Source organism: Vicia villosa, unplaced genomic scaffold (genome assembly GCF_029867415.1).
Source record: "Vicia villosa cultivar HV-30 ecotype Madison, WI unplaced genomic scaffold, Vvil1.0 ctg.000114F_1_1, whole genome shotgun sequence".
Lineage (NCBI taxonomy): Eukaryota > Viridiplantae > Streptophyta > Magnoliopsida > Fabales > Fabaceae > Vicia > Vicia villosa.
Window position 1 is genome coordinate 1,168,336 of NW_026705022.1, and position 144,179 is coordinate 1,312,514.

Below are 144,179 nucleotides of genomic sequence, written 5' to 3' on the forward strand. Positions count from 1 at the left end.
TAATATTAGAATCAATATTTTTAATAATTAATTATTGTCATCCAAGTGAGAGATTGTTAGATTAATTATTTAATTAATCAAATATGGATTGAAATAATTAATTATTAATTAATTATATTATGGTCAAATGTTATTAAACACTAATTATTGATGGATTGTTTGATTGGGCTTTGTGCCTAAATCGACCGTGATGGGTTGGACCATTCAGTTAAGCCCAATGAGAGGTTTCTGCCCTCAACCGTTTAGTTATTTAAGCGTTGCCCCATTAGACGATTAACATACTGTGAAAACTCTAAACGGCAATGAGAGTAGTAATCCTCTCATACTCATTCTCTTTGACGGTGTCTCAATTCAAAAGGTGTCTCAATTCAAAAGGTCTCTCAATTCTAAAAGGTACATCGTTCTAATTATTCTTGATTACTCTATAATATTATAATATACTATAATTTGTATCTATAAATTCAATTAAATCTATCAGCGTGTTCCAACAATCAATATAGCTCTCAGAACCTATTATTCTTGATCAAAGACATCATTTTTCAATTAAAAAAATAAGACAGCCAGGAAAAATTAGCTTTCGAAATGAATCTTTATAAAATGAGCTCTTATATAGTTATATAGCCCTAGAAAACAAATCTGTCCGATTTTCAGAGATAATGGACCCAAAATTGACAAAGCTTCCACCATAAATTCGTAAATAAGCTTTTAAGCGTCGGTTTGCACGCATGGAATTATATAAAAATACCATTTATCAACAAAAAAACAAATGAAGATTAAAAAACATAACAATAAAAAATTAGGACAAGACAAAAGGAAGCAGCAAGACAATTAATATAGATTAGAACACATAACATGGCATTACATCCGCTTATACATTTTCAATTCAAACAAAGGTCCAACAACAAGATGAGTACATTATTATGTTCCTCTATACTAAGAAATTAAAAAAAGTGAAGAAGGACCAATCATTACATTCCAATTCATTAAAGTTAACTTCACTTTTTTCTTTTTCTTGTTAGTAGTACTAATTAATTATGAGTTTTAGAAATTAATTTCAATATATCTTAAATTTGAATTCACTACGGTTAGAACGATCACACATTTGTTACATAAACGATGGTGCAACCAAAATCAGATGAGTTATATTACACACTAATTGTGCAACAAGGATTGTTTATAGACTCTCCTCTTGCCAAACCAAATAGCTTCATTTCCTTAATAGCTGGATCTTCAAGAAGAAGAACCTTATCTTTGTCCCTAACACCAATCATGTGAAGAAATTCATTGTCATCCCTCTCTTTACCTTTGTAGATAAGCCTTTGTTCTTTTGGCTCCAAACTTGTTACCAATGACAAAGCCAACTTCAAATCTCCTAAAATTTATTCAAAAAATTTAACCATATAATTAGTTTTATGTTTATAGTTCTATTATAATAATGCACAAAATTAAGACATTATTTGTTAATAAGTACCAATAGATCAATAGATAAAGTGATTCAATGTTTCTTGTAACAAAAACAAAAGTCATATAGCAAATGAAAAATAAGGTAGGGTAGGGTTTCATTAGACTTACCAAAAGTTGAAGTGGCTTCAATGGAAATATCATGCCACTTTGACATTGTTGAAACTCTAATTGTGATCATTTCTTCATCACTTTTATTGCTCTCTCTTTTTTGCACAAGCATACCACCAGGCCTAAGTTCCCATTTGATTTCACTACACTCCTTTTCAACTTCAATTGGAGATGGTGCTACTACTTTATTTCCAATGTTTCCAAGCTTTGATAGGCTTCTACAAAACCTCTTTGATTTCAACTTCATCATCTTCTTTTTTTTTTTTTCTTACTCTTTTTTCTTTTCTTTTTAGAAGAGTTGAAATTGGAGGAAGTAGTAAGAGAAGTTTATGTGGTTAGGGACTTATATAATACTTGAAAACATAAAAAAATTATAAAGTGGAAGACATGAATATAATAGAAGCCGACCTAGTGTTACAAAAAAAGGAGAGTTGTGGGAACAAACATAACCAATGGAAGAAGATATGGGCATTTGTCTTTTCTGGTGATCTTGGGAAGGGCTATAGCACATGGGGAGTTGGTGCTTAGGTTTAAATAAATTGCTTGATTAGTGGAACAAACATTAATAGGAATCAACGTTTATTGAAAAAAAATCAATAGGAATCAACAGGTTTATGGTCGGCTTTCTTCTAATTTTTAGTATTTGATCCTTTTTTATTGACTAATGACTATCTATTTACTAAATTAATTTTTTCAAAATTGAATTTTATTATTAATTTTTAATGTAATATTAACTATCTACTATAACGTTCGTATAACGTTCGTATAGTCGAGAACATTGGGTTGAGATTTGCAGGGGATTTCATCCGGAAAAACCACGGGTTTATCCTCCAAGATCTTTGGAATATTTGAGGGTTTTAGTGCAAGACTTTCAATAAAGGATTGCGGCCAAGTGAAAGCCTTGGAGTTTTGGTAACTCACAGAGGAGTAACGCGAGAACGGTAAATCAAAGGATCGCCGCCAAGTGAAAGCTTTGGAGTTTTGGTAACTCGCAAATGAGTAGCGCAAGAACGGTGAATCAAAGGAGTGCAGCCAAGTGAAAGCTTTGGAGTTTTGGTATCTCGCAAGGGAGTAGCGCGAGAACGGAGAATCAAATTGGAAGTTCTTGTGTTCAATAGTTCGCAATTGGATTCAATCGAGTGAAAACTTTGAAGATTGAGGATCTTGCAAAGGAGTAGCATTAGACGATGAATCTATTAGATCTATTGTGTCTTGGTCTTGTTGAAGATCAAAAGAATAGAAGGGGTTGAATCAACAACAAACGGTTAGGGTTTGTTAAGGTTGTTATTGGAACACTTCTCTTGTAGTTATTTTTTGCAAAGTAAGAAATAACTTCTCAATTTCATTTGAAATTGACGACTGACGTACCCAAACTCGAGGACGACGTGGGGAACTGCCTTACCAAATCCTCATGTCGCTCTCTATCTCTTTCTCCCTTACTCTCATTTAAATTCTATATGCAATTTGTTGAATGTGTTGTTTGATAGATCAATTCGTACAAATATTTTCTTTGATTATTAAAGTTGAAAATTACTTTGTTGATTATCTTACAATCACTTTGGTTGTAAGTGCTTTTGCATATTAACAAAGCTTGAATGAAAAATTTATCGCACCTCAAGTGTTCGATAAAATGCTAGTTTTATTTTTCATTACACAATTTGTTTGGACTAACATTGTTTCATCGATCGACTCGTAAGAATTTTTCTGCAATTGGTTTGTTTAAAATGGTGTGTTGATTAGCTTATAATCACTTTGATTATAATTGGTTTTTATATCAACGCAACTTAAAATAAAAATTCTAAAAATTAGATTGCATACCAAGTGTTCAACAAATTGCTAGTTTTCGTTTTATCAATAATCTCATTGGAAATAGATAACCATTGTGATTTGTGTTAAACGCTTAATTGAGATAGACTTGTGTTGATTGTTCTTATTATTGTTTTAATTCTATACGACTTGCGCATATCTGAGTTCCAATAGTGTGGTTCGTATAGACGACTTGTTCGATCTATATGGATATTTTCCGCTCGCACTTTTTTTAAAAAAACTTTCAAAACTAGAATTTTAATTGGTGCATGCATTTTATATTGGTGATCTATTCACCCCTCTCTACATACGTTGATGTCCTCTAACAGGATCCAGACATCATATATTCGTGTGGCTAAACATAAAAAAAATTACGAACTAAATCATATTAAAAATGAATAATAATATTATTTAATGCAATACATTACAATGAAAATCGTCTATTATTCATTTCTTAAAAATGAGCAAAAATAACATCATTGTTAATTGTTCCAAGAATATATCTTTCTGTAAAAGTTACAAGACGAACATTTAACCACTAATCACCCATTTTGTTACATAGATGACTCTTCACAAATTTCATAGCTGAAAAAACACGTTCCACGCTTACAGATTCTACCAGAAAGACTAAAGTCAATTTCAAAAGCTTATAAACCATATCAAATGCGTTGCACTTATTTGTTTCCACAAGTTTTGCACAAAGATCTGAAAGTCCTTTTAACTTAGCAAATTTTGGGTCACATCGAATATTTCTAACATAATTCTGAAGTTGATGTCGCAACACCACTTCCGACACATCTACAAAATCATTTGGATAATGTTCAACCATCCTTAATAATTTTTTCAAATCAAAAGCTGCAAATAAAGATGAAAGACTTAAACATGAATCACATTCTAAAAGTTCATTATTCTCTTCATAAAACCTAGCATTGAGCTCGTGCAACTGCAAATCTAAAATACTAAACAACCAATCATGCTTATAATGATGCAAATTAGTAACAGTATAAGTTGTAGCATGTCTCCTAGGTTTTTCCTTGCACATACGATGCATCCATATCACGCACATCAATATCATGCTTATTGCAAATTTCTATAACTTTAGATATAAGTTCTTCTCATCCATCATTCCTCATTTCTCGATAGTATTGACAAGTGACAAAACATTCAAAAGATCTTGATCACGATTTTGTAATGCTACACTCAAATTATTTGTAATTCCATAAAATCTCAACCATCAAAGGATTGAAGCACATCTAACAAAAGCATAGTTTCACCATATTTTTCAAATGACGTATCATTCTCAACTTCTTCAAGTACCCCAATAATGGCACCATACAAAGTCATCAAACTAGTGAGAGTCCTAAAGTTAAAACCCCAACGAGTGTCATCTGCTCTAGCAATAGATGATTCTTGAATTAATCCACGAACAGTCTCTATCTCGACCTGTTCAATCAATTTAGCAAATTGGGTTACTTATTTGTCCCGAAGCAATTCTTGTCTCTTGTTAGAAGATTATATGAAATTAACAAGCATATTGACCTTAGCGAAAAAAACACTAACATCTTTGTGAGTTTTACCACATGCCACAAGTTCCAATTCACTACTACAAATAGCACGTTTCACCTCGAGCGCGAAATGCATTTAACCTCGGCTACAGAAGCGAGGTAACAAAGGGCGTCATGAAAAGTATCAACTTTACCCCTGGCTATTTAAAACATCGAGTCAATCAATCGCTGTTTCCACTTTAGTCTTCTCAAATTTTGGATCTCTGATTCCCTCGAGAATTCTGCAAAATAGCAAAGGGAAGGGTTTGAGAACCATATTTAGATTTATGTCGGGAAGGAAATTTCCCTAGAGGGTGTGCCGAAGGTTTGCAATTCTCTTTCCGATCCAACATCATCCTCACTTTTCCCCTCATCCGGGTGTTTACCAAGGCGGCTTTGCCAAGATACGACAAGCTCATAATTAATACCGACCGTGAGGTAAGTGTTGGGGGTGCCTGCTATCGGTACCAAAGCACATGTGACTATAGGAACTTCCCCCTTGCACCATGTTTGGGGATTCCCTTATCACCTAGTTTAGTCCTAACCAAATAGGTCGGCACGGGGCACCGCTTAGGGAATATAAGCATCTAGGCTCAAATATTGATCTCCAAGTAAGTGAAGCACTTCAGTTGAGGTCAGGGTCCAAAAGAAGATGCTCATAGGCAACGTCCCTCGAGCGACATCGCCTAACTTGGATAAAATAACTATTGAGTCCTAGGAGCCAGGCTAGAGAAAGCAAATGGAAATGATTGACCATGCAATCAGAAAGATCATTTCTATGTGTTACTCCCAAGTAATGTCATATATATATATATATATATATATATATATATATATATATATATATAATATATTTATATTTATATTTATATTCTCTTGAGATAGATACCCGCTCTAGAGGGGATTCGAGAAGTCATAAGGTTATTTCCCAGAGCACAATTTATTTCACTAGATATCTTTGGAGTAATTTCCTTTAAGTGTCCACCAACTCAAGAAATGACCCCTTAACTAAAGAATTAAGGGGCACATCACTCCCTCTAAATAGTATGCCACATCTCAAAAGAAACTTAGTAGTTATAAGGAATGTGTTTACACGAACACGATATTCGATATTCATTTGCTTAGTTTGATTAACAAACACAACCTTAATACTTTGGTTTGGATTCATAAGAACATAATTCATATGCACACAATCAACATGACTATTGGAAGAAGTAGCATGATTAGCCAATCTTTGAGCATTCTTCCAGTAACCAAAATCGTCTCCCACAAAGTGATCCCCTATATTTAGATATATTTAAAAAAAAAAAAACATGGCAACCAAAATGCTAGGTCCTTGATTCACTATAATCAATCCAGTGATACAAATCAAATCAATTTTCGCAAAATTGACATTTTTGTTTACCTTGAACAAACCAAGGGTAAACGAAATTGTGAGGAGGTTGATGACAATCTATTTTTAAATGTGTTTTCCTTACCTTATTTTGGATGTCACGATGATAGCTTGAAATTGAAGGCATATTCGTTTCCAACAATTCATAATCAACAACTTTGATACTCTCACTTGGATGTTGAGTATCACATGCTTCTAGATTAGCCGAAGAAGTAGCTTTGTCTCTAGAAAGTAGGGGTGTTCGCGGTTTGGTTTGGATAGGTTTTAAGGCAAAAACTCATCCGATCCAAAAATAAATTTACTTGCGGTTTGGTTCGGTTTTGGATGATATATTAAAAAAATCCAATCCGATCCGATTTAATGCGGTTTAATTTGGATCGGTTTTTGGATATCCAAATTACAAATTAAATTTTTATTAATATAATAAAAATACTAATAAATCATAGATTTGATTTAATATATATCATATAGTATATTAAAAGTTAATATTATAAAATGAAAATGATCGATTATAGTTGAAATAATCGAGGTGTCAAAATTAGTAACATGACACCTTCGATAACTCTTTACTGTAAATTCGAATAATAAAATCTACCGTTGAATTGAAAGCTAACACTATATAGATCATGTTCATAAAATTTAACGTCAATCATAAATCGTTTGATATGTCAATGAGATGCATAAAAACTAACGTCTTACAAAACCGTTAATTTTGATCTTTATCTTTAACATATCAAATGATTTTCGATTGATGTTAAATTTTTTAGACATGATCTATATGTTGTTAGTTTTCAATTCAACGACGAATTTTGTTATACGAATATGCGGCAAAGAGTTATCAGAGCTGTCATATTAAAAAATTTGACACATTGGTGTCATTTGATTTTGTCCTTATATATATATATATATATATATATATATATATATATATATATATATATATATATATATATATATATATATATATATATATATATATATATATATATATATATATATATATATATATATATATATATATATATATATATATATATATATATATATATATATATATAAGTCAGGATCAAATGGCACCAAGATGTCAAACTTAATAACATGACACTTCTGATAATTCTTTACCACATATTCATATAACAAAATTCATCATTGGATTGAAAGTTATTATCATATAGATCATGTATAAAAAATTTAATATCAATGAGAAATCATCCGACATGTCAACGAGATGCATATAAAAACTAATATTTTACAAAACTTCATGAAAACCGTTAATTTTGATCACTCTCTTTAACATAGTTTTTTGTAATTTTTACTTATTAGTTAAATATATTATATATTAATTTTAAATGTATATATTCAAACTTTTTTTTTTGATAAAAATTAATAGAAAGATTTGGAAAAATAAAGGGTCAATATTAGATATGAGTGTTGCTAAAGGTAGCCGATCTTAATCCATAATGTATGACCATTCAACTCCTCTTGGAATAGACTAGACTTATGTTTGTTTTCATAAATCAAACCTCACATACATAATGATCATTTTCAAGTAACTGTTAATCCATGTTAGATTTTCACATGTTATGTTCCTGATGAATGCACCTGCATCTGTGGAACTGCACATACCGACATTCTAAAAATCGTAAGATTCAATTCAAATATTAAAATATTGAGAATTATTTTCTAGATAAACTGAATATTCTGTTATAAAACCATCGATCCCTAGTATAAATAAATAACAGTAAATATAATTTTCTGAAATTAGTAAAAGGGTCCACTTCCATGTGGTAGGAAGATGGAGGAAGAAATCATATTATTATCTAGCTAGGAAATCTATTATTTCAACAGTTTGGTCAGATGCAATTTACATAGATAGATGCATGCAACCAAATGTTTTTGATCCTCCCATGATGCTTTGATAATTACGTATCATATGTTGATTTTATGGATTAATTGTTTCGTTCAAATGACAATTATTTTGATTCTTATTGTTTGGGACCATAGGCAAGTGGCATGTTACGAATTATGATATCCAACATGGATCTACTTATGATTTTATTCTTATTCTACTTAATCAATGTCTATTTTTAATAAATATAATATGATTTTTAATGGAATTTTACAATGAATGTCTTATATCATATAAACGAAAAATAAGTAACTGAATAAGCATTTTTGGACAAGAAAGTGGGACTTCATGTTGAATTTTAAAGAAAAAGTAGGTTTATAGGTTTATTTATTGCGAAAAGTATAATTAAATAATGAGGTTTGCTACGTGAACATTTGATTTGTGTACACCATAGGTTTACACCGTATATGCCAACAAACAAAATTTATCTTACACATGAATCAAGGCAAAAAAAATTATTAAAAAATAAAAATGGTATGTGTTGTGTATAGAAATACGGTGTGGGTGTTACAAAATGGTGTAAATATATCATTTTCCTTAAATAATAACTCATGTATTTCAAGCCTAGAATCCCATCTATTGTGTTCCATCACCTTGCAACACCTACCACCGGACCTCATAAGTGATCATTGGATTCATCTAAAGATTCTAGAAGATATCTTTAAAGCTTTGTGAATGATCCCAAAGATTCATGGAATGATCTTTTCCTAACAATTCCACGCTTGTAAACTTTCAAGAATTGTAGGATTAGACAAGAAAAATGTAATGACGTCGTTCTATCGATGTTAGACTACTAATGTCGGTCTTTTGGGGTAGATATCTACAAAGAAGGTTATGATATTATGAAACTATTAAAATGAATATTTTTTAGAGGTACACTTATTCAGAAGATGCCTAAATTTTGAAAATCGACAGACCGTATTTTTAAGGAACTCATGACATTTATGCTCCCAAACAGTTGTGAAAAGTAAAGGGTTCAAGGTCAATTAAAAACATATAATCTTACTATAAAAGACAGAATACACACCACTATCGGATACACGTCATTATATAAATCTATGTGCTTGCATGTACTACAGTTGATGATGCATTCATCTTTTGGGTGATCATAGTGGTTTTGATGATGACACTGATGTTCAATGGAATAATGATGGTTGGTCCTTTGCTTGATCATGTTGATCCTTGGTGATACATTTTCAACTGTCTTTTTGATGATGTTGTTCATCTTGAAGTTATCTCAAGCCTCATTGGGGGAGAATATTCCATATTCCAATGAAGTGTTAAAGTCAAAGATAGCAAGGATCTGAGGTTTTAAAGTTTTGAAAAAGAGGAAGTGTGAAAGATCGTTTTATTGCTCGTGCGCTTAGCATAGTGTCTAAGTGACTAGAGTATTGTAAAAATATTAGAGTAACTCATAAGTTACTAAGACAACTCTCACACACTCACAAAATATTATTGAGGACATTTTCTTTTTTATAACATTAGCTGAAAATGTTTTTCACATATAAGTAGTTGATTACAAGCTCGGATAATCCATTATGAATAAAAAATACACTGAATAATCAATTATCCATTAGGTCTAGTCGATTTTCTCAATTGTAACGCAACATAGTCTATTATTAAGGTTTAGAGCCGATTAGTAATGACACAATTTGAAAACTTTACATTTTTACCCTACATAATTGATTCTATCTACGGGATAATCGATTATGAGCTTTAAAAAGCCCATGAATCATTTTCCTTTTTGAGACACATTTTCTCGTATATTCCTTACTATTTCTCACACCAGATTTTGATTTTAAAACATTCTTCTCTCATTATCTCTCTCTCTCTCTCTCTCTCTCTCTCTCTCTCTCTCTCTCTCTCTCTCTCTCTCTCTCTCTCTCTCTGTGTGTCTCTTATTCTTTCTTGGGAATTCTCGAAGGAATCAGAGATCCAAATACATTAACCCTCTTATTCTTTCCTGGGCATGAGAGTTTATTATATTCTATGTAGATTGTTTGTTTCACTAACCCTCACTTAAAATACATTCATTTAAATTGACATAGATATTTTAATCTGAAAATTAAATTGTATTTGGAAATCAACTTATATCAATCATTGTTTTTGGTTTGCATGTGTCTCATCATCAATTTGATATTCTTTTACATATAGATTATGGTATAATGATATGGTTCCTTAAATGCATCGCTTTCTTCGATTATAGTTAAATTGTATTAAGTACAAGAAATTTAACTATAATTGAAGACAACTATGTATCTAAGGAGTTAGACCAATAAACCATAATGTATATGTAAAAGAGCATAAAATGCGCGATGAGATGCATGCAATCAGAAAACAATGGTTTGTTTAAGTTGGTTTTCAAGTATAGCTTAATTTTCAGATTATAGATTTCTTCATTAGTTTTAAAGCTTGTATTTCTTTAGTGAGGTGTATGTAAAACAAGCAATCTACATATTATATAATAAACTCTGGGCACTTTTCAGATAAAAATAAATTGCACAGTTATTTTTATCCTGGTTCGTTGTTAACTAAACTACTCCAGTCCACCCCCGCAGAGATGATTTACCTCAACTGAGGATTTAATCCACTAATCGCACGGATTACAATGGTTTTCCACTTAGTCAGCAACTAAGTCTTCCAGAGTCTTCTGATCACACACTGATCACTCCAGGAACAACTGCTTAGATACCCTCTAAGACTTTTCTAGAGTATACTGATCCACACGATCACTCTAGTTACAACCTGCTTAGATAACCTCTAAGACTTCCTAGAGTATTCTGATCCACACGATCACTCTAGTTCCTTACAACTTAATGTAATCAATTCTAAGAGTATTACAATTGCTTCTTAAAAGCTATAATCACAAACTGTGATATTTCTCTTAACATTTAAGCTTAATCTCACTAATATATTACAAAAGCAATGTAGTGAGCTTTGATGAAGATGAAGATTCTGAGTTTTGATTTGAACAGCGTTTCAGCAAGTTTGATATGAGTTGTTTTGGTGCAGAATCGTTAACCTTGCTTCTCATCAGAACTTCATATTTATAGGCGTTGGAGAAGATGACCGTTGAATGCATTTAATGCTTTGCGTGTTCCGTACAGCATCGCATTTAATGTTATACGCTTTTGTCAACTACCTCGAGCCTTGTTCACGCTGTGTCTACTGACGTAGCCTTTAGTAGCTTTTAACGTTCCTTTTGTCAGTCAGCGTAGCTTGCCACTTGTACTTTCTTCTGATCTGATGTTTGTGAATACAACGTTTGAATATCATCAGAGTCAAACAGCTTGGTGCATAGCATCTTCTGATCTTCTGACCTTGAAGTGCTTCTGAGCGTGATACCATCAGAACTTCAGTGCTTCTGTTCTCTTGTTCTTCTGATGCTTCCATAGACCCATGTTCTGATTCTGCTTCGACCATCTTCTGATGTCTTGCCAGACCATGTTCTGATGTTGCATGCTGAACCATTCGAGACAAAGCTTCTGAGCGCTGAATTATGCGTACTCTTTATATATTTCCTGAAAGGGAAATTGCATTGGATTAGAGTACCATATTATCTTAAGCAAAATTCATATTATTGTTATCATCAAAACTAAGATAATTGATCAGAACAAATCTTGTTCTAACAATCTCCCCCTTTTTGATGATGACAGAAACATATATAAATGATATGAATTTGCGATCAGAAAGAACAGACGGCAAAATACAAATTACACAGCTATAGCATAAGCATATGAATATGTCTCCCCCTGAGATTAACAATCTCCCCCTGAGATAAATAATCTCCCCCTGAAATAAATACTCGAAGAACTTTAATAAAAGACTTCCCTGATTATTTCGGTAGAGACGATCATATAAGCTTTTGTCTTCAGAGAATTCATAGCTTCTGACTTCTGCTTCCATAGGACAGCTTCAGAACTAGAATTTTCTTAGATCCCTAGAACACTCACAGCTTCTGATTCCTGCTTCCATCTAGGACAGCTTCAGAACTTGAATTTCTTTGATCTTCTGAACATTCACAGCTTCTGATTTCTGCTTCCATTCAGGACAGCTTCAGAACTTGAATTTCTTTGATCTTCTGAACATTCACAGCTTCTGATTTCTGCTTCCATTTAGGACAGCTTCAGAACTTGAGTTTTCTGGATCTTTAGAACATTCGCAGCTTCTGATTTCTGCTTCCCTCGGATAGCTTCAGAGCTTTGAATTTCTACCAACATCACTCCATGCTAGATTTGTATCAGAACATTGTTGAATGTACCAGAGCATCATCAGAGCATCTCTACATCCTGAAATGTTACAGAACAAAAACTAAACGACAAAAGTCAGCATGAACGAGTTAGAACATAGAATGTATATTCGAACACATTATATGTATCAGAGCCATAACATTATATGTATCAGAGCAATAACATTATATGTATCAGAGCAAATAGAATTTTGTCAGAACAAATAGACAAATATGGATCAAATTCTATTATCAGTGCTTCTGATTCATTCTTCTTTCTTGCTTCTGATTTCTGAAGCTTGACAGCACTCGGCTTGCTTCAGTTTCCATGGTTTTGCTTCTTTGTTTGCTTTGAAGATTCTCTTCACTTCTTTATACCTGCAAAACACTTAAACCATATAGAACTTGCAGTTCTTGTTAGAGAATGTGTGGGAGCTTTACCCAGCAACTGATAGATTAATCAAATCATTTATCATTTATCTTCTCCCCCTTTTTGTCATATCATCAAAAAGCAAAAAAGATTCAGAGATAAACCAACGAAACACACGGAGGAAGAAGATGATTTCATTAAAGTTCAAACAGCAGGTACAGAAGTACATGAAGATAAGAAAGATCAGATGCACAAAGACAGATGCAACGAAAAGAAAGAAACAACACAGACTCAATCTAAGATGGCCCTAGTCTTGATAAGATCGTGGTCAGCATCTCTTGAACCATATTGTTGTGTCCTTCTTGCCTCACCATGAAAGCACTATACTCAGGATTGAGTGAGCTTTGCTCATCCTGTCTCTTCTGAATTTCTTCTAGAGTCCTTGCAAGACGAGAAGATTCATCAGAAGAAGCTTCACCGCTTTCAACCACAGGAATAGCATGTTGATCTGCCGCCTCCATAGATAGATCATTTGCAGGGATTTCCTCAACAGGAACAGTTTTAGCAACATGATCTTCAGCATCTGCTTCTTGCATAAAAGCATCTCCATATTCTGCAGCAGGAATTTCCGAGTCTCCATTCTCAAGTGCCTGAAGAATGGCAGCTAGATTTCTTGGAGCAGAAGGACCTTCAACTTCTGGTGGGTCAACAACTTCTGGAATGACCAAGTTTGGATCTTTCTCAGACGGGTTTTCCCTCAGATAGTCAAAGAGAGTCTTGAAATCTCCGAGCAGAACAGGATAGTCAGGAATAAAGATAACCATATCCCTGCATGGATTTGCTTCCATTTCAGCAGCCAGTCTTAATACTTCCAATTCATCCACAAAGGGCTTCTCCTCAGCAGCAACACAATTTCTGAGAGGATGGTAGTATATACCATTATCTTCCTCCAGAAGGTAACCAGGGTAACCAGGGGCAGCAGCCACTAGTCTTTTCTGTACTCCCATTGCTTCTACTTGAAAATCCTTGCGAAATCTTCTCCAGAGATTTCTTGTAGAAACATCATCCATACCATTTAGGAATGCATCCTTCAGAAGGTCTAGACTGCTAATCACCTCATGTCTGAAAAGTTCCAGGTAGGTATAGGGTTCAGGTTCAGGCGGATTGAAGGTGAATTTGTAGTCAGGGTAGAGAAGACAGTAAGGTTTGGATTTTCTGGTAGGTAAGGGATGGGATATAGAAGGTGAAGGTACGGTGGATGAGGAAGAAGGGATATCTGAGAGAATGATTGATGAGGATGGAATATCAGAAATGATAGATTGAGACGAGGATGGAGTGTTTGTAAAGGGAATTGGTGAGAAGGATTTATCAGAAGGAGTTGGGGGAAGAATACTTAAAGGTGTGGGGTTTAGAATGGGAGAGGAGAAGGATGATGGAGAAGGATTCGGTAAGGTGAAGTTTACTTTTGGTTCAGAAGGAGGTGATTGGGGAGAAGGTTTAGGGACAGAAGGAGGTGGAGTAAAAACCTTTCTGGAGATTTGTACAGAAGAAGAAGATCTTGTTCTGCGAAAGGAATCTCTGATCCTTTTATCTCTTCGTTCTTCAGAGTCCACCTTGTCAGGATCATAGGTGACCCTCAACTTCTTGGCTTTCTCAGCCTCATCTTCTTGGGCTTTTCTTTTTAGCCTAGCCTTTAGTTCCTTCTGATCCTTCTTCAGAAGATCAGCCTTGGACGGAAGTAGTCTGCCACGGATCCAAGCAGGATCAATATCTGATTGCTTCCTAACACAATCTTCCAGGTAAGACTTGACAACCTGATGCAGTTCTTCTTGAAACAGGGAGGCAAAACCTTCAGCAACAACTCTTCTTGAGAGAATGTCAGGAAAACTTTGGCACACAGAAGGTACATTTTTAATGAGTTCTAATCTGAACAGATCCACACCATTAAAAATGGGACATTGAACTACTCCAAGCAAATGGGATGCATTGAGTTTTCTGATGGAGTCCAGCACTTTGCTTTCAGTAATAATGTCTGAAATCATTCTTCCAAACGGAATAGTCGTTCTTGGAAGATGAGGGTACTTCGCCCTTTCCTCTTCTCTTGACTCAAGGATTGAAGTCTTCAGATTCTCAAACAGAATGTGAGAGATGTTGATCTCAGTCTTTTTGCCAATGCAGAAAAGAGTGTGCTTGTGATCTGGACTGATGTAAGAGGAGGAGAGCATCCTTTTTCTGTGGTGAAGAGAACCCAGAATAATCTCAGCCCATACCCTATAAAATGGCCTCAAGGTGCCTGTGTTATTAGAGTCAATCCCAGAAGACTTAGAGATTTGTTTTTCAACTATTGACCAATCAACAGATGTATATCGAAAACCAGACCAACCTTCTTCATCATTCAGATTGTATAGCTTCCTGATCAGTTTTTCAGAGATAACCACTTCATGCCCTAGCACGAATGAAATGATGGCCGTTGGGGTAACCGTTGCATGTACCCAGAAATCCTTCACAAGATCAGGATAAATTGGACCAACCAATCTATTGAGATACTTGGACCATCCTTGCTCAAGGATTCTTGCATCACACTTAAAGCCATTCGCTTTAAGATTGTTGAAATCCATAGCAGTTTCACATAAAACCTCCAAGTCCTTCGTGGGTATCAAGCAAGTTTTCAAAGGAGCATATTCATAATTTCGTAGAAGGATTTGTGAAGAAGTAAGTCTTTCTTTTGAGGAAGATGAGCAAGAGGAAGAGTTCATGATGATAATGCTTTGAGATCAAATCAGAAAACTAGGGTTTGAAGGGAAATGCAACGAAGTGAATGCACAAAATAGAGAGAAAGAGAGAAAAAAAAAGGAATGAAGATGAAGCGGGTTATTTAAAAGATTTAAAAAGAAATCATTATGCATTTAATGAGAAATGACATTAGGAGAGAGAACACAGTAAATGACATGATTTAATACAGTTACCTAGGTCGGCGTCTTTTCAACTGCACGCTTTGTACTAACCATACAGACACGTGTTCACCATATGATAATAGATGACAGCTGTAAATTTCAGAATAGACTTTACGCCTTCAGATTCTGATCACTGCTTCTGATCTGATCAAGTTTCTCTTCTGGAAACACTCCTTCTGAAGTGTGCTGATATAAATCTGAATGATCTTCTGATCCATTACTTCTGATATACACAGCTTCTGGAGGTTCACTTCTTTGTTCTGCAGCTTCTGATAAGACAAAACTGTATCTGCGGAAACTCTTAAGCTCTTTGTTTCATCAGAAACAAGTTTATCATCAAAACAGATGTTTATTGATTCGTCCACAATCAAAGTTTCAATTTTGTATATTCTGTAGCATTTAGAGCATTTAGAATACTCAAGAACGAAACACCATTGCTTGAGAAACAAACAAGACAAATGATTTCAAGACTGATAAACTATCTTTTCTGATTTCCTACGAACATAGATTCTTCAACATATTTAGGTACCAGAACTTGGAAGACTATCCTTCTTCCCTTCAAGTGTTGAGACCAACTTGAGTCCAGGTGACATGTCATGTTGATTTTTATCTTCTTTGTCGCCAAGAGAGTCTGCAAAAGAAATAGTCTTTTTCTTTGGTACCCACATTTTCTTGGGTCCTTTCTTGTTAGTTCTTCTCAAGTTCTGATTGAACTTGGTTTTAACATTGTAAACAATAGGAGGAACAGCATGATAATTCTTAGTGTGAGTTTCATGATATTTCCTAGGTTGTGTCACATGCTTTTTGGTGTGTGTTATGTGAAAACTTTGAGCATGTGAAGTGTGCCTAATATCATGGGAGTGGCCATACTTGAACTGATCATACAATGGCTTGTATGTGAGTTTCATTTCATCAACAGGTTCAAGTTTGTATGAGGTTTCACCCTCAAAACCAATGCCAACTCTTTTGTTTCCAGACACAGCATATATCATAGAAGCTAGCTGACTTCTGCCAATACTTCTAGATAAGAACTTCCTGAAACTTAAATCATATTCTTTCAGAATATGGTTTAGACTAGGAGTGGATTTTTCTGAATCAGAAGGAGATCCAACATTATTGGATAATTTTAAAAGTTTTTCTTTTAATTCAGAATTCTCCAACTCAAGCTTCTTTGTTTCAAATTCAAATAGCTTTTTCAGCTTTTTGTATTTGAGACTAATCTGAGACTTGAGTTCCAGAAGTTCAGTTAGACCGGAAACTAACTCATCTCTAGTAAGTTCAGACAATACCTCTTCAGAATCTGATTCTGATGTAGATTCTGATCCGTCATCTTCTGTCGCCATCAGCGCACAGTTGGCCTGCTCGTCTTCAGAGTCTGAATCATCTTCTGACTCATCCCAGGTTGCCATAAGTCCTTTCTTCTTATGAAACTTCTTCTTGGGATTTTCCTTCTGAAGATTTGGACATTCATTCTTGAAGTGTCCAGGCTCATTGCATTCATAGCACATGACCTTCTTCTTGTCAAATCTTCTGTCATCAGAAGATTCTCCTCGTTCAAATTTCTTTGAACTTCTGAAGCCTCTGAACTTCCTTTGCTTGGTCTTCCAGAGTTGATTTAGCCTTCTGGAGATCAGGGACAGTTCATCTTCTTCTTCAGATTCTGATTCTTCAGGATCTTCTTCTCTAGCCTGAAAAGCGTTAGTGCATTTCTTGATATTGGATTTTAATGCAATAGACTTACCTTTCTTTTGAGGCTCATTTGCGTCCAGCTCTATTTCATGACTTCTCAAGGCACTGATAAGCTCTTCCAGAGAAACTTCATTCAGATTCTTTGCAATCTTGAATGCAGTTACCATAGGACCCCATCTTCTGGGTAAGCTTCTGATGATCTTCTTTACGTGATCAGCCTTGGTGTATCCCTTGTCAAGAACTCTCAATCCAGCAGTAAGAGTTTGAAATCTTGAAAACATCTTTTCAATGTCTTCATCATCCTCCATCTTGAAGGCTTCATACTTCTGGATTAAAGCTAGAGCTTTAGTCTCCTTGACTTGAGCATTTCCTTCATGAGTCATTTTCAAGGACTCATATATGTCATAGGCCGTTTCCCTGTTAGATATCTTCTCATACTCAGCATGAGAGATAGCATTCAGCAAAACAGTTCTGCATTTATGATGATTCCTGAAAAGCTTTTTCTGATCATCATTCATTTCTTGCCTTGTCAGCTTTACGCCTCTGGCATTTACTGGATGTTTGTAACCATCCATCAGAAGATCCCATAGATCACCATCTAGACAAGAAAGTAACTTTCCAGTTTATCTTTCCAGTATTCAAAGTTTTCACCATCAAATACCGGCGGTCTGGTATAACCATTGTTACCGTTGTATTGCTCAGCAGAGCCAGATGTAGATACAGGTGTAGACTTTTCACTTTCATCAACCATCTTTTACTGAAGCGTTTTTCTCTTCCTGAATCTTTTCTAAACACGGTTAAGTGCTTGCACCTTAGAACCGGCGCTCTGATGCCAATTGAAGGATAGAAAAACACTTAGAAAGGGGGGGTTTGAATAAGTGTAGCTTTAAAAACTTGACAGATAAAAATAAATTGCACAGTTATTTTTATCCTGGTTCGTTGTTAACTAAACTACTCCAGTCCACCCCCGCAGAGATGATTTACCTCAACTGAGGATTTAATCCACTAATCGCACGGATTACAATGGTTTTCCACTTAGTCAGCAACTAAGTCTTCCAGAGTCTTCTGATCACACACTGATCACTCCAGGAACAACTGCTTAGATACCCTCTAAGACTTTTCTAGAGTATACTGATCCACACGATCACTCTAGTTACAACCTGCTTAGATAACCTCTAAGACTTCCTAGAGTATTCTGATCCACACGATCACTCTAGTTCCTTACAACTTAATGTAATCAATTCTAAGAGTATTACAATTGCTTCTTAAAAGCTATAATCACAAACTGTGATATTTCTCTTAACGTTTAAGCTTAATCTCACTAATATATTACAAAAGCAATGTAGTGAGCTTTGATGAAGATGAAGATTCTGAGTTTTGATTTGAACAGCGTTTCAGCAAGTTTGATATGAGTTGTTTTGGTGCAGAATCGTTAACCTTGCTTCTCATCAGAACTTCATATTTATAGGCGTTGGAGAAGATGACCGTTGAATGCATTTAATGCTTTGCGTGTTCCGTACAGCATCGCATTTAATGTTATACGCTTTTGTCAACTACCTCGAGCCTTGTTCACGCTGTGTCTACTGACGTAGCCTTTAGTAGCTTTTAACGTTCCTTTTGTCAGTCAGCGTAGCTTGCCACTTGTACTTTCTTCTGATCTGATGTTTGTGAATACAACGTTTGAATATCATCAGAGTCAAACAGCTTGGTGCATAGCATCTTCTGATCTTCTGACCTTGAAGTGCTTCTGAGCGTGATACCATCAGAACTTCAGTGCTTCTGTTCTCTTGTTCTTCTGATGCTTCCATAGACCCATGTTCTGATTCTGCTTCGACCATCTTCTGATGTCTTGCCAGACCATGTTCTGATGTTGCATGCTGAACCATTCGAGACAAAGCTTCTGAGCGCTGAATTATGCGTACTCTTTATATATTTCCTGAAAGGGAAATTGCATTGGATTAGAGTACCATATTATCTTAAGCAAAATTCATATTATTGTTATCATCAAAACTAAGATAATTGATCAGAACAAATCTTGTTCTAACAAGCTATTTGTAGCAAATGTAATATTTCTTTGTTTCCCCAGGGACACGCGAGGGAAAATAGGGGTTAACACCACCTTGTCCAAGGAGGATTCCCTTAGAGTTAATCCTCAAGATAATGACCCCCTAGTCATCACTTTGCAAAATGGCAAATGGGATTTCAAGCGGGTCTTGATAGATCTTGGTAGCTTAGCTGATGTCATGTTCTAGGATGCCTTTCAAAAATTGCAACTCGACTCTAACAACGTCAAAGTGTTTAGTGGCTTGTTAACAGGATTGTGAATTAAGCATGTACAAGTAATGGGCCATGTGACCTTGGAGATCACATGTTGCGAGGGCACATATGCCAAGTAAATTGATGTCAGCTACCTTATTGCAGACGCCTTATCCCAGTATAACATCATTCTTAGGCGAATGCCATCAACACGTTGAGGGTAGTCATTTCCACCTTATACCTGGTCCTAACGTATCCATTTCTAGGAGGACAATTCGGTATAATCCAAGGAGACCAACATATTGCTCAAGAGTGTTATCAAAGTATCTTGGCGAGTGAGAGGGAAGAGCTCACCCTTGTTGGTGCCCCCTTATGAAGTTCCAAATACTGACCTCAAATGTTGCGACTTGAAAGAGATCCAAATAGGCCCTTTCGCCAATCAGGTTATATAGATAGGAACTTCACATTAATTTTGAGGAGGAAGAACGCGACTTAGTCAATCAACTCATTAAGAACGCCGACTTGTTTGCTTTGGCTCCCTCTGATATGCCTGTGATAGACACCAAAGTGGTGAGTCATTATCTCACCGTCCACCCTTCTGCCAGACTAGTGGCACAGAGGAAGCAAAAATAGAAACCGCGTGTGAAAAGAGAGAAAATGGTGATGAGTGACCGTTGTGTGAAGAGAGAATCAAGAAAAGGTGGAGTGAAGAGAGGGAGTTGGCAATCGATGAAAAGAATAAGGAGCGCAAATAAATATACATGAAGAGGAAGAAAAAAGACAATATCATAAAAGAATTAAGACATAACTAATTACTAAAAAAAAATATTTTTATCAAATTCGAGTAATTAGAACCTGAGATTTGCGTTTCGTAAACAATTTAAAAGAAAATCTCAATCAACAGCTTAACTATATTTTTTTTTTAATAATGTAATATTAGTTAAGCAAGAACTTGACTTAAAAAAATATTTTGAAAAAATTATAAAATTACCACCTTGTATATTTCTTACGTCAATAATGAGTCAACGTACTTATGAATCTTAAAAGGTTGTGTTTGTTTCCAGAAAAGGAAATAATGAGTCAACAGACTTATGAATAAAGAGTCAACAGACTTAAATAAGAGTCAACTAATTATAATTTTTCACGAATACTCATATTTATAATTAATTTTATTTTTATAATTTTTGAATTAAATAACGTACTCTTTCCAGCCATTATTATAAGCAAAGATTATCTTTTTAGGTTTATTGAGTAATGAATGTATCTGGTCTACATAAAAAAACCAGATACATTTATTATTTAATAAATCTAAAAAAAAAATTATTTATAATAATGGCCAAAGAAAATATAAATGTTTATAAAAAAAAGTTATTTTTAATCAGACAAATAAATAGAAATATCATTCTAAAGAATCATAATCTTGAAAATGTGATTCCAAAGAAACACACTCAAAATATTTTTTTTAGTTTTTATATGATTTTTACTTATGAAATAACTGTATTATATGTTATTATTAGATGTATATTTTCTTTATTTTTGGATAAAAATAATAGTAGAAAATTAAAAAGTCAATATTAGACATGAGTGTTCTAAAGGTAGCCAATCTTAATCCACTTTGTATGACCATTCAACTCTTGTTGGAATAGACTAGACTTGTGTTCGTGTTCATAAATCAAATGTCCCATACATAATGTCCTTTTTTTAAGTTATTGCTAATCCATATTAGATTTTCACATGTTATGTTCCTGATGAATGCACCTGCTATGGAACTGCAAATACTGACATTCAAAAAATCATAAGATTCAATTCAAATATTAAAAAATATTGAGAAATATTTTTTCCAGATAAACTGAATATTCCCTTATAAAACCGATCCAAGTTATATAAATAAATAACAGAAGATATAATTTTGTGAAGTTAGTAAACGGGTCCATTTCCCTGTGGTAGGAACATGGAAGAAGAAATCATATTGTCTTATCTAGTTAGGAAATCTATTATTTCGACAGTTTGGTCAGATGCAATTTACATAGATAGATGCATGCAACCAAGTTTTTGATACTCGCATGATGCTATGATGATTTTATGGATTAATATAACAATTATTTTGATTAATATTATTGTTTCTTCCTAACTGACAATAGGCAAGTGGCATGCTTCGAATTATGATATCCAACATGGATCTCCTTATGATTTTATTCTTATTCTACTTGATCAATGTTTCTTTTAAATAAGTATTCTTTTGATATGATTTTAAAGAGTTTTGCAATGAATGTCTCATCATATCAACGAAAAATAAACTGAATAAACTAACAAGGCATTGCAAGAAATCGATGTGTCATTATTTTTGGACAAGAAGTGGGACCTTATGTTGAATTTTAAAGAAAAAATACGGTTATTATAAGGAAAAAAATATATAAATTATGTATTCATCACTGCGCAATACCAATCACATAATCTTATTTATAGTTTAATCTAATACATACTTATAAAATCGATTTGAGGTTTTATAACTAACCAATGTGAGATTTGATTTTTTTTTAATACATTCTCTTATGTCTAGTACTGTTGGACTTGATGCATGGATATAAACAGTAGCAGACTATGATATTATACTAGCTAGAGTTATACTCCCTCTGGTCCTTATTATAAGAGGAAGTTTACTTTTTAGATTCATAGAATGATTAATGTATCTAGTCCATATATAGACCAAATTCATTAATCATTCTATGAATCTAAAAAGTAAACTTCCTCTTATAATAAGGACTAGAGGGAGTAGTTTAACTTAACACATTCTTATAAAATTGACTTGTAAGATGAAGAATAAGAATGTTATTCTATATAAATACTTTAGAGTCTCTATGTTTAATCATGTGGGACTTGATATTTTCTCAATACAACTCATCATGCTTAACACTATTGAGTTTGGTGTGTATATAAACGGTGGTTAACTCATGGTTTGATCAATAGACTCTTATATCATGTTAGAGTTATTGTTTAACCTAATATATCCTTATAAACTCGACTTGTAAGGTGAATGTTATCACTTTATATAAATATTTTATAGACTCTATGTCTGACTAATGTTAAATTATCTATTTTCTCAAACCTTCTTCTAAGGGTCAAGTATTCTAACTTAAAAAAATATCATGCTTACGAGAATTAATGACTTGAGCATCCCACTGTTTGCGGATACCCTAGCTTCCATATCGGGGTAGCTTTTACCAATTGTAGTTAGGGCTGGACACAGAACCGTGACCCAGATAAATCCGCATAAACCGGAACAGAAAAGACAAACGGGCGGTTTATGTTGGGTCCACGGGTAAAGCATACAAAAATTACAGGTTGAATAGGGTTTATATGGGCGGGCTCGGTTGAATAAAGTTAACCCTGTGGGTGTCCGACCCGCCCGTATATATAAAGAATCTGCATATAACTAATAGTGATGGAGTGTAGCAGAAAATTTATTTATGAAGATAGCTTTACAGACTAGGATAGTGACGTTTGACAGACATCCTACTGTTTGTGTCTGGTTATTAGTATTAATTATATACTAGCAATGAATTGAGATGTCATGTACCACATAAATTCTTTGTAACAAGCCTTTAATAATAATAATAAATAATAAATATGAATAATAGGAGGTTTCATCTTCATTACTTCAAATTTATTTCTTTTAAAACAATGTTTTTACTTTAAAATTCTAGAACACGTACCAATCGTTAGTTGGTCCAGTGGTGATTGGCGCTGGACTTGGTAGGGAGAACCACGGTTCGATCCCCCGCAACTGCGATCGGGAGGGGGATGGAACCACTTGATGCCAGAACTCGCCCCCGAACCGGACTAAACCGGTGGTATAAAGCCAAAAAAAAAAAAAAAATTCTAGAACACGTCTCTCACTTTCCATTACTAATTTAGAAAGAAAAATAAGCTCTTTCTTCAAGTCTCTCTTTTTTCATTATGAGTTGAGGCATAAAAAATATTCATTTGTCTCTTAATATCCAGAAATCTTCTACATTAAAGCTTCAATCTAAGTACTTGGCAATACTCTACAAACTTGTTCCTCACCATCTTTCCTCTTCATGCTCTTTCTTCTTTTCTCCCAACCTCAACTTATTCTCAACTTTGATTACTTTTCATTTCAAATTTTTACTATTTTTTGGTTGATGTGTTGATGTAGAAATCTGAGTTTGTTCATAAATATTCATTTTTTGTTTTCGTTTGTAAAAGATTTTCTATGTTTTACAATTTTTTTTATTATTATAGATGTTACCCGCATAAACCCAACCGCAAATCCGCAGCCGCTTGAACCGAAACCCGCTTGATCCGAAGAAGAAAATGGGCGAAAATGGGTATGTATATATGAACCGCGGTTTTGAACGGATTGAAGTTTTCGGTCCGAAACCGCCCGAACCCGCCTGTTGTCCACCCCTAATTGTAGTTATATAAATAAAAGCACTAAATATCTACCTAGGAACAATTAAACCATGCGTGCCAATTGCCCATAAAATCTATTCTTTCAACAGTTTGGTCAGATGTAATTTACATAGATAGCTGTTGCAACCAATGTCTTTTATCTTAGCGTGATGCTTGGATAATGTATTATATGTTGATTTTATGAATTAATTGTTTCTTCCAAATAACAATTATTTTGATTCTTATTGTTTGTTCCTAATTGACAATAGCCTAGTGGCATGTTTTGAATTATGATATCCAACATGGATCTGCTTATGATCTTATTCTTATTCTACTTAATCAATGCCTCTTTTAAATAAGTATTCTTTTGATATGTTTTTTAAGGATTTTGCATTAAATGTCTCATATCATATCAACGAAAAATAAATAACTAAATAAACTAACAAGGCATTGCAAGAAATCGATGCGTCATTATTTTTAGACAAGAAAGTGGGACCTTATGTTGAATTCTAAAGAAAAAGTAGGTTTATTAAAGGGAAAAATATATAAATTATAATTCACTTATTCCAATCTAGTCCTATGTTCAATATATTTTGTCCCATCACTATGCAATGTTTACAGGATTTCATTTATAGTTTAACTTAACACATTTTTATAAAATTTACTTGCAAAGTGAGTGGTGTTGTTGTATATGAACATTTTAGAGGTTTTATATTTAAATATTTTAGAAGTTCTATATCTAACTAATGTAGAATACAATATTTTCTCAATACATTCTATCTTGTCTAGTACTATCTGTTTGGATATAAATGGTGGATGCTCCATAATACATGCTCTATAATACAGACTCTCCATAATACAGACTCTGATATTATATCAATATTATATTAGAGTTATAGTTTAACTTAACACATCTTTATAAAATCGGCTTACAAGATAAGGGATATCATTTTATATAAACACTTTAGAGTCATTATGTCTAACCATGTGAGACTTGATATTTTCTAAATACACTCCATCACGTCCAACACTATTAAGCTTGGTGTATATATAAACGATGGGTGGCCCATGGTCCGATCGATAGACTCTTATACCTTATTAGAGTTATTGTTTAACCTAACGCATCCTTACAAAATTAACTGGTAATGTGATGAGTGTCACTTTATATAGACACTTTATAGGCGATAGGTGTAACCAATGTGGAACTTAATATTTTCTCAATACTTATGAATGACCTAAAATATCCTTGGAACGATCTCGCCCTTACATTGTAACAATCTAGACTAGTTAAACTTTTAAGGATTGTCATATCAAATAAATAAGATCTAATGGCGCATTATATTGGCGTCAAACTACTAATGTCGAGCTTTTGGGGTGAGTATCCACAAGAAGGTTATTGTTTTGAACCGGCCTAAGGCCCAATTGACCAAGGCACAATCCATCTCAAATCCACTCTTTAACCTAAAGTGTAAAATCAGTTCACACACCAAGAACAAAGGTACAATCTCTCTTCTCCATTTTCACTATACTCATCTTGAATCTCTTGAACTGACTTGGGTGTTAGAGTGTTAACCATGCATGTCCATTCTCCGCCACCGTAATGGACATTAGAGCCACCATGCAAGATCATAAGTTTGTTAACTACATTCATTTCTGGTTTGCGAACAAAACAGTGGTGTCATCTGTGGGATTCGACTTCCGATTCCTCCCATATCCATAATTTCATATCTAATCTCTAATTTACCAATTCGTAACCTCCTTAGGTAATCGAATTTCGAGTGAATCAACTTCCAATTTCCACGTTTTCGACAAATCCACAATTGCCTTTCAATTTCATCGTGTGCAACCTTCCTCAGACCACATAATTGAGGGCGTTTGAAATCAAATGTATAGATCTGACGCATTCGAGTAAATCCATCGTTGTTTCCACTTTAGTCTTCTCAAATTTTGAATCTCTGATTCCCTCGAGAATTCTGGAAAATAGCAAAGGGAAGGGTTTGAGAACCATATCTAGATTTATGTCGGGGTATGAAGGAAATTTCTCTAGAGGTCATGCCGGAGGTTTGCAATTCTCTTTCCGATCCAACATCATCCTCACTTTTCCCCTCATCCGGGTGTTTACCAAGGCGGCTTTGCCAAGATATGACAAGCTCATAGTTAATACTAACCGTGAGGTAAGTGTTAGGGGTGCCCGTTATCGGTACCAAAGCACATGTGACTGGAGGAACTTCCCCCTTGCACCATGTTTAGGGCTTCCCTTATCACCTAGTCTAGTCCTTACCAAAAAGGTCGGCACGGGGCACCGCTTAGGAAATATAAGTATTTGGGCTCAAATATTGATCTCCAAGTAAGTGAAGCAGTTCAGTTGAGGTCAGGGTCCAAAAGAAGATGCTCATAAGCAACGTCCCTCGAGCGACATCACCCAACTTGGATAAAATAACTATTGAGTCTTAGGATCCAGGCTAGAAAAAGCAAATGGAAATGATTGACCATGCAATCAGAAAGAAGGAATCATGAAGTCAGACCGCAAGGAGATCGACTAACCATAATCCTAGACTCTTGACCAGCATCGCGATCCTAAAGGAAAGACTAGAAGGGGAGGGTTATCCATAAAGATAGGTCAAAGACGTAGGTCTCCCAAATAATGTCATATATATATATATATATATATATATATATATATATATATATATATATATATATATATATATATATATATATATATATATATGGGACGACTCAAGTGAGAACACTTGGTTATTATGAGAAATGAGAACAATGAATCACGACCATTAAATTTTGATTTTGTTGATTTTAATGGATTGGATTGGTTTCTCTTTCTATGTTGATTTAAGATAAATATTAAGGATTATAGATAGAGAAACCAATCCAATCCATTAAAATCATCAAAATCAAAATTTAATGGCCGTGATTCATTATTCTCATTTCTCATAATAACCAAGTGTTCTCACTTGAGTCGTCCCTATATATATATATATATATATATATATATATATATATATATATATATATATATATATATATATATATATATATATATATATATATATATATATATATTCTCTTGAGATAGATACCCACTCTGAAATAGAGGGGATCCGAGAAGTTAACCCACTAATAAAAAAAAACCTCTCCGAGGCATCCAACAAAGCAACCCTTGGGTCCTAAGACTCCAACGACCGACCTTAAGCTACATCCCCGAATAAGTCGACCATTAACCTAAATATCTGCAGGCAAATGTAAGGCGGAACACCTCGATGCCCTGTCCAATCAAAGAAAGCTCTTTGAAGTGTGAAGTTCACTCAACCTAGTATCCTAAGGAAGGATAATGACCAAATATCCCAGACATCGTTTGTCCACGTCAGAGTCGCCGTTGAAGGTTTATCTACCTAGTCATTTCATTGTTTATTTGTAATGAGTGACCCCTGGATCAATGAATGTGGTGTAGAATTCAAAGAGTTACATCAAAGGTTGACTTTCTTCGGATTGTATTGATTAATAAGAACCAATGGGATATATATCATGCATGATGATGAAAGATAATAAGATACACTAATGTCACAACCCGGATAATTAGACAGATGAACTTGGATGTAACACATAAAATCTAAAAAGTAAAATTGGGATATGACACTCCCATAATGTAACATCAATGATGTTTCTACTTTGAAAGGAAAAAAGATTGAAAATCTCTTACAAATGTGATTGGACTTAACTCAATTTTACAAAACTCGATTTGTAACAACTTTTTGTAAAGTGAAGATTACTCTCAACTATTAACATATAATGTCTGATGTGTATTCTTTAACATAGTGATAGTTTCAATAATAATGGTTTCACTATAATTGAAATATATAATGAAGTTCATGTACATAATCAAACTTAGTTAAGATGTCAATCCTTTCATCATTGTGAGCAATATTTGTGCATACCTACTTCCCATTCCCTCGTGGTTGTGTCTTGACAATTTCATGAAGCACTCCAATAACATCTTCAAGCTTATACATATATAAAACAAAGGTGTTAGTAAGTAATAATCCAGAATTTCATACATAATAAACTTACAAGTTTCTCTATTTCAACATTACCAACTAATAGATCTAATCGAAACTTGCCCTTGAGAGTATTAGTAATATACACCAACTTGAACTGATCTTCTGGGATATCGGTGAAATCAGACCGTGAGTGTTGTGCCTTCCTTGAACAATACCTTAAGGAACTTTATCCCACATCTTAAAAAGTGGAGATTATTGTCAAATGGCTCACAAATGTACATAACGATACACAACAAACTCACAATGTGAACCTAGCAGTTTAAGTTAATATTCCAAATTTGATTTCGTTAACATATGCACAGTTGAAATAAAAATTGAATCTTTAAACTTGAATCTGTCTAAGCCATGTGCATTAGTGGTTTGAATGAGAGAACCAGTTTGAATGATTCATATAAACTAAAAACATCAGTAGAATTGTATCAGCTGTGCATTTCAAATTATTAACAGTAAACTTGGACATTTTAATGCATAGTTGAAACAAAAACTAAACACAGAAAGAAAATCAAAGATTTTTTTCATCTCCTATTCCTAACAAAAGAAAATCTCCCATACACTTTTCAATCTAGTAAATAAACTCCATAGAAAGAGAATTAAATATGATGTTTCAAATACATAACAAATTTAAAATGTGAGCCTGGATTGAAAAGTTAATATTCTGAATCCAAATTCATTAACTAATGCACATTAAAAGCCTCTCTCTCACTTTGGAAACTATGGCATGCTTTGGTATAATAGAAAATAATTTTCAAATTAAATCTATAACGGAAGCATGTATAATCGGTAATAACTGATAATAGATAAATTAGTTGATGACTGATAGTAGATAAGCTAATTTATTGAATTTGTAATGTATGGTAAAATTAACGGTACTTTATAAATCTGAAATAACATGAACTAATTTGTAACTAGTAACTGGTAATATTGGATAGTATAAGCCTTTAAAATAAAATGGACACAGTCAAATACTTTTCTTTATCTGTGCTTCGATATGCAATACTAATAGGAGAAGAAAGCCTACAGTAATCCAGCAGTCAGAAAGAAATAAAAAGAAAAACTACTGCTACCTACTAACAAAGGGACCAGGGTTGGGGTTTGAGTTCCCTACAGTGAAAATTTTGATGCATTCTGTTTGAAGTTAAGACATTTTAGAGGTATGTTTAGATTGATGGAATAAAATGGAATTTGGCTGGAATGGAATAATTTCATGTTCCTGTTTGGATTAATTAAAAAAAGGATGAAATGGAACAGAACCAGATGGAATGCATTCCATCACTTTCCATTAATTTTTGTACTCTCTGATTTGAGCGGAATGACAAAATTGTTTCATTCCGTCACGAAATACCCAAACAATAAAATGACATTTTTATTCCATTCCGCTCTGTTCGTTTTAGGAGAGTGGAATGAAGCAGAGCAAAATAAAGCGGAGCGGAATGAATATTTCATTCCATCCTTTGAAAATTTTAAAACGGAACAAGGCAAATTCTTCAGTCCGCCTAATTCGGAGATATGGTGGTAAGTAATAGAATAAAATCCATGCCCCTTCATTCCACTCTGATCCGTCCGATTTTAAATGATCTTAACAATGGAATACCACTTCACTCCATCCCATATTGCTCTGCTCCATCCGATTCCATCAATCCAAACAAAATCTAAGAGTAGACTAGCTTCAGGTCGGCTTCGCTTGCATGTCCACCCTTAGGTATAACTTTGTACAGTAAGATATCAGTCTTGGGAAGAAAGAAAAAAAAAGGACCACATGAAACCTAAAGTAAGGATAGGAGACAGACAGTATAATTTAGCATACTAATAATACATTAAAGCTTTAGAATTTGGTAATTTATACTGATTTTATTAGTAAAAATTTCAGTTCAGTTCAGGCTATACAAAGGAATTATATAAATTGATATTTGATAATAAAAATAAATTAAATATTTTATTTTAATATCAGACTGCAAATAGGAACTGAAATTCTAAAGGAATCTCAAAGTTAAATGCTGCATCAATAACATGACTAAATTGTTAACGAATTTATGAAAATTGGTGTGTTAGTACATATATATGTGCCCTAATGTCTTGCAAGTTGCAGCTAAGATGGGTACCAGCGGCAGCACATTTTATTCTGTTCAACCACCTGTTACACTAAGCTCTGTAATGTTGTTCTCAAATTCATTCTACATTTATGTTACAAGTTTCACATGTACAAATATTTTCACATAACGATAATTAGCAGTTTAACATGCAGTTTAACATGTCTGTCAAGCACTAGATACTAGCCATCACATAAGCCACTGTATAAGAAACATAAAATAAGACAAACACAACTTACATTAGTAATGAGCATAGCACCTTGGTCCTGTTCTTTACATGAGCGTGTTGAGATAAAAAAAAACCTGCTATCTACACATCATTCAAAGTAATTTAGAAATATGTCCGTAGAACTAATGCAGCAAATAGGGCATATTGAGAGAATCAAAGTCCCGCATTGGTTCCAGATAAAGCCTGAAAAGAGTTTTTATAGGAGACACCCCTCACCTTCCAAGTCTATTTTGTTGGAAACATCAACCATTGTGCCGAGGTACTCGTTTTTTGTTAATGTGTGCCAATTTACTCATTATTAACAGTTATTAGAAATACAAAAAAAAAAACTGAATAAATGAACATGATTAAACAATAATAAGGAAATCATCAATACCTTTCTTCATTAGAAAGCAATCTTGTCTTACAGTATATATGCTTTAAACTGCCAATTCTAAAATCTATTAGCAGAGATTCTTCAATTTCATGTACTTGCACTAGGACAGTTATACATATACACAGGAAATAACTACTTTTAGTCACAATTCTTTGTAGATAAAGCAGATGAGATTTGAGAATAATACTAGCTTAAGAGCTTGGTAATGTGTTCCTTCTATTAATATAACATTTTTTATAGCCCTCGTATGATGCCAAGGGGGGTTTGTTTTGTAAAAAACATGCTATCAACAGAGATGATTTTTTGTTACCAGTAGTCTTTACAAGAACATAAACCGTCTTTGAAATGATGGAAGCGAATAGAATCTCGAAGAATTATTTCTCTCTTCTCCACATTTGAGATGTGTTTCATTGTTGTATGGCAATCAGAGCAAACCCTCAAGTTCTTCATAACCCTCACTGGTGCTGATTTTGGTAAAGATATAATTCCGAAAGTTACGGCTAACTTTTCACTATGGTGATTCATTTTGATGGCACCACTGTGTTCTGTTTCAGAGATGCCCAAAGGAAGCTTCTCATCATCGAAGCTAATTTTCTTTATCTTCACCAACATTTCTCCCAACCTTGAATAAATCAGTTCACTCATTGGATGAGAACGATCATCCACCAAAAACGTATGAACTGTATTTCCTACCTCAATCCAACTTATACCAGGTTCCTTTTTAATTCCTCGATCTTGCATGAGCTTCCGAACCTCTAAAGCGTGTTTCTTTTCCCCCACATCATTATAGATGTTGTAAAGAAGCACATAAGACGCTGCTTCATGAGGTTCAAGCTCTATTACTCTGTCAGCAATACACTTTCCCATGTCAGTGTCCTTATGGATCTTGCAAGCACCGAGCAAGGCCCGCCACAATACTGGGTCATCCTCAAAACCGGAATCCATAATAAATCTCTGAGCTTCCTCTAGCCTTCCTGCACGGCCTAAGAGGTCAACAATGCAAGCACCGTGCTTTACATTAGCAGCAATGCCAAAATCTTTCTTCATGGTTTCGTAGTATCTTAATCCTTTGTCAACGAAACCTCCATGGCTACAAGCAGTTAGGACCCCAAGTAATGTGATCTGGTTAGGCTCAATCCCAGAGATAGTCATCGACTCAAAAAGACTAAGAGCTTCTTTAGCAAAACCATGTTGCGCATAGCTGCAAATCATCACAGACCAAGACACCACGTCACGATTCTTTGTCTCTTGAAAGGTTGTCCGAGCAGAATCTATGTCCCCGGACTTTGCATACATGCAAATCTGCGAGTTTTTAACCATGGTAAAATTCGCAACACCAAATTTCAATGCATAAGCCTGAATCTGCTCTCCAGTCCTAGCAGCAGCCATATCTGCACAAGCACCCATCACACATGATACAATGAACTCATCCAGTTTCTTCCCATCAGCTAAAAATCGATATAACAAAGACAAAGCATTTTCAAACTGTCCATTCCGAACACAACCTGCAATCGCTGTCGTCCACAAGACAATATCCAATTTACGCGTCATCTCAAAACACCTCAATCCATCTCCAATTGAACCAAAAAACGAGTACAACTCCACCAACGAACTGCAAACAAACTCATCACCTTGAAGACCACTCTTAAAAACCTGACCATGAATTTGTCTCCCAACCTCAAAATCTCCAACACCAACACACGCCTTCACAATACTCGAAAACGTAAACTTCGAACACTTCAATCCCTCCCTCATCATCTCACCAAAAACACCAAGCGCTCCCTGTGCATTTCCATAACACGCACCACTCTTCTCATGCAAAAATCCAGCAATCATAGCATTATACATAAAATCATTCTTCCAATCAAACCTCTCAAAAACCATAACAGCATCCGATAAACATCCCGTTTTCGCATACATATCAACTAAACCAGTTCCAACAACAACATTCAAATCCAAACCAAGCTTAATTCCAAATCCATGAATCAATTTCCCAAAAAAACTATCATCAACATAACAACAAGCAGTAAGCACACTACTCAAAGTATAATCACTAAAACCAAATCCAAATCGATGCATTCTAATCAAAAGCTTAAAAGCCTCACTACAACTACTCTTACTATTTAACCTAACATAACCGTTAATAATTGAATTCCAAGAAACATCATCCAATGAATTATTATCAGAAGAATCAAACAAAAACCTCGCGGCTTCGATTCGGTTGCATTTGGAGTACATGTTGATGAGGGAATTGAGGGTTGTTTTGTTGAATCCATTGACGAGGATTGAAGCGTGAGTTGTTTTTCCTAAACGGAGGTTTTTTGTGGCGGCGCAGAGGGATAGAATTCCGGTGAAGTTGGTGGAGGTTGTTGAGGGAGAAGTGGAGGGAATGGGGTGTTTGAAAGGGTTGAGTTTGGGGAGATGGGACATGGATGTACGTGTGATGGTTTGGAAGGTTCATAGCGTTAGCATGTGGGTTTTAGAAGCAAAAAAAATCATTTTATTTTGAGCAATCATATAGATTCTGTAATTTTTTTCTAAATTCTTTTTCATGTCACTTGAATTTATTTTGCCATTTCATTTATATTTTTTATGTCACTCATTTTATTTAAGGGTACCAACGTTGTGTGAGGTATAAATTTTATTATATCAAAATTAAATGTATTAATTATAAAAAAAAATCATAACTAGTTAAAGAATAGACATATTTACAATTGTCTTTGTTCAGCCATAGACCTAAATGACTAAGAGCATCTTTAATGGTAGTATTTTTCAATGAATTCTCCAACACACTCATCTTTAATCTTTTTGACTTTTAGAAACTGAAGAGTTCACTTCATCAAATAAATATTTTAAAATTTCTATGATCGATATTCATTCGTTTTTAATCTTCATTTTAATTAAAACATCTTGGCTAAAAGGTTTTCATTGGAAATAATGATATTTAGCATGCCCCATCTGATTCCTATTCCTAATCTACATTGCTTCATCATTGCTTTTTTTGTTATTAGTAGCAATAATTGATGCTCATTCTTTAGTCATTAATTACTTTGTGAGTCTCAAGTTTGATCTGTTTTATTAACTGAACTGTTCTCGTTCCGGCCATGTTTCCTTCTCTTTATTTATACAACTTGCTCCATGGAATCTCCTCCATTCATTTTTGTTCAAACTGTTTATTTCTCTCCTTTTCAAATTCATCATGGCCATAAAAACATTCCAGGATGATAAGCAACGGTTATTCGTAATCAATGAACAGAGGGTTAATTTCAGAGAATAGAGGGTTAATAGTCTAATTTAGTTCATATCTCTTCATAGATTATGCCATAACTCAATCTCAAGTACTCTAATTTCTTCTTAACCTAGCCGGAATGTCATAACAAGTACAAAGTGGTCAAGCATATGAAAAATACCCCACACTCTTTAGGGCCACTAGTGTGCTACATAGCCAAATTTAGGTACAATGAATTCTTCTAACAATACTTACCTCAAATTCCTAATCAAATTGGAAAGGGATAATAGTCATTTTACCCCCTGCAATAGTAGTGAGATTCGGTTTACCCCCTTTAAAAAAAAAATTTGGATTACCCCCTGTAATATTTGGGCACCCCCTAAACGTGTAAAAACCAGGGGGAAAATCAAAAAAATATATTTTACAGGGGGTAATTTTCCCTCTTAGGGGGCAAAAGACTTACAATTTTAATATTATAGGGGGTAATGCGAAATTTTTTTTTAAAAGGGAGGTAAACCGAATCTCGCTACTATTGCAGGGGATAAATGACTATTAACCCAATTGAAAAAGCATACACAATGTCTTGATCTCATTTTCTCGTGGAGGTACTAAATTACTTTAAGAAGCCTGGTCCAAATCAAAAGTGTTGAAGATGTGAGTCTCTTCCATCTTCTGCACGTGAAAGTGAAAACCAGGAAAGAGAAGCTAATGCAAAAAGAGATTAGATTTCATTGATTGTTTTCACATACACGTGTGCAGGCTTTATATATCCTGAATACACACTCAGCTAAGGGTAACTATACAAGGAAAAGTTTGTTACCACACTGTAACAAACTATTAACTGAAAGTAGTTATGTAGTACATCTATGTATGTGCATGAAGAGTTTATATCATACATTCAGGTAATTACCATAGAGATATATATATCTAACACCCCCCCTCAAACTGAAGCGGTCGATGGAGGGCAGAGAACCTTGAGTTTGTGGCGCAGCTGTTCAAAGGCAGTAGAACCAAGTGGTTTAGTTAAAGTATCAGCAATCTGAGCAGCAGCAGGAACGTGTTGGATCTGCATTCGTTTGGCCACGACCCTTTCCCGCACAAAGTGAATGTCTAACTCTATGTGCTTCGTACGAGCATGTAACACAGGATTATGGGAAAGGAGAACAGCACTGAGATTGTCACACATCAGAACTGGTGTGTGAAAAGGGATGTGAAGCTCTGCAAGTAACGATTCCAACCATAACAATTCAGAGGTGGTATGAGCCAGCGCACGATACTCAGCTTCTGTACTCGACCTGGCGACTAACGACTGCTTTTTAGAGCTCCACGCAACTAGATTAGGGCCAAAATATAAGCAAGATCCTGAGGTCGATCTTCGGTCATCTGGATCGCTAGCCCAATCAGAATCACTATAAGCGCGCACAGAGAATTTAGAACCTGCAACTGAAGGGGAAAGAACCAAACCCCAAGTAATAGAGCCACTCAAGTATCGTAGAATACGCCGGACAGCTGCCCAATGAGAGTCCAGAGGGCTTGACATGAACTGACAGGCCTTGTTCACACTGAAGGAAATATCAGGTCTTGTTAAGGTAACATATTGGAGAGCTCCAACAATGGACCTGTACAAATGAGGGTCAGCAAAAAGATCGGTGCCATGTTTACTCAGCTTGCAGGTGCTTAACATAGGAGTAGGAACCCCATTTGCACCACTCATTTTAGCTCTGGAAAGGAGGTCTCTGACATATTTAGTTTGGGTGAGAAGTAGAGACCCATTAGACTGAGAATGCACTTCAATTCCCAGAAAGTAACTGGGTCTGCCTAGTTTCTTTAGAGCAAATTTAAGATGTAATTTGTTGATAAGATCATGAATGAGAACAGAACTGGATCCAGTGATCAAAATGTCGTCCACATAAACTAAGGCATATAGAGAAGTACCTTGTTTGGAGTAAACAAACAGAGAAGTGTCACATTTGGAGGCAGTGAAACCAAACTGCAGGAGAGCTTGAGTGAGCTTCTCATACCAAGCCCTAGGGGCCTGTTTAAGTCCATAGAGAGCTTTGTGAAGCTTGCACACAAGAGACTTGTCACTAGATACAAAGCCAGGTGGCTGGGTCATATAAACTTCTTCCTGAAGAATGCCATTTAGAAAAGCATTGTTGACATCAACCTGCTGAATATCCCATTGATGAGTAAGAGCAAGGGTTAAAATAACTCTGATGGTTGTTGGCTTAACCACAGGTGAAAAAGTTTCTGTAAAATCAAAGCCCTCCTCTTGATGATAGCCTTTGGCCACAAGCCTGGCTTTATACTTATTGATGGAACCATCAGCATTATGTTTGAGTTTGAAAACCCACCTGCACCCTACAGCTTTTCTATCAGGGGGCAGAGTGGTTAAAGTCCATGTTTTGTTTGCTAATAGAGCATTGAACTCAGTCTGCATAGCTTGTGCCCACTCTGGTTTGCTCAGGGCCTGTTTAGCACTTGTAGGTTCACAAGTAGTGTTGGCTAAAAAGGCTTTGGGTTTTGAATGGCCTGTTTTGGCTCTAGTTAACATTGGGTGATCATTGACTAGCAAAGTAGGAGGGGATCCAGAGGCATTAATAGAGGGAGAATTTGAAGAACTAGAGACAATAATAGGAGAGGAGATAGTTAGTTCATTCGAGGAAGGAGATAGGTGAATTGAGTCTGAAGTAATAGAGACTCTGGGGGGAGTAGATGGCAGCTCACTATGTGTAGTACCCTCAGGGTTGTGAGCTGGAACAGTAGGCAGGTTACCGGCATTACCCTCAGGGTAAAGAGGCAGTTCATTTGTGATGAGATTTACTGAATTATCCTCAGGATAAGCAGATGAGTTAGTAGGTCTAGAGACACCCTCATTGTGAGGCATAGAAGTGAATTGTTCAGGGGATAAAGAAGGGTGCTGGTGATTTAGTGTAGGACTAGCATTGACAGACTGCACACTATGATTTGACACAGGAGGACTGAAGTGATCATTTTGGGCAATAGGCACAGTGTTGGACACATGTGTAGGGAACTGGGACTCTGCTTGGGACAGTGGAGAGGCAGACTGAGCATTGACCAAGGAACCTGGTACAGTCACAGCAGGACAAGGTAAAGTACATTGGTCCTGCATGGAACTTGTATTTGACTGCACAGTGGGAAACAACCTGGAAAAAGGAAATGTGAACTCATCAAATGTGACATCTTTGGACACATATATCTTGCCCTCTGTACTGAGACACTTGAACCCTTTGTGCTGGGTGGAAACCCCTAAGTAGACACATTCTTGACTTCTAAGTTCCAGTTTGTGCTTGTTATAGGGTCTGAGGAGAGGGTAGCAAGAGCAACCAAATACCCTTAGAGTACTATAATCTGGCTGCTTGTCATACAGAGCATGGAAGGGAGAAGACTTGTTAGGCAGTGAGACAGTGGGAAGCCTGTTGATCAAATAAGTGGCAGTGGAAAAGCTGTGGTCCCAATAGGTCATGGGAATTTTAGAATGAGCTAAGAGGGTTAGACCCATCTCAACTATATGTCTGTGCCTTCTCTCAACTGTTCCATTTTGATGTGAAGTGTGAGGGCATGTCAGTCTGTGTGTAATGCCTAGTTCAGTCAGAAATTTTGTGAAGGGACGAAACTCACCACCAAAGTCTGATTGAACAGACTTAATTGTAACCTGGAATTGTGTTTGAACAAACAAATGGAACAACTTGAATGCCTTAAGTGCATCAGATTTTTGTTTAAGTAAGTACAGCCAAGTATACTTGGTACAACCATCAAGAAAGGCTATATAGTACCTATAGCCCGAGCTAGAGGGCAAGGGAGAAGGTCCCCACAAGTCAGTATAAATGATATCAAACGGACTAGAATAGATAGTGGTAGTTAAAGGAGCATGAATTCTATGTGCTTTACCAAGACTACAAGCAGTGCAACAGAAAGAACTATGTTTATTAATAGCAGAAATGTTACATTGTTTGAGAATTTGAGCAACAGAATGAAAATTAGCATGCCCTAGGCGATTGTGCCAAAGAATACTAGTATTACTACTTTTATTACTAGAGGAATTTAAATTGGAGGCAACATAGCTGTGAGCACCAAGAGAAATACTCAGTGCTGTATCAAGATTATTGGACCTGGATTGCTTCAATTGAGGCAGGAGCTTGGGAAAACAATAGAGACCACTCGCATCAAGTGAGCCTTCAACAAGGACCTGTTTAGAAGCCTGAGATTTTATATAGCATTTATTAGGCAGGAATTCAAAACTAACATTGTTGTCACTAGAGAACTTTGAAACAGAAAGAAGATTTCTAGTAATAAGAGGTACATGAAGGATATTAGTGAGAACTAAATTATGATTTGGGAAGATGTTAGAGTAAAATTGGGAGGACCCTACTGCTTGTATATCTAAGGACTGACCATTACCTACATAGACTTTATTTGATCCTAGGTACGATTTCTTATTATGTAAGTAAGAGATATGAGGAGTCAAGTGATGTGAAGCACCTGAGTCGGCGAACCAGGCTTGGGACTCCAAGTCTGATGGCAAGGAGTACTCCTGAGTGAAGGGAGACTGTTGGTTTGTAGTGGCCATCATAGCTACAGACTGAGAACTCTGAGATGCACCTTTGGTGGCTTCTTGACCAGATGTTGTTGCTTGGCCTGACTGGGCATTTGTTGCAGAAGGTGGTGCAAAATTCTCATCAAAGCGGTGCCAACAAGACATAACTGAGTGCCCATACTTCCCACATAACTGACAGGTAGGTCTGTTGCCGGTGGAGTTAGTGACTCTGCCACGCCCTCTTCCACGGGGAAAACGATTTCCACGCCCACGGTTGCTTGAGTAAGCTCCTCTGGAGTTACCAGCTTCATGTCCTGAATGAGCAACATTGACAGCAACAGTTGATGTAGCCAATTCTTGGCGAAACTTTTCTAGCTGTGCCTCTTGAACATAGAGTAGAGCTTCTACTTCGCACAGTGTTGGTGCAATTGGACACCCATACATTTGCATAACGAACGGACTATACTCCTCAGGGAGTCCATTCAAGATTGAATCAATTTGGTCTTGATCAGTGATTACATCACCTACAGCCAGCAAGGAATTCGCTATGGCTTTGATCCTCAGGACATACTCAGTGATTGATTTGTTCCCTTTCTTGGTAGACTTGAGTTCCACTCGCAATTGACGAACCCTAGCTTTCATTTGTGCATTGAAGAACTGATGAATCTTGTCCCACACCTCAAACGCGTGTTTGCAAGCTAAGACTCTAGGTAGAACCGATTCAGAGATAGTAGAGAGCAACCAGATGAAAACAGCTTGATCTTGAACAAGCCAAGATTCATACTCTTCAGAAATCGTACCTGTGATACGATCTTGATCGGACTGAAATTTCTGAGGAATTTGCGGATTCACGACGATTCTGTGCATCTTCTGAGTCAGAATAACGCCTTCAACCTGTTGGTTCCATAGGAGATAGTTGTTTTCTTGCAACTTGATTGAGAGTTTGGGACCAAAGGAATTGGATTTGGACGAAGTGATTGTTGACGAAAGAACTTGCGTCGGAGAAGGTTCTTTGAGTGGTGAGGTCTGGATATCTGAGGACTCCATTGATGATGCTGCAGAGACGACGATAGGACGCAGGTGAAACGGAAGCGGTTTGGATCAGAAAGCGAATGATACCATGTTGAAGATGTGAGTCTCTTCCATCTTCTGCAAGTGAAAGTGAAAACCAGGAAAGAGAAGCTAATGCAAAAAGAGATTAGATTTCATTGATTGTTTTCACATACACGTGTGCAGGCTTTATATATCCTGAATACACACTCAGCTAAGGGTAACTATACAAGGAAAAGTTTGTTACCACACTGTAACAAACTATTAACTGAAAGTAGTTATGTAGTACATCTATGTATGTGCATGAAGAGTTTATATCATACATTCAGGTAATTACCATAGAGATATATATATCTAACAAAAAGAAATACCTTTTCTTTTTTAGTAAATAGAAAATTCAAAACACAAAAATCTTGCCTAACCATACATACAAAGTTGATCCCTTGCTTTTAATTTTCTCCTCTTCTTTTATTCTTAAAAGGTGACCCTTTATATAATAATTATCTTATAGTATTAGTGCTGTATACGACATATTTGGATATAAATATTATAACGAAATTATATTATTGTATGAGTATTTTTCACAGCCAAGTGATAAATGAACCTTAATTTGTATCCATGCATATGCAAAGTGCAAACCGTAATTTTGTCCCATGTTTTTAAAGGGGAAAAGCTCTTATGTGGACGTGTCTCATCTTCCTCAAACTTTTCATTTTTTTTATAAAAAAGTGCATGCTGCAAAACATACCTAACTATGATAGACTTAAATTAAAAAGAAATATAAGAGAGTAGCTCAATTAATTTAATTAGTTGATGGTTGGACTATTGCCGGAGGCTTGGGTCTCGAGAGTGTACTTTTCTCAAAATCTTGAGTTGTGTTGGGTCAATCTATACAAAATAAAACGGGCCTCTGCAGTGTTGAATACCAAAATTTCCAAAATAATTTAATTAAAAACATATCACAAAAGACAGACAGATAGAACATCATCAAAGAGATGGACTCCAAATCTCAACTACTCGTATACATTGACTACAGACTACTAAAAGGTCCGATCGGTAACACAAGTTAAAGATACTCGACTCTCTTAACTATTTGGCCAGAAGTTCGATCCATAATCGATTGAGAGATGTAATCCCTTAATTGATGAATTAATCTCCACAATTTTGCAGAAATAAAAAAAAAATAGTGTTTTAGAGTAACACACTTATTGTAATCTAACTCACGTTCAAAGTGGTCCTTTTTCCTTTTCCAAATCCAAAAAAGATGGCACCTCATCACAACAACTCACCACAAAACCACACTTGCCTTTGCTTTAATCACAAAAATAGGCATCTAAGAAAGATAAAAAGGATTAAAGATATGATAATTTATGAGGATTTGGTTAAGCATTATGTGACACACTCCTTCATTCTTTTCTATAATACATATAAACCACTCTCTTACCAAAAACATATACAAACACAATCATAGTGTACCCTTTTAAAAAATTTCAAATATTTTAAAGTCTCCAATCCAAAACCTCCACAAAAAAGGATAAAAAAAGTGACCCTTTTGTTGTTTTTCTACATCTATGGCTATTAGGTGCAAAATGAAATGAGATTTTAATAACCAAAGTTGTAATGGAACCTCCAGATGATTTTTGGTCTTCATTATGGAGCATGTTATGCTTTCTCCCTTGTTTCATCAGCCTTTGCATTCTAGGCACCATTAAAGGTGGTTTTTGTGGATTTTTTTTCATGCTTTATCATTTTTTTTTTCATGTATTTTTACATTAATGCATAAATATAAATAAATGTTGTCGTCAAAAATTGAATCCTAGAGGAGCCCTTTTTTTTGTATGTATTTCATTTTGAAATATATTATATATTTAAAGATTTATCTCATTTTTTTAAATTATTTACAAGTTTTGTGGATGATTAATTACATATGCTATAACATTTCAGGTGTCATTTTTTGTCCAATAATATGCTTAATAATGACAACTGCAAACTCAATTATCATACTTGGTCTTTGGTGCATACATGTTATTTGGACATATTACTGTGTTTTGAGGTACTTTTTTTCTTTGGCTTCAACAAAAATCTATAACTTTTTTATTTATTTTTGTGATTTTTTCGTCTATTGATTTTTTGATTTTATTACAGATGTAAACAATTTGGACCATTATTGAAGTTTGTGATGTGCACAATTCTACTACCAGTGGTGTTGATTTTATGGCCAATTGTTGGAATTTTGGGAAGTATTGTAGGAAGTGTTGCCTATGGATTTCTTTCACCATTGTTTGCTACCTTTGAAGCTATTGAAGGAGAAGACAACAAAATTTTCCACTGTTTTATTGTATGTTTTGTTTCCTTATTGTATGTTTGTCTCAAACCAATATCGACAGTTGTGATTACATTTAGTTTTTTTTTTATTTAAAAAATGTTTGCCTATATCGACGTGTCAGTGATGGTGTCGTGTTTCTAGAGTCTGTGCTTCATAGGTAGTAACCATCCAAGTCGTTGTTGAAATTTGTTGTCACAGGACGGAACATGGAGCTGTATTTTGAAGACTTTTGATATTGTGAAGGATGTAAGAGATGCATGCTTCCATACTTATTTCTCTGTCATGGATGATCTGAGACAAGATGAACCACCAAATGGAAAATATTATGAGATCAGGTTTCATGTCATAATATTTCTTAATCAATATTCAATAAAATCACATCTTGCTAAGTTACTATGTTGTGAAATTTTATTGATGTTTTTTTATGCAGGCCAGATTATCTACTTGATGCTATTGTAGCTGCCATTCTCGGAATCATAGTCGATGTTCCAATTATATCACTGGTTGCATTATGTAAAGTTCCATACATGCTTTTCAAAGGTTGGAACCGGTTGTTTCGTGATCTCATCGGCCGCGAAGGACCTTTCTTGGAGACAATATGTATGCCTTTTGCAGGCCTTGCTATTCTTCTATGGCCACTGGCTGTTGTCGGCGCATTTCTTGTATCGGTGATAGCAAGTATCTTTCTTGGCGCTCGCGCTGGAATTATTGTCTATCAGGTTATCTATTGCTTTTTGCATTGTGGTGATATACTGACACAAACACATCAGACACGATACTAATACTGACATGTACATGAGTTACAATGCAGGAGTCGTCTTTTTTGTTTGGCCTTCGATACATTGTTGCAACTTTGTCTCTTTACGATGAATACAGTAATGATGTTCTTGACATGCCGGAAGGATCCTGCTTCCCAAGGTTTCATTCTTCACTCCTTTCGAATACATCTTGTTTTGAGATTTTTCGGCTAATGATGCTCTTGACTTGTTTTTGATAGGCCTAAATATCGAAGAAAAAAGATCGAAATATCACGGACAACTTCACGTTCAAATTCCATCTCAAGAACTAAGTCCTTAACAAAGACTATTTCCCGTACCATTACTCTAACTAATAACATAGCCGAGTTGAAACCATTTGAGGTACTTTTTACGAATTTATATTTAAAACAATCATATTTTCTTGCTTCTTTTATAGTCGGAGATTGTGAATTGTTTAATCAAAATCATACAACTGATATTTCTACAACGCGATTCAAGTCAAAATACACCGTTAAAATGCGAGTCATCTGATTTTGATTGAACAACTCACATTCTGCAAATGGCGACTATGTAAAATGCGAGAAGCTTTCAAATTTTAACTCTATTATGAGATATATAGTTATTGGATGGCTTGTGCAAGGAATGTCATAAAGTAGGAGAAACATTGGTTTCTCAAGGCCTAATAACACATGATGATATTCAAGAAGCCATGTTTGGCAAAGAGAGTAAAGTCATCAGTATTGGGTTGCCAGCTTATTGTCTTCTTCAAGCGCTTTTGCGCTCTATAAAAGTCGATTCCCCGGGTATATTGATAAGTAAGTGAAACACTTGTTGCAATAAACAATTTAATTAAGTGCTTATAGCATAAGTGCTTATATATATTTTGTTACTTCCTCAATGCAGCTGATGATACTGAACTAACTACAACAAATCGACCAAAGGAGAAGTTTTTTGAATGGTTCCTTAATCCACTTTTGATCATTAAAGATCAAATCAAAGCTGAAAATCTTTCGGTTTCCGAAGAGGACTACTTATGCAAATTAGTTCTTTTCAATGGCGATTCCGATAGGGTAAAAAATTTAACTTTTGGTCCTCCTCCCGAATCCGACCACAAACTCGCCGAACTCGATGCATTGGCTAGAAGGTACATATCACAACAAATCAAATTACAAATATATTTTCAGTATAAAACTATTTTACAGTGATAATATATTTGGGTTAAACTCATTAGTTATTTTCAATAACTCTTGTACTTTCTATTGCAAAGGCTTCAAGGAATCACAAAATTTATCACAAGATTTCCGACATACAAAAGGCGATTCGATGTTCTAGTGAACACATTATCTGAAGAGCTTGCTGATAAACATGGAACTTCAACAATAATCAGATCAAAAAGTGCTTTTCCTAAGATTTTTAGTTTAAAATCATTCAAAGTCAGCAAAAGTAATATTTCTGATATAGAATCTGAAGATATAAGAGATTCAGAAACTTCATTATAAGAATATATAATGCATGTTATTATGTCTATGTAATTTATCATCATAAAATAGAAATAAAAATATAATGTATCATTATCATGTTATATACCACAAAAAAAAAAAAACAGAGAACGTGACTAAACTACTATGCTCCATGATCCATTAAATTTCGTTATATATATTTTTTCAGCTTCTATATGTCTATTATTTTCCCTCCATTTTTCCTATATAAAATGTTTTCAATTATTTAATTTTTATTAATAATGTTAAATTAATTACCAAATATTAATGTAACCACCCACTATCTCCATTTTGCATCCAACTCTTGCAAAACCAACTTCTCCACTTTCTCAATCAAAATTTCTATAAATTAAACTAACCAATTAATCTCTCTAAAATTTCATTTCACCCTAAAACAAAACTCTTCCACACTCACATTACTATTCGCACCTCCAATGGCTTCTTTTACTTTCTCCTTGAATTCCACAACCCTACTTGTGCTTCTCTTGGCTACTGTCTCTTGTCTACAATTTTCCTTTGTAGATTCTCATGAATTTCAAGTTGGTGACCTAAAAGGTTGGGTTGTTCCACCACCCAATGACACTGATATCTACAATATTTGGGCTTCTAACTTTAGGTTCCAAGTTGGTGACTCCATAAGTATGCACTACTTCTCACTCTTTTCCTTTTCCCTTCATACATACATCAATAACTAGGGTTTAAAATCGTCACGACTAGAAAAAATCGAAATAGCAAAAAATACAAAGATGATTTTTTTCTTCGAATTTTGTCATTAAATATTAAAGATGTTAAATTTAGTGATAATATTTATAGTTGAGGTAACTTCAATTATGATTATTTTGTGGCTGCGGTGACTCTAAACACTTTGATAACGCAATATTGATAGCGATTACGAAATAATTCATTTTACTTTTTTGAAAATAAATTATAAACACTAACATATATTTTTAGGGTTTTAGAACATCAAAAACTTTGATGTTTTGACCTAAAAGATAGTCATTTAGTCGTGTTTATATATAAAAACTGATTTTTGTTTTGTTTTTGTGTTTGTAGTTTTCAAGTACAAGAAGGATTCAGTGATGGAAGTTGGAAAAGAAAACTACAATGATTGCAATGCAACACAACCAACATTTTTCTCAAACAATGGTGACACAGAGTTCAAGTTTGGTCATTCAGGAACATTCTACTTCATAAGTGGTGCATCAGGGCATTGTGAGAAAGGACAAAAAATGATTGTGAGAGTCATGATTCAAGATATTCATTCCAAATCTTCTGCCTACCATGTTCCTGTTTTTTCAATTGGTGTCTTTGTTTTTGCATTTGTTGTTTCCTTTGTAATTTGAGTACTTTAAGAATTTCATTAGATTGGTTTCCTAGGTTCAGTGCAATTTTTTTCTTCATGTTTTTTAGTCTTGTCTCCCTTTGTTTGTTTGTTTTGGGTTGTATAAGTAAGTTCGTAGGATTTGTTTGGAATATTATTTCATATATATTCTATCACAATTTATAATGTTTGTATTTTATTTTTCATTCCTTTAAAATGATTATGTCTCATACCAATTAAAAAAACACTTTTTCAATTTTTATTTTTATGTTTATATGGCCAAATCTGTCAATACAATACGACAATTTTATCGGGGTTTCTTCATTTTTATTTTAAACTCATCTAAATATTTGTTTTTTTTTATAAACTAAATCTAATCTATGAGAGTATAAAAGTAGTCAATTAAACCATTTAATATTTGTTTAAATAAAATAAACGCAAATTCAACCGCAACGCCTAATCAGTTCAATCCCAATCTATGAAATCGATTCGGTCCAAATCTATGACATCGATTCATCTATTTGGACCGTTATACTCATTCAATGATCTTATGAGACAATAAATGACATCCATGCCCCCGAAGGATGAAAGATTCACTTTTGAGATAATAGATGACATCCATGGTCACACCATAAGATTCTACTAGATCGAGGTCAGTCAAGCACCAAAGATCTTTTGGATAAGATAGATAGCTAGGCCCATCGTTTTCAGACCCCTAAAAAGAAGTGTGTCGACAAAGAAAGTTCTAATACTTTGGAATCTTGAGACAAACTTGTCCTAGAACCTTGGATATCGTTATATCGTAATATAAGGGATCAAGGGTCAAACCCTTTAGTCCCATACTATGTACCGAGGGCTATTGTTATGGTACACCAAAAAATATTAGCCTTGTCAGTGAGAATCATCCTCCGATGTTTTAAATATTTTCATCTAACCTAGATCTGATAGTGAATAACATAAGAAAGCGAGCATCGAGCATTGCCATGAAGAACTTACGTCCTCTCCCTTTTATTTCCATTGTGATTGTGAGGGTGAACCAAGGACCCTATGGCGAGCTAACGACTTCATCGTCACCCCATGGGCGCAGACACTTCCTCGTCAACCTAGTAAACCTCTCTAATACGAGGAGTCTCATGAAGTTCAAGTGATGGACCAAGAAACCAAAAATTTTCTTAGAGGTCTCTTACTCATCGTTTAGAGGAAATCATATACCATCACACAAAGAATCAGAAGCTAACCAAGTTGACGCTCATAAAAATCACTTCAAGGCCGTAACGTAGAGACCTTATAGGGAAGATATAGGTGTAACCTTACTAGACGATGACAACTCTTTTTCATTGATGAAGATTGAATCAATGCTCAAGGAAAATTCATGTCATTATTACCATATAAACACTCACCTTCAAAGTTTCATTGCCACCATATACATCCCGATAGGGGGCAATTATATTGTGGGATGAAGGGGACACCCCAGGAAGAGTTATTTCATTCCCCGAATAAATGACTATCACATCTGTAGGGATCCATAAAAATTTCTAAGGAAGGGACCCTATGATAGAACCATGGATTCTCAGGAACATGTTGAAATTATGGACATCCTCATCGCTTTCATGGATCAAAGGCCTAAATAAATGCAATTTGTTTGTCCTTACATTGAATGAGAGGTGATGGTGTAGTTCAAGGGCCTTAGGCCTAAATCTTACAAGGAATTCAATAAGCATTTGAATGAAACTGTATGGAATTGGGTAGAAGCGAATCTGGAATATTGTCATTAGAGAGACGTTGTACTAGAAGTGTATGGATTTGAGATAAGGTAAGAGGCCAAGAAACAGAAACGGGAATAAGTGCCATGTGTTGAGCAAGGATGAACTTGGTAAACATTGAGGATGAGAATTACCCGACTAATGCGGATTGCTAGGAATTCAGAATCCACGGAAACTCTGTGCGAAGAAGTTTAGGTTGGAGACCTAGGATGTTGACGCAAAGTATCATAAAAGATGTGTTGTATGAAAATTAAGGTTACCAGTCAAAGATGTTAAAGACACAAAGGTATTGGTGGATTGTGATTCCTTGGATGGAATAACTTTCACACGGGATCACGTGTTTATCTAAAGGAGGAATGTAAGGAACATTTCATCCCCTCGGTGGAAGAGATATGAAGAGTTTGTTTTCATGGTGATTGGAAAGAATTCGAGGGCGAGTTCTATATAAAGGGGGAGGGGAGAATGTAATACTCCGATTCCTTGACACTAGTAATTATCATTTAAATTGGTTAAATGGGGATTAGAAGACATTTTGGCCAAAGAAATATTTATATATCCTAAGGACTTGGTTAGAAGTGGGCTAGATGGCAAATTAGTGAATACCGCTTAGTTGGAGGGCATAATGATCATTGATCATTATTAGTGGAATATTTGAGCATTTCATCAATAACCTTATCATATTCAAGCAATATAAAGTGTTTTTCATCTTCCGCAAATGCGTAAATTTTGACATTATCCAAAAATACCACAACATTTTGGATAATGTTGATTCTTTTTTTCTTATATCGTGAGCACATGTAAACATGACACAATATTTAATGAAGCATACCCATATCTAAATAAATTTCAATATTTTGGAAAGAAAAAATATCTTCTCATATTTAATTCTAATAAAAGGCAACATTATGTTAGCTTCGTAGGTTTCGTTGGAGAAAAATTTATTTTCAATTAACATGTGTTTTAAAAAAATTAACAAGTCATTGAAATTCTTATCATAGCATCCACTGTCTTGGTTAATCTTGTACAATATTAAGACCAATTGCATTCTTGTGAAATTATAAAACCTATCATACAACATTGTCTAAACAATAATACTTATAGACCTCTAGAATATTCATGAGCGATCTCAAAGATCCATTACAGTTACGTTCATAAGCTCTCTTAATTGATCAAATTCATGCATATATTTTTACAAATCATTTATTTTATCTCTTGTTTATATATTTGTGCTGTTGGATCTATTTTTTCTAGCTTGTGGTATATCCACTCTTATTTGTATAACAACACTCTAATGATTGGTCATATGTTTCAGCGGCCCTATTTTTCTAGGCATGATCAACAACAATCCTAATGATTTCTCTCAAACCATCCAAATATTCTTTTTTATTAAACCCGAATAGAAAATCCTCCATAAAATTAAAGAAAAAAGAGAGAGAAGCAATGGAAGATAATGAGGTAAATAGGGATAACGAAAGTTAGTTATTTGATTTCCATAGAGAAGGATACATCAATTCATAAAAATAGAACATGATACTCTTTTTATTTATTATGGCAAAAATATGGTGTAAATTGCTTGTCTCATATGTCATAATATGAAGATTATTTTCTACTTTCTAGTAAAGAATACATTAATCAATATATATTTTTAAATAAACAAGCGTTTGTAGTCCAACGGTTAGGATAATTGCCTTCCAAGCAATAGACCCGGGTTCGACTTCTGGCAAACGCAATATGTTGTTTTTGTCAAACACAAATGTCCATGCCGGGTATTATGTTCATTGTCGTTTTGTCATGCTATATATAATGCATCTCTACTTATATTATTGTGTAATGTCATCATTAATGATGCACGTAATGTGTAGTTGAGTTAATAAAATTGTCATCTTTGAATCACAAAAATCATATATTTTTAATTAGTTATAGAAAACTAATAAACTCTTCAAATTTATAGTGGAATAAAGATGGTGGAAGAAATATTAAGGACGACAACTGGAAGAAGGTTTTATTATTTCCCAAAGAGGACATAATCAAGGAGAAGATGTCAGGAAAAACATATAATACAAACTTAATTTCATATCTCAGCATCCTCTGAATTTTCAGAACCAATATTTTAGAAGAAACCATGGATATTATCAAAATAAGAATAACTCATCTTCCCACCACATGATAAAGAACCATTCCGTTTACTATGAGTTTCATCTTCATTAATCTTATAAGTACCCAATGGAGTAGGTGCCCGATGATTATAAGTTTAAAATAATATATTTCACGAAGAAAATTAGGGATCATGTTGTTGAGAGAAAATTTTCTTTTACTGCACTATAATTTTAAAAATTTAAATACATATTTGTGAATGAATGATTGATATAAATACTTTGTTGCGATATCTTCGAAAAAAATGTGATATAGGATTTCTAATTTTTACTCGCTGTTATTTGCATTGTCAAAAAACGCAAATAAAATCAATTTAGATCTTAATTATTTTGTTATAATATTTTTTATTTTTATAACTTGACAATAAGATGTTGATAGAATATACAATTGTCTATTTGTGATCATGTTTTTTAACCAATGCTGATGTTAATAAGATGTTTTCATTATTTTTTACAAACGATTCAACTCTAACTAGAATATGATCTTCAGTCCATTATAGGTATTTCCTCCACGAGTCTTTTATCCAATTATTATTATGTTAAAATTAATAGTTTTTGAAAAGTGAAAATTTGACAAATAATTTTTCAAAAGAAACAAGTCCTTATGTGTTCAACTTAGCCAAAGTAGTTGCAAAGGATTCAATGTCATTGGTCTACAATTCACGTTGGAGTTAATTTTCTTTAACATTTTAAATGGAACAATAAATTTAAGTTTAAACCAATTTCGCAAACCTTTGGAAATAATATTCCCAAACAAATATCAAGAAGAAAATTAGAACCAAAAGCGTACTTCATTAACGCAAATCTGATCACAATCATCAAAAATATTTTCGATTACCTTTAGCATTCACCCATGGCTTAAAATGCATATAATTTTAAACCCTTGTCCATGTTTTTGGAATAAAATACAACTAAGAAAAGTAAGGTGGCACTTATGTTGCCTCTCGTCTCTAAAAAAGATAAGAGATTGCAAGGCATTTGTTCTCTTACTTATTTTCAAAAATATTTGTATTATATGTAATTTGTTTTCTATTTACAATATTAAGTAGAATGTTTGAGCATTTCATCAGTAACCTTATCATATGCAAGCAATATAAAGTGTTTTTCATCTTCCGAAAATGCGTAATTTTTGACATTATCCAAAAATACCACAACATTTTGGATAATGTTGATTCATTTTTTCTTATATCATGAGCACATGTAAACAGGACACAATATTTAATGAAGCATACCATATCTAAATAAATTTCTATATTTTGGAAAGAAAAAATATCTTCTCATATTTAATTCTAATAAAAGGCAACATTATGTTAGCTTCGTAGGTTTCGTTGGAGAAAAATTTATTTTCAATTAACATGTGTTTTAACAAAGTTAACAAGTCATTGAAGTTCTTATCATAGCATCCACTGTCTTGGTTAATCTTGTACAATATTAAGACCAATTGCATTCTTGTGAAATTATAAAACCTATCATACAACATTGTCTAAACAATAATACTTATAGACATCTAGAATATTCATGAGCGATCTCAAAGATCCATTACAGTTACGTTCATAAGCTCTCTTAATTGATCAAATTCATGCATATATTTTTACAAATCATTAATTTTAACTCTTGTTTATATATTTGTGCTGTTGGATCTAGTTTTTTCTAGCTTGTGGTATATCCACTCTTATTTGTATAACAACACTCTAATGATTGGTCATATGTTTCAGCGGCCCTATTTTTCTAGGCATGATCAACAACAATCCTAATGATTTCTCTCAAACCATCTAAATATTCTTTTTTATTAAACCCAGATAGAAAATCCTCCATAAAAATAAAGAAAAAAGAGAGAGAAGCAATGGAAGATAATGAGGTAAATAGGGATAACGAAAGTTAGTTATTTGATTTCCATAGAGAAGGATACATCAATTCATAAAATTAAAACATGATACTCTTTTTATTTATTATGGCAAAAATATCGTGTAAATTGCTTATCTCATATGTCATAATATGAAGATTATTTTCTACTTTCTAGTAAAGAATACATTAATCAATATATATTTTTAAATAAACAAGCGTTTGTAGTCCAACGGTTAGGATAATTGCCTTCCAAGCAATAGACCCGGGTTCGACTCCCGGCAAACGCAATATGTTTTAATTTCATATCTCAGCATCCTCTGAATTTTCAGAACCAATATTTTAGAAGAAACCATGGATATTATCAAAATAAGAATAACTCATCTCCCACCACATGATAAAGAACCATAATGGAGTAGGTGCCCGATGATTATAAGTTTTAAATGATATATTTCACGAAGAAAATTAGGGATCATGTTGTTGAGAGAAAATTTTCTTTTACTGCACTATAATTTTAAAAATTTAAATACATAATTGTGGATGAATGATTGATATAAATACTTTGTTGCGATATCTTCGAAAAAAATGTGATATAGGATTTCTAATTTTTACTCGCTGTTATTTGCATTGTCAAAAAACGCAAATAAAATCAATTTAGATCTTAATTATTTTGTTAAAATATTTTTTATTTTTATAACTTGACAATAAGATGTTGATAGAATATACAATTGTCTATTTGTGAGATGTTTTTTAACCAATGCTGATGTTAATAAGATGTTTTTATTATTTTTTACAAACGATTCAACTCTAACTAGAATATGATCTTCAGTCCATTATAGGTATTTCCTCCACGAGTCTTTTATCCAATTATTATTATGTTAAAATTAATAGTTTTTGAAAAGTGAAAATTTGACAAATAATTTTTCAAAAGAAACAAGTCCTTATGTGTTCAACTTAGCCAAAGTAGTTGCAAAGGATTCAATGTCATTGGTCTACAATTCACGTTGGAGTTAATTTTCTTTAACATTTTAAATGGAACAATAAATTTAAGTTTAAACCAATTTCGCAAACCTTTGGAAATAATATTCCCATACAAATATCAAGAAGAAAGTTAGAACCAAAAGCGTACTTCATTAACGCAAATCTGATCACAATCATCAAAAATATTTTCGATTACCTTTAGCATTCACCCATGGCTTAAAATGCATATAATTTTAAACCCTTGTCCATGTTTTTGGAATAAAATACAACTAAGAAAAGTAAGGTGGCACTTATGTTGCCTCTCGTCTCTAAAAAAGATAAGAGATTGCAAGGCATTTGTTCTCTTACCTATTTTCAAAAATATTTGTATTATATGTAATTTGTTTTCTATTTACAATATTAAGTAGAATGTTTGAGCATTTCATCAGTAACCTTATCATATGCAAGCAATATAAAGTGTTTTTCATCTTCCGAAAATGCGTAATTTTTGACATTATCCAAAAATACCACAACATTTTGGATAATGTTGATTCATTTTTTCTTATATCATGAGCACATGTAAACAGGACACAATATTTAATGAAGCATACCATATCTAAATAAATTTCTATATTTTGGAAAGAAAAAATATCTTCTCATATTTAATTCTAATAAAAGGCAACATTATGTTAGCTTCGTAGGTTTCGTTGGAGAAAATTTTATTTTCAATTAACATGTGTTTTAACAAAGTTAACAAGTCATTGAAGTTCTTATCATAGCATCCACTGTCTTGGTTAATCTTGTACAATATTAAGACCAATTGCATTCTTGTGAAATTATAAAACCTATCATACAACATTGTCTAAACAATAATACTTATAGACATCTAGAATATTCATGAGCGATCTCAAAGATCCATTACAGTTACGTTCATAAGCTCTCTTAATTGATCAAATTCATGCATATATTTTTACAAATCATTTATTTTGTCTCTTGTTTATATATTTGTGCTGTTGGATCTAGTTTTTTCTAGCTTGTGGTATATCCACTCTTATTTGTATAACAACACTCTAATGATTGGTCATATGTTTCAGCGGCCCTATTTTTCTAGGCATGATCAACAACAATCCTAATGATTTCTCTCAAACCATCTAAATATTCTTTTTTATTAAACCCGGATAGAAAATCCTCCATAAAAATAAAGAAAAAAGAGAGAGAAGCAATGGAAGATAATGAGGTAAATAGGGATAACGAAAGTTAGTTATTTGATTTCCATAGAGAAGGATACATCAATTCATAAAATTAAAACATGATACTCTTTTTATTTATTATGGCAAAAATATCGTGTAAATTGCTTATCTCATATGTCATAATATGAAGATTATTTTCTACTTTCTAGTAAAGAATACATTAATCAATATATATTTTTAAATAAACAAGCGTTTGTAGTCCAACGGTTAGGATAATTGCCTTCCAAGCAATAGACCCGGGTTCGACTCCCGGCAAACGCAATATGTTTTAATTTCATATCTCAGCATCCTCTGAATTTTCAGAACCAATATTTTAGAAGAAACCATGGATATTATCAAAATAAGAATAACTCATCTCCCACCACATGATAAAGAACCATAATGGAGTAGGTGCCCGATGATTATAAGTTTTAAATGATATATTTCACGAAGAAAATTAGGGATCATGTTGTTGAGAGAAAATTTTCTTTTACTGCACTATAATTTTAAAAATTTAAATACATAATTGTGGATGAATGATTGATATAAATACTTTGTTGCGATATCTTCGAAAAAAATGTGATATAGGATTTCTAATTTTTACTCGCTGTTATTTGCATTGTCAAAAAACGCAAATAAAATCAATTTAGATCTTAATTATTTTGTTAAAATATTTTTTATTTTTATAACTTGACAATAAGATGTTGATAGAATATACAATTGTCTATTTGTGAGATGTTTTTTAACCAATGCTGATGTTAATAAGATGTTTTTATTATTTTTTACAAACGATTCAACTCTAACTAGAATATGATCTTCAGTCCATTATAGGTATTTCCTCCACGAGTCTTTTATCCAATTATTATTATGTTAAAATTAATAGTTTTTGAAAAGTGAAAATTTGACAAATAATTTTTCAAAAGAAACAAGTCCTTATGTGTTCAACTTAGCCAAAGTAGTTGCAAAGGATTCAATGTCATTGGTCTACAATTCACGTTGGAGTTAATTTTCTTTAACATTTTAAATGGAACAATAAATTTAAGTTTAAACCAATTTCGCAAACCTTTGGAAATAATATTCCCATACAAATATCAAGAAGAAAGTTAGAACCAAAAGCGTACTTCATTAACGCAAATCTGATCACAATCATCAAAAATATTTTCGATTACCTTTAGCATTCACCCATGGCTTAAAATGCATATAATTTTAAACCCTTGTCCATGTTTTTGGAATAAAATACAACTAAGAAAAGTAAGGTGGCACTTATGTTGCCTCTCGTCTCTAAAAAAGATAAGAGATTGCAAGGCATTTGTTCTCTTACCTATTTTCAAAAATATTTGTATTATATGTAATTTGTTTTCTATTTACAATATTAAGTAGAATGTTTGAGCATTTCATCAGTAACCTTATCATATGCAAGCAATATAAAGTGTTTTTCATCTTCCGAAAATGCGTAATTTTTGACATTATCCAAAAATACCACAACATTTTGGATAATGTTGATTCATTTTTTCTTATATCATGAGCACATGTAAACAGGACACAATATTTAATGAAGCATACCATATCTAAATAAATTTCTATATTTTGGAAAGAAAAAATATCTTCTCATATTTAATTCTAATAAAAGGCAACATTATGTTAGCTTCGTAGGTTTCGTTGGAGAAAATTTTATTTTCAATTAACATGTGTTTTAACAAAGTTAACAAGTCATTGAAGTTCTTATCATAGCATCCACTGTCTTGGTTAATCTTGTACAATATTAAGACCAATTGCATTCTTGTGAAATTATAAAACCTATCATACAACATTGTCTAAACAATAATACTTATAGACATCTAGAATATTCATGAGCGATCTCAAAGATCCATTACAGTTACGTTCATAAGCTCTCTTAATTGATCAAATTCATGCATATATTTTTACAAATCATTTATTTTGTCTCTTGTTTATATATTTGTGCTGTTGGATCTAGTTTTTTCTAGCTTGTGGTATATCCACTCTTATTTGTATAACAACACTCTAATGATTGGTCATATGTTTCAGCGGCCCTATTTTTCTAGGCATGATCAACAACAATCCTAATGATTTCTCTCAAACCATCTAAATATTCTTTTTTATTAAACCCGGATAGAAAATCCTCCATAAAAATAAAGAAAAAAGAGAGAGAAGCAATGGAAGATAATGAGGTAAATAGGGATAACGAAAGTTAGTTATTTGATTTCCATAGAGAAGGATACATCAATTCATAAAATTAAAACATGATACTCTTTTTATTTATTATGGCAAAAATATCGTGTAAATTGCTTATCTCATATGTCATAATATGAAGATTATTTTCTACTTTCTAGTAAAGAATACATTAATCAATATATATTTTTAAATAAACAAGCGTTTGTAGTCCAACGGTTAGGATAATTGCCTTCCAAGCAATAGACCCGGGTTCGACTCCCGGCAAACGCAATATGTTTTAATTTCATATCTCAGCATCCTCTGAATTTTCAGAACCAATATTTTAGAAGAAACCATGGATATTATCAAAATAAGAATAACTCATCTCCCACCACATGATAAAGAACCATAATGGAGTAGGTGCCCGATGATTATAAGTTTTAAATGATATATTTCACGAAGAAAATTAGGGATCATGTTGTTGAGAGAAAATTTTCTTTTACTGCACTATAATTTTAAAAATTTAAATACATAATTGTGGATGAATGATTGATATAAATACTTTGTTGCGATATCTTCGAAAAAAATGTGATATAGGATTTCTAATTTTTACTCGCTGTTATTTGCATTGTCAAAAAACGCAAATAAAATCAATTTAGATCTTAATTATTTTGTTAAAATATTTTTTATTTTTATAACTTGACAATAAGATGTTGATAGAATATACAATTGTCTATTTGTGAGATGTTTTTTAACCAATGCTGATGTTAATAAGATGTTTTTATTATTTTTTACAAACGATTCAACTCTAACTAGAATATGATCTTCAGTCCATTATAGGTATTTCCTCCACGAGTCTTTTATCCAATTATTATTATGTTAAAATTAATAGTTTTTGAAAAGTGAAAATTTGACAAATAATTTTTCAAAAGAAACAAGTCCTTATGTGTTCAACTTAGCCAAAGTAGTTGCAAAGGATTCAATGTCATTGGTCTACAATTCACGTTGGAGTTAATTTTCTTTAACATTTTAAATGGAACAATAAATTTAAGTTTAAACCAATTTCGCAAACCTTTAGAAATAATATTCCCATACAAATATCAAGAAGAAAGTTAGAACCAAAAGCGTACTTCATTAACGCAAATCTGATCACAATCATCAAAAATATTTTCGATTACCTTTAGCATTCACCCATGGCTTAAAATGCATATAATTTTAAACCCTTGTCCATGTTTTTGGAATAAAATACAACTAAGAAAAGTAAGGTGGCACTTATGTTGCCTCTCGTCTCTAAAAAAGATAAGAGATTGCAAGGCATTTGTTCTCTTACCTATTTTCAAAAATATTTGTATTATATGTAATTTGTTTTCTATTTACAATATTAAGTAGAATGTTTGAGCATTTCATCAGTAACCTTATCATATGCAAGCAATATAAAGTGTTTTTCATCTTCCGAAAATGCGTAATTTTTGACATTATCCAAAAATACCACAACATTTTGGATAATGTTGATTCATTTTTTCTTATATCATGAGCACATGTAAACAGGACACAATATTTAGTGAAGCATACCATATCTAAATAAATTTCTATATTTTGGAAAGAAAAAATATCTTCTCATATTTAATTCTAATAAAAGGCAACATTATGTTAGCTTCGTAGGTTTCGTTGGAGAAAATTTTATTTTCAATTAACATGTGTTTTAACAAAGTTAACAAGTCATTGAAGTTCTTATCATAGCATCCACTGTCTTGGTTAATCTTGTACAATATTAAGACCAATTGCATTCTTGTGAAATTATAAAACCTATCATACAACATTGTCTAAACAATAATACTTATAGACATCTAGAATATTCATGAGCGATCTCAAAGATCCATTACAGTTACGTTCATAAGCTCTCTTAATTGATCAAATTCATGCATATATTTTTACAAATCATTTATTTTGTCTCTTGTTTATATATTTGTGCTGTTGGATCTAGTTTTTTCTAGCTTGTGGTATATCCACTCTTATTTGTATAACAACACTCTAATGATTGGTCATATGTTTCAGCGGCCCTATTTTTCTAGGCATGATCAACAACAATCCTAATGATTTCTCTCAAACCATCTAAATATTCTTTTTTATTAAACCCGGATAGAAAATCCTCCATAAAAATAAAGAAAAAAGAGAGAGAAGCAATGGAAGATAATGAGGTAAATAGGGATAACGAAAGTTAGTTATTTGATTTCCATAGAGAAGGATACATCAATTCATAAAATTAAAACATGATACTCTTTTTATTTATTATGGCAAAAATATCGTGTAAATTGCTTATCTCATATGTCATAATATGAAGATTATTTTCTACTTTCTAGTAAAGAATACATTAATCAATATATATTTTTAAATAAACAAGCGTTTGTAGTCCAACGGTTAGGATAATTGCCTTCCAAGCAATAGACCCGGGTTCGACTCCCGGCAAACGCAATATGTTGTTTTTGTCAAACACAAATGTCCATGCCGGGTATTATGTTCATTGTCGTTTTGTCATGCTATATATAATGCATATCTACTTATATTATTGTGTATTGTCAACTTAATTTCATATCTCAGCATCCTCTGAATTTTCAGAACCAATATTTTAGAAGAAACCATGGATATTATCAAAATAAGAATAACTCATCTCCCACCACATGATAAAGAACCATTCCGTTTACTATGAGTTTCATCTTCATTAATCTTATAAGTACCCAATGGAGTAGGTGCCCGATGATTATAAGTTTAAAATGATATATTTCACGAAGAAAATTAGGGATCATGTTGTTGAGAGAAAATTTTCTTTTACTGCACTATAATTTTAAAAATTTAAATACATAATTGTGGATGAATGATTGTTATAAATACTTTGTTGCGATATCTTCGAAAAAAATGTGATATAGGATTTCTAATTTTTACTCGCTGTTATTTGCATTGTCAAAAAACGTAAATAAAATCAATTTAGATCTTAATTATTTTGTTAAAATATTTTTTATTTTTATAACTTGACAATAAGATGTTGATAGAATATACAATTGTCTATTTGTGAGATGTTTTTTAACCAATGCTGATGTTAATAAGATGTTTTCATTATTTTTTACAAACGATTCAACTCTAACTAGAATATGATCTTCAGTCCATTATAGGTATTTCCTCCACGAGTCTTTTATCCAATTATTATTATGTTAAAATTAATAGTTTTTGAAAAGTGAAAATTTGACAAATAATTTTTCAAAAGAAACAAGTCCTTATGTGTTCAACTTAGCCAAAGTAGTTGCAAAGGATTCAATGTCATTGGTCTACAATTCACGTTGGAGTTAATTTTCTTTAACATTTTAAATGGAACAATAAATTTAAGTTTAAACCAATTTCGCAAACCTTTGGAAATAATATTCCCATACAAATATCAAGAAGAAAGTTAGAACCAAAAGCGTACTTCATTAACGCAAATCTGATCACAATCATCAAAAATATTTTCGATTACCTTTAGCATTCACCCATGGCTTAAAATGCATATAATTTTAAACCCTTGTCCATGTTTTTGGAATAAAATACAACTAAGAAAAGTAAGGTGGCACTTATGTTGCCTCTCGTCTCTAAAAAAGATAAGAGATTGCAAGGCATTTGTTCTCTTACCTATTTTCAAAAATATTTGTATTATATGTAATTTGTTTTCTATTTACAATATTAAGTAGAATGTTTGAGCATTTCATCAGTAACCTTATCATATGCAAGCAATATAAAGTGTTTTTCATCTTCCGAAAATGCGTAATTCTTGACATTATCCAAAAATACCACAACATTTTGGATAATGTTGATTCATTTTTTCTTATATCATGAGCACATGTAAACAGGACACAATATTTAATGAAGCATACCATATCTAAATAAATTTCTATATTTTGGAAAGAAAAAATATCTTCTCATATTTAATTCTAATAAAAGGCAACATTATGTTAGCTTCGTAGGTTTCGTTGGAGAAAATTTTATTTTCAATTAACATGTGTTTTAACAAAGTTAACAAGTCATTGAAGTTCTTATCATAGCATCCACTGTCTTGGTTAATCTTGTACAATATTAAGACCAATTGCATTCTTGTGAAATTATAAAACCTATCATACAACATTGTCTAAACAATAATACTTATAGACATCTAGAATATTCATGAGCGATCTCAAAGATCCATTACAGTTACGTTCATAAGCTCTCTTAATTGATCAAATTCATGCATATATTTTTACAAATCATTTATTTTGTCTCTTGTTTATATATTTGTGCTGTTGGATCTAGTTTTTTCTAGCTTGTGGTATATCCACTCTTATTTGTATAACAACACTCTAATGATTGGTCATATGTTTCAGCGGCCCTATTTTTCTAGGCATGATCAACAACAATCCTAATGATTTCTCTCAAACCATCTAAATATTCTTTTTTATTAAACCCGGATAGAAAATCCTCCATAAAAATAAAGAAAAAAGAGAGAGAAGCAATGGAAGATAATGAGGTAAATAGGGATAACGAAAGTTAGTTATTTGATTTCCATAGAGAAGGATACATCAATTCATAAAATTAAAACATGATACTCTTTTTATTTATTATGGCAAAAATATCGTGTAAATTGCTTATCTCATATGTCATAATATGAAGATTATTTTCTACTTTCTAGTAAAGAATACATTAATCAATATATATTTTTAAATAAACAAGCGTTTGTAGTCCAACGGTTAGGATAATTGCCTTCCAAGCAATAGACCCGGGTTCGACAATCCCGGCAAACGCAATATGTTGTTTTTGTCAAACACAAATGTCCATGCCGGGTATTATGTTCATTGTCATTTTGTCATGCTATATATAATGCATCTCTACTTATATTATTGTGTATTGTCAACTTAAATTCATATCTCAGCATCCTCTGAATTTTCAGAACCAATATTTTAGAAGAAACCATGGATATTATCAAAATAAGAACATTCCGTTTACTATGAGTTTCATCTTCATTAATCTTATAAGTACCCAATGGAGTAGGTGCCCGATGATTATAAGTTTAAAATGATATATTTCACGAAGAAAATTAGGGATCATGTTGTTGAGAGAAAATTTTCTTTTACTGCACTATAATTTTAAAAATTTAAATACATAATTGTGGATGAATGATTGATATAAATACTTTGTTGCGATATCTTCGAAAAAAATGTGATATAGGATTTCTAATTTTTACTCGCTGTTATTTGCATTGTCAAAAAACGCAAATAAACTCAATTTAGATCTTAATTATTTTGTTAAAATATTTTTTATTTTTATAACTTGACAATAAGATGTTGATAGAATATACAATTGTCTATTTGTGAGATGTTTTTTAACCAATGCTGATGTTAATAAGATGTTTTCATTATTTTTCACAAACGATTCAACTCTAACTAGAATATGATCTTCAGTCCATTATAGGTATTTCCTCCACGAGTCTTTTATCCAATTATTATTATGTTAAAATTAATAGTTTTTGAAAAGTGAAAATTTGACAAATAATTTTTCAAAAGAAACAAGTCCTTATGTGTTCAACTTAGCCAAAGTAGTTGCAAAGGATTCAATGTCATTGGTCTACAATTCACGTTGGAGTTAATTTTCTTTAACATTTTAAATGGAACAATAAATTTAAGTTTAAACCAATTTCGCAAACCTTTGGAAATAATATTCCCATACAAATATCAAGAAGAAAGTTAGAACCAAAAGCGTACTTCATTAACGCAAATCTGATCACAATCATCAAAAATATTTTCGATTACCTTTAGCATTCACCCATGGCTTAAAATGCATATAATTTTAAACCCTTGTCCATGTTTTTGGAATAAAATACAACTAAGAAAAGTAAGGTGGCACTTATGTTGCCTCTCGTCTCTAAAAAAGATAAGAGATTGCAAGGCATTTGTTCTCTTACCTATTTTCAAAAATATTTGTATTATATGTAATTTGTTTTCTATTTACAATATTTAAGTAGAATGTTTGAGCATTTCATCAGTAACCTTATCATATGCAAGCAATATAAAGTGTTTTTCATCTTCCGAAAATGCGTAATTTTTGACATTATCCAAAAATACCACAACATTTTGGATAATGTTGATTCATTTTTTCTTATATCATGAGCACATGTAAACAGGACACAATATTTAATGAAGCATACCATATCTAAATAAATTTCTATATTTTGGAAAGAAAAAATATCTTCTCATATTTAATTCTAATAAAAGGCAACATTATGTTAGCTTTGTAGGTTTCGTTGGAGAAAATTTTATTTTCAATTAACATGTGTTTTAACAAAGTTAACAAGTCATTGAAGTTCTTATCATAGCATCCACTGTCTTGGTTAATCTTGTACAATATTAAGACCAATTGCATTCTTGTGAAATTATAAAACCTATCATACAACATTGTCTAAACAATAATACTTATAGATATCTAGAATATTCATGAGCGATCTCAAAGATCCATTACAGTTACGTTCATAAGCTCTCTTAATTGATCAAATTCATGCATATATTTTTACAAATCATTTATTTTGTCTCTTGTTTATATATTTGTGCTGTTGGATCTAGTTTTTTCTAGCTTGTGGTATATCCACTCTTATTTGTATAACAACACTCTAATGATTGGTCATATGTTTCAGCGGCCCTATTTTTCTAGGCATGATCAACAACAATCCTAATGATTTCTCTCAAACCATCTAAATATTCTTTTTTATTAAACCCGGATAGAAAATCCTCCATAAAAATAAAGAAAAAAGAGAGAGAAGCAATGGAAGATAATGAGGTAAATAGGGATAACGAAAGTTAGTTATTTGATTTCCATAGAGAAGGATACATCAATTCATAAAATTAAAACATGATACTCTTTTTATTTATTATGGCAAAAATATCGTGTAAATTGCTTATCTCATATGTCATAATATGAAGATTATTTTCTACTTTCTAGTAAAGAATACATTAATCAATATATATTTTTAAATAAACAAGCGTTTGTAGTCCAACGGTTAGGATAATTGCCTTCCAAGCAATAGACCCGGGTTCGACTCCCGGCAAACGCAATATGTTGTTTTTGTCAAACACAAATGTCCATGTCGGGTATTATGTTCATTGTCGTTATAAAATTGTCATCTTTGAATCACAAGAATCATATATTTTTAATTAGTTATAGAAAACTAATAAACTCTTCAAATTTATAGTGGAATAAAGATGGTGGAAGAAATATTAAGGACGACAACTGGAAGAAGGTTTTATTATTTCCCAAAGAGGACATAATCAAGGAGAAGATGTCAAGAAAAAGGTACATTACAAACTTAATTTCATATCTCAGCATCCTCTGAATTTTCAGAACCAATATTTTAGAAGAAACCATGGATATTATCAAAATAAGAATAACTCATCTTCCCACCAAATGATAAAGAACCATTCCGTTTATTATGAGTTTCATCTTCATTAATCTTATAAGTACCCAATGGAGTAGGTGCCCGATGATTATAAGTTTAAAATGATATATTTCACGAAGAAAATTAGGGATCATGTTGTTGAGAGAAAATTTTCTTTTACTGCACTATAATTTTAAAAATTTAAATACATATTTGTGGATGAATGATTGATATAAATACTTTGTTGCGATATCTTCGAAAAAAATGTGATATAGGATTTCTAATTTTTACTCGCTGTTATTTGTCAAAAAACGCAAATAAAATTTTTAGAACTTAATTATTTTGTTAAAATATTTTTTATTTTTATAACTTGACAATAAGATGTTGATAGAATATACAATTGTCTATTTGTGATCATGTTTTTTAACCAATGCTGATGTCAATAAATGTTTTCATTATTTTTTACAAACGATTCAACTCTAACTAGAATATGATCTTCAGTCCATTATAGTTATTTCCTCCACGGGTCTTTTATCCAATTATTATTATGTTAAAATTAATGGTTTTTGAAAAGTGAAAATTTGACAAATAATTTTTCAAAAGAAACAAGTCCTTATGTGTTCAACTTAGCCAAAGTAGTTGCAAAGGATTCAATGTCATTGGTCTACAATTCACGTTGGAGTTAATTTTCTTTAACATTTTAAATGGAACAATAAATTTTAGTTTAAACCAATTTCACAAAACTTTGGAAATAATATTCCCATACAAATATCAAGAAGAAAATTAGAACCAAAAGCGTACTTCATTAACGCAAATCTGATCACAATCATCAAAAATATTTTCGATTACCTTTAACATTTACCCATGGCTTAAAATGCATATAATTTTAAACCCTTGTCCATGTTTTTGGAATAAAATACAACTAAGAAAAGTAAGATGGCACTTATGTTGCCTCTCGTCTCTAAAAAAGATAAGAGATTGCAAGGCATTTGTCCTCTTACCTATTTTCAAAAATATTTGTATTATATGTAATTTGTTTTCTATTTACAATATTAAGTAGAATGTTTGAGCATTTCATCAGTAACCTTATCATATGCAAGCAATATAAAGTGTTTATCATCTTCCGAAAATGCGTAAATTTTGACATTATCCAAAAATACCACAACATTTTGGATAATGTTGATTCTTTTTTTCTTATATCATGAGCACATGTAAACAGGACACAATATTTAATGAAGCATACCCATATCTAAATAAATTTCAATATTTTGGAAAGAAAAAATATCTTCTCATATTTAATTCTAATAAAAGGCAACATTATGTTAGCTTCGTAGGTTTTGTTGGAGAAAATTTTATTTTCAATTAACATGTGTTTTAACAAAGTTAACAAGTCATTGAAGTTCTTATCATAGCATCCACTGTCTTGGTTAATCTTGTACAATATTAAGACCAATTGCATTCTTGTGAAATTATAAAACCTATCATACAACATTGTCTAAACAATAATACTTATAGACATCTAGAATATTCATGAGCGATCTCAAAGATCCATTACAGTTACGTTCATAAGCTCTCTTAATTGATCAAATTCATGCATATATTTTTTCAAATCATTAATTTTATCTCTTGTTTATCTATTTGTGCTGTTGGATCTAGTTTTTTTCTAGCTTGTGGTATATCCATTCTTATTTGTATAACAACACTCTAATGATTGGTCATATGTTTCAGCGGCCCTATTTTTCTAGGCATGATCAACAACAATCCTAATGATTTCTCTCAAACCATCTAAATATTCTTTTTTTATTAAACTCGGATAGAAAATCCTCCATAAAAATAAAGAAAAAAGAGAGAGAAGCAATGGAAGATAATGAGGTAAATAGGGATAACGAAAGTCAGTTATTTGAATTCCATAGAGAGGGATACATCAATTCATAAAATTAAAACATGATACTCTTTTTATTTATTATGGCAAAAGTATCGTGTAAATTGCTTATCTCATATGTCATAATATGAAGGTGATTTTCTACTTTCTAGTAAAGAATAGATTAATCAATATATATTTTTAAATAAACAAGCGTTTGTAGTCCAACGGTTAGGATAATTGCCTTACCCATTGGAGTAGGTGTCTGATGATTATCCATATATTTGTGGTCATGCTTTTGAACCAATGTAGATGTTAAAATGATCTTTTCATTATTTTTTTCAAACGATTAATCTCTAACTAGAATTTGATCTTCAGTCCATTAAAGTTATTTGCTCCACGAGTCTTATATCCACTTATTATTATGTTAACATTAATAATTACGTTGTTGAAAAGTGAAAAATTGACAAATAATTTTTCAAAAGAAACACGTCCTTATGTGTTCAACTTATCCAAAGAAGTTGCAAAGGATTCAATGTCATTGGTGTACAATTCACGTTGGAGTTAATTTTCCTTATCATTTTAAATAGAACAATAAATTTTAGATTAAAACAACTTCCCAAACCTTTGGAAATAATATTCCCATACAAATATCAAGAAGAAAATTACAACCAAAAGTGTACTTCATGAACCAAAATCTTGCGGATTTACTTGCGGATTTACCTACGAATTTAAAATTACCTACGGATTTACCTTTAAAAATACATGCGGATTTACCTGCGAATTTGACAATACCTGCGGATTTACCTACGGATTTGACAATACTTGCGGATTTACCTACGGATTTGAAAATACCTTTGAATTTATATATAATAAAAATAAATTTTAAATAATAATTAAAAAAATGGAAAAAAATATTAAATTTTAAAAATTGGAAAAAAATTGGAAAAATATTAAATTGGAAAAATATTGGAAAAATATTTTTTAAAAACGTAAAAAAAATATTAAAATTTTTTTAAAAAAATAATTTTAAAAAAATCAACAAAAAAAATTTAAAAAAAATTAAATTCCACGTGGCAGTGCTGACTGTGCCACATTGCTTATGTGTTGTACAGTCAGTACTACCAAAAATGCCATGTAGGCAAGATTCTAAGAATCTTGGCAAAAAAAATTGATCAGGGTCAAATCTCGCCTATATGGCAGGGAGGTAAAGTAGTATTAACCCTATTTTTAAACCCTTGCCCATGTTTTTTTGGAATAAAATACTCATAGAAAAGTAAGATGGCACTTATGTTGCCTCTCATCCCTCAAGAAGAGAGATTGCAAGGCATATGTCCTCTTACCTATTTCCGAAAATATTTGTATTATATATAATTTATTTTCTATTTACAATAATATGTAGAATTTTTTAGCATTTCATCAGTAACCTTATCACATGCATGCAATATAAAGTGTTTTTCATCTTTTGCATACACGGAAGTTTTGACATTATAAAAAAATACCATAACATTTTGGATAATGTTGATTTTTTTTCGTATATCACGAGCACATATAAATAGGACACAATATTTATTAATGCATACCCATTTCTAAATAAAGTTCAACCTTTTGGATGGAAAAAATATCTCCTCATAGTTCATTCCAATAAAAGGCAACATTATGTTAGCTTTGTAGTTTTCCGTGGAAAAAAATTATTTTCAGTTAACATGTGTTTTAACAAAGTTAGCAAGTCATTGAAGTTGTTATCATCCATTGGTTTGGTTAATTAATCTTTTATAATATTAGGACTAATTACATTCCTTTGAAATTATAAAATCTATCATACAACATTGTCTAAACAATACTTATGGACCTCTAGAATATTTATGAACAATCTCAAAGATCCTTTACAGTTACGTTCACAAGCTCTTTTAATTGATGAAATTCATACATAATTTTTTTCAACCCATTATATTTATCTCTTGTTTATCTATTTGTACTTGTGGATCTAGTTTTTTCCTGCTTATGGTATATCCACTCTTATTTGTATAACAACACTCTAATAATTGGTCCTATGGTTGCATCTGCCTTATTTTTCTAGGCAAGATCAACAACAACCTTAATGATTTTTCTCAAACCATCTTCATGTTCTTTTTTATTAAACTAGGATAGAAAATCCGCCATAAAAATAAAGAAACAAAGGCAGATAATGAGGTAAATAAGGATAAAGAAAGTTAGTTGTTTGATTTTAATAAAGGGGGATATATCAATTCATAAAATCAAACATGATATTCCTTTTATTTATTTTGATAAAAAAATTCTTGGAAATTTTTTAACTCATATGTCATAATATGAATATTATTTTCTACTTTCTAGTAAAAAAATACATCAACCAATATATATTTTTGAATAAACAAGCGTTTTTAGCCCAATGGTCAGGATAATTGCCTTCCATGCAATAGACTCAGGTTTGACTCCAAGCAAACGCAATATATTGTTTTGGACAAACACAAATGTCCCCGCTATTTTGTTCATTGTCTTATATAAAAGATGAAAAACTAAACATTGTTTTGTCATGCTATAATGCATCTCTACTTATATTATTGTGTATTCTCATTATTAATATTATAACAATGAATACATTATGTATACATACAAAAGTAAGAAATAATGACATAAACTGTATACATTTCTAAAATGTATCAAAAATAAATACATTATGTATGTCTACAAAATAGCGATACACAGCGGAAGAAAAGATCAAATACGTCTTCACGTCATCCAATCATAAAGCTCTTGATCCAAGCATATAGAAAAACCTCAATCTTGCATGGTACTTGAAAAATAATAAGATGAATGAGGTGAGATTACTATCTATGTGAGTTCTCCTATCTTATGGGTCATCTCGGCTCTACAGGGTACATGCATCATCTACAGTTCCATCATTGATCTTAAAGTATCCTCACTGTCTAGTATAGGAGAACGTAACCACTCGTAGCATCATGACTAAGTGTCCCTTGACCACCCAATTGGATACTCTAATCACATATAATATATTCAGATATTAGGTACATGTTTCCTCCAAAATAGGTTTTCCGGGTTTACCTGTCAGCCTTCTGTCGAGAGCTACTCTCAAGGTCTGGTCTTTCGGACTTACCTGTCTATCTGCTCTCGAAAATTAGCCTCAAATCTCACCCTTTAAATCTACAAGATAAGTAACGAGTATGGACGATAGAGAACCATGGAATCGACATTGAATCATCAATATGGTTCAACTCCTCCAATATCCCAGGGCTCGCGTCTCATAACGACATTCACGTGTAGGGAAAACGACAAAGGAAAAGGTTGTGACACACATCTCCGGAAGTTCATCCCTGAAGAATAACTCTTGAACTATGGAGCACTATCCCTTCTCGAGGCTCATGCTCGTGAAATAACCTGCAATATATGTGGCAAAGGTCCATTCTTGAAAATTAATCCGCAAAAAATAGCCAACATATAAGTAACTTGCCTCATTATCTCGGATCAACAAGGGTCAAGAGTAAAGAGAGAGAACGTTCTCCCTAAGGGTTTAGTCAAATAAATATAATTAATTAAAATAAATAAATAGATATTTTCTTTTTCATTTTTTATTTCAAAATAAAAATAATAAATACAATTAAATTTTAAAAATAAATGGACAGTAAAACAATCAACCTGAACATTTGAATCTTTGATAAATATTAATTAAAATATTTTATTTTAAAAAGGAAAACAATAAAAATAATAAATACAATTTATTTAAAAAATAATAGGCGATAAATTTTATTAAACTAAAAAAACCCATGGAGGTTTTTTTTTCTCTTTCTAAAGTGATAATAATGATAATATAGTGATGAATAAACTAAAAGGTTAAATTGATTTTTTTTTTATGAATACTTTAAAGATTATTAAAGGAAATAAAAAATGGTAAAATAAAATATAAAAAATTATCATCATTTTAAAATTTAGACTGTAAAGAAATACATTTTTTAAAGATGCCAATCAATAAAAATAAAGATTATATTCAATTTTTTAATTTTTTTTTTTACTATTAGGGGTGGAAATAGGCTAGGCTAGGCTAGGCTTTAGAAGGCCTGAGTCTGGCCTACGATAAACTTAAAAGGCCTAAGCCTGGCCTAAGGCCTATCATAGGCTCAGTTTTTTGGCCTGACCTGGCCTTTTTAAAAGTCTGGCCTGGCCTGAAAGCCTATTTAAAAAGCCTGTATCTCATTAAAGTTTTTCAATTAATCTATATAACTTAAAAAGTCTTGTAGGTCGGCCTATATATACATATATAAGTGAACCTATTTAGCATTGGTTATATATATATATATATATATATATATATATATATATATATATATATATATATATATATATATATATATATATATATATATATATAGGTTTACTGTTTAGCTTATTTAGCTTTTTTTTTCTAATATATGCATACATGAACCAACTTATTTAACATTTTTTTAATATATATGAAAATATAGGTCGGCCTATAAGGCTTTATATTTTTTAATAGCCTAAGCCTGATCTATTTAATAAAATAGGCTTTTAAAAAAGCCTAAACCTGACCTCTTTATTAAATTGGTCTGGCCTGGCCTAGACCTATGTAGGCTAGGCCGTAGGCCCCTGTAGGCTGGTCTGGCCTATTCCCACCCCTATTTACTATTCAGACAAAATTGAAGTACTATATAATATGGATATATAAATGATAGAAGGTATGAATCGATAGCTTTATGATATCATAATAAAATTAAAATTTAATATAATTTAGTTCTACAAATTTCTACAAAATTAACCTATAAGATTAGAGGTGTTACTTTATATAAAAAATTTTAAATTTTATTTTTTATCAAACGCGTAAAATATGGAATTTTCCATATATTGAGATGATGACGACGTTGTTTGTCGATCCAAAGATTCTTGAATGATAGATAACATGTCAGGTCGTGGTCACGAGTGTCGTCATTGTGTTTTTTCCTTTGTTCACTATTTGATCTATTGGGGGAGATTGCGGAAACGTTATAGCCATTTTCTATGGAAGGCACCAGTTGATCTTATAAGGTTCACTTGCATGCAAGTAGTAGTTAATTGAGGTCTCGTAAGGTTTGAACCTTAGAATTTAGACTAAACCGAAACAAATTATATTTTTATTAATAAAATTTAAATTTAATTGAAATACAATAAATATATAAAAAGAAAATTTTAATAGAAAATATTTCTTTAACGGAAAAAAGAAAATGCATTGACAGTATTCTGTCAACCAATAAGAGACATGCATTAAAATAAATCATATTTTTAATTTTAAAAATTTGAAATTACATAAAAATTAAAGTATTTTAATTGATTATATATGTAAAATTGTTTTACACTGACAGTCTATTATCTTTAAATTTTTTTCTAAATTACATATAAAATATCATTATAAATAATAATAATATATTAACTGTATAAAATATTTTACACTAATCGAAATGTAATCATTATTCTTATAAAATCTAGATAGTGCTATAAAAAGTAGAAAGATAGAATAGATAAACAAATAAATAACAATAATGATTGAGGCGCACATGTATACAACAAGTGCATAATCCTTACTCTTTCCACGACAAAACAAAATTATTAAAATTTAGATAATATAAAATAATAAAACAATGCAAAGTGAGATTCTCATTATACAACAACACATCATAGTCTCCCATCCCAAGTTTGTTTTTATTAAATTTATATGTGCATTTCAGTTCGGCTTTCAATGATTATCCTTTCCTCTATAATCAAATATAGCTAAACACATAAATGGAAATCCTTTTAAGATTATTACTAAAACTTAATCATTTATAAAAAGATTAATAGCGATTTATCCCTGCAATACAAGTGTGTTTTAATTTATCCTTTTAAAAAATTTTAAATACTTTTCTATAGTTTTAAAATATCTTTAAGTGTGTGAAAATCAGAGTGATAAATAGATTTTTTTTACGGGGGTAATTTTGTCATCTGGGAACAAAAGACTTAAAATTTTAATATTTTAAGAAAAAATTTAAATTTTTTTAAAGGGGATAAATCAAAACAAACAGGAATAAATGACTATTAACCCTTTATAATACATGAGAATGAAAAATATTATAAAAAAATTGAGTATGTGTTTTCCTATTTAAATAGGGTAAGTGTTGGCAATTGAAAGTGTGTGGGACTTAAAAGATAAACTAAAATCTGCACAGACGTAATAAATATTATTCTTACATCAAACCTTACACCTACACCGTATGTACGGACGACACTATTCATATACGGACGATACTGTTCATGTACGGACGAATACTATTCATGTACGGACGTTTATTTTTAATACTTGGACGTGCATTAACCAACTTCATTATTGCATTAACCAAGTTTTTACACTGCATTAATCAAGTTTGATGACTGCTAAAAAATATTTTTAATACCTAAATGTTACAGTAACCAACTTTATTACTGCATTAACTAAGTTTTTACACTGCATTAATTAAGTTTGGTGACTGCTAAAAATTATCTTTAAGAAAATTTCTTTAGCCACCTCCCTATGGGGGTCACCCCCAGCGAAAATCCCAAAATACCCCTGCTTCGGAAATGAACTTCCGAAGCGCCTTTTTTTTAAAAAAAATTTCCATAATTCGGAAGTGCATCTCTGAAAACACCTCATGGGGGTGTCTTCGGAGATGAACTTCCGAAAACACCTCATGGGTGAATTCGGAAGTTTATTTCCGAATTATGCAGAAACTGTGTTTTTTTTATGTTATTTCTTAAAGAGTCTCGCATTTTAATTAAACGCAAACGCCAAATAAAATAAGCAACAGATAAACAGAAAATACTAATACGATAAATAAAATCCAAATAATATATACAAGCCGAACCAAATAGTAATAGTGTGCGCAATATACAATCCGAAAACAAAAAATAAATAAACCCGACCACTACTGGGTGTGCCTAACCCTCTCACCCTGAGCCCTCCTCTGCCGCCTGTACCCCGCCGCACGGCCCGCATCAGTGACGATCGCCTCCATCACGGCGACTGCATCTGGACCGCCCTGAAGAACGACACCCCGATCCAAGGCGTCCCGCCCAAGCAACTCTATCCGCTGGCAGATCGGCAGGAGATCAATGGCGTGGTCATCCTCGGCCTGATGGTTCTCCAGGATCTCCTCATGTGCTGGCCTAGGAGCGCCGGGAACGTCGGGTCTCAGCAGAGGATGGGACACCCGGTAGAACCATGTGACGTACCCCTCCTCACTGTGCCAGTCCTGTGTGACCCGAGTGAGACGGTACTCCTGCGGTACCACATGATGCTGCCAGTCCTCCCATATGGCAGTGAGCTGCACTCGGGTCACTGTGTCGGGAGCTGCCTCAAAGGGTGACCTGGGTATCCGCTGCACGAATCCGAACTGATGCATGCACCGCTCAGGGAGATACCGGACCATGATGCCGGTCCCGCATGCCAACCAGCCTGAATATAGAGCAATGCCGTCAAAGGGGACAATCTGAGCGTAGTCGACGAACGGCCTCCAAGTGACGTCGTCGTGCATCGTGCGGTCCAAGTACAGACAGTATGGTCCCACCGCATCGTTCCCCCTCTGGAGAGCGTATCTGGCGGCCCTGGGCATGGCGTCCACGTACGCAGGATCGATGTGAAAGCCGTGGATGCGGGAGAAGTAGGAGATGATCCAGCTCTGAAACAGAAACACGATAATGTATTAAAAATAAATACGAAACATAAATAAATAAATAAATACGATAATGTATTAAAATAAAACGTACCGTAAGCAGTGTGCAGGATCCGACCAACTGCCTCGTCCTCTAGTTGGAGGCCTCATTCAGCTTCTGGTAGAGGTATGCCAGAGTAGCTGCCCCCCAGTTCCACTGGTGAACGGTATCCAGGTCCATGAAGTAGTGGAGGTAGGTCACGTCGACGTACCTGGCACTCTTGTCCACAAAGCATGCAGCGCCTACCACATGCATGTACCAGCACCGGAGAGCGCAGCTGCGGTGATACTCTGTGAACAGCTGGTTACCCTCACCCTCAGCATCGGCAGCCGCGTCCAGATGGTGGTCAAAATAAGTGCTCAGTGTGGTGAACCGGACATGAGGCCCAGAAGTCGTGACGCACTCATAGTGAGCAACCTCGTGCTCCATGCCCAACTAGAGCATCATCCACTCAATGGCCTCCACCCTCTGGATCTTGGAGTGGGTCAACAGCGGCCCCCTAATCGGCAGGTGGAGAAGACACTGCACGTCGTGCAAGGTGATCGTCATCTCCCCAACCGGCAAGTGGAAAGAGGACGTCTCCTTGTGCCAGCGCTCCACAAATGCCCCCTGCATGCCGGTGCTGATCGTGGTGTACCCCGTCATGCATAGCCCGCTGAGCCCTGAACCTCGCACATGGTCGTTAAACCACTCAGCTGCTGGTTTAAACAGACCGAAAATCGTGCGGGCGTGGTTGACCATTTTCAGCGGCTCTCTCTCCTGTTACAAAAAAAAAACAAATAAGCGACATATATTAAATAAGCGGACATATATTAAATAAGCGACAAATAAATGGTTAGATTATAAAAAATGGTGACAAATAAACGGTTAAATTAAAAAAATACCTCTCCCTCCCAGATCCGCCGAGCGACGTGATCGTGGTAGTGAATCAGCACGGAAGTGTCAAAGGGCCCTCCCGGATAGCCATCCTCCTGCTCATCCTCCTCCCCGGCTGGAGGGTCAACATCCGGTACACCCTCCGGCTCGTGGTATGGCACTGGCACCTCCTCCTCCTCCTCCTCTCGCTGGCGGGAAGAAGATAGCCGAGTCAGCCGACTCCTAGATCCTGAAGCAGATGTACCCTCTCCCACGTCCACGGGAACTCGCACACGGCGTCCCCGGCCCTGCCCCCGTCCCTGGGTCGACGCCAGCTGCGCCGCCGCCCGCTCGCGTCTAGCCGACGCAGTCTGAGACTCTCTCCCCTGTCTGATGCGTGCTGGTTGGTTGCCTGACATGTTCCTGTAAACAATTGAAATCGATTAATATGCGAGACAAAAGAAGAAACAAAAATAATTGAAATTCTGATACAGTTCGGAAGTTCATTTCCAAAAACTGGGATGGAGGTGTTTTCGGAAATGAACTTCCGAAACACCCCTGCGATGGAGTTTTCTGCAACTCCCATGGCAGACCCCAAAACCAAACATCAAACCTATGTCTACACATTCTAAACATCCTAAATATCAGTATAAACCTAACCTAATACATTTTTTGCTATTTGTAAACACCCTAATATACATTTTAATCATAGATCTTAAAATCAAAATGCTTACCAATTGAATGGATTTGAGGACTTTTGAATGTAATAGAGCAAGTAGTTGGAGCCTTTGAGGTAGCTTGGAACTGGTTTGCACAAAAATCTCTTGGGGTGTGAGTTTGGAAGAAGATTAGGGTAAATGATTAGGGGGAGGGGGCTGTTTTGCTTAATCTGCAAAACGCGCAGTATTTCGGAAATGAACTTCCGAAATGCTGTTTTCGAAAGTGCATTTCCGAAATAAGTCAAATTTTTTTTAAAAAAAAGGCGCTTTCGGAGATGCATCTCCGAAAACACCTTTTTCTTGCATTTCCGAAGTTCATTTCCGAAGTCAGGGGTATTCTGGGTTTTTCACCAGAGGTGAGCTAGAAGGTTGGGAGGTGGCCAAAGAAATTCTCATTTTTAATACCTGAATTTTGTATTAACCAAGTTTTTACACTACATTAACCAAGTTTGGTGACTGCTAAAAATTATTTTTAATACCTGAATTTTGTATTAACCAACTTCATTACTGCATTAACCAAATTTTTACACTGCATTAATCAAAATTTTAATGACTACTGTAAAATACTGTTGAGTGTAAGTATTAGTGTAACAATTGGGTGTATAAATAGTATTCCTCTTTTCTTAACTCTCTTTCATTTCATATAATTTGATTTTTGATAATTGATACGTGTACATAAGACATGATTTTTATAGGCTTTCTAAGCTTAATAACTAAATAACTAATCCTAGACACTAAGCAAAGTCATCACATGCTTGCTATAGGCGGTTGTTGGATTTTGGTCCAATGAGATTGTTTCTTAATGATGAAGAATAAAACTTACTCCTCCGCTTCTTAATGACTAATTCATTTAGAATAAAATAATGTCTTAAAATAAGTAATTTATTTTAACTTTTAATATATTTTTTTCTAATTCTCTCTTTAATTAATCATTTTTTCATCATTTTTGATACATGATAAATGCATTATAGTAAAAATAATATTCTCTTATTTTTATATATATTTTTTTAATCAGTGTAAAATAGTGGGATGAATCACTCATTACAAATGGAAGGAGTAATACTTACTAATTAAGAAAAAATCAAAATATTCAACCAAAGTCTTCTAGCACTCCTTTCAACCAAATTCTATAATCCTCTTTTAGAAATTGTAATTTTTTTAATTGAATTTAATTCTTATATTTTCTCCCTAAAATCGTATCATTCAAAGCATTTTCCTCAATATGTAAAATAGTTTAATTTCTAATGGTTTTGTAAAAAATATCTACAATTTATTCTTTATTAGGACAATACTCGATTACTTCTTCTTTCCCACCTATCAACTCCCTTATCTATTGAAATCGAATATCAATATGTTTGAGTCGGCCATGAAAAACTAAATTCTTACTCAGTACAATAGTTGACTTGTTGTCACAATGCATCTTTGTAGGACTATTATACCTCTATTGTATTATTTCTAAAATTATTCTCATCCATACTGTTTGAGTAGCACAACTGGTTGCTATAATATATTTTGCTTCAGCGATAAAAAGCACAACAACTGATTGTTTCTTTGAAGATCATCAAATTGCACCTAAGCCCAAATAAAATGCGTACCCTGAAGTTCTTTTTCTTGTCTCTATATCTCCTGCTCAATCACTATTTGTGTATTCAACAAGTTCCACATCATTATTACTAGCATAGTAAATTCCACCAGTCAGTGTACCTTTGATATAACGAAGACTCCTCTTAGCTCATTGCAAATGGCTAACACATGATTCATTCATGAAAAATAAAAATTCTGGCACTAGAGTGGTATCATTCACGAACTTAACCTTGTTCTTCATGACATAATTGATTGCAACAAATCAATATTTTCTCCCTATCATATACTAAGAATACCTGAAATCTAAATATCATTGATTGTTGCACTATACTACTTCTTTCAAAGTCATCATTGTGTTTTTTTTAGCATGTAACTAGATAGCATAAAACTGCAACCAGTTACACTTTGGTTCTGCAATTTTTTTTACTCTTATTGTTGCTGTCTTGCAGCCTATTGCAGTTGCACTCTCCCTCTGTGATCATGACCAATAGTGTATTTTCATCATCAAACTCTTGGCTAGCAACTCTAGCTTTATCTTCTCAAGGTTCTTTCTTGTTGGCATGGAAACCTCTTGCAAAATGATCAAACTTTTGACAATTATAGCATTGCACAATGCTCTTATCAACCATCCTTCTACCTCTTTTACCTCTAACAGTTCCTCCTCTAGAGTTGTTTGATCCAGCATCTCTATTGTCACTTTTTTCACCATTTTAAAATGTTGAATTCTTGAAACTTTGAGACTCTCTTCCATCAAAATTGTGAAAGTTCCTTCTACTTTCTTCATAGAACAATCTTCGCCTTCTTATCTCTCTCATCGTATTTATACAATTACACAAGATGGATACAGTTATCAAACAGAAAAAAAAAACTCTTAGATGTAACCAGTTTTATTATCATATCAATCACTTACATTCAGTTACTGTCTCAGAAAAATGTTACAATTAATCGATTAACACATTATATCAATCGGTTACACTATGATTATATTTAAAAAAAATATAAAAAGATGTAGCCGATTACACTAATAGAAATAACATAACATATAACATAACATGACATCTAAATTTATTTTAAAATAATTATAAAATATATTAATATAACTTTTAAAATGTAATAATTTTTCTCAAATTAAAAAATATTTAATTTGGATAGAATGGTCTTTTAACATTTTATAAAAAGACAAAGTATTTGATCTTAACACGAATTCATTTGGCATATTAATATCATTGGCTATTAACACAAAGTTCAAAGAAGACGCAACAGAACTTCTGTTTGTCTTGATAGTTGTTTTTAATCAGTTTTGATATATAAGTATATGTGTTAGAGGACATTTCATTTCATAAGATGGAAACTTCATGGAACTCTGATATCCTTCATGTAACATACACTGTGTTTGGATGGATTGCTTTTGTGGGTTGGTCTACTAGTTTCTATCCTCAACTTTTCATGAACTTCTCAAGAAAAAGGTATTCATTTTTCTCTTTAATCTTATTATTTGAAGTTCTCTTTTGAAAACAAGATTTTTCACATGTAACATTGAAAATTGCAGTGTGGTTGGTTTGAACTTCAACTATTTGCTATTTAACAACACCAAACAAACCTTATACCTCATCTACAACGCCTCTTTGTACTTCAATTCTACTCTTCAGTTTCAATATCACAAAAAGTATGGTTTTGATCAGGTAATTATATCCAAATTGTATTTCCTAGAGTCGGTTTTTTATCGCAACTTTGTTAAAATATTATTGATCGTTTGATCTTGATTGCACGATATAAAAAATTCTATTTGATGAGATATTTATTTCAAATTTGAACTTTTTGGAGTCGTTTTCTTGCCGTTGATAAAATATTACTAATCATTTGATCTTGATCGCGCGATTAAATTTTTTTTATTTAAAATTATCAGATTTAATCAGAGTTGTTTGAGATCGGATAGTCAATTACGCTTTAATGCATGATTTTTTTAGTGCAGAAATTTTGATTAATTCATCATTTTTTTTCTCCGCCATCTTCCTTTTATTTTATATCTTCATAAAATAAATTATCTTAAATGAAATCCCCTATCACAATGAAACAATAACGTAGAGAACTAAAATAAATAACTTAGCTGATATGGACAAGCAATACTTTAATTATTTTAATATTTATTTAATAAAGAATAATTTCTTTCAGCATCATTGTTAAATTTTGAAATCTGTATAAATTAAAGGACAAAAAGCTTCCCATACCACAAGTTGAGGGACCACTTAGAGGGGTCATCATTCTCAAATATTCAAAATTTTGGCTGTTCTCAATTTGCATCTGAAACTATAAGCTGAATTGTTTTTTGAGACAAACAATAAATATTTTAAATTGTTTAATAATTGTATTTTTAACATATTTTTTAATTTTAATAATATTTTTATAATTAAAGATGGAGGAAATATTAAGTTTGTAATTGCATCTTAAAGCAATCAAGGCCTTATTTTGTTTAAGTTGTAATATTATTTAGGATTAAGCATGTTTTTAATCCTTATAAATATCTCAAATTTTATTTTTAGTTCTTATTAAAAAAAAGATATATTTTAGTTCCTATAAAATTTTTATACATGCAATTTTAATATCTGCTATTTTTTAAAATTTTGAAAACTGTATAATTACGCTTAAGAGATTCTGCCGAGAGAAATATGAGGAGGTTAGAAAGGCGTGTTTTGTTAGTTTAGGATTTAACAATTTTCATTATAAAATGACCTACGCCAGCGCTTTCACTAAAGCGCTCTCATAACACACACACACACACCCCCCCCCCCCCCTCTCTACTAGCGCTTTTAGTAAAGCGCTTTCATATGCCCCCCATTTACCAGCGCTTTTCTTAAAGCGCTCTCATAACACCCCCCTACCAGCGCTTTCACTAAAGTGCTCTCATACCCTCCCTATTCCAACGCTTTTGGAAAGCGCTTTCATAACCACCACCCCCCTACCAGCGCTTTTTTCAATTGTGTTTGAATTTTGTTTTTAGCGAAATCTATAGCAACACTTTTCCTAAAAGCGCTTTCATAGATGCGCTGCTAAAAGACAAATTTGGCGTAGTGATATTTTGAATTTTTGAATAGTTTTTCTCATACATATTTAGAATATTATAAAATATTTCTTTACCAAATTATAAATATTTTTATAATAAATAATTAAATATTAATTTTTTAAATTTTAAAAGATAATGTTAAAAGTAATGCAAATCTCCACTTTGAAATTACATTTTAAATTCCTTTTTTTTCGAGAAACTTGTTATAACGTTTTAAACATGTCTGTAAAATAATTATTAAAAAATATACATCGATTTAATAGTAGGGACTACAATTACGTGCATAATAATTTTATGATGACTAAAATATATTATTATTTTAATATGAATTAAAAATAAAATTTGAGATATTTAAAGTGATAAAAATATACTTTAACTCTATCATTTAAAAACTGTGTAATTAATATTTTAATTTCTTTCTAATGTAGATGATACCTGTAGCTGCAAATGACGTTGCCTTCTCAGCACACGCGGTTCTAATAACCACAGTGTTGTTGTTCCAAGTTGTTATATACGAGGTATTGTTCCACAATTAATATTATTATTTTTTGAATGTGTATTATTATTATATATTATTATTTAAACTATTTTTAAATATTTTTTGTGTCCACATAATACTAATATTTTCTATTTTGTAAATATTTAATTGGTATACACTGATAGTGTAAAATAGTTTTACGCCGTCAGTGAATCGTGACTATTAAATATTTATCGAAATTTAACTTTTATTTTAATTATTTATGAAATAATATTTGTGAATGGTTGTGATGTATTAACTGTATAAAAAATTTTAAATTGACAGTGCATAATAATTAATCTCATTTTTAAAGCTAATAAAAATATCATAAAAAGAAAAAAAAATAAAGAAATTAGGGAAATAAATCTGACCCAATAACCACATATCAATCCTAAATAAGAAATATAACAAAACAAATTAAATAAAAGTGATGATAAAGAAACAAATTAAATAAAAGTGATGATAAAGAGTCCTATGTAAAGTTGATAGATACATACAAAAGCACAAAACAACCAACATAACGCAGAGTCCGATGTGGAGTAGTTAACATGAATTATTTATTATATAGCTAGGATTTTATTATTATTTATTTTAAAAGTTTTACAAGAAGTGGAATATTTTAAAAATAGACGTTCATCAGTTTTACCGTTGAAATGGGTAAGATTATCAAGACGGAGAACTTGCATCCAAAAATATGGAGGTAAGAAATATTAGGTTTCTTTTTTTGTATAATTTGTATGATGTCATCTTTAGAATTGAACTTATCGAGACTCGATTCATCATGTGGCAAGTAGTACTTATTGCATCAGCTTAGAAATACTTAAGAATGTTGATTTCATTGAGCATTGTCCTTGCTAACTCTTCGAGATATGTATCTTTTAATTCTACTATTCCATTTTATTCGGGAGTTCGTGGAGCAAACACATTATGCTATATGCCACTCTCATTAAAAAAAAATCTCGAATTCCACATTTTAATATTTTTCTTTGTGGTCATTTCGGATAGATCCAATTTTTAAGTTTTTTTTCTTCATGTTTTGGATAAATTTAACTAATTTCCTTAACGCAACAAAATTATCTTTTTTATGAAATACAAAAAGGCGTTCAGGTATAGCGAGAATGTCCTCCACTTATACAAAGGCATAGTAATTTTCGTAAAAAATTACGGTTATCGATGGGCCAAACAGATCCATATGTAAGAGTTGTAAAGGCAAATTTGTATAAATAATATTTTTCAATTAAAAGGAGACATTTATTTCTTTACCTTTTTGGCTCCCATCACACAAGCGATTCTTTTTAAAACACAAGTTTGGCAAACCGATTACTAATTCCTTGTGGACCAATTTATTAAAATCATCCATATGGATATGGGAAATTCTCCTATTCCATAGCCACAATTTGTCCTCTTTACTTAAAAGAAAATATCATGTGAAGGTAGTTTATTAAAATTTACGGTATAGGTCTTTACACTTCTTAAACTAATAAAAAGAGTTTGATTATTTTTAGTTTTTACGACCATGCATACATATGAATCAAAAGTCGTATTTTTACCTTTGTCACATAATCTAGTTTCTCTGCAAGTTATGTTTTAAATCTTAAACAAAAAAAATACATCCCCAATTGTTGGATTGATGTGCTTATTTTCCTCCAATAATTTTTTATTTTCTTTTTCAAGAGAGAATATATTTTAATTAGACAGAAATAATGTTTTTAAATTTTCTTGACTAACTATCTAGCTTTTTATAAATGAGGAAGGGATCGTGATAAGTAAAATAGGAAGTTAGATCATTTACCTCGTTGTCTTTGATATTTGTCGAGGGAGTCAACGTCATTATCATCCCAAGCTATGTATGACTTCTTTGTTTCTTTTTTAGGCATTTTGAACTTTTCAACTCTCTTCTAGTTTTGTGGGAAATTTGGCTTTATATGACCTTTCTTTATGCATTGGAAGCAAGTTGGCACGAACAAATGTATTTCTTCATTTTGTACTGAAAACTTTGTGGTTGCTTGTCATGCCTCTTGAACTTCTTAAACTTTGAAACTAATAACAGATGCATATCTTCATCAATTTTTAAATATTTTCCTTCTTCAACTTCGAGTGTAAGACTTTTCTTCTTCTTATCACTTTATTCATTCTCAGCCAACTTTTTTAGTCCAATCTCATGTTCTTAAAAATTTTTAAACAATGTATTAAGGTTCATAAATCGTTGTAACTTTAGGTTTCCAAGTGTGATTTAGATATCTAAAGATTTTGTTAATTAAACCTTCATTTAGAAAAGTTTTTCCTAAAATTTTCAAGTGATTAATAATGTGAATAAATTGTTTTTCCATTACTTGAATATTTTCTTCGGGTTTCATTATAAATAGTTCATATTCATGGTTTAATTTGTTCAATCTAGCATTTTTTACCTTGGTTGTACATTCATTTAACTTGAAGGGTTTTTCATATTTGTTTTTCAAAATTACAATGAGAAAAAAGAAAAAAAACACATAAACACCCAGAGCGGTTGTGATAATAGTTTTAGCTTTTAAACTGTATTGCATATTTTTTATCCTCTTTGGTAAAGTTCTCTTAGTTTGTTCTCAGCAAAACCATAAATTGATGTGTGAGAACAAAATGACCATTTTTTAAAGTGATGAAGATATCACAATTCTTCCCCTCTATAAATATGTGCATCTTATATTTCCAATAAGAATATCTCTCACCATTAAAGGATGAAAGTTTGTTTAGTAAATCGTTTGAAATCATCCTAGTTCTTTAGACGATTAGTTTTATAATCGGAGTTAGGCTCTAATGCTACTTTTTTACCAAGTCACTTCAAACGCAAGAGGGCTGTGTTACTTATTTTTTGAAAACCTTTTTGTAAGAGATTGATTTTAAGCTTGGTCAGTTTTAAGAAATAAGATAAATGAGAGAATTACTCGCTGAAGATAACTTGAAAAAACATAAACGATAAGATATACATAGATCACACTAGGCTTTATACTAGTTCGGCCTTAAACCACACAATTTAATTTATTCTCTAAGAATTTTTTCTTGAGATTTCTATTAACAGCTTTGAGATTTTACACCAAGATTTATCATACAGACTCCTTACACCACACTCTTACACATATTCAACTTGAAACTTTTGTTTCACTTACAACTTTACAAGAGAACTAAGCTCTTAGATAACAATTACAACGCAATCTTATTAGATTAGTAGAATTACACAGCTCTCTATTTAGCCTTTTGCTCTCTCAACACGAAGATAATGGAAAGTGTATAAAAATAGCTGATATGAAGAGAATGGGAGAGGAAGAAAATTAGTCAATCATATTTTTTGTGCTTTGAAAGAGTGTATAAGACTCATTCATATAGGATAAAAATAGTTCAAAGAGAAAATAATCCATGGACCCTAGCCGCTCTTTAATCGGTTAGTCTGCGTCACGAATCAATTGGACCAAACAAATATGGAAACAATTTAGCTAGGTTAATTTCCTAATTTTTAAATGGTTTCCTAATTTATTAGGTGGTGAGTTCGCTCATTAATCAATTAGATAGAAGTTCTAATTGATTAGAGAGATTTGACTTTTCTAATTGGTTGTGGCGCTTCCTAATCGACGAGTCATAAACCAAAAGTGATTTTTAAAAGGATTTTGAAATAGATGATGTTTTGTAAAACATTTTTTTTTGCATGTGTGTTCATTGTTTTAGTATATTAAGAACTAATATTGCTTAATTACGCATTATTGATAAAAAAGAAAAATAAATCTTTTTATCACAAGATCATATGAGCTCAATTCCTTGTGATTTTGATATTTGCATTTGACAATTATTGCTTTTGATATTTGCATTTGTCTATTTTTGCTTTAAACATCGAAATTTAACTTTTACTTTGATGATGCAAATTATTATTTTAGCGTTGTTCTTTTGTCATAATAAAAATCACATAGGGTAATAACATAATTTGCACAACACATTAAATCACATAGTAATCTTGACATTTAAATATGAGGGTGTATCAAAAACATATGATAAAATAATTTTATGCTATTAATTATCTTATGCATATAGTTTAAATTATAGACTAATTATTTATCATGGATCTATCATATTTGCATCATTATTAATCGCCAATATCCTATCGTATCTTTATTGTATCTAAACCATCAAACAAATCCTAATAGTCTAACAAATCGGAATATTTAAATAAATAAGATATCAAATATTTACTATTTTTAAAGCCAAAACATTATTAAATAAAATAAAATTATATTTTATCTACTTTTTTTAAAATAATTCGAACACGTTAAACTATGTAAATCTGTTAGAATTTAGAATCACTCTTTGATGAATAATGGAAGGTTTGAGTATGAAGAGTGAAAGAGGGAGAGGAGGTGAAAATTAGAGAGAAATGATTGAGGGTAATTATCGTATCAATAAAAGAGTTAATAAATATTTAAATATTTATGGGTATATTTTTTAAAATATAAGATTTGTAATAATCAAATGCAGAAATATAACTAACATAGATAAATATACTCAAAGACATTTTTATTGATAAAACTTACAAGAGTTGTTTGCTAAAGGAAACTACAATTTTTGAACATGTATGTTATCCAAATTTTTGAATGCCCCAAACAAACCCCTAAACCTACTATATATAGAAGTAAACTAATAAGTCTGGACTTCAAACGTATTACAACTGAATTTCAAAAAGAAAATAAACACACTAGTGGCCGACAAACTCATATCGTCAAAGCAAAAACCAACATGGCTTAATATAATACACTTAATAATACCAAAAATGAGTAATGTAGATGATTCTTTTGAGATGTAAAGCTAACAATAACATCAATTCTTTTTAGGCAAAGCCAAAGTAGCTTAATTCTCTATTTTCTTATCTTCATCTCTTTTTAGGTATAAAAGCCAAGGTAACTTTATTCCCATCTTATCTTCATTTCTTTTTAGGCATAAAAATCAAAGTAGCTTTAATAGTTGACAAAGACAACTCTTATATTGAAATTTAATAATATCATAATAATATTATCATGGTAATAATATCCTAGAATATGATACATCCTTCTTTAGGGATATGGACTACCGTAACAGTCGTCTTCATTTTCCGGTGCAGGGTCGAATGTGTTGGATGCACTTTCACTTTCGGAAAAAGCTATAACATCTTTTAATTTTTCTATGTATTCTCTTGGATCCGCGGTAGAAGATAGTGCAACTGACACTTTAGATCTATCTGCCAAAAAAGCAGTGTCTTTGGAAACAGATGATGTATTGCATAATTTTGGATGACCTTTAAACCAATCCTCTAATATTTTTTGTGATAGTAGACCATGATTAAATCTAACACACCATTTAATATATATCATTTTAACTAATTGTTGGGATGGACATTCTGGCCATATTTGTTTAGAAGAGACCGTCCAAGAAGTAATCCAGTTAAGACGGCGCAAAAAGCCAATAAAGATTTGTGCTTTGGGCACGTAACAGTGGAAGTAAATTCTTTATAATCTTTGGAGGCATAATCTGAAAATATATCTTCATTAAGTCCATACACATTAAACCATTGCATGAACCAATTAGGTAAAGATAATGAAATATTCTTATTAAACCAAATGAACCGTGCGTGCTCAAAAAATTTCACATAAAGAAAATTGGACCAAGCGTCCATATAACCGAGTTTCGTTTCTATATACTCCTCAAACTTATAGCTATCTTGATTATATGGACGCTTGGTATAATTTACTTTATGTACAACCTTTTGAGCACACCCGGTTCATTTGGTTTAATAAGAATATTTTATTATATTTTTCTAATTGGTTCATACAATGGTTTAATGTGTATGGAATCAATGAAGATATATTTCCATATTATGCCTACAAATTAGCTTATAAAGAATATACTGCCACTGCTACGTGCCAAAAGCACAAATATTTATTGACTTTTTGCTCCATTTTTGGAATTTGCTGGATTACTTCTTGGACGTTCTCTTTTGAATAAATATGGCTAGAATGTCCGACCCAACAATTAGTTAATAGGATATCTATTAAATGGTGGTTTAGTTTTAACCATGATCTACTATTACAAACAACATTAGAGAATTGGTTTAAAGGTCATCCAAAATCATGCAAGAGTTCGTCTCTTTCTGAAGACACTGCTTTTTTGGCAGATAGATCTAAAGTGTTAGCCGCACTAACTTCTACCGCGGATCCAAGAGAATTCATAGAAAAATTAAAAGATGTTATAGCTTTTTTCGAAAGTGAAAGTGCCTCCAGCACATTCGACCTTGCACCGGAAAATGAAGACGACTTTTATAGTAGTCCATATCTCTAAAGAAGGATGTATCATATTCCAAGATATTGTTACCATGATAATATTACTATGATATAATAAAATTTTAAGATAGGAGTTGTCTTTGTCAACTATTAAAGCTACTTTGGCTTTTATGCCTAAAAAGAAATAAAGATAAGAAGGGAATGAAGTTACATTGACTTTTATGCCTAAAAAGAGATGAAGATAAGAAGAGCATAAAGCTACTTTAGCTTGGCCTAAAAAGAAATTATATTATTGTTAGCTTTCAAGCTCAAAAAGAATCATCTACATTACTTATCTTGGTATTATTAAGTGTATTATTAAGCCATGTTGGCTTTTGCTTTTGCTTTTTGCTATGGGCACATGGGTTTGTTGGCCACTAATGTGTTTATTTTCTTTTTGAAATCCAATTGTAATAAGTTTAAAATCTGAACTTCTTAGTTTAATCCTACATATAGGAGGTATGTGGTTTTTTTGGAGCATTCGAAAATTTGGAGAACATACTTATTCAATAATTGTAGTTTCTCTGAACAAACAACACTTGTAAGTTTCATTAATAAAAATGTAATTGAGCATATTTGTCTATGCTAATTATATTTTTGCATTTGATTATTACAACTACGATATTTTAAACATTATATATATATATATATATATATATATATATGTGGTAATGCTAACTTGTGCCCTAGAGACATATGTTAAGAACTAAGGGTGTGTTTGGTATGAGAGAGTTAGAGAAGAGAGAAGTATAAGAGTAGTGTGGTATTTCTTCCGTTTGGCAAGGCAAGAAAGAGAGGAGAGAGAGAGTTAAAATGAGTGGGACCCATGCCATTTTTTCTTCTTTCCTAATATGCGAAGAAAGCTGCAGAAAGAAACTATTTTTATTAACTGGTCTATAATACCCTTGTAATAGTTCATGTACATCTATATTTTAAAATATATGATATTTTATCTTTTGTGCTACATAATATTTGTTTATTAATAATAGAAACATGTAATTATTATATAAAATATGGTTAATAGAAACATCTAATAATTAAAAAATTGTTTAGTTAAATAAAAATAATAATCATGTAATAATAAAAATTCAATGCAAATTATATTAAATTTTATGAGTTTTTTTATTTAAAGGTTATATTTATATTTTAAAAAATTATCTATACTTCTATCTTCTCTATTTCTCTTCTCTTTCTCTTATAACAAACAATACTTAAAATCTACTCTATTTCTCATCTTTTTCTCCCTTTTTATACTCTTTCTCTCTTTTTAAATTCTCTTCACAACCAAACACACCCTAATTGAAGAAAGAAATATTTTGGAAATTGCACTAATTTTAATTTTAATGAAATTATAAAATTAAGTTTTTTATTTTTTTTCAAAACAAAATTTCTAAAAGTTTGCATTATATATATATATATATATATATATATATATATATATATATATATATATATATATATATATATATATATATATATATATATATATATATATATATATATATATATATATAAAAGTTACAAGTTGAGTGAGATACAAGATACATCATAAAAATAGTTGGGAAAAAAATACACAAAACCTGTAACCGGTTACAACAACTAAAAATAGAAAATAAACTAACAATGATAATTGGTTACTACGAATGTATAATTGGTTACAGCAACTCCAAAAACACTTTTTTCCAGCTTATTGGACTTATTTTGATGCCTGTAACTAGTTACATATATCCTCGTGTTAACCAGTTACAACACTTTAATTACTCAAAAACTCCTAAAGCATCTAATTAATTCAAGTGCTCCAAGTTTTCCATGCCCATTTTCATCTTTATTATTTTGAACACTTCAATTGTGACCCCTTTGGTCAGCAAATCGACCACTTGGTCAACAATTCTACAATATCTCAATCTCAACTTTCCTTCACTAACAATCTCCCTCAAGTAGTGAAACCTCATATCGATATGCTTGCTCCTCCCATGTGTAATTGGGTTCTTAGCGAGATTTATAGCAGAAACGTTATCAACAAAGAGCGTAACAGACTCACTTTCATTGTTGCTCAACTCCTTCAATAGATTCATTTGCCACACGACTTGACACACACATAAGGAAGCTGCAATATACTCGACCTCACAAAACGAGAGTGCTACCAGCGGTTTCTTCTTCGAACACTATGATATTGGTGTTCCACCAAACATAAAGATGAATCCATCGGGAGACTTATGATCATCTTTATTTATGCACCAATTGGAATCGGTGAAACCGAGCAAATTGCATTTTCTTCCAATATCCGTTGCGGGAAAGAGAATTATGCAGCCAATAGACCCTTTGACGTATGTTAGGATTCTTTTGACTGTTGCCAAGTGAGATACCTTCAGTCTCTGAATGAATCTACTTGCAATACCGACACTAACCGCCAAGTCTGATTGCGTATTGCACAAGTAACGTAAGGATTTAATCAATCTTTTATATTAGGTTGGATCAACGACTTGCTCCTCTTAATTCTTTGACAGTTGCAGCCTTAGTTCTGATAGTGTAATATAAGAATTACAATTCTCCATTTCAAACTTCTTCAATATCTCAAGAGCATATCTCCTTTGATGCATAAGCAGTCCCCTTTTGGACTTATGGAACTTAATGCCAAGGAAATAACTCAGTAGTCCAAGGTTCGTCATCTCGAATTCTTTTATAAGTTCACTCTTGAACTTAGAAACACTCTTCTCGCCGCTGCCGGTAATTAACAAGTCGTCTATGTATAGACATAAAATGATCATCCCTTCACTTGTATTCGTCTTCAAATAAACGCCATGTTCGAATACACATTTCTTGAAGCCAATGTTCTTTAAGAAACCATTTATCCTTTTGTTCTAAGCTCTTGGAGCTTAATTCAAACCATATAACACTTTTCTCAACTTGTAGAACCTCCCTTCTTGGTTTTTCACATTAAAACTAGGGGGTTACTCTACATAAACCTCTTATTTAAGCGGTTTGTTCAAAAACACATATTTCACGTTTATTTGATAGATGGACCAATTGTTGTTATTCACAATACAAACAAATAACCTTATAGTTTAAATTCTAAAAACTAGTGCAAATACCTTTTCAAAGTCTATGACTTCTCTTTGCAAAAATCCCTTTGCAACTAATCGAGCCTTATGCTTGATAATTTCACATTTGGAATTTCCTGCACCTTATAAAGCCACCTTACACCAATCAGATTCTTTCCTTTCGATAGATCAACTAACTCCAAAGTATTGTTTTTCTCAATCGATTCTAGCTCCTCCTTCATAGCACAAATCCACTTTGGTTCAATTAAGGCCTCTTCCGTCTTAACGGGTTCAGATTCGGCCATAAGTGCAACATGAATGAAATTGCCATCATCATTGACTTTGTTGTCTCGAAACATCTCACAATCTTAGAGTCCTTGATGCAAACCTCTTTGTCTTGTTAACCTTATGAAGTTCTCTTCATTTCGGGCTTCGACATGCTGTGTTTCTGCACTTCCTAAGTCTATAGAATTTGGATCTTCAGAGTTATAACCAATTATAGCTTTCTGATAAACGGTTAACGACTTCATGTAACTGGTTAACGAATGCATGTAACCAGTTATCGACTGCATGTGATCGGTTATAGGCTGCTCCAATTGCTTCAACTTATTGACAACCACGTCTCAGTTAATAACAATCCTCCTGTTTGGAGCATCATACTGTTTGTAACCTCCAATAGAGTGATACCCAACTAGTCTCATCAATTCACCCTTATCGTCCAGTTTCTTTCTAAGTTGTCCCAAAACATGTCGATACGCCATAAATCCAAAAATCTCAAATGGCTCAAATTCAGTTTGAATCTAGATTATGCCTCTTCCGATGATATCTTCTCAAGCTTCTTTGTTGGACACCTATTCAACAAATAGGAAGTTGTAGATACCACTTCTCCCCATAACTCTTTTGGCAAGTTCTTCCTTTTCAACACGCGTCTCACCATCTTCATAACCACTCGATTCTTTCTTTCGGCCACCTTTTTGTTGCGGTGTATAAGGCGGTACTACCTCATGTACTATCCTTTCTTTATCACAGAACTTCTCAAAATAATTTGAGACATATTCACCTACACCATCCGTTTTAAGGACATCGAGCTTGTGACTGCTTTGCCGCTCAACCGTGGACTTGAACTTCTTAAACACTTCAAATACCTCATTTTTATCTTGATTAGGCATGTTCGTAATTTTCTACTATAATCGTCGATAAATGCATTAAAATATTTATTGCCACCAGCAGAATTGACTTGCATCGGCCCACAAACATCAAAATCCACCATATCAAGGTGATACTTGGTTCTAGAACCTGTATCCTTGTTGAATTTACCCTTGTGTTGCTTTGCTTGCATACACTTTTCACAAATTTCAATCGGTATGTTGATGGATGGCAATCCGGTTACCAATCTGTTCTTTTATAATGCATTGAGATCTCAAAAATTGAGATGCTCAAGATACTAGTGCCATATCCACTCTTCTTGACTAGCCGTTGTAAAAAGACACTTAATATCTATAACCTTCATCTCAAACTTGAAAGTTCTATTGGCAATCATAGGAGCTTTAAGGATCGAAACCTTGTTTGCATCCATACGCGTAACGTCATGTTTTCTATGTGAATCTTGTAACCCATCTCAAGCAATTGGCCAATGCTTAGAAGGTTACATCTGATTCACAAAATCTACAATACATATTTTATCAAGGAATGCATACCATCCCTCTTCATGATCAAAACATTACTAGTACCATCAGCCGCTAAAGTGGTGTCATCCGCAAATTTCATTTTATTCTTCATGGCTTGATTGATTTTGAGAGACCAATCTTTCCTCCCCATCATATGAGTTGAGCAAACGGAGTCCCAATACCATTCATTGCGGATTTGAACTCCCTCTTTTTCCCTCATCATAAGAATTTATGTTGCCGGTAATTGATTGCTGCCTTTACATTACTAGTTACAATACATTTCTGCAGAGTTCCCAAAACTGTTGTTGTCCTGCAGCCTGCTACTACTTCATTCCCCTTATGTGATCATGACCAAGAGTGTGTTATCATTATCAAACTCTTGTCTTTCAATATTGGTTTCACCCACTTGAGGTTCTTTCTTGTTCGCGTTGCAATCTCTTGCATAATGACCAAACTTTTGACAATTGTAGCATTGCATCTTGCTCTTATCAGACTTTCCTGTTTCACCTTTAAAGTTAACTTGACCACCATACTTGTTGTAGCTGCTCTTACCCTTTTGACAAGTCAAATTCTTTGAATTTTGAGACACTCTTGCACCAAAATTTTGAAATTTTCCTTTACTCTTCATGGGCCATTTTTCTTTCGAGGTCTTGCTCTTGTCATTCAACCAAGCTTACAAAGAGATCTCGGCCTTTGCCTTGTCGTTATTTCTCTCATCCATCATTTGCTCATGAGCCTCAAGAGAGCTTTGGAGCTATTCTTTGTTTAATGTTGCAAGATCCTTCGATTACTCAATCGTCACCACAATGTTGTCAAATCTTGTCGTCAAAGAACGCAATATCTTCGATACAACACTCTACTCATTAACAGTTTCTCCACATGACTTAATTTGGTTCAACAATCAATTAACTTTCGTCATGTAATCATTAATTGTTTCCTTTTCCTCCATTTAAATCAATTCGAGCTGATGTTTGTGAGTTTGTAACATCACCACCCTTGCTTTATCAGCTCCAACATACATTTTTCCCAAAATTTCCCACGGTTGCTTTAACGATTCACAATCACCATCGTTTTCGAAGTTGTCACCATCCACACATTGATGGATCAAGAACAACTCCTTGAAGTCTTTCTTCTTCTCTTCCTTATGTGTTTCTCACCGTGCATATCCTTTGTACATTCGAGAAGGGAATTTACCACATTCTTGATCACTTCAAGAACATCTTGGCAGCCAAACAACACCTTCATTATCTTGCAACATTTTTCGTAGTTCTTCGCATCAAGGAAAAGTAGGTTTTTAGGGATTATTTCATTGGAGACATAATTCATGTTGCACACTAGCTAGGTGTTTCATAGATAGAACCAAATTCTTGATGCCAAATGTTTGTAGTGATCAAGAACTTAGAATCACTCTTTGGTGAACAATGGAGGGTTTGAGTATGGAGAGTGAGTGAGAGGGAGAGGGGGTCAAAATTAAAATTAGAGAGGGAGATAACTGTGGATGAGAATTGGGTGTGTGTGTGTGTGTGTGTGTGTGTGTGTGTATATATATATATATATATATATATATATATATATATATATATATATATATATATATATATATATATATATATATATATATATATATATAAGTTACAAGTTGAGTGAGATACAAGATACATCATTAAAATATCTGAAAAATAAAATCATCGGCCATGTAATCGGTTACACAAAACTTGTAACTGGTTATAACTGTTAAAAACAGAAAACCAACTAACATTACTAACTGATTACTGCGAATGCGTAATTGATTACAACAACTCTAAAAATATTTTTGCTTAAACTTATTTTGACACTTTTAACCGATTACACCCGTGTAAACCAGTTCCAACACTTAAGTTACTTAACAAAATCTACATGTTTAGAGATAAATGTATGACTAACCACACGTGTTATTATAATAATTTGATTGTTTATAAGGTTAAGTTATATCTTTGAAAAATTGTTTATCGCAAAACCATATGACATAATATATGGAAAGCTAATGATTATACATTTTGTCAATTTTTTCTGCAGCGTGGAAATCAATCAATATCAAAAATCACTATGGGAATTATTACTCTGGTGTGGGTAACTGCTGGAGTTTGTTTCTTCATAGCATTTCCTTCCAATTCATGGCTTTGGCTAGTTTCTATCTTCAAGTGAGATATATTTTGTTATCTATCATATTCTATTCTATATATGTCATAGGGATGAAAGTTTAATATTTGGTTTTTTCTTTGGCCACCTCCCTATGGGTGTCACCCCCAGCGAAAATCCCAAAATACCCCTGCTTCAGAAATGAACTTCCGAAGCGCTTTTTTATTTTAAAAAATTTCCTTAATTCGGAAGTGCATCTCCGAAAACACCCCATGGGGGGTGTCTTCGGAGATGAACTTCCGAAAACACCTCATGGGGGGTGTCTTCGGAAATGAACTTCCGAATTATGCAGAAACTGTGTTTTTTTTTTTTATGTTTTTTCATAACAGTCTCGCATTTTAATTAAACGCAAACGCCAAATAAAATAAGCAATAGATAAACTGAAAATACTAATATGATAAATAAACAAAAAAAAATACTAATCCGATGAAAATAATATATACAAACCGAAAAAAATAAAAATAGTGTGCTAAAGATACAATCCGATAACAAAAAATATATAAACCCGACAACTACTGGGTGTGCCTAAACCTCTCGCCCTGAGACCTCCTCTGCCGCGTGTATGTCGCCGCACGGTCCGCATCAAGGACGATCATCTCCATCACCGCGACTGCCTCTGGACCGCCCCGCTCCACGATACCTCGATCCAACGCATCCCGCCCAATCATCGATATCCGCTGGCAGATCGGCATGAGATCAATGGCGTGATCATCCTCGGCCTGCTGGTTCTCCAGGATCTCCTCGTGTGCTGGCCTAGGAGCGCCGGGAATGTCGGGTCTCAGAAAAGGATGTGACACCCGGTAGAACCATGTGACATATCCCTCCTCACTGTGCCAGTCCTGGGTGACCCGAGTGAGACGGTACTCCAGCGGTACCACATGATCCTCCCAATGCTCCCATATGGCAGTGAGCTGCACTCGGGTCACAGTGTCGGGAGCAGCCTGAAAGGGTGACCTGGGTATCCGCTGCACGAATCCAAACTGACGCATGCACCGCTCAGGGAGATATCGAACCATGATGTCGGTCCCACATGCCAACCAGCCTGAATATAGAGCAATGCCGTCAAAGGGGACAATCTGAGCGTAGTCGACGAACGGCCTCCAGGTGACGTCGTCGTGCATCGTGCGGTCCAAGTACAGACGGTATGGTCCCACCGCATCATTCCCCCTCTGGAGAGCGTATCTGGCGGCCCTGGGCATGGCGTCCACGTACGCAGGATCGATGTGAAAGCCGTGGATGCGGGAGAAGTAGGAGATGATCCAGCTCTGAAACAGAAATAAGATAATGTATTAAAATTAAATACGAAACATATATAAATAAATAAATACGATAATGTATTAAAATAAAACGTACCGTAAGCAGTGTGCAGGATCCGACCAACTGCCTCGTCCTCCAGTTGGAGGCCTCATTCAGCTTCTGGTAGAGATATGCCAGAGTAGCTGACCCCCAGTTCCACTGTTGAACGGTATCCAGGTCCATGAAATAGCGGAGGTAGGCCACGTCGACGTACCTGGCACTCTTGTCCACAAAGCATGCAGCGCCTACCACATGCATGTACCAGCACCGGAGAGCGCAGCCGCGGTGGTACTCCCTGAATAGGTCGTTATCCTCCTGCTCGGCCTCGGCCGCCGCGTCCAGGTGGAACTCAAAATAGATGCTCAGTGTAGTGAACCGGACATGAGGCCCACAAGTCGTGATGCACTCAAAGTGAGCAACCTCGTGCGGCAGGCCCAAATAGTGCATCATCCACTCAATGGCCTCGACCCTCTGGATCCTGGAGTGGTGCAACAGCGGCCCCCTAATAGGCAGGTGGAGAAGACACTGGACGTCATGCAAGGTGATCGTCAACTCCCCCACCGGCAAGTGGAAAGAAGACGTCTCCTTGTGCCAGCGCTCCACAAATGCCCCCTGCATGCCGGTGCTGATGGTGGTGTACCCGGTCATGCAGAGCCCGCTAAGCCCTGAACCTCGCACATGGTCGTTAAACCACTGAGCTGCTGGTTTAAACAGACCGAAAATCTTCCTGGAGTGGTTCACCATTTTCAATGGCTCTCTCTCCTGTTACAAAAAAAAAACAAATAAGCGAGAAATAAACGGTAAAATTATAAAAAATGGTGACAAATAAACGGCTAAGTTAAAAAAAATACCTCTCCCTCCCAGATCCGCCGAGCGACGTGATCCTGGTAGTGAATCAGCAGGGAAGTGTCAAAAGGCCCTCCCGGATAGCTATCCACCTCCTGCTCCTCCTGCTCCTCCTCCTCCCCGACTGGAGGGTCAACATCCGGTATGACCTCCTCCTCCTCCTCCTCATCCTCATCCTCCTCCTCTCGCTGGCGGGAAGAAGATACCCGAGCCAGCCTACTCCTAGAGCCTGAAGCAGATGAACTCTCCACCAAGTCCTGTGGAACGCGCACACGGCATCCCCGGCCCCGCCCGCGTGTCGACGCCAGCTGCGCCGCCGCCCGCTCGCGTCTAGCCGACGCAGTCTAGGACTCCCTGCCCTGTCTGATGCGTGCTGGCTGGTTGCCTGACATGTTCCTGTAAACAATCGAAATCGATTAATATGCGAGACAAATGAAAAAACAAAAAAAAATGCACTTCTGATACAGTTCGGAAGTTCATTTCCGAAACTGGGATGGAGGTGTTTTCGGAAATGAACTTCCGAAACACCCCTGCGCAGAGCTTTTCTGCAACCTACAATGGCAGACCCCAAAATCAAACTTTAAACCTATGTCTACACATTCTAAACATCCTAAATACCAGTAACAACCTAACCTAATACATATTTTCCTATTTGTAAACACCCTAATATCAATTTTAAGCATAGATCTAAAACTCAAAATGCTTACCGATTGAAGAGGTTGGAGTGCTTTTTAATGTAGTATAGGAAGCTTGTTGGAGCCTTTGATGTTGCCTTGGATGTCTTTTAACAAAATTTCGCCTTTGGTGTTGTTTGATGTTGGATTAGGGTAAATGAATGAGGGAGGGGGAGTGTTCTGCTTAATCTGCAGAACGTGTCTTATTTCGGATGTTCATTTCCGAAATTGTGGTTTCGGAAATGAACTTCCGAAATAAGACAATTTTTAAAAAAAAAAAAGGCGCTTTCGGAAATGAACTCCCGAAAACACCTTTTTCATGCAGTTCGGAAGTTCATTTCCGAATTCAGGGGTAGTTTGGGTTTTTCACCAGAGGTGAACTAGAAGGTTGGGAGGTTGGCAAAGAAAATTTCTTAATATTTTATTCTATGTCATATGGATGAAAGTTTAATATTTTATTCTATGTCGTATGTCATTAAAAATAAATATTTAATTATATTTCAACTTGGAAAAAGCTAACGTTGATATACTATTTGTAGAAATATTCTCTTGAAATACATACATTCAATGTTTTAAAATTTTAAATTAGATTTTATTATACTTATTTTTTCTAATTTTAATATCTTTAACATGTGTCCTTAAGGCACATGTTAGCATGACTCTTTCAACTTATATCTTAATATGGAAATGAAATATTTTGGTGCAGCGCAATGCAAGTGCTTTTGACATCTATCAAATATATTCCACAGGTTAGAATTGATTTCTTTCGTTATGCTTCAAAATTGAAAAGTCATATGCATATAATTTAGTTTATAATTAAAATGTTAATTATAACCTGTACATTTGCTAATATTGTCTCAACTAGTAAGATTGAACTATATTTCATCTATATTAAATTATTGGACTATTGTTATTATAGGCTAGAACCAGTTTAGTAATTTTGGAAAATATGAGTTTAGTTTGTAAAAGTATGCCTCAAAAAACTTAAGGTGAGAGGAGAATGTTTCGGTTGAGTTGACTTGATCAACAGTCAAAAGTGATCAACATTAACTAAACACTAATTAATAGTTAATTTTTGGTTAACATTAAACGTCTTGACCAGTTCGAGTGGTCAACATTTACTAAACACTAGTTATCTTATATGATTTTACTTTTTTTTTTAAAGTTCTTATATTCTTAGTTATATACATTTTGATAAATCTATTTGGATTATTCACTCAAAGGAAACATAAAATATTTGTATAACTTCAAACATTTTCATACATTTAATAAACTAATAAATTTGTTAATACACTAAACCAAATCTTGGTCAAGATTATAGCAATTGTAATTGTGTTGTTAAATCCCAAATTACAGGCAGTTATGAACTTCAAGCTAAAGAGCACCAATGGATTTTGCATTGGAAATGTGTTCTTAGATTTCATTGGAGGAATATCAAACTTTGCTCAGATGGTTACACAATCAATTGATCAAAGTATGATTTTATTTTCAAATTCACTTTAAACAATATCATTTGAAATAACTTGTGATGTATCAATGCATATAATGAAATATTATTAATTTTTATTTTTGTCATTCATATAGACTCTTGGGTGAATTTCTCTGGAAACCTTGGCAAAGTATTGTTATCCCTGGTATGTATTTTTTTTACCTCATTTATTTCACTATTGATTAATTTTTTTTGCACAATTATTAATTAATGTAACCAAAAAAAAATCTTACTCCATAAAGTCTTTAATTGAAATAGTTACTAATGTGTTATACTGTACAAATTTTCAGGTGGCCCTTTTCTTTGATATTATATTCATGTGTCAACATTATGTGCTTTATCCATCCAATAAAACATCTGGAATTCCTCTTTCTAAATTCAATGACAAAGTTAAAGAGCCCCTCATAAAGTCTCCTAATCAGCCATTAGCAACAAATCTGCATGCAACTGAAAATGTTTGAGTTTGAAATTAAGTTTGGTCACACTACATATTAATGCATATAATTAGTCACCTGTATGGTTTTAGTATGTACAGGTAAGAGCATACGCTTGTAATTTCAAGGTACTAATTCAAATCTTATAAAATATTATTGTAAAATAATCGTTAATGCCACTTTGGTTATAATAACTATTTTGTACAGAAATGTGAAGAAAAAATTTAAAGGAATTTCATCAAGTGTAATTGAAAAATAATTATTATTTTATTTTAAAAAGTCTGGAGTTTATATTAATTGACACACGACCGTTTGTGCTAGTTTTATATAAGGTATAATAAGTCCTTTAATTTGATTTTTAAGAACAAAATATTTCTAGTCAATATTAGATTAATATGTAGGCAAAATATTTATTTTGGTCCCTTAATTATACCATTGAGTTTAGATTGGTTCTTTAATTTTTTTTCGTGTTATCTTGGTTCCTTAACTTTTAAAATGTTATATTTTAGTCATTTTTTTAATTAGTGATAAAAAACTTTAAAATCGGTCACTAAATCCGTCTTTATTAAGATAAAAAGGACTAAAATAAAAGGTTTTAGAAGTTAAGAGACCAAAATGTCACGAAAAAAATTAATGAACTAATCTGAACCTAAAAATATATTTACGAGACCAAAATAAATATTTTGTCTAAAATTTAACTACAAATTTTAAATGTATTTATATTTTATAATTAAAACAAAATAATTTAATTTAATATTTCTTGTCAAGATAACTATAATTAAAATAAGATAATTAATTTTAACTTTTCTCGTCAAAGAAAAGTATAAATAAATAAATAAGAAAAATATTTTTTTGTAAAATGTTAACCACCCAATTGAAATAGTTTGGTAATTTAAGATAATTTGGATGAGATGGTAGAGATCTTATGGCTTAACTAAAGGTTTTGAATTCATTTTTATCCATGAGGTTGCATAGTTTTGAATTCAAGTTTATCCATGAGGATGCAACCGTGATAAATATCTTAAAGGGAGTTTTGCTACCATTGTAATTTTCTCTTGCTTGCAAAATTAGTCTCCGTGGTATACATATATGACATCCAATTTATAAAAATAATAGTTTTATAACTTATATAACTTTATCCAACCCCATTGTCAAATGATCACGTGTTCACTTGTGTCATAAATATATTTACATAAGTAGATAATTGCATATTTAACTCAAATGTATTAAGGACAAGTTTTATCATTTTCAATATAATTTGATGTTCACCATTTAATCAATTTTTGAATATTTAAGTATGAGTTATTCTTTTAAAATCTCCTTGAACTTCTAAGAAATATAGGATAAAACAAGTGAGATTTAGTTATGTCACATGTCAAACACAATGTTATGATAAAGTGTGAGATAATATGATCTGAGTTAAGCGATGAACCAATCAATAATAAAAATAGTTGGAAATCCAACTTGATGCAACATCACCTACATCTATAAAGTTGTAGCTCAAAGGAAAGGAAATTCATTAATTCAAGTAATAGTACACACGAGTCTCATATGAACCTTCTTAGTTTAGTACCTTTTTTCTAACACTAAGTGAATTTTAACACAAGCTTCTCCTAAATCTGAAATCCCTTCACTTTCATTCAAATACTTTCCTAAGTGTTTGTAAGAACCAATTATATATGATAAAATAAATCACAATTAGAGACCAGAAACTCTATCTCTCTAAAATAACAAAGACTCTCTAGGATATAGTATGACACAATAATCAAAACATGAAGACTTTATAAAACTCAAAATACATCGCTCAATAATCTTTCTTCAAAATAGGTGAATCTTCAAACAAGGAGAACCAAATTCTTAAACAGCAAAAGCATTCCAGCCGAAAAGCCCATTAGAGTTTAACCAAAAATCAGTTGAATCTGAAAATAGCAAATTAAATCTTCTTTAATAAAACCAAATCCAAATCTTTTAAATAAATCATATCCAATTAAAATATTTTCCATTTAGATATATAATTTAATAAAATCATTTTCAATCAGATTTAAATTAAAATACCTTTCTAAACGCAAACTTTGCAAACTTTTTGGATGAACTAAAACAAAACCAAATCTTATACTAAAAGCAAAAGCGATCACAATCATACAGAGTAGCACATGCTAGAGTCAAACAAAGATAAGATGTCTCATAGCAAGTCAAGACATCTTGCTTAACATGTTGCCTACAAAACTTATCTAATCATTTGTAATAACAACCCTCCCCCCTTGACTATTTTTAGGCAATCAATAATTCAAAGATTAACACACCTTCTTATAGATCAAAGTACACAGAACACAATAGACAAAGAACTAACAATTATATCAAATAGAAACATTCTTCCAAGTAAGCATCCAACAAACACTAGAACACAATATAATTTTCTTATATCATCCCCCGATTTGCCTCAAAAAAAGACAAAGGACAAGGAACATAGTCAAAACAATAGAACCATTCAAAGCAAAACTAACAAAACCAGAAAAAACTAAATCAGTTCTCAAACATAACAACAAACCACCATAACAACAAAGCAAATCAATAAGACGTAGTAGAATAATCATCATCAAAAGCATCTTCATCCTCATCCTCATCATTGTTTTCCTTTCCATCACTGAACATACCATGATCCAAATCTACACAGCTAAAATAAGTCATGATAGTGACGGTTTTTACTGACCAAATTTTAACTTTGGTCTCTAATTTCTTGGTTGCAAATCTCAGTGACGGATATTTTTATATTAATTTAATTCTTTTAACCTTGCTTTGTAAAAATCTAATTTATTTTCATATTCTAAAAGGTGTTTTGTAATTCTTTCAATTTCAAAATCAACTCCTATTTTTAAATAATAATCTAGTCTATCATATAATATTTTTATGTGACCTCTTATTCTTTTAATTAAACTATTAAGTTCTATAATTCGCAATCTTTCATTAACTATACTCATTTTCTAGTTTAAATTTTATTTTTTAAAATAATTTGAATCTTAGTGCTTTGATATCAAAAGTGATACCTCATTATTTATTGAAATAATTTTATAATTTATTTTTATTAGCTTAATCATCATTGAAATAGTCCCAAATTTCATCATTTTATATTAAAGCTAAATCTATTATAAATTCATCATCATAAAAACTTTCAACTAATAAAATATAATCTATATCATTTTCTAGTGCATAATCTATTTCATTTTCAAAAAGTATAGCTTGTGCACATAATTTCCCATATTCTTTACATATTTTTGTTTTTAAGTCATTTGGTAAAGTAAATTTCCAAATACATCTTAGTTTTTCATAAAAATCTTTCTCTTTATTTTCAATATTATCAAAATAAGTTATATCTATTTCTTTTATTTTTATAACTATTTCTTTTTCTTTTTCTTTAATACTAAATTCAGCAATACTCATTTTGTTTATATTCATAATCTATTTTTTAAATATGTTGTTAAGTCCTTTACTTGGTTTGAAAGTTTATCAATATCACTTTCTTCAATTTTTCCAGGTTCATAAAATCTAAGTGCATGGTTTTGGTATTTGATTTTTTCTTAACTCTAAAAACTTTGATTTATTCATAAAAGTTCCTAGCTCAGTTATTTCATTTTTCTTTGGATAATAAATTTTTCCTATATCTTCAAAAAAGACTTGGAATATCAATTATATTATCATTTCTAAAGGTAATAGTATGGTGAGAAATAGTTAATGCATAATTAACACAATAAGTGATTGAAAATATTTTATCTCCTGGCCTCATTAAATTTCCTCTAAGAAATTTGTGTTCAAGGGTTAAAGTTTGCTCTAATCTTTGAGTATTTAAAGGTATTCCAATATTTGGATGTATTTCAAATTTTAGTTTACCATAAGCTAAATTTCCTTCTACTACTCCAAGTATTTTATCTACTGGGTCTGTAATTCTATCATCTTTTAGTATTAGTTCTACTGGACAGTTTATTCCTTCTTGAAAAGTTGCTTTGATTAATACTTGCACTGCTCCTATATGAATATATCATATTTTATTTCTATTTTCATCTTTCTTTATATTTTTCTTGAGTTTCATAAGTTTCTTTTTATTTAATAATTGTATATAGGTATGTCATTGGGCATCTGCTATATCAGTTGGTGTTTCATTAATTATTTTACCATAATATATAATATTATCCTTTTGGTTAAATCTTTTCATTATTCCTTCAATTCTATCCTTTCCCTTCATATTTGCATCCTTAGTTAAATCTAAGTCTTCCTTTTGTATTTTTTGAAATAAGGTTGAATCTGTTAAAATACTTCCTTCGTAATTTCCATCTTCTTCAGTAATATGTAAATGTTCTATATCATTTACTATTTATTTTTCCATTTTTGTTATGCTAGACATGTAAGAAAATTATAACACTTAATAAAAGTAAGTAAATAAAGAAATTATACCTGATCATGATTTCTTCTGAAATTTTGGTCCACCGCTGCTTCCATAAGTTTATGTGAGATAATTGATTAATAGATATATATGTTGTGTAATTTAATTGAATGATTCTTGAATAAGTAGAAACATGGTTTTATTGATATAAGTTTATGTTACAACAATGCACACAAAAGGTGCCAAGCTAAATCCTAAAGGATTAGCATATGTTTCTAAAGAGAAACTTGCACAAAGGTTATTTTCTACAACTTGCCTCTTTCCATAGTAGACGCACTTATTTATAACCCTAAACACACATTATAATATTATTTTCTATTCACAATAATGCATAGTACTATTCATCTATAATACTACTTATTTAAGACACTTAAATACTACATGACAAATGACTTTACTTTTTATCTACTTCATGACTCTATTATTGCTTCCCCTTATCCTCATCTTCATGACTCTATTATTGCTTTCCTTTATCCTCATCTTCATGACTCTATTATTGCTTCCTCCTTGTCCTCATCCTTAAGACACATGAACTTTTCTAGACACTTGGGCACTTCCACGACATCTTTTTCTTGAAAACATCTTTCACATGAATGATTTTCACTCTTTTTTATACTTGAACATAACTCCTTAAGTACACATGGCTTATAATTCATTGTCTCCTTATTAAATGCGTAGAATGGTAGCTCAAAAGATGTCAATAGATGGATATCTCTATCCTTTAATGCTTTTCCACTTGTCTTGCTTAGTAGTAGGAGATTAGGTGCTTTGTACAATACTTTCACACATGAATTCTTTCCAATAGCTTGACATTGAAAGAATATGCTTGAAAGTTGATTAGATAAAATTATATTTAAGTGATCATCATCATACATTTCTTCTTTTGAATCGTCTCTTAAAGGAAATTGATTATTACTTACTCCAATGAATACAAAGTGCTTGGCTGGTTGATTCGTTGTAAAATCCGGATAGGTTGAATAAAATTTTAAATAAATATTTCTTTCTCCGGCAATATTCTTTTTAAAATTCTGGACTGATTCTTTAAAATTATATGGGAAAAGATTGATTTCTTCCAGATATTTACTTAGATAAAGGCATTCAATAAGTCCTAATTGGAACATATTAAATGTTAGTAATTGGGATGCTCCTGGGGTAATTATAGCTTTTACTCCAAAAAGCTTTCTATCCACTATATAGAAACAATTAGTATTTTCTTTCTCGGTCCGGTAAGTAAGTCTTTTTAAATTCTCCTTGAATTTTTCTTCAGAGAATTTAACCTGATTTTCATGCTCTTTTTGAGACATAATTGGCAAATTATCCAGAGAAGAAGGGATTCTTCCTAAAATTTTCATGGATGTTCTTTCTGGTGCATTATTCTTTGTTGTTTTTGAAAAAGCTCTTGGGCCAAGATAAATCTCTTTTCTTGACTTATCTAATTCTCTATGATCATTCATTGCTTTTTCAGCTTCTTCTTTGGTGGCATACCCTTTATAAGTAACTCCTGAGATTTTTGTACAATAAGGGTCTGCTTTATACCATTCATCATAAATTCCTGGAAATGGTCCGTTAAATACTGCATACCATTTCTTAGGTTCTTTTAATTTAATCTCTTTAAGTGGATTCTTTATTCTAAGTTGAGATTTTATAACTTCTATTTCCTTATCGATTAATTCCACTTCCTTTCCAATCAGTTCTTGCTCTTTTATTTTGTGAATTTTTAGTGCTTCTTTTAACTCCAATTGTTGTTTCAAGATTTCTTCTGAGATTCGTTCCATTCTCTAGAAAGTATATCTGCAAGTACGTTCTTTTCGCCTTTAATGTGAGTAATTGAGTAATTATATTCGGCTAGTTTCATCTGCCATCTTATAAGTCTCCCTTGCTTGTAAGTTCCTTTATGATTAATATTTTTGAAACCTGCAACATAAGTAGAATCGGTTCTAAAAATAAATTTTTTATCAAGAACATAAATTTGATGTTTTTCTAACATCCGAATTAATGCTAATGTTTCTTTTTCATGAGTAGGATAATTAATTTAACTGTCTGAAAAGGTTCCAGACATATATCTGCATAGTAATTCTTTCTTTTGGCCACGGGGCCTAGCCTTCATAACACCTCCCCAACATTCATTTGATGCGTCAGTTTCAATAATAATTAGATCATCATCTGATGGATGATATAATTCAGGAAGATCTCGACATAAATACTTCAATTTAGTAATAAGTATTTCGTCTTCTTCGGTCCATGACCAAATAACATCCTTCTTAAGTTTTTGTTGAAGTAATTTTCTTTCAGCTGCAAGATTTTTAATAAAACCTTCATTTGAAATATATGTTAGTAATCCAAGAAATCTTTGTAATTCCATTTTGTCTTTTAGTTTAGTGGGAAAATTTTGAAGTTTTTCTAATACATGTTTTTGCATTATTATTTTCCGTTTTTCAATTTCTAATCCTAAATAATTGATTTTATTTTGAGCTACTATAGCTTTTTTCTTACTTAATACTACTCCATGTTCTAAACACCTATTAAGTACTAATTCAATCTTTTTAAAGTGATCATCTAAATCCTTATTTGAAAAAACTAATATATCATCAATATAAATAAGACAAAAATCTTTGAATTCTTTAAGGATAGAGTCCATCCTGCGTTGGAAAATACCTGGTGATTGTTTCATTCCCATTGGAAGAACATTCCATTCATATTGACCTTGAGGGCAACTAAATGCTGTTAAAGCTTTAGATTCTTCTGACAATCTTATTTGATAAAATCCAGACTTACAATCAAAAGTACTAAACCAATTCATATTTCTAACTCTTTCGATAATTAAATCTTTTCTTGGAAGAAAATACGCATCACCTTCCATAGCATCATTTATTTGTTTATAATTAATTACCATCCTTCTCTTTCCTCTTTTAATCTCATTATGATTTTCAATATAAAATGCTGGTGCTGAATGTTTACTTTTTGATGGTCTTATTAATCCTTTTTCACACATTTGCTTAATATCTTCAGCAAATTCATCTCTATCTTGTTTTGTGTATATCATAGGTTTATATTTGATTTCTTTTGTTGGATCTTTTAGTTTCAATTCAACTAGTTCCATGTTTTTATTATTAATTTTAGGATCTAGTGGGTTTTCGCTACACACTTTATCTAATAGTTCTTCAATATGTATTGGGATTTTTCTTCCTGGTTCTAAATTAATTAATGCATAACGCATTTTTCTACAAACTAAATCTATAATTTTACCACGTTTTAGTCTGGAGAGCTCTGATTGTTTTCTTGAATAAATTGTTTGTAAGGAATGAATAATAGGGATATATATATATATATATATATATATATATATATATATATATATATATATATATATATATATATATATATATATATATATATATAATTTCTTTTAGTTGTTTTCCTTTAATATATGGAGCCTTAATCGAGATATACTCTAAGTATTGACAAAAGGGTGCATATAATCGTAAGAAATTATTTCCTATTATTATATCTAACCCTGTTTCTTGTTGATATATTGTAGGTACTATGAATAATTTATTTTCAATATTTAAAGTAATTCTTGTAGCTATCCAATTTAGTGGGTGTATTGAGTCATCTGCTATTTGAATCTTTAATGGTTTCTCTAATCTTTTTCATTTACTAAATAATGCTTTGGTTGCTATACAAATACTTGCTCCTGTATCTATATAGGCTTCAGTTTCTTTGTTTTCTTTTTCAATTTTAATTTTGATATATGTACTATTCAGATTTTGTTTCTTCTGAAGATAATTCATCCTATATATATTCATATACACTACAGTTAGAATCACTTAGTTCATCTTCCAATGGTTCTAAATTATTTATTTTATATACTTTCTTTATTAGTTTTGATTTTTCTTTAAGATCTTTTCCTTTCTTTGTTGGACATTCATTAGCATAATGACCTTTTATATTGCATATCCAACATACACATTTCTTTTTTTCTTTTGGACAATATTTTTTAGGTGTTTGTTTTTTCTTTCTAAAATACTTTCTTCTAGTATTTTTATAGGCTTTTTTTCTTGGATAAGTTTTTCTTAATTTATGTTTTCTTTTATAACTTTTTCTACTTCGATGATTACAACCATAATTTCCTTGTTGCTCTATCTCTGGTATATCACAACAAAGTGAGGTTCTACCTCTATTTAATTGTTTATCTCTTGTACTCTTTAGGCATTGTCGTCTTAATTCATTATATAAGATTTGAATAATTCCTCCTAAGCTATCACCTATTTCAATTGGTTGGGATTTCCATATATCTCTTATTTTTGCACTAAGTGGATATGGTAACTTGGATATGAAGACTCCTCTATATATTTCTCTAGTTTCATTATCTAATTCATAATAGTATTTTTTATACTCACAAATGAAACAATCTATTTCACACATATTACATATCTGCATATTAATTAGATGAATTTCTGCCTTTTCTCGCAAAAGTTTATTTACTTTTGTTTTATGTTCAAGAGTATTGTAGCCTATGAATTCTTTATATATTAATTCCATTATTAGTTTAGCAAATTGTTGATTATTTTCTGCCATTCCTATATATTGATTCCATGTTTCATCGTTAATACTCGTTAAGAATTTCAACACATTTCCTGTTGTTCTATAAGCTATTAAATTCTTGACATCCATTAGGTTTATCTTAGAAAATTTTTCATCGGTTGCTATAAGCATAATCATATCATTAGACCATCTTTGTAGTATATCCTCTGGATTTCTTACACAGTCTAAGTTTAATAATTTTTTAGATTTAGTTTCTTCATAATAAGGTTTAAATTCTTCCGCTACTTTTGTCCATTTTCCACTAGCCTTTGCATAACCTCTTTGATTCATAGTTTCATTTTCATAGTTTTCCCAAGAACTATAAGGATTCCAACCTTCTTCATGTTTTCTTTTTTGTTTAGAATTACTTGTTTCTCCTTTTTCCATAAATATTTCGTCTATATCTGATTCAGATCCTAAGTTAGATCCTATTTTTGAAGAATTATAATTTAATATTACTTCTTCATTTTCTTCCTTAATTTCCATTTTTTCTATTTTTTCTACTTGTTTATTTTCCTCTTCTATTATTTGTAGTTGTTCCATCAATTGTCTAATTTCTTCAATATCATTAGATCTTCTTAATTCTTCTATGTATTCAGTTTTTATCCCCTCCATGAAGATGATGGGTTTATTAACATAAATGTAGTTATAGGTTATTGTTTAACTACTTTTAGTTGGTTTACTTCTTTTGTTCTAACTAATATTTCTTCTAAATCTTTTATTGTTATACTTCTATTACTTTCTTCATGTTTTAACAAGGTTTCTAATTGATAACGAATTTTCCTAATTTTTTGAATATTTATATCTTCATCAATTTCTTTATCTCTATTAATTTCATCAAGGGTTTCATGTATATTATTTATTTCATTAAGACCATTTTTTATTCTAGGGATAATTGACATTTACCCCCCTGCCATATAGGCGAGGTTCGGATTACCCCCTATTAAATTTTTTTTTGGATTACCCCCCTGTATTTTTAGGGTACCCCCTAAGCGTGTAAAAAACAGTGAAAATGCAGGGGGGTAAATCAAAAAAACAAGTTTACAAGGGGGTCCTAGGGGGGTAAATCATAGAACTTTTCATATTTCAAGGGGGTAATCCAAAAAAAAAATTAACAGGGGGATAATCCGAACCTCGCCTATATGGCAGGGGGTAAATGTCAATTATCCCTTTATTTTATTAAAGGTATAATCTGCAATTCTATTGGTATTTTCTATTAATAATATAATATTTTTATTTATTTCATTCATTGTGTTATTTAAATCTTTATACATCACATCAATTTCTTCAGATAATGACATTATTTTAAATTTTCGTGGCTATTTCAACTTTTTCTAGTAGTGCTACTAGCACAACATCCTTCTTAACCTCTGGAACATTTTGATGAGTCATTCACAAAGATCTTTTCTAACAGTGGATGTTGCAATAATTTCTTCAATAGGTTTGGCTTCATGGATTTGTGCCTTGAGAATATGAATTCTCTCAGGCCCATATAGGGGAGCGGCATCAAGCATATCTTCATCAATAGCCAAAACAGATTCATCAATAATAGGAACATGGGAAACAATAATGTGTGGGACATGTTTCACAACAAACAATTTGTAATTAAAATTTAGTACCCTAGGAGTTGCACCGAGTTCATCCTAACTAGTAATAAAACAATTCTTTTGACCACTTAATATAATAGAAATCAAAGAAGGAAACTCATTGGGAAGGTTAACATCATATTACTTAACATGTTTTACCACTTGCTCAAAATCAAAAGTAGCCTGAGTACCTATCTGATATAGAAGACCAACAAGAATAGGTGTAATACCTGGTATATGGAAGGATGGAAAGTTTACTACTTATATCTTGTATAGAATTACATACTTCTCAATAACATTTTAGGAACCAACAAGCCTTTTGAAGGCTAATATTCATGCATATTCCAAGTGATTTCTCTAATGATGCTCTTTAAAGATGGAAAACCATTAGTTGTGATCAGTCTTCCTCTACCAAGATTTTGATTGATAATAGCAGGAAAAAAAAGAAAACCAATGTATCCTCACACATACTTTCTTGTAATCACCACTACATCATTAAAACCTTTGGGAAGATTAACGATGAATTTCGTCATCAATTTTTCGATAAAACGGACCAACATAACTAAGGAGCTCAATGATTTCATTGCAGTTTTATATTTCAAATGAAAGTTCCCTCTAAGGAGCTAATCTTTTGTGGTAAATGAATTTCTACTTGGCCACACTCTCTTTATAGTGAAAATATACATTGCCAAGGCAAACAACATGAATATTTTTGGGAAGCTTCTCCTCACCAATCACCTTTTTTAACTCTTTTTGCAAACTGTTCTACGAAAATATATTTATTTTCAACATCATCCAAGATGTCATCAACATGATCTTCAATATTATTCTCCTTATGGCCAACAATAATTTTTTTCTTTTTTACTGCTTTGTTCTTATCAACCTTCTTTTGAGCATTTTTATCACTTTTCTTACAAGCGTTTTTCTTCTTCTTCTTCTTCTTCTTCTTCTTCTTTTCCACAACAACATCAACCTTCTTTTTCTCGGAGCTATTTTTTCTTTTCAATCACACCTTTTTTCTTGTGAATAAATTGTCTTCTAACTTTTCTTCTTTGATTCAGCCAAAGAAACAACTTCTTCAATCACTTTCTTCATTTTTCAGGGGGTGTTTCTCATAGAAGGGGGCTTCGTGAGCAAGCTCATTAGCATCATTATTCATATTTTCCGTAACTTCCTCGGTCTCCTCAATTACATCTACAATGTCAATGGCATTTCTATTAATATTAATTTGGACATCTTCATTCACACCACTTTCAGCATCCACAATGACTTCTTCATTGGTATTGACATCGTGACAAACCTATTCACTTACAACCTCATTATCCCTGTCAATGACACCTTCAATGTCATTGACATCTTCACCAACATCATCACTTACAACCTTAGTATCCTTCTTAATGACACCTTCAATGCCATTAATATGTTCACTAGCATCTTGATTGACTTCTTCAATTTCATTTTAACTGTTATCAACACATTATTTTTTACTAATTTCTTCAGAGACATCTCTATTAATACCCTTACCAACATCCTGAGTATCCTCCTCTGCATCATTACTAACTTCAACATTTATCTCTTCACTATCAAAAATATATTTATCTTCGTTGAAATCATTAGTGATATCTTTCCTAATATTTTCACAAGCAACTTTAGGATAAACATTAGTGAGGGCACCATGCACGGTTTCATTATAACTAGTTTCAACATTTAGGATTTTGTCTATAAAAATATTACTAGGTGGATTAACACAGTAATTGAAAGCATTGATAGCTTTATTCAAGGTATCCACCTCATCAATCACATCACTTTTGACCTATCTCTTAACTACATCCCGATTCACATTGCTAGTATATGTCACTACTACAGAAAAGATACCATAACGGTTGACCAACCTTTCTGAGGTAAGGGGTGGTTGTATGTATGATGCTTTCCATCACAGTCGTGTGACCGTGATTTTATGCCATGAAGCGTGGTACCTATCACAACGGTTATTTCAGACAACCGTTGTAATATACTTTAAAGAAAAACTTTTAACAACGAGGTTGTTAAAAACAACCGTTGTGATATATACACTGAGTTTATTATAAATTATGTGGAATGCTTATTTTCCCAATCCTCACTAAACATATAATGTTTCAGCCTGATCTAGAACATTATAATATGACAAATTAAGTTATATTAGAAGAACAAGTTACACGTTCAATGCTAAACAAGAATTCTTCATGTTCTTATCCGCATTTTTCTCTTTAATCATTAGAAATTGTTTTAATGCTCCTAGTTCATTAGGCAACATATTATTTACTTTGTAAATTAGAGGTGAGGGAAGGGGAGGACGAAGAACTAGAAGTATTAAACCAAGTTCTAATGATTAAAGAGCGAAATGCAGATAATGGTCTGAAGAATTCTTGTCTAGAATTGAACGTGTAACTTATTTTCTAATATAACTTTATCTATCATATTACAATTTTCTAATGCAATCCGAAAATTATATATTCTGTAAGATGTTTGAAAAACACGCAAACTACATAATATGTAATAAACTCATCTAAAAAAAATATTAACAACAACATTCATCAATAACAAACCTTCAATAAATCAATTTGAGTTTTGGTTTGACATACATACATGATCTGGTTTGACATACATACATGATCATGAATGAATAATACTAAATATTATTACGATATTTAATCAAGTAAATTGAAACTCATTCTAAGACTTGACCGAAATATTTAATCAAGTTAAATAAAAGGTCAGTATAAGTTTCATACTAACATGAATATCTTATAAAACAATATTTGAAACAATCTAAAATTTTGATTAACTATATGCATAATCAAATAAATATTTTAAGTCAATATGATGATGCTTGATTTAACCTATAGTCACTTAATCAAGTAAAATTCAGAGAAAATCAGACTCAAATTGACCAAGATTACTTAATAAAGTTAAATTTAAAATTCATATGAACCTTAATTTAACTTGGATTGCTTATCTAAAAAGTTTAGGAGTCAATTTAAAATTTAATTTAACATATATAGGTAATCACATAACAATTGTAACTCAATTTTGTTGAGTTTAAGTGTAAGTTAGGCTCGGCCCAAGGGGTAGGCAACCTAGACCACCGCCTTGGGCCTCAAAATTTTATTTTTCTATTCTGTTTGTGTTTGTATTGATCAAATTGCAATGCACTTTAATTAGTATGGTGGTGTGAAATTGTTAACAAAAAGCTTTAAAATAAATGAAAGTAACAATTCTCAAGAAAAAATAATTGATGCATGATACATATAGGCAAGTTTATTTTACTAAGGTGAAAATAGGTAGCCAACAATAGTCCAAATCAAAAGAAATATAAGTAAAATTTTATATAAGATCAACTATTTTTCAATTAAGATTGAATAAAATAATCTATTACCAATTAAAATTATTAAATAAAATTGATTTAAACTTATATATATATATATATATATATATATATATATATATATATATATATATATATATATATATATATTGTGAGATATTGGATCGAACTCTAGTATTGTCGAAGGGTAGCTTCTTGGTTCGACAGTTCGACAGAGTTAAGCATGAAGTCGAAGGATTGTTCACATGCTGGTGTCGAAGTGTGCATGCTGTAGTCGAAGATGGGTCTAACATGCAGATGTCGAAGATGCTAGGGTTGGTAGCATGTTAAATTAGGTTTTAGTGTTTAAACCCTAATTTGTTAAGTTAGCTTGTTTATTAAGTTGGCTTGTGTAATGGGCCTTGCTGAAAAAGCCCATTAGTTAGTATGTTAGGTTTTATTATAAATAGCATACTAGTCTCTCATCATTGCTAAGCTGCAAATCCTAATTTAGGGTGAGAGAAGTTATTTGTTATTCTTGTAAACTTGTTTTAAGAGAAAGTAAAAGAATAGCAGTTATAACCAATTCTTGTGTTCTTCTTCTGTTCCCTAATTCCCTATTATACTTTGTTATTGGTATCGTTTTTCACAACAAATTGGTGCGGTGAGCGTGGAGAAGATGCCTTCAACAAAGTATGAGATTGAAAAGTTCACTGGAGTGAATGATTTCGGTCTGTGGCGCTTGAAGATGAAAGCCCTACTGGTTCAGCAGGGTTGTTTGGAAGCGTTGAAGGGAGATGCAGCCATGAATGCTGCATTAACGGCACCGGAGAAGACAACTATGATCGAGAAAGCACACAGCACAATTCTGTTGAGCCTTGGTGATAAGGTTCTACGACAGGTATCAAAGGAGACGACGGCATCAGGGTTATGGGTGAAACTTGAAAGTTTGTATATGACCAAATCGCTGGTAAATCGACTCTACCTGAAGCAGGCTTTGTATTCATTCAAGATGGTTGAAGACAAAGTGTTGGCTGAGCAGTTGGATATGTTCAACAAGCTGATTCTTGATCTTGAAAATATCGATGTAAAGATTGATGATGAAGATCAAGCGCTGTTACTATTGTGCGCTTTGCCTCGATCACATGCTCACTTCAAAGAAACTCTCTTGTATGGAAGGGAGTCCCTGACCTTTGAAGAAGTTCAATCAGCCCTATATTCAAAGGACCTGAACGAACAAAAGGAGCATAAACCTTCGACTGTTGGTGAAGGTTTGGCCGTTAAAGGAAAATTCTTGCGAAAGAATGGTAAGTTCGACAAGAAGGGCAAAAGCCAGTCGAAGTCTTACAATGGCGAAGCATCTGGCATTCGATGCTATCATTGTAAGAAGGAGGGTCACACAAGAAAGGTGTGCCCTGAACGCCTGAAAGATCATGGAGGTAAGGATAATGGCAATGCAGCCATTGTTCAAGATGATTTCGAATCATCTGATGTTCTTGTGGTTTCAAGCAGTGACTCGAGAAGAGAGTGGATTATGGATTCAGGTTGCACTTGGCACATGACTCCAAACAAAGACTTGTTCGAGGAATTATGTGATCAAGATGGTGGATCAGTATTGCTGGGAAACAACAAGGCGTGCAAGATTGCAGGTGTTGGATCTGTGAGATTCAAGCTCCATGATGAGTCAATAAGGTTGTTGACTGAAGTCAGGTATGTTCCTGATTTGAAGAGAAATCTGCTTTCTCTTGGTGAATTCGACAAGAAAGGATATGTTTTCCAAGGAGAGAAAAGTATCCTAAGAGTCATGAAGGGGTCGAAGGAAGTCTTGAGAGGCGTGAAGAAACAAGGCTTGTATACCCTTGAGGCTGAAGTTGTAAGTGGTTCGACAAATGTTGTATCCACGAAACCTTTGTCGAAGACAGAAATCTGGCACATGAGATTGGGCCATGTCAGTGAAAGGGGTCTGGTCGAATTAGGGAAACAAAATCTGCTTGGTGGAGACAAAGTCGAAAAGCTGAAGTTTTGTGAACCCTGTGTACTTGGAAAATCTTGCAGAGTGAAGTTCAACAAAGGCAAACAAAGAACACATGGATCCCTTGATTACATCCATGCTGATCTTTGGGGGCATGCAAGGTGTGCATCACATTCAGGAGCAAGGTATTTTCTATCCATAGTAGATGATTATTCCAGAAAATTATGGGTATTCATCCAGAAGACTAAGGATGAAACTTTTGAGAATTTCAAAAGTTGGAAGACTCTGGTTGAAAATCAGACTGGCAGGAAGGTCAAGAGGTTGAGAACCGATAATGGCCTTGAATTTTGCAATGAGGCATTCGACAGTTTTTGTGCTGCCTTTGGTATTGCAAGGCACAGAACTACTGCAGGTACTCCACAGCAAAATGGTTTGGCTGAAAGATTTAATCGAACTATTTTGGAGAGAGTCAGATGCATGTTGACTAGTGCGGGGTTAAAGAAGGTGTTCTTGGCTGAGGCTGTTTCGATAGCAACATATCTGATAAACAGATGTCCTTCGACAGCGTTAGATATGAAGACACCTGAAGAAGTTTGGTCGGGACATCCACCAGATCTCGACAAACTTAGAGTATTTGGCTGCGTAGCCTATGCTCACATTAGGCAAGACAAGGTCGAACCTAGAGCTCTGAAATGCATGTTCATGGGATACCCTGAAGGAGTCAAAGCTTATAGGCTATGGTGCCTAGAGCCAGGTCACAGGAGGTGTATCACCAGTCGAGATGTAGTTTTCAATGAAGCTGAAATGGCTTTTAAGAAAACTGATGATGTTGGTCGAAGTACAGAAACATCTGACGAAGAGCTGGAACAGGTAGAGATTCCTGTTGAGGTGGAGCATGTTGATGCTGAATTGCATATCCCAGATGAAGTCGAAGAAGAAGCAGAAGATGCTGAAGTTGAGGAAACTGACGATGACTACCTATTATCGAGAGATAGGTCGAGAAGAGTCATCAAGCCACCTCAGAGACTTGGATATGCAGATCTAATAGCTTATGCCTTAATCTCTGCAAGTGAGGTTCTAGACGAAGAACCTAGAGACTATAAGGAAGTTATGAGGAGTCGAAATAAGACTGAATGGCTGAAGGCCATGGATGATGAGATGAAATCTCTTCATGATAATCATACTTGGGAACTGATCAAGAAACCTGTTGGGGCAAGGTTAGTCAGCTGTAAATGGATTTTCAAAGTTAAGGAAGGAATTGAAGGAGTGACGTCGAAAAGATACAAGGCAAGGTTAGTTGCAAGGGGTTTCACTCAGAAAGAAGGTGTCGACTTCAATGATGTGTTTTCTCCTGTTGTGAAGCATAGGTCCATTCGAATGTTGCTTGCCATGGTGGCACAGTTCGATCTTGAACTGGAACAGATGGATGTGAAGACTGCGTTCTTGTATGGTGATCTAGATGAAACGATCCTGATGAGGCAACCTGAAGGGTATGTCGAAAAGGGGAAGGAAGATTATGCGTGCAAGTTAAAGAGATCTTTGTATGGGCTGAAACAATCTCCTCGACAGTGGAATAGGAGATTCGACAAGTTCATGGCACGCATAATTTTCATTAGAAGTCAGTTCGACCACTGCGTTTACTTCAGATTTCGTCCTGGTAATTCATTTGTTATTTTGTTGCTTTATGTGGATGATATTCTCATAGCAAGCAACAGTGTCGAAGATGTGATGAGGGTGAAGGCTGAACTCAATAAGGAGTTCGATATGAAGGATCTGGGAGCTGCTTCCAGGATTCTTGGAATTGACATTCGAAGAGATAGAAAGAAGTCGAAGTTATGCATATCTCAAGAGGCATATCTACGGAAGATTCTTGAAAAGTTAGGTATGTCGAATTCGAAGTCAGTTGTGACTCCAACAAACCCTCAATTCAAGCTGAGTATTGATCAGTGTCCCAGTACTGATGTCGAAAGAGCCTATATGAATAGCATCCTATATGCTAATATAGTTGGTTCTTTGATGTATGCTATGGTCTGTACTAGACCCGACATAGCATACGCAGTAAGTCTTGTAAGCAGGTACATGGCGAATCCTGGAAAGGCTCACTGGCAAGCATTGAAGTGGATTTTAAGGTACATAAATGGATCTCTAAACAGAGTCTTAATTTATGGTGGAGTCTTGGGTGAAGATAGTAAAGCAGCAATAGAAGGATATGTCGACTCTGATTATGCAGGTTGTATGGATTCTAGAAAGTCTATTTCTGGATATGTTTTCACTATGTTTGGCACAGCAATTAGTTGGAAAGCAACTCTTCAGAAGGTTGTTGCTCTATCAACCACTGAAGTGGAATATATTGCTCTCACTGAAGCTGTGAAAGAAGCATTGTGGCTTGAAGGTTTTGCGAAGGAGCTGAAACTTCAAGATCGAGGTATTACTGTTAAATGTGATAGTCAAAGTGCAATACACCTGTCAAAGAATTCAGCCTATCATGAGCGAACTAAGCACATTGATGTGAGACTGCATTTCGTCAGAGGAGTAATCGAGCGTGGAGAAGTCCAAGTGCTGAAGGTTTCGACTGAAGACAATGCTGCTGATATGATCACCAAGACATTGCCGAGTTGCAAGTTTTTCCACTGTATGCAGTTGATAAAGCTGCATGAAGAAAGCTAGTTTGTTCCCTGACGTTGTAGAGTTAGGTCCAAGGTGGAGATTTGTGAGATATTGGATCGAACTCTAGTATTGTCGAAGGGTAGCTTCTTGGTTCGACAGTTCGACAGAGTTAAGCATGAAGTCGAAGGATTGTTCACATGCTGGTGTCGAAGTGTGCATGCTGTAGTCGAAGATGGGTCTAACATGCAGATGTCGAAGATGCTAGGGTTGGTAGCATGTTTAATTAGGTTTTAGTGTTTAAACCCTAATTTGTTAAGTTAGCTTGTTTATTAAGTTGGCTTGTGTAATGGGCCTTGCTGAAAAAGCCCATTAGTTAGTATGTTAGGTTTTATTATAAATAGCATACTAGTCTCTCATCATTGCTAAGCTGCAAATCCTAATTTAGGGTGAGAGAGGTTATTTGTTATTCTTGTAAACTTGTTTTAAGAGAAAGTAAAAGAATAGCAGTTATAACCAATTCTTGTGTTCTTCTTTTGTTCCCTAATTCCCTATTATACTTTGTTATTGGTATCGTTTTTCACAATATATATATATATATATATATATATATATATATATATTTACATATTAATGGTTTTATTTTAAAATTTGCCTTGGCCTCGATGCATGTTGGGTCGGTCCTAGTGTAAGTTATCAAATTTCACATCATCTATAATTAAATAAAATTTGTAATATATAAAAGAGGTATTTCAAATATCTAATGTGTTAAAATTTTTGATGAAGATATATTGTGTCATTCTCTTATAGTTTTGGAGCATTGAATTTGTTGTTATTCTTTCACAACCCTAAACAATTACTATCTCTCATATTCTTGAAACATTGCTGCTGTTGTCACGCCCGACTTCTCTAAACTCTAACATATTTAATACAACGGTTTTAGACAAATAACTAATAAAATAAAATAAAAAGTCAATGTGAGACTAAAATCATCATGGATACCTTAACATAAAAGTTATGCACATGATAAAACAATATGCTATATAATAGGAACCGAGTGGAGGACCCACCATCACATGCAAACAACCAAATTCCGTTTGACTTGTATTTCATACTATAAAATTATAAACACCTGTTGCGTTTGTACTCGTTTTCTTACCAAATTAGGAAAATAAGAATTCCGTAAAGCATCTTATAACGTACAACCAAGGCCTTTCTCCACGTTGAGAATAGAGGATTGTTATTCTAACATAAAAAATGAAACACCACAAGATATAATAAAACCTACCACCAATAATACAATAATGTTTATTATAGTACAAATTGACTTTGGGAGCCTTTCAAAATTACCTAGATATGATAAAACCTATCACAAGATATAATAAAACCTATCACAATTTTTTTCATATAACTTTATTTTTTTAATAAAAAAGTTAATTAAAACATAAAGTGCAACATTTTAGTCAAATATTATTAAAAAATGAAAAGGTTTTATGGAGTTGGAAAATTCTCCATTTTTCAAAAGAAATGAAAAACTCTATTTTGGTATATGATGTTTAAATTTTTGGTATTTTGTCATATACTTTTTGTATTATTTGACATGTATATAACCAAAACTTTAATAAATGGAATTCCTCATTTCTTTTTAGAAATGGAGAAAATTCCTACCTGATCCTAAGAAATTAGACCAAAATTTATGATAGAATTAATGGAGGCAAGTGATGATCGCCAATCGTTTTATTTTTAAAATTTTTAAAGAAAATCTTGATGAAGAAAAAATATTACAATTTGATTTCAAAAGAGAACAGAAATGCATTATTTAAATATAAACTTAATATGATCAAACTTATTACGACTATGCTTCAAGTAAACAATTAGATGCTCTCAGCTAGAGGTGTCAAAATGGGCCGAAGCCTATGGACCGGCCTATTAGGCCCTAAAAAAGTTAGGGCTTGGGCCTTATTTTTCGAGCCTATTTACATCTGGGTCTTTTTAAGTCCGACCCGAAAAAGTCCTAAAAAATATGGGTCGACCCATATGGGCCATGGGTAGCCCGCCAGCCCGAAAAAAACGAAAATTTTTAATTTAATTAAAAACTATCCTTTCCTAATTGATAAAGGTATGCTATAAACAATTTGCATATTATGTATTTTAATATTTCTTTAATATTATAAATGTATAAATATCAAACAAAAGTTGATGGTTTAATTTAATTTCAAATTAAAAGGTTTCATCCTAATATAATTATGTAGATAGTATAGAAAAGATATAATGATGTATTCTAATTAAAAATAAGGTTGAATAATTGATTAACATCCTAATAACATATAGTTTGTTGTTATAATTGTTATAAAATTTTAATTGGCACAAGTTATTTAATTTTGTGTGCTACATTGAATAATTGAATAATTTGTGATGTATTCTGAAAAGTTGGAATTAAGTTAATGTGTTGTTTTACATTTTAATTGTAACTTATATTGATTATTAAAAATCCTAATATTAAATATAAAACTTAATATATATATATATATATATATATATATATATATATATATATATATATATATATATATATATATATATATAAAAGTATTATTGCATGCAATTTCATGGATATTTAGAAAAATAAGGAGAAAATTTTATTATTTTTTAAAAATAGGCCCGTTTAGGGCCAGGGTACGTTTAGGGCCGGATAGTCCGCAGCCTAGACAGGGCTGAGCCTAGGTAGTAAAAATAGAGTCCATTTAAATATGGATTTTTTGGACCCGACTCTGAAAAGCCCGATACCCACATGGGCTGACCCGTTTAGGGCCGGGTGGTCCATTTTGACAGCTGTACTCCCACCAAGTAAAATCATAAACTTTTGATTGTAAGAAGCAACTTTGTCAGCATATTGATTATCTTTTTTAAAAATATGAGTTACAAGGAAATAACATGTCCTTGAGATGTTCAAACAATTAAGCCAAGGAGTAACGTCAATTGTTATCAAATTCAAACCTCAATCTATTTCGTCTAAGACCAGATAACAAAACCAAATAATATTATCAATGCTCAAATAATATAACAAAGTACTATCCAACAACTAAGATGACAATTTAATATTATTTATAAAAGGGAAAGTAATATATCTACAATAATACAATTGGAGGTTTCTTGAACTCGACTAAACTAATTCTATAAGCTAAAATGATACTCCAAGAAAAGATGTCGACTAACTTCATTGACTTTATGATTGATAATAAATTTTATTGATATTATATAATAAGAGCTTTTTATCTATAGTGGATTTTGTGATACAATAAAAAATTATCAAATGTGTCATAAGATTATATATATATATATATATATATATATATATATATATATATATATATATATATATATATATATATATATATATATATATATATATATATATATATATATATATATATATATATATATATATATATATATATATAATTCAGTCATATAAGTTTGTATTGTCAAAGAATTCAATTTATAATTCTTTATTTAGCATTGTTTCGTTACAGAATAAGAAATGATGATGATTGCAGAAATTACAGCGAAATAGGATTTTTGGTGCATTAAATCGATGTTATACCGTAGATCGAAGGTTTCGATCACGGTACTTCTTGAATCAGAGGTATCGATGTTGATGCGATGTCGTTAACCGGTGTTGCTATCTCCGATACGGTGTATTTAATAAAGGGGTACCTGCATGGTTAACACTCAAACGCCAAAGTCTGTTTAGGGTTCGAGATAGATGGCAGTGAAAATAGATATTAGAGATTGCGTACCTTAACACTCTTTATGATGGTATTTATACCTTGGACATGGCGGAGTAGACTAGGTAATTGTCCTTGTTCTGTTGGGCCCTTTGCTGACGTGGAGTAGTGAATCCTGAATCTTTGGCCGACATGGAAGAGTTACCCTGAGACTCATCGGAAATTTTTGATGTCGGGGATTCTTTCTATAATAGTGGGTTGTCTGAAAGGAATTTTGTCCAAGCGTCGGCTGACAACACCGCTTTGGTTTTGCCAAAATGTGATGTGAATGTGAGCATCAAATGCAACCCTATCATTGAAACGTTTCTCCATTTTTTTCTTCAACGTGTGACCATAAAAGGTATGAGATGACATGACTTAACTTTCTGTGTACTCGAGTGTGGTTGTCTTCCCCAGATGAAATTCGACTATTGATTTGTCCCTATTTTCTGCTTTTAATATGATCCATTCAATTGCCTTCGCAAATATAAAGATGGAGATAGTACGTGGAAAAAAAATTAGCCCTCTCGTAGACCGAGTTTCCCTTGTCTCTTTGAATTTTCCTCTCTTGTATGTGAGTATTTACTTTCTAGAATAAGTGTCGCCACACGTTCACAAGTTTAAAGCATTAAAGCTTCGATTTTCCAACCCCTTCCTCGTTCAACGCCTTCGCCTTACTATTTCAAGGTACCTTCTTTTCTCCTTAGCTTTTACTCAAGTTTTTATCGCATTTTTATTACGATGAGTGGTAAGCGTATTATCTTTGAGAGTGACTCAGAGGCTAGTGTTTCTTCATCTTCGAAAATGGTAATGGAGTCCGAATCCCATTCATTTCCCTCTGTCACTGGGAGTCTTGAATCAGAAATCAACATTTTTAGATATGTTTAGGAAGATATGATCTCAATTCTCAAACTAATGTTGACATGCACTTCATGTCAAATTATTTAAATTATTTTAATATAGTTGATTTTTTTCTCAATTATTCGTTATAATTGAGGGTGAAATATACACAAGGATAAATAAATATATGGCTTTATTCTATATTATATTGGTCTATTGGCCACCGTTTTACAATCGTGGTTCATAATAAACCATAACTTAAACTTAAATATGAAAACCTTAACACAAATTTTAGGCAACAGTTTTGGAATTGTGGCTTAAATTGAACTGTAATCTAAATTAAAAGGGTAAAACATGGTTTGTTCACAGATTTTAGACGTTTCTTTTGTATTTCTATGGCTAAAGTAAAAAAAAGCCCTATGAGAATAGTTAGCGACCATATACCCCACGTTTGGAAACATCCCAAAAATCTTAGGCATCTGTTTCTAATTTTAGGTTGTGGAGTTTTGTTGTTGGCTAAACTCAATTTTACTGTAGTGTTAAAGATTTCCAACCAACTATCAACTAACTTAGCAAGATCATATGTGTGTCTCTAAGTAGCTAAGCACTCTAAAATGTGTTGTTGTTGCATGGACTTTTAATTTTCAAACTTGTGATCCTGTCTATTCTAAGACTTGATCGCCTGTAAAATACAATGGGAAAGAAGTAACAACTGAACCCAAACACCTATAAATCTCGGCTCAACAACTATCTTATAAATAACATCTTCTAATGCATGAGAAAAAGAAAGATGACATCTCAAACCTACATACCTTCACTCTATATGCATTTAGTTTTTGTTTATTTATTGTTATGTCAAATATTACAATAATATAAAAGCAAGTTTCATTAATTCAAATTCTACAACACATTGTTGTCTCAAGTTTTTTTATTAAATGTGCAATTATGTCCAATTCAATGCAGCTCTCAAGATTTTTTTCTTTTATATATATATATATATATATATATATATATATATATATATATATATATATATATATATATATATATATATATATATATATATATATATATATATATATAGATCATGATCAAATGACACCAAGATTTTAAACTTAGTAACATGATACCTGCAATAATTTTTCACCGCATATTCGTATAACAAAATTTAATGTTAAATTGAAAGCTAACATCATATAGATTAAGTCCATAAAATTCAACATCAATCTAAAATTACTTGATATGTTGTAAAGTTCAATTTTTTACATTAATGTTAATATACATATAAAAATATTACAATAATATAAAAGCAAGTTTCATTAATTCAAATTCTACAACACATTGTTGTCTCAAGTTTTTTTATGTGCAATTATGTCCAATTCAATGCAGCTCTCAAGATTTTTTTCTTTATATATATATATATATATATATATATATATATATATATATATATATATATATATATATATATATATATATATATATATATATATATATATATATATATATATATATATATAGATCATGATCAAATGACACCAAGATTTTAAACTTAGTAACATGATACCTGCAATAATTTTTCACCGCATATTCGTATAACAAAATTTAATGTTAAATTGAAAGCTAACATCATATAGATTAAGTCCATAAAATTCAACATCAATCTAAAATTACTTGATATGTTGTAAAGTTCAATTTTTTACATTAATGTTAATATACATATAAAAATATTATCAAAAAATCTAATAAATAAAAAATATTTTGATATACATTAATGTTAGCAACATACAACTTCGAGTGTATTTTAAGTACTTTTTAATTAAAACTTCCTAAAACATACATTATATATAAGCATATGAATTAGAGGATATTTCATTTCATAAGATGGCAACTGAATGGAACTCTGATATCCTTCATGTAACATACACTGTGTTTGGATGGATCGCTTTTGTGGCTTGGGCTTGTAGTTTCTATCCTCAACTTTTCTTGAACTTCTCAAGGAAAAGGTATTATTCATTTTATTTCTTTAATCTCAATATTTTGAGCAAGATGTTATATTTGTAAAAATTGAAAATTGCAGTGTGGTTGGTTTGAACTTCAACTATCTGTTATTGAACAACACCAAACAAACCTTATATCTCATCTACAACGCCACTTTGTACTTCAGCAATACTGTTCAGTTTCAGTATCATAAGAAATATGGCTTTGATCAGGTATTTATTTTTGGATTTCATCTATTTTATCTTTTATCTCATTTCAATAAACTAAAATCAATGATTTTGTTATAAGAAAGAAAGTTCAAAAATGGTCTTTTTCCAAAACCATATGTTTGTGTTGTTGACACACCTAAATCTAACTCTAATTCTTTTAATAAATTAAAATATAATCTTGAATATAATTTTCCAAAATCTTCTCCTTCATGCATCGTGAGACTTTTCATTCTTTTATTGGATGATGATGACTTTGTTTGTTCATCAAGTCACTTATTTAACAAAGATAATGTTTTCTACTCCATTGTATTTGATAATTTATGAATTATACAAATAATTTTATAGTGTATTTTATTTGATATATCTATAAGCTAGATAAAAAAAATTTACTTTTATATATATATATATATATATATATATATATATATATATATATATATATATATATATATATATATATATATATATATATATATATATATCCAAACACGCTCTACATATATTTGTGGGTAATTAAGTTTTCATTTAAAAAAGTGAGTTATACTTTGGTTTATTTCCTTTTGAAGATGATACCAGTAGGTGCAAACGACGTTGCCTCCTCGATAAATGCTGTTGTGCTTACAGGAATGATTTTGTTCCAAGCTACAATATATGAGGTATTGTTTCATAATTGATATTATCATGTATTGGATATATTATTATTATTATTATTATTATTATTATTATTGTTATTATTATTATTACTACGAGCCTATTGGGTGGCATCTAGGGTGAACCACCATTTAAATAGTTTACCATGAACCATAACTATGAGCCATTAGATCTTAAATAATTTTATATTTTATGGTGTACCTCTCCACACACAAGTTTTTTTCTCTTTCATCTTCTTTCTCTTTTCAAGAAAACCATTTCAATCAAAATTCTAGAGAGAAATAAATATCAAATTATGGCTTTTAAATATTTTAATTTAAATATAGTGTTAGAATAAATTGAATTGAGTTTAGAAAATCCGGTGAAAAGCACTTCCTCTCCCAACTCTCTCATTGATATTAAATTTTAAGCTAAGTTTTCTTTTTCCATTGATCAATCAAGCAAAACAAAAACAAAAAACTGTAGGATAGTTAATTTTCCAGTTTTTCAAAAAGAATAATAATTTGGATATAATTTGGGTGAAGATGAATATTTTAAAGAAATAATTGATGAGTTGTTATGTTACATGAATTTAGGAAGCCATCTTTATGAAAATTATCAATTCCCTTGAATTATTGAATTATAGAAACAAGTATCCTAAGATCTCAATTACTACTTTTCTAAAAGAGATGAGATGCCATATAAAATAGAAAATTGTGAGATGCCAAAAAAAATAACGACTTGAAAAGACAAAAAAAAAAAAAAAGTGGTGGTGATCAAAGCGGCGTCACTGTGGTGGTTTGAGAATTCAAGCACTTAACAACAATATTTAAGGATAGAGAAAGAAAGAAAAATTATTGGGTGTGTGACTTTATAATACAATTATTTAATCCAATGGTGATGTGACTTTATAATACAATTATTTAATCCAATGGTGATCGATAATGGTACACGGGTGAGGGATTTAGTTGGACCCTCACCTTAGAAGTCACCTATTTATTATTATTATTATTATTATTATTATTATTATTATTATTATTATTATTATTATTATTTATAAATCAGCAATATACATTCTGTCTCTCTCTTTTTTGGGTCTATTTTGGGGACAAAGTATCTATATTTATGCTAATTTAATAGTATTCATATCAACCATTGGATATACAGGGATTGCCATTTGAGAAGAACATATTATCAATCAGAGTTGTCTTAAACTTTTGAGACGTTTTGTATAGTAGTTAAAATTTGTTTTAGTTGAGACGTTAATTTTTAAGAGGTTCTATTAAATCGTAAATTAATCATGTAATATGTGTATAGAGATCTTATTTATACATGACCTTAGACATATTTCAAAGCTTATATTAAAAAAAAAATTGTTTGCTTATTTAACATAAAAATGATGGTTGCTTTAAAAGTTTATTTAATAAAAAAGTTAAGAATTTACGTGAATAAACTTGAGTGTATACGGATAGGTTAATTAGAAATTTTAAATTTTTTTTAATTTAAATGAATTAATTAAAATTTTATTTATTTTTAAATTCTATTATTTAAATAGAGTATCAAAATAAATCATTGTTAGATTTTGGGGACATTTTAAAAAAGCTTAAAGATTCAAGATCAAAATTTAAAATTTAAAAATAGGACTAGTTGGCAATTTATAAAAATTAATGGGACGACCAATGAACCAGTGACCTAGTACCCTTATCGGTTTGATGACCGGTCTGGTTTTTAAAACACCGTGTTATGGCATTTTTCTTCAATGGTAATTAATTATAGAGAACATTAATATAGACAAAAATTTAAGGAGACAAAAGTTTAAAAGAAATATTTTTGAGAGATTAAAATTAAAATATGATATATTTAGTAAAGCTATAAATTTATTTTATACTTATTTTAATAGTAAATTCTGTACATCATTTTAAAATGATTAAAATCATAGTTGTTGACTTTTTAGAAATAATTTAAACATGGTATACTATGTAAATGTAGATGGACCTATAAGTTTTTTTGGAGATAAAATATATAAAGACCTATGTAAAGTATATAACCAATCGTATAAGTCAAATGATATGCATTATTTTGTTTAAATTACTTTAAATTTTTAGTTCAAGTACAATTTTTACCATAATATTTCTTTATATTTTTTTCATAACGTGATAGCTGTTTAAAAACAATTTTTATTAAGTCATTCCTTGAAATGTTGAATTGTACATAAAATATATATAATCTCATCGGCAACATTACATATAGAAGAGTTAATGATTGTTTATTTTCTCAAATTTTTTTTTTTTTGTGTAGCGTGGAAATCAATCAATATCAAAAATTACCATTGGTATTGTAAGTGTGGTGTGGATAACTCTTGGAGTTTGCTTTTTCATGGCATTCCCTTCCAATTCCTGGCTTTGGCTAATTTCCATCTTTAAGTGAGATATTTTGATTTCCATCATATAATTTTAGATTTTATTTAACAACATTGTCCTTAGGGTGAAAGTTTAATGTTCTATTTTATGTCATATCTCATTGAACATTAATATTTGATTTTATTTTAATTTATATCTACTTATTGAAATAAATATTCTGTGCAGCACAATGCAAGTAATTCTGTCAATTATCAAATATATTCCTCAGGTTAGAATTTCTTCTTTCATTCCGTTTCTTTCATTTTATTACCTCAATGGAAAAATCATATGTTTGATGATAATTTATATTAAATATGTTGGCATGTTATTTTTTCTGGTTGATTGTCCTCCATTGGTTGGTTACTTGTATGTAAGTAACCGTATCATCCATAGTTGATTCTTATGAATATATAAGATAATGGTTAATTTTATTTTTCACCCTCTTATTTTTATTCATCCACAAAATACATTCATTCAACTCAAAAACCTCATATTTCGACACTTTCTTAGAGTTTAGAATAAGAAGTAATGACTTAACATGTTAGGAGTACCATTCTAGACAATATATGACATGAATATGTGTATATAAGTAAGATAATTTTCATCCTCCAAATTAATTTTGAAGGATTGAATTGAGCCAAAATCACACATTCTAAGATGGTATAAGAGATTGTCCAAGATCTGGTGGACAATCTTTTAATAGGTTTCCAATAACGAGTACCTTACATTCATGCTTAAGATGTCATGTCTTGAGCATGTGGATGTGTGTTCAAGAGTCTCACATTAAAAATGATACGATCTCAATATATATATATATATATATATATATATATATATATATATATATATATATATATATATATATATATATATATTTATAAGTGTTGATAATCTCCACCTTACAAGTTGGTTTTGTATGGATAAATTAATCACAATCCTCACATTCTAAGATTACTTTGGCACTCGATTAAACTACGTTTTTCTTATTACTCTCCTCAAAGCAACAAGATTTCGACACAAGAAGGTACAATAGTCTAAAGTAGATCTTTTATCAATCAAAGAACCTGCATAATCAACATCAGTGTATAAATAATATGCGTCCCAATAGAAAAAACCTGATAGCATGTGGCCCAATATATTTTAAACTAAGCTCGAATATCATCTTAAAACCTGGTTGAACATAACTTATCCATATATAACTAGCTTGTAAGGTGAGAGCGGACCATGCTTTATAAACACTACATAGCCTATATCTCTAGGCAATGAGGGACTTATAATCCCAACCCTTCAAATACTACACAATAAAGGAGATAGAGACTGCAATAAAGGCAAGCCAAATGCCGCTATTAAATAACTAGGGACAGATCGCGATGAAGACAAAATTCGTTACAAATATTTTCAATGGTGTGGTATATGACATTAATGAATGACCAACATTAACATTTTCTAAAAAGTTCCCTATAAAAGATTTTGGTTTCAACTTCCAAAATTATTCACTTTTGTAAATTAACTAATGATATTACTACACCTACTAATAACTTATGTGTCACCTAACATCAGTAAAATATATGATTAATAGATAGACAATCTTTCTTAAACTAATAGCAAGTTAGACGAGTATAAACATACTTGAACTTGAGCCAACCAACTTTTTAAAGTCTAATAGGGTATATCACGATCACAAAGACTTTAGACTTTGTCACTAACCGGTAATGGAAAATAGTAGCGAATGGAAATGAATTCTCTAACTTTGAAACCCCTAACTTTCCCTAACTTTAGTTCATTTTGATAGAGAGAGAATAGAGAAAGAGAAGAAAAAAAGAGGGAAACATGATGTAAGAGAGATGAATCTTAGAGTGATATAGAGACAAAGTTAGAGGGAAGTTCCCACCAAAAAGTTAGAGGATCCATACCCGTAGCGAATCTCAATTTTAAGGAAGTTGCACACTGGGATAGGTTTAAAAAAACATGCTAAAAAATATACGAATCAAAATGAGGAGCCACGTATTCAAAAATAGAGGGAACACTCATGCACTACCCGCATAAATATCCAAATAATGTAACATCTCTTTAGGCCACAATTCTAAGCCCAATACTATTGTTTCCTATATACATGCGTTGAATAAATCTATATATCTATTTTACGCATTTTATCTCTTAATTTATTTCATTTTTATGCATTTCATAGTTCAATAATTAACATCCTCGCACATTGTACTAAATATCTCTAGAGTAGATAAGGAACTCAAAACTAAGAGAAACATTTTCTTCCTTTACATAATTAATTTTAATAGAATCATGACCTAATCGGTTGAGATAAGGTTCAATGGATTTAGTCGATCTATGATATTAAAGGCAAAGTCTCTTTCACATAAAAAATAGTTAAATATTATCCAAAAACTCAGAGAGACCCACTTAGGGAGTCAAGACGGGATTAAATTTCTTATCCAAAAAATCAGGGAATTGTATAATCAAAACCAAAGTTGAAGAAGATGCGATGTTTTACATGATTTAAAAACATTACAATTTGAATAATTAATAGATGTTTATTTTTGCTCCGAACTTTCACCTTTGTATCATTCAAAAATATTTTTGAGAACTATTTTTACCAAACAGTTAGACTAATTATTGCATGTGCCATAAAATACAGCTAGCTATGAACTTCATGCTAAAGAGCACAGTTGGATTTAGTATTGGAAATGTGTTCTTAGATTTAAGTGGAGGATTTACAAACATTGTTCAGATGGCTACACAATCTATTGATCAAAGTATGTGTTTATTTCTAATCTCACTTAACATTTCAAATAACTTGATGAATCAATGCATATATTATTGACACATTAACAATTTTTTTGTCATTTTAGAATCTTGGATGAATTTCTCAGGAAACATTGGCAAAGTAATGTTATGTATGGTATGTGGTAGTTTTTCTCTTTATTGTGTAGTTTATTATGATATGTATAATTATTAACCTCTTCATAATTATAATTAATGAAAAAAATTCCTAAACAAAAAATCATTTAATTTTCTAGACCTAAAATATTTACTCATATATATGTTGAATACATTTTTCAGGTGTGCATGTTCTTTGATCTTGTTTTTATGTGTCAACATTATGTGTTGTATCCATCAAAGAAAGAATCATCAATCGCTCCTTCTAAATTTGATGAAAATCTCAAAGAGCCTTTTATCTTGTCTCCTAATCAGCCATTAACAACAAATGTGCCACTGGCTGAAAATATTGTTTGATTTTGTATTTATTTGTAAAGTCAAAATGATGATAATTAGTCATGAAAATATTGTTTGATTCTTTTTGTTTATAAAGTGAAAATGATGATAATTAATCACATATATGGTTTTAGTATGTACAAGTAAAGTTCATTTCTGGCTGACGATCCTTTTTACTATTTTCAATGAAAAACTCATGAAGAAAACATTTGATTACATAATGATGAAGAAGTAAGAAAAGTTAGTTAAGCCTTGAAATTATTTAATTAATTTTCATTTATGGATATTTGGGGTGTAAGTAACAATCTAGTAAGAACATATAATGGGCTACTTATGGTGATCAACCATCTCCTAGTATAAATAGAACCTTTATGTCATTACGTTAAAAAGAATTTCTTATTAGACTCCCTACTCTTCTTGGTCACCCACGCTGAAATTCCCAAAATGCCCTTTTATTTTGGAAATGCATTTTCGAAGTCAACTTTTTATGAAAAACAAAGGTGGTTTCTGAGATGCACTTCCGAAAACACTTTTTTTTTGTAAAAAAAAGGTGTTTTTCGGAAGTGCGTCTCCGAAATAAAGTTTTTTCCATAAAAAAGGTGTTTCCGGAAGTGCATCTCCAAATTCACCCCCTTGAAAGAATTCAGATATGTACTTCTGAAATCTTCTCTGATACAGAAACCATGAAACAAACAACAACGCTTCGATTTATTATAAAACATGGAAATTACAAACATCACATAACATTAAATTAAAGTTACACATTGCTAAACACGGGTAGGTGAGGATGAGTCAACATTTTGATAACGTCGGCCCCCCGATCTTTGAAGTTTCGCATCCAACTCGATCAGACCCTTCGAAGAAAATCGGTCGAAAGTTGTCCATAAAACCGCTAAATCTTCGTCGTTCTTGACTTCAAATGGGGTGAACTCAACGTCTCCCTCGTTGTTAAGCGAAGGCGAGCGATACTCAAGCTTGATAACCTTCCGATTTTTCGGATATTGCAAGAGAGTGTTGAGCGACGTTATCAATTCCGCGAACGGCGTGTCGCGTGAGAAGCAAAATTGAAACGGCGTCGGGTAGCCACAGCTGAAGTAGACAAACGCAAGGTGGGGGTAGGTTTATGCCATTGTTGTTTTGAAGTTTGATGTTGATGAAATGGATTTGAGTAGTATTTATAGACTTATTGGAGCAATAATGACCCAACAAACCTTATCTTGCTTTCAGTGGATGTTTCGACAATGTACTTCCGAAAACAACCCAAATCTCATCAAATTTCGGAAATATACTTCCGAATTAAGCAGAAACAAACCTGAAATTTAAGTTTTGAGCTGTGCAGTCTGTTTTGATAAATAACTACAAATTGAACCAAGCATAAGCATAACATAAACAATGACAACATAAAATATAGGCATATAATATATGTATTGAATTAGTTTGATTTTACATTCTAAACGATAATACATACAAAAAATGACACGCACCGGTCATTACAAACAAAAACGGTCCGGTAAAAACTAAAATTTGCCGAACCAATCGGCGGCGCTTAAATCTAAAACCGGTATGTTCTTCGACCGCTATCTATTTTCCTCACGCTCTTGCTTAATCATTTCTTCAAACTCCACCATTCTTTCAGCAAAAGGATTCGGCCAAGTCTCCGCCTCATTTGTATGATGTGCCATCCACTGACAAGAAGTAGCCGGTATAGAACACCCCGGTTTCAAAAAAAACTTGCACAAAGTGGCACGATCTTAGATACCCGATACATATGATGCGGCTCAACGCGTCCAAAGGCGGTCGACTATGAAGTGGAAAAAATGTCTCACATAATTCAAATCTCGTCAAATCGACACACACCCGATCATACGCACTTGCTATGAGATGGCCCATATTGGGGAATGACATCCACTTCGAAACTGGGGCGTGACCGCTTAGTGATTGAACAAGGGAATCATGAAGTTTATCAAAGTTTTCTTGATTTTCATAGAGTCGGCTGTAGATGTCCATATGCAAAGTCAACTTCGAAATAAGTGCCCTTTGAATAAGAGTGTGATTTTCTTCTCCTTTTTCAAGCAAACCGGCAACGACCCGATTTCCACAATTACCGTCGGTGCCAACATCAACTATGTTATCAATATATTTGTGCATAAAAAGTGGCATCTCATCAATGTAGATCATTGGAGATTTTTTGATCGGAGGTGTGCGCGGCGGCTTCGAAATACTGGCTCCTTTGTTAGCACTACACTTGGACTTTGGTGTTGGTGAATCCAAGATCAATGCATCAACATGTTCAAAGTAGGAAGGAGATCGTTTGGTTGATGTGTCTTCTTGGGTACTTTTCGGCTCTTTTGGCGCACCTTTGGTTTTAACCGGTTGAGATGGTGGTTTCAAATCGGTGGTCTCCGAAAATGCACTTTTTCGCAAGCTATTAAACCTGATCCTGATGTTATACACGATGTTATGACATCCAAGACTGAACACATAATACATTGCAGAAGATAAATAACACAGTGAATTGTTTACCCAGTTCGGTTCAACCAACCTACATCTAGGGGCTACCAAGCCAAGAATAAGTCCACTATAATAGAATCAATTCATAGACCCTCAGCAAACCTCCAGTCTACGATCTAATCACTTAAGACTACTCGTACTATACTTTACCTAAGACACTCCTAGGTATGAGGCCCCCCTCAATTCCCTTTATCAATCACAACCTATGATATTCTAAACAACAGTATTGAAGACATTCTTCAAGACACAATATTTGATCTTGCTTCATAGCTTTCAATCAAGAACATAATACTCAACTCTTACCTACAGGTTTCGAGTGAGAACAAGACTTCTCTTACCTACAGGTGTCGAGAAGGACATGGTAGCCATCCCACAACCTGGGTGGTCTACCTTTACAAACCCTAATGACTACATTATTCTTATTCTTATTATTCACAATTGGACTTGGGCTTACAATCGCAACATTACTAGCTGCTACAAATCAGCAGATATTTTCTGCTAAAAGAAAGGTCTCCAATCATAAGTTTCCTAGTTTATCTCCTAAATTAGAAACTGCTGAATCTTCAATATTCTAATTTGATTCTTTAATATTCTGACTTGATTCTTTTGACCTTTAAATCTGCACCACATAGGATTACATAATATTCCATAGAATATTCTGTATTTGTTGAGTATCAGACTGAATCTTCATGTTCCAGTTCTGCAGGCGCGATGTCATGAGTTGATGTCATGACATTCCATATCATCTTGCTTTTGTACCTGCTTTGTTCTTTTATATTTGCAAGACTTATACATTCTATTACATATTGCTGCTATTATATTTTAGCCAAACATAAATGCCAATCAGCCAATAAAAACATCAACAGTGTCTTTTCTTATCTCCTTCTTTATATTTTTGTTGATGACATAAGGGGGAGTAAGATAATAAGTATTTAAGCTTTGAATATGATAGTTATATCATTTCTTAAATTTCGAAGAGTTATATATATTGTGCTCTAAAGTTAAATTTAATTAATGTAGATAGAACTTTGGGGGAGCTTACAAACCTCACCCTTAGAACTATCAGACTAAAGGGGAGCTTACAAACCTCAGACCCTGGAGTCAACATGTTAATTAAATCAACAACCATTGTTCTTAAATACATGTGTTTTTCACCATCAAAAAGAGGAAGATTATTGAAACAAAATTGGTTTGTACGATATCCTTGAGATTTTGATGATAACAAAGTATTTAAAGAACAATTGGGTATACTAACATACGTTCAAGTGAGCAGGACCTTAGACTAAAATTTATGATACAAGTCAAGTTCTAACACTGAAGTTGAACATTTAAAGAGAAGCTTGAAGATTTGAATATAAAGGATCATAACCTCATCATCAGACTCTGAAGGAGGTCAACTTTTGAAGACTTAAACTCTTAAGAAAGTTAACCTCTAAAGATCTAGACTATAAAGACTTAGCCTCTTAAGATCCAGACTCTGAAGACTCAGAATCTGAAGCTGGTAAAACGCCCAAGGATCAAGAAGATTCTGAAAGGTAATAATCAGACTCAGAGTCCATTTTGTCTTCTTATGAGCTCGTGCATAACAAAGCAAAGAATTTGCACAAACAGTACGGATGGAATGGATAATTCCTTTTGAAGCTAAGGATCTTCAAAAGTGTTTTTCCAGGCATTAACCATTTGAAGAAACATCTCAATGTATCTGATCAAAGCTTCTCAGAGACTCATTTGTGCAAGAAGTATTCTCCAACGTCTTTATTATGCCTCTCTATTTAAGAAGCCGAAGACTTGAAGAAAATAACGAACTATTAACAAACAAATAGTTGTTACTCTATCAAATCAAAAACACAAGTTTTACTTAGAATTTCTTAAACACTTGTACGTTCTTAGAAATTCTTAAGTCTTAAGAGTCTTTTATATTGTATCTTGTTTACACCTCTGATTGTATATCAAGTGTAATTCTTAAACAATATCTCATCTCTAAGTTAGATTGTAAGAAGTCTATTGCTTGTGTACTTGATCAATTGAAGTCTCTTGCATGTGTGCTTAAGCGTCAAGAATTCTCTCACTTGTGTGCTTGAGTATTGAAATCCTCTTGCTTGTATGCTTGATCATTGGAAGTCTCTTATCTATTATAACATATTACTCTTGTTCTAATTGATTAGATGAATGTCCTAATCTATTAGATAGTTTAGTTTTGCGTCCCTAATTGATTAGAAAGCTTCTAAATATATTATGTACTTGTATTAATTGGTTTTTAGAAATTTTAATTAAAAATAAGGAGTTTGAAATACTTTTTTCTATGTGTGTGAGCATCGCCTTAGTACTACAAAACTTACACTTGATTCCTTTGCATTTAACTAATCAACTTATAAGATAAAAGACAAAGTGCAAAACCAAGTGAGGTTTCACAATTTCATAACTTCAGACTTCAGTACCTTTTAAATTCATTAAGCTTTCATTAGTTCTTTCATTTGAAACTTAACTTCACTTCCTTTTTATTCCACGAGTTCCTTTGATTCAAATTTGATTTTATCTTTTATCTACAACTTGAATAGTTGGACTTGAGACTTCTTCTTTACTGATGATGTTTTATGATTTTGTCTTTGTTATTCTTTACCTGCACAACTGTTAGGTGCCAAATTGTGTTTATATTTAGTTTAATTAATGGCACCTTTCGACCGTTTTTATCGGATATTCGTACAATTCCCTGAAGTTTTAGATAATTATTTATAGTTTATAATATTAAGCTTTCATTTTATGTTAATATGTGTTTTAGTTATGATTTTGTAGGTTTTAGCCAATTTTGGGGAAGTTTGGAGCTTGTTTTGAGCTTTGCAAGAGAGTGCCTGGCAGAAGTTAGCGCGCGTCGTGCGGAGATGTGGGCGCGTCGCGCCCTGGGCAAGATATTTTGGAGCTTCAAAGCAGAGAGTTGCGCGCGTCACGCGCATGGGCGGTTTAAATTTCTTAAGTGTAATGGCGCGAAGCGCGCTGGAGGGCGCGAGGCGCCCTGGACAGAAAATGGTTTTACTATATAAAGAGTAATTCTGATTTTTGGACATGACATTACATTCTTAAGAGCTCAAAAACCCTAATCACTGTAGCAAACTAAGAATTGAAGATTGGAAGCTTTGATCGTCGATTAATCGCCTTTGATGCTTGTTGATCTTCATCCTTTACTTCTTGTGCAAGCTACCATTCTCATGGATAGCTAAATCTCTTTTGTACCAAGATAAGATGTAATCTTCCTAGCCTTTTGTATGTTTTTCTTGTGAATATATGTGTATGAACAAGTGATGATCAATATAGATGGTTTAGTTTGTTTATTAAAGCTTTTTCTTTGGTATAAGTGTTTGAGACATCAATATTTGTATCTAGATCTAACTTTATCATCCATCAAACTATAAATTGCAGACATGGATTTAGCGTTTGATGTTTACTTAGTATCGGTTTTAAAACGTTATTTGTATTGTTTAACGGATGGAGAAATCGTCGGTTAAACAATACGGTAAATCTAACTATATCATTGCGGACACGGATGGTATAGGCGTCGATACGTAATTATGTTGATCGTTACCATGTTCATATACGTATATTTATAAGGAAACATACAAACTTAGGTCGATGAAATCGAATCTTGATACATTTTCTTTAACTTAGAACTTTCATTACTTTACTCTTTGCTACTAAAAGTGTTGAATGATCTTTTGCAAACCCAAATTTAAAGTAACATTAACTCAAGACAAAATAGGCTATAGAACGGCGGTGATATCGCAATAATCCCTGTGGATACGATAATAACGAAAAGTACACCACAATACTCTTTCAACAAAATGGCGCCGTTGCCGGGGATTGTTGTTTAGATATTGCAAGCATTGCAATAGTTTGTTTTGTATTGAGTCTTATAATTAATATCTTGTTTCTAAATTTATTTTCCTTGTGTTTGTTAATTTGCTTGGTTAGTTTTTCAGATTACAGTTTATGCGAGGACGTGTACCTGCAGATCAACTCCTTTTTGATCCTGAGATTGAGAGGACTGCTCGTAGAGAGAATAGCAAAACTCGTAGGAGGAGACAACTAGCTAGGGAAAGAAGACAACAACAAGAGGCATCTTCTTCTTCAACTCCGGTTGAAAACTTAGTTGAGGGAGAAATGGCAGGAGAGATTCCTAATGTTCCAGCTCGAGGGCCTTGTGTTAATAGCCCTCGACTCAATGCACAATTTGCTCGTGATCAAGCCAATGGAAGAAACTCCGAGATGAAGACGGGGTTACTTCAATTATTATACCAAAATCCGTTCACAGGGGCAGATCACGAGGATCCATTTACTCATCTAACGAAGTTCTACGAGATCGCCGGAACAATTGGTGCTCCGGAAGACCAAGAAGAACAGGTGTTCAGGAGACTTTTTCCTCATTCCTTAATTGGAAAAGCTAAGGAATGGTACCTTGATCAACCAAATAATGTCATGACAAATTGGAACGAGTTAGAAGAGAAGTTCTTGGATCGGTTCTTTCCTCACAATAGGTTCATGGAAGCGAAAACTTCTATTGCGGTGTTCTCTCAAGGGTCGAATGAATCTCTCAATGAAGCATGGGAGAGGTTCAAGTCCATGGTTAGAAAGTGCAAAGGTCATGGGTTTGATGAATTGTCTCAAATCCATATCTTTAGAAATGGACTCCAACCTCAACCAAAAACTCTTTTAGATGCTACCGCGGGTGGTTCGTTGATGTCAAAAACTGCTGCAGAAGCGATTGCTATCATTGATAGAATGGCTTTGAACGATCATCAAGGGCAACACAACCGTAGTGCATTGCAAAGAAAACCGGGAGTTCTTGAATTGAATACTAGTGATGCAATACTTGCTCAAAACAAGTTATTGACACAACAAGTAGAATTGCTCACTCAACAAATGTCAAAACTCCCTCAACAAATCAAAGAGATAAATGGGAGCCCTTCTAAAAATCAACATGTGATGTGTTGTGAATTGTGTAGGGGTGACCATCAAACAGGTTTTTGTCCTCCACCGGGTGAAGAGGTGAATTATGTGTCTAATCCTAATCAAGGATATGGTGGGAGACAACAACAACAACCTTACAACAATAACCAAGGTTACCAACAAAGAGGTAATCAAGGTTATCAACAAGGATGGAGGCCGGAAGCGGGCCCATCGAATCGTCAAAATCCTTATCAAGGCGGTTACAATCAACAACCTCAACAAACAAAGCTTTCAATCGAGGACACTCTTAGCCAATTCATGCAATTGCAAATTGCAAGCCAAAAGAGTACGGATGCCGCAATAAAGAACCTTGAAACTCAAGTCGGGCAATTGTCAAAGCAACTTGCCGATCAAAACAAAGGTCCTTTTCCGGCTACTACACAAGAAAATCCTCGTGAGCATTGTAAGTCAATTCTAACTCGTAGCGGTAGAAATATTGATATGGGTGTAGGAGAAATAGTTGAGGAGGAAATTGTTGAGAGTGAAAAAGATAGGGTGATTGAAGTAGAAAAAAATGTTGAGGGTGATTTAGTTGAAAATGAGAAAGAGAAAGAATTAGTGGAAAAAGAAACTCTTGAGAAAGTTGTTGAAAAAGAGAGAAAAAAATTGAGTGTGAGTGAAAAGGGAAAGAAGAAGGTGGATGATTCTATACAAGTGAAGAAATTACCTTACCCTCCCGGTCCGTCAAAGAAAGAAGATGCAAAGCACTATGCTCGGTTCTTGGATATTTTTAGCAAGTTGCAAATTAATGTTCCTTTTTCCGAAGCATTAGAGCAAATGCCGATGTATGCAAAATTCATCAAAGACATCATCACTAAGAAGAGAAGATTCTTGGATCCGGAGGTAGTAACGGTGAGCTCTTGTTGTAATGCGTTAATTCAACGCACTACTCCGATAAAATCGAATGATCCTGGGCGGGTAACCTTACCGGTGTCTATTGGAAATGTTCACATAGGCAAAGGTTTGGTAGATACCGGTTCTAGCATTAATTTGATCCCATTGTCTATGGTGAGAAGATTAGGAATCAACGATTTGAAGCCGACAAGAATGACGTTATCATTAGCAGATAAATCCACAGCTCATCCTCATGGAGTTGCGGAAGACTTGCTTGTCAAGGTTGACAAATTTTGGTATCCTGTTGATTTTATCGTCATAGACATGGAAGAAGATCCTGAGATTCCATTGATCTTAGGAAGGCCTTTTATGAAGACGGCCCGAATGATGATAGATATTGATGATGGCTTAATGAAATTAAGGTACCAAGATGAAGAATTATGTCTTGATCTCTTTGAAGCCATCAAGCATCCTAATGATGAGGATGATTGTTTTAGAATCGATGCTACCGAAAGAGCTATTATGAAAGTGGAGAATCAAATGCACTTGTCAAATCCTCTTGAGAAGACTTTAATGGAAGCTCTCGAAGTTCTCACCAAAGATCAAGAGAAGGAAATTGAAGATTGCTTGAGAAATTTAGAGGCTTGTGAGGAGATGAATCCATTTGAAACTCAAATTGAAGAGTTGAAGGATGAACCTAAAGTTGAAGAGCAAAAGGTGGAGTTGAATGTGTTACCGTCTCACTTGAAATACGTGTTTCTCGGTGACAATTCTACTAAGCCGGTTATCATTAATAGTGGTTTGTCTAACAAGGAAGAGCATCGATTGAAGGAAGTGTTGACAAAGAATCAAGAAGCAATAGGATGGGTTTTATCCGACTTGAAGGGTATTAGTCCGGCCTATTGTATGCATAAGATTATGTTAGAAGATGATTTTCGGCCCGTGGCACAACCTCAAAGGCGATTGAATCCAACCATGAAAGAAGTTGTTAGAAAAGAGGTTGTGAAGTTATTAGAGGCGGGTATGATTTATCCCATCTCCGATAGCGAATGGGTGAGCCCGGTGCATGTGGTTCCTAAGAAGGGTGGATTGACAGTTGTGAGAAATGAGAAGAACGAGTTGATTCCTTCGAGAGCGGTGACCGGGTGGCGTATGTGTATTGATTATAGGAGGTTGAACCAAGCAACAAGAAAAGATCACTTTCCATTACCTTTTATGGATCAAATGTTAGAGAGGTTAGCCGGAAGAAATTTCTATTGTTTCTTGGATGGTTATTCGGGATACAATCAAATATCAGTGAATCCGGCAGACCACGAGAAAACTGCTTTTACATGTCCTTTTGGCGTTTTTGCATACCGACGAATGCCATTTGGACTATGTAATGCTCCTGCAACATTTCAAAGGTGCATGCAAGCTATCTTCTCTGATTTGATTGAGAAAAGCATTGAGGTGTTCATGGATGATTTTTCTGTGTACGGTGCGTCATTTGACTTGTGCTTGAAAAACCTTGATGTGGTGATGGAGAGATGCATTGAAACAAATTTGGTTCTCAACTGGGAGAAATGCACTTTCATGGTGACGGATGGGATTGTTCTTGGCCACAAGGTTTCTTCAAAGGGGCTTGAGGTCGATCCGGCAAAAATTGAAGTTATTGAAAAGCTTCCCCCTCCGGTGAATGTTAAAGGCATAAGGAGCTTCTTGGGACATGCTGGGTTCTATAGAAGATTCATCAAGGATTTCTCCAAGGTCGCAAAGCCTTTGAGTAATTTGCTCAACAAAGGTATGGAATTTAATTTTGATGAATCATGTCTAAAAGCTTTCCTAGAACTCAAAGCAAATTTGACCACCACACCCATAATTGTTGCTCCTAATTGGTCGCTTGAGTTTGAACTCATGTGCGATGCGAGTGACTATGCGGTTGGTGCGGTCTTAGGCCAAAGGAAGAACAAACAATTCCATGCTATACATTATGCGAGCAAAGTTTTAAATGAGGCACAGGTTAACTATGCCACTACCGAAAAAGAATTGCTCGCAATTGTATTTGCATTGGAAAAGTTTCTCTCTTACCTCATTGGTTCTAAAGTGGTGTGTTATACTGATCATGCCGCAATCAAATATCTTCTCACCAAGCCTGATTCAAAACAGAGGCTTATTCGGTGGATTCTTTTGCTTCAAGAATTTGATCTTGAAGTGAAAGATAAGAAAGGTACAGAAAATTTGATTGCGGATCATTTGTCTCGGTTAGTGAATACCGAGGTGACAAACAATGAAAAAGAGGTGAGGGAAGAATTCCCAGATGAAAAACTGTACATGGTACAAGAAGTTAGACCCTGGTTCGCAGATATGGCTAATCACAAAGCATCTGGCTGGATACCGGAGGATCTAACTTGGAATCAAAGAAAAAAGTTTTTAAACGATGCTAATTTTTATGTTTGGGACGATCCTCACTTGTTTAAGTTGAGTAGTGACAATCTTTTGAGAAGATGTGTCGCGGATGAAGAGGCAAAAAGCATTTTGTGGCATTGCCACAATTCGCCTTATGGTGGTCATTTTAATGGTTTGCGTACGGCCACAAAAGTCCTTCAATCGGGATTTTGGTGGCCTACTTTGTTCAAAGATGCTTACCACCATGTTGCCTCATGCGACAGTTGTCAACGAACTGGTGGAATAGGGAAGAGAGAGGAAATGCCCCTCCAAAGTATTGTAGAAGTAGAAGTATTTGATTGTTGGGGCATTGATTTTGTTGGACCCTTCCCTTCCTCTATGTCAAATGAATACATCTTGGTAGCTGTGGATTACGTGTCTAAGTGGGTGGAAGCGATTGCTTCACCCAAAGCGGATGGTAAGACCGTGATAAAGTTTTTGAAGAAAAATATATTTTCGCGGTTTGGCTCGCCAAGAGTATTAATTAGTGATGGTGGATCTCATTTTTGTAATGCCCCGCTTGAGAAAGTGTTGGAGCAATATGGAGTCAAGCACAAGGTAGCTACTCCATATCATCCACAAACTAATGGGCAAGTTGAGAGGACCAATCGAGAGATTAAGAGAATTCTTGAGAAAACTGTGTCTAGTTCTAGGAAGGATTGGTCAATGAAGTTAGATGAAACCTTGTGGGCGTATCGGACCGCTTTCAAAGCACCGATCGGTCTTACACCATTCCAAATGGTGTATGGTAAAAGTTGCCACCTTCCCGTAGAACTAGAACATAAGGCATATTGGGCCTTGAAGCTTTTGAATTTTGACCACAAGTTGTGTGGAGAGAGAAGAAAAATCCAACTTAATGAGTTGGAAGAGATGAGATTGCATGCCTATAAGTCCAATTCGATTTACAAGGAAAAGACCAAATTCTATCATGATAGTAAGGTTAGAATGAAGGACTTTAAGGTAGGGCAATTAGTTTTACTCTTCAATTCCCGGTTAAGACTTTTTCCGGGAAAGTTGAAGTCTAAATGGTCCGGACCGTTTTTGGTCAAAGAAGTGAGAAGCCAAGGGGCTATTGTGATAGAGGACCAAAAATCAAACCAAGAGTGGGTAGTAAATGGTCAGAGGTTGAAGGTGTATCGAGGAAGCGATTTTAATCGTGAAACTTGCGTTTTATCGTTTGGCGATCCTTGATTGCCTTTGACCGTCGAGCTGACCGACGTTAAACAAAGCGCTCTTGGGAGGCACCTCAAGTTGTATATATTCACTTGTATTTGTGTTCTTTTTGCAGGTGGGATTTTTGAGTTGTCGTCGAGCCAGAATCGATCTACCGGTATTTTTGGGCGTGCTGAAACAATGCAGTTTTTCTGCTGTTTCTGGTGTAGCGCGCGTCGCACCCATATGCGCGCGTCGCGCGCTATGTGAACTCAAGGACCCCTTCCAGGCAGAGATGAGGGCGCGTCGCGCCGAGTCTGCGCGCGTCGCGCGCTGTGTATATTTTTGAAAATAATAATAATAATAATAATAATAATTTTTATTTGGGCCCACCCATGCTGGGCCCGACCCGGTTTCGCTGGCAGAGGTTTAGTTAGGGTTTTGGAGGTCTTTGCCTCCATTCCACCCTTCTTCCTCTTTGTTCCAAGAATAGAACAACACAACACACACTTGCTCATTTCAATTCTTGCATTCTCTCACTATTTTCGTCTCTCCATTGTCATCATCATCAAAGGTTTGTTCTTATTCCCTTCTATTTCCATTAATATAGTTTTAGAAGTTAGGTTTTTAGATTTAGGAATTTTTTGAATAATTGTGAAAAACTAGGGTAGAAAACATGTTATTGATGCATATTTTGTGTGCTGGAACCTTTAGAAGGGAGGAGAAACTTGTTCTCCTTTTCTGTTTTGCAGATTTCTGAAGAAATTTTCTGGGTTTCGCAGAGCGCGCGTCGCGCCCTGTTCAGCGCGCGTCGCGCCCTGGGTTAAACTTTGAATTTTTTTTTTTATGCATTCTGTGAAGTTGTATAGGGTCTGTTTTGTGATTGATGATGAATGTGGATTGATGTAGGCTATTAAAATTGAGGTTATGCTAACTTTGTTTCAATTTGTGTGTGTTTTGTTTGATTTTAAATTTGTGCAGGAATGGCACCCTTTTTAAAGAGAAAGAAGACTGGTTCTGGTGAGGGATCTTCCTCACAAGCTGGCAGGTTTGATCGGACGAAGTTTCTAGGTCCGGAGCAAGAGGCGAGGTACCATGAGCTTGAAAGCCGCGTGGTGTGGAGTGAACGCACGGTGGTTCCTATTGACCACGGCCTTTTCCAAAGGGCGTGGACTGCCTTGTCTGAAACATTCTGGGACAAGCTGTTCGCTCCACCAAAATTCTATCAGGTGGAGATTGTCAGAGAATTCTACGCAAACGCCTTGCCTCCGAGCGGTTGGTCAGGTACTGAAGCTTACCCGTTTAAAACATGGGTGAGAGGTAAGGCCATTGATTTTAGCAAAGAGGCTATTTTTGATTTTCTGGATAACCCTCTTGCTTTGGTAGAAGAATGCCAGTACCATCCCAGGTTGAATAGAGGGAACTGGGACGTGGAGAGTATTAGGGAGAGGATTTGCAGGACTGGTTTCACCTATACTCTGACTAAAGCTGGGCTGCCAAAGACTTTTACTCGTAGTCAGTTGACGGAGGAGGCTCAGTTGGTGACTTCGGTGGTCCTTTACAACATTAGGCCACGGAGTCACACTTCTTCCCTCACCATTGATACGGCAGGTTTGGTTCAGGGTATTCTGAATGGTGATAATATTGATGTGTCCAGGATTGTGGCGAATGAGCTGAAAAGAGTCGCCCTGAATGGGACTCTTCATGGAGATGGGGTGAAATGTAGGTTGATTTTTCCTGGTTTAATAATGGGTTTGTGCAGGAAGGCTGATGTCCGGTTTCCACCTGGTGGTAGGATTCCCATGGATGGTGTTATAGATGATATTTTTGCTAACAGGTACTGTTTGCCTGGAGGTCGTCCTTTTGGTGTTGCTGCTGGTGCATCTGACCTTCCCGATGCTTCTCAAGCTGTTCCGGTTGCTGCTGCACCGCCTGCTGGTCCACAGTATGGTGATGCAAGTGATTGGAACTATCAGATGCATATGGCGCATCAGAGAGCGTTTATGTTTTTGCAGGATTCTATCCGGCAGCTTTCTCTGCAGCAGCCTGTTGGTACCCGGGATGATTTATCTGCTTATGCTTCATGGCCTGAGGGCAGGCCAGATCCTGAGGAGGGGATGGCTGATGCTGATGAGGATACTTCTGATGAGGAGTAGTTTTGTTTTACTGTTTTATTTTTATTGTTTTTAGTTTTATGTTAAAACAATTTTTAGTTACTTTGTTTTTAATATTTATAGTTTTGTTCCATCCTTTTGGATGAGGTACTTTGAAAGGCTAAGTTTACGCCTTTGGATAGTTAACACCTGTTTGGTGTGATTTTTATTTTATATAAGTTCAGTTTATTTTATTTTTACATTTATTTATTTTTAAGTAGTTTATTTTAGTAGTGTTTATATTTTAGAAATAATGGTTTGATAAGTTGTCCTGATGATTAATTAGCTGGAACACGAATTTTTGTTGCCACGATGAATTTGGATGATGCAACACAATTTGAGTGGTGATGATATAAGTTGAAAACTGTACGCGCAAGGTACATCCTTTATCGTTTTATTTATCAAGTACCTTTGATTCTGATGCTTTTAATTGTACAAATTAGTTGTCATTAATTTCTGTGGATAAAATTAGTTCAATTGTGAATCACTTTAGCCTAGCTGTAGTTGTGAGGAGACTTTCCACTGTGTATATATATAAATTGTGCTGGATACCAGCAATGTGCGTTTTAACTCGTTTTTATTATGATTAATCTTGCATTATTATTAACTTGTGTTAAGCATGAAAGTGATCAAGGCGTTTTGTTCTGCACTATGAGAAAAACTTCCAATCCAAATGTAACCTACCCGGTAAGTGTGTGAGTATTTGCTAACCACTTTGAGCCGTTTTCCAAGATTCTTATCGGTTAAGCTTATGTTGTATATAGATCTCTATACCGATTTTTGATAGAATCTTGATGATTTTCTTTTCTTTCTACCTTGAACTGTTGCCATTTGATATGGTAAGGATTGATTCCTTTTTGCCTTAGAATAGGGAGCATTCTTAGTGATGTCTTGGTAATATACAAGTTGGGGAGAATGAAATAAAGGTGTACATTGGTGAGGATAAATCAAAAGATAGTGCTCAAGGGGTATATATTTATGTATATAAAGAAAAAATAAAAAAAATTAAAAAAAAAAAAGAAAGAAAGAAAAGAATTTTGTGACC

The 144,179-nt window shown here is 33.0% G+C and overlaps 6 protein-coding genes, 7 non-coding genes and 1 pseudogene across 14 annotated transcripts; 11 read left to right on the forward strand and 3 right to left on the reverse strand.

The window, feature by feature from the left end:
* Positions 1–809: 809 nt before the first annotated feature.
* Positions 810–2,049, reverse strand: LOC131624325 (BAG family molecular chaperone regulator 2-like). The gene is made up of 2 exons (XM_058895273.1): positions 1,573–2,049; positions 810–1,372 (listed from the first exon to the last, which is right to left on the reverse strand). The coding sequence occupies exons 1-2, from the start codon at positions 1,820–1,822 to the stop codon at positions 1,146–1,148; spliced, it is 477 nt and encodes a 158-aa protein (XP_058751256.1). The 5' UTR covers positions 1,823–2,049; the 3' UTR covers positions 810–1,145.
* Positions 2,050–3,825: 1,776 nt separating this feature from the next.
* LOC131624387 (uncharacterized) lies at positions 3,826–5,019 on the reverse strand (annotated as a pseudogene).
* Positions 5,020–30,873: 25,854 nt separating this feature from the next.
* LOC131624361 (pentatricopeptide repeat-containing protein At3g13880-like) lies at positions 30,874–33,387 on the reverse strand. The gene has a single exon (XM_058895312.1). The coding sequence runs from the start codon at positions 33,330–33,332 to the stop codon at positions 31,209–31,211; it is 2,124 nt and encodes a 707-aa protein (XP_058751295.1). The 5' UTR covers positions 33,333–33,387; the 3' UTR covers positions 30,874–31,208.
* A 7,774-nt stretch (positions 33,388–41,161) lies between these two features.
* Positions 41,162–44,453, forward strand: LOC131624326 (uncharacterized membrane protein At3g27390-like). Of its 2 annotated transcripts, none has more exons than XM_058895275.1 (10): positions 41,162–41,453; positions 41,684–41,792; positions 41,885–42,077; positions 42,264–42,400; positions 42,496–42,784; positions 42,877–42,983; positions 43,063–43,204; positions 43,464–43,638; positions 43,727–43,967; positions 44,091–44,453. In XM_058895275.1, exons 1-10 carry the CDS (start codon positions 41,360–41,362, stop codon positions 44,320–44,322), a joined length of 1,719 nt encoding a protein of 572 aa, XP_058751258.1. In that variant the 5' UTR covers positions 41,162–41,359; the 3' UTR covers positions 44,323–44,453. The 2 variants fall into 2 exon arrangements, with proteins under 2 accessions (XP_058751258.1, XP_058751257.1); XM_058895274.1 differs by having other exon boundaries at positions 41,165–41,453; positions 43,443–43,638.
* Positions 44,454–44,756: 303 nt separating this feature from the next.
* LOC131624389 (early nodulin-like protein 21) lies at positions 44,757–45,665 on the forward strand. Its single transcript, XM_058895339.1, has 2 exons — positions 44,757–44,961; positions 45,376–45,665. The coding sequence occupies exons 1-2, from the start codon at positions 44,757–44,759 to the stop codon at positions 45,663–45,665; spliced, it is 495 nt and encodes a 164-aa protein (XP_058751322.1).
* Positions 45,666–49,063: 3,398 nt separating this feature from the next.
* TRNAG-UCC (transfer RNA glycine (anticodon UCC)) lies at positions 49,064–49,135 on the forward strand. The gene has a single exon. It is a non-coding gene; the product is annotated as a tRNA-Gly (tRNA).
* A 2,484-nt stretch (positions 49,136–51,619) lies between these two features.
* Positions 51,620–51,691, forward strand: TRNAG-UCC (transfer RNA glycine (anticodon UCC)). The gene has a single exon. It is a non-coding gene; the product is annotated as a tRNA-Gly (tRNA).
* Positions 51,692–53,800: 2,109 nt separating this feature from the next.
* TRNAG-UCC (transfer RNA glycine (anticodon UCC)) lies at positions 53,801–53,872 on the forward strand. The gene has a single exon. It is a non-coding gene; the product is annotated as a tRNA-Gly (tRNA).
* A 2,109-nt stretch (positions 53,873–55,981) lies between these two features.
* On the forward strand, positions 55,982–56,053 carry TRNAG-UCC (transfer RNA glycine (anticodon UCC)). The gene has a single exon. It is a non-coding gene; the product is annotated as a tRNA-Gly (tRNA).
* A 2,109-nt stretch (positions 56,054–58,162) lies between these two features.
* TRNAG-UCC (transfer RNA glycine (anticodon UCC)) lies at positions 58,163–58,234 on the forward strand. The gene has a single exon. It is a non-coding gene; the product is annotated as a tRNA-Gly (tRNA).
* Positions 58,235–60,489: 2,255 nt separating this feature from the next.
* Positions 60,490–60,563, forward strand: TRNAG-UCC (transfer RNA glycine (anticodon UCC)). Its single transcript has one exon. It is a non-coding gene; the product is annotated as a tRNA-Gly (tRNA).
* A 2,226-nt stretch (positions 60,564–62,789) lies between these two features.
* TRNAG-UCC (transfer RNA glycine (anticodon UCC)) lies at positions 62,790–62,861 on the forward strand. Its single transcript has one exon. It is a non-coding gene; the product is annotated as a tRNA-Gly (tRNA).
* Positions 62,862–77,179: 14,318 nt separating this feature from the next.
* LOC131624362 (cystinosin homolog) lies at positions 77,180–97,631 on the forward strand. Its single transcript, XM_058895313.1, has 8 exons — positions 77,180–77,416; positions 77,500–77,632; positions 79,440–79,529; positions 92,603–92,727; positions 96,248–96,290; positions 96,898–97,015; positions 97,126–97,175; positions 97,321–97,631. The coding sequence occupies exons 1-8, from the start codon at positions 77,295–77,297 to the stop codon at positions 97,489–97,491; spliced, it is 852 nt and encodes a 283-aa protein (XP_058751296.1). The 5' UTR covers positions 77,180–77,294; the 3' UTR covers positions 97,492–97,631.
* A 24,800-nt stretch (positions 97,632–122,431) lies between these two features.
* Positions 122,432–129,495, forward strand: LOC131624363 (cystinosin homolog). Its single transcript, XM_058895314.1, has 8 exons — positions 122,432–122,601; positions 122,676–122,808; positions 123,372–123,461; positions 125,734–125,858; positions 126,021–126,063; positions 128,485–128,602; positions 128,699–128,748; positions 128,910–129,495. Exons 1-8 carry the CDS (start codon positions 122,480–122,482, stop codon positions 129,081–129,083), a joined length of 855 nt encoding a protein of 284 aa, XP_058751297.1. The 5' UTR covers positions 122,432–122,479; the 3' UTR covers positions 129,084–129,495.
* Positions 129,496–144,179: the final 14,684 nt, after the last annotated feature.

What these genes read in the sequence shown, in the direction of transcription:
- LOC131624363 (XM_058895314.1), top strand. Translation starts at nt 122,480, where the DNA reads ATGGCAACTGAATGGAACTCTGATATCCTTCATGTAACATACACTGTG. An exon ending in AGAAATATGGCTTTGATCAG is followed by an intron (nt 122,809 to 123,371) that starts GTATTTATTTTT and finishes TTCCTTTTGAAG; the next exon opens with ATGATACCAGTAGGTGCAAA. An exon ending in TACACAATCTATTGATCAAA is followed by an intron (nt 128,603 to 128,698) that starts GTATGTGTTTAT and finishes TTGTCATTTTAG; the next exon opens with AATCTTGGATGAATTTCTCA.
- LOC131624361 (XM_058895312.1), bottom strand. Translation starts at nt 33,332, where the DNA reads ATGTCCCATCTCCCCAAACTCAACCCTTTCAAACACCCCATTCCCTCC.
- LOC131624325 (XM_058895273.1), bottom strand. Translation starts at nt 1,822, where the DNA reads ATGATGAAGTTGAAATCAAAGAGGTTTTGTAGAAGCCTATCAAAGCTT. An exon ending in TGAAGCCACTTCAACTTTTG is followed by an intron (nt 1,373 to 1,572) that starts GTAAGTCTAATG and finishes AATAAATTTTAG; the next exon opens with GAGATTTGAAGTTGGCTTTG.
- LOC131624389 (XM_058895339.1), top strand. Translation starts at nt 44,757, where the DNA reads ATGGCTTCTTTTACTTTCTCCTTGAATTCCACAACCCTACTTGTGCTT. An exon ending in CCAAGTTGGTGACTCCATAA is followed by an intron (nt 44,962 to 45,375) that starts GTATGCACTACT and finishes TTGTGTTTGTAG; the next exon opens with TTTTCAAGTACAAGAAGGAT.
- LOC131624362 (XM_058895313.1), top strand. Translation starts at nt 77,295, where the DNA reads ATGGAAACTTCATGGAACTCTGATATCCTTCATGTAACATACACTGTG. An exon ending in TCCAAGTTGTTATATACGAG is followed by an intron (nt 79,530 to 92,602) that starts GTATTGTTCCAC and finishes TTTTTTCTGCAG; the next exon opens with CGTGGAAATCAATCAATATC. An exon ending in TACACAATCAATTGATCAAA is followed by an intron (nt 97,016 to 97,125) that starts GTATGATTTTAT and finishes TCATTCATATAG; the next exon opens with ACTCTTGGGTGAATTTCTCT.
- LOC131624326 (XM_058895274.1), top strand. Translation starts at nt 41,360, where the DNA reads ATGGAACCTCCAGATGATTTTTGGTCTTCATTATGGAGCATGTTATGC. An exon ending in GGAAAATATTATGAGATCAG is followed by an intron (nt 42,401 to 42,495) that starts GTTTCATGTCAT and finishes TTTTTTATGCAG; the next exon opens with GCCAGATTATCTACTTGATG. An exon ending in CCGAGTTGAAACCATTTGAG is followed by an intron (nt 43,205 to 43,442) that starts GTACTTTTTACG and finishes TGAGATATATAG; the next exon opens with TTATTGGATGGCTTGTGCAA.